This window comes from Mesoplodon bidens (genome assembly GCF_964165515.1).
Source record: "Mesoplodon bidens genome assembly, chromosome: 3".
NCBI classification, from domain to species: domain Eukaryota; kingdom Metazoa; phylum Chordata; class Mammalia; order Artiodactyla; family Ziphiidae; genus Mesoplodon; species Mesoplodon bidens.
The window spans coordinates 168007391-168151569 of NC_138178.1; the positions used below are offsets into that span (position 1 = coordinate 168007391).

At 50.4% G+C, this 144179-nt stretch overlaps 1 protein-coding gene across 1 annotated transcript; it reads right to left on the minus strand.

The window, feature by feature from the left end:
- Window positions 1-205: 205 nt before the first annotated feature.
- Window positions 206-58995, minus strand: PRIMA1 (proline rich membrane anchor 1; the record flags this gene model as incomplete). Its single annotated transcript, XM_081228674.1, has 4 exons — window positions 206-598; window positions 13638-13767; window positions 51795-51930; window positions 58903-58995. The coding sequence occupies 4 exons, from the start codon at window positions 58993-58995 to the stop codon at window positions 496-498; spliced, it is 462 nt and encodes a 153-aa protein (XP_081084800.1). The 3' UTR covers window positions 206-495.
- Window positions 58996-144179: the final 85184 nt, after the last annotated feature.

The window sequence follows — 144179 nt, forward strand, 5'->3', positions numbered from 1 at the left end:
CAGATGTGTGGGAAGCACCTTTGAACGGGGACGTCTCACGGATGCGCCCATGGCTTCTGTTGGGAACAGCTTGGTCAAGGAAGAAGCAGGCGGGCTTCCTGGGGAGGAGGAGAGGTTTCCTTTTGGCTAAAGGGGGGATGCCTCCCCGCCCCAGCAGACAGACTCCCTGCCTGCTCAGAGCGTGTGCTTTAGACAGCAGCCCGGAGACAGTCAACGGATCAAACGCAAGACAAGGAAGAGACGGGGCCGCGGGTGGCAGCGCTGCCCCGGGTGCTGCACGCAGGTGAGCCTGGCTCAGCATGGCGTCCGCTGCCCCTGCCCATGGACTGACCAGGGGCGAGGCTGGGCAGAGTATGGTTTCTCCTTCGGGAGGCTCGAGGCCTGCAAGGCAATGAAGTCCCGACAAGCCCAGTGTCAGCTCGTGTCCACCTGCTTTCCTGTGTCCACTAGTGCCGCCGAGGTGCCCCTCTGGCCAGCGGCCCAGGGCCTGCAGACTCACACCACGGCGCTGTTCACGTCCACCCCTTTGTTGCTGTGCGAGGCGGTCATGGGATACTCAGCAACACCGGTGCCGTTCTCCTCTTTTCTCAGGGGTTTCCTGGGGGCCGGTGCAGCAGCGGGAAGGCAAGGGAGGGGGAGGCAGGGGCATCCATTAGTTATCGATGCCTGGCGGGGGGTATCTCACCCTCCTAGTTTTCCCGCCAGGGTCTGTTCCAGGTCAGCATCCTTGGGGTGCTAGTCTTCGTGGGACTCAATCAGAGGCGGGATGTGGTCTTAAACTAGGGTGACAATATAATGTCATGGAAACGTAGCTGACAGTGAAAGAGGGGAGCCGTGAATAATGAAGCAGGGACAACAGGCATGATTTGGAACTGTTGTGGACAAAGCAGAACGTGTGCTCAGCCTAGTATGATACCTGGTCAGGCTTTGGTTGGTCTCTTTGATTATGAGCCAACAGACATGACGATGAATATTTGGGGTGCAGACAGTTAAGAGAGGAGAGGTGCTAGTGGCTGGACTTTATAATCTTATCTCTGTGATCAAAGGCAGGTGGAAAATGTGATGAAGTGGATGGTGGTGCTGGCGGTAATGGTGGTGGAGGCGGTGACGGCGATGACAGGGGTGGTGGCACTGATGGTAAAGCTGGTAGTGATGGTGGCTGGAAGTGGTGGTAATAGTAATGGGGGTGGAGGCCCTGGTGGAATTGGTGGTGGTGATGAGAGCATTGGTCATGGTGCTGGTGGTGATGGCGATGACAGTGGTAATAGTAATGGTGGTGCAGTTGAAGGCAGTGGTAACAATGATGCCGGTACAGATGATAACGGTGGTGGTGGTGGTGATGGTGAATGTCCAGACTAAACTAGTGCACCCCAGTGGTTCTCAAACACTTCACATCGAGCCATTTGAAACTCACTCCAGAGGCCCTTTAACCCCAGGAGCCATTCCTCTTACAAACGCAGGGCATCGGGAAGGCTGGGAGGGAGGCTTTGAGAAGGCTCGTGCCCACTCGCTGAGACTCTGAACTCACAGCACTGCTTTCTGGCCTGGCTCACATCCCACCTCCTCTCTTGCATGGTTCAGGAGGGCTTCGGCCCCCAGCCCCAGGCCTGAGTGGCCACAGCCTCCCAACAGGCCCATGCCATACATGCTGTGTAGCCCGACCCCATGTCACACTCCCGCTGTCTCTTGGGTGGATCTGAGGCCCAGGAGGCAGCGGCTCAGACACCTCCTGTATCCCCAGTAACGCTGGGGCTGCGCCTGAACTGGCTTTCAGTGTGTGCTGTCTAAGTTGAACGCTGGCGGTCATGGTTGAAAGCCTAGGGACTGATTGCATCTGCCTTCTCAAATGTCCTCAGAGCCTCCCCAAACCCATCAGGAGAAGGCCTGGTAGGTGGAGACAGTTGGATGCCTATGGGATAAGGGCCTTGGTGATTAGTTTAGGGGAGGGAGGGTCTGTGAGCGGCTTATCAGTAGTTTCATGGGGTGAGACTACCAGGCCTGTTCAGAGGCAACATGGTTATCAGCCACACATTTTCTTGTCCCCTCTCACAACGGTCCCCTGAAGAAGCTAGGCCTGAAGTTATGACATTCATTTCATGGGGAAGCTGAGGCTTAGGGAGAGTTGTGACTTGCCCAAGGACCTCCCAGCTAGTTTGGGGTGGGACCTGGAGCACCACCCACTACTACTATGTCCTGGTCCAGACATCTTTCTGCTAAATTAGCATCCTGCTGCTACTGATGATAAAGCAGGCATCCCCCCCCCACTGCCCCTGCAAAAGGGCTCTGTGGTCCAATCACCTTAGGAAGGCCCTCCTCCAGCCTCCTCTTGGAGATTCCCCAAAGTTCTCGAGTCCTCCCAGAAGCCTGTCTCATCATTTTGCTTTAACCCAGCACATGCTATGTTCTAGGGTCTGAACACCCCACTTATGTAGATGCTCACAGGCACTTTCTGGAATTCAGAAAGGGCTCAGACAAGTTGCCTCGTTTGTGATGGGCTCCTGGAAATGACGGACTCTGAGTTGACCTCTCCCCCTGCGCCTTTCTTCCCGTCTCCTTTACCTTTCCTCCTGTCCCACCCACCCTTTTCCAGGGGCCTCAAGCAGCTCTGACCTTGCTGGGTGGGCTTGATTTCTGACTCAGGGAGTTTTACCCAGCCTGGAAAATTGGGTGTGGGGATGCATCTTCTTACAGTGAGATCCTTGGTTGCCCCTAACATGAGACCACCGATGGACTTAAGTGAGATTCCTAAATTGATCATTAACATAGAGGGATTTCATCAGAATCAGGGTTCCAGAAAATAGAGGCAAAAATCTCTGGGCCCAAAGATTTTTCTGTTTTTCTCCCTAATAAATATTCACTCTTGGGCTAGGTCTGAAAAATCAGCTGCAGTGGGTCCAGGGCCGGGGAGATGAGGCTTAAGGGCCTTCAAGGGTGGATAATGAGGGACTTCCCTGGTGGTCCAGTGGTTAAGACTCTGGGCTTCCACTGCAGGGGGCACGGGTTTGATCCCTGGACAGGGAATTAAGATCCCATATGCTTCATGGCACAGCCAAAATAAAAAGAAAAAAAAGGGGGTGGGTAATGAAGAGATGAAGGGGGTCTGGAACTCACAGGGAAATGGACAAAGCCTGGAGGGCACACAGTTCCTGCCCTTTCTAGGGAGTAGGTAGGAAATGAGCAGGATTCCTTCTGTCAGGAGGAGAGGAGAGATTTCTAACGCAGGCTGCTGTCTGGGAGACCCCTTTGCATTCCCGGAGCCTTGGGGGGAACGGTGGCTCAGAGGGTGTGGCTGGAGGGACACTGGGGGCAGGGCCAGGAGAGAGCTCCAGGGCCTTCTCAGTGATTCAGCCAGCTTCCCAGACAGGAAAGGGGGTCTCGGCAGGGGCTCCACCCAGCAAAGAAGGCAACATTTGGCTGGCGCAGCACTGCCTCAGGAGCAGTCCAAGAGCCCGGGTGCGTTGAGGGGAGAAGTGGCTGCCCCAAGGGCTTTTCTGAGAAGTGAACTTGGTCTGCTCCCCTCCCCCACTGGAGCTGAGCCCCCATCCACTCTGCTCCCTGGGCTGCTGCCCCAGCCCAGTCCTGAAGCCCTTTCGGGGTTCACTGGAGCCCGGTGGAAGCTGGAGTTTTACCTACGGCAGGACAAGGCTCTGCCTTGAACCCCATCTCTGTCCTCTCTCTAAGCACGGCTCTTCAGGGTGACGCTGCAGAAGTGCTGGGAGGAAGAATCAGGCTCAGTAAACCCAGCTCCACCACTTTCTAGCTCTGTGACCTTGGGCAAGCCACTTAACCTCTCTAGGCCTCAGTTTCCTGGTCTATAAAATGGGCACAATAACGGTGTCCATTTCATAGGCCCGTTGGGAGGATTAAATACGTTAATGCATGTCAAGCCCCTAGATGAGCATCTGGCATACAGTAAGTGCTCCATAAGTGCATGTTAGCTCTCAGTACTGCGGTTGGAAAGGTGTCAGCGGGGAGCAGCCAGTGGTCTCCAGTCTGCACAGACTTCCCACCTAGTGTGCACCCTGCGGGGTTCCTGAAGTGCTAGGGAGGCTTGTGCGGACCCAGCCGAGCCCCTCCGTGAGCCAGCTGGGGAGGTCCCGCTAAACCAAAGAAAGGCCTTTCCACCAGGTCTGTGTGGGAAGAGATGGGCACAAACGGCTGCCTACGTGGCCTGGTTCCTAAAACCAAGAGAAAGGGAAGTGAGCGCTTCCTTGGCCCTGTGCCCAACTCCCAGCTGTCGGAGGGTGAGGTCTCCCACCTTGAGAGCCCACGCCCACCCCACCCCGGCCTGGCACACAGGGGGCCCCCTGTTCTCTGCTTGGAGGGTGGCACCGATGCCTCACTGTCTGCAGGACACCGGCTGGTCCAGCCTGGGCAGGGCGGAGCCCTCTCAGTCAGCGCTGGCAAGGCTGCCACAGGCCCCACCCGCAGCCCCTGCTCTGTGGGGTAACTGGAAGCGAAGAACAGCTCTGAGGGCTTGAGAGGGAGGCTGCCGGCTGGTTTCTTGTCTCACGCACCCCACGGAGGGTCATTCTCAGCAAAGTGAGGTTAAAGGTCTCAGACCCCCTCTTCCAAAGGCATTCATCCTCCCCACAGCCCACTCCCAACACACACACACACACCTATGCACACACGCACACACACATACCACACTATACATACATCACACACACACATATACGCAAACCCACACACACATGCACACATATACATATATACTCATACATGCCCCCACACCCATACATACACATACCGCACACACATACATGCACACGTATATCACACACACACCACACTACCCACATCACGTACACACACCCATATACACACAATACACAAACCCACACATACATGCACACATATACACTCATACATGCCCCCACACCCATACATACACATACTACACACACGTACACATACATGCACATGTATATCACACACCCATATACACACAATACACAAACCCACACATACATGCACACATATACACTCATACATGCCCCCCACACCCATACATACACACACTACACACACATACACATACATGCACACCACACACATACATGCTCACACACATACCACACTATACACACATCACACACACACCCATATACACACACACTACACAAAGCCACACATACATGCACACATATACACTCATACATGCCCCCCCACTCATACATATACACACTACACACACATACACACATACATGCACACGTATATCACACACACATGCTCACACACACAGACACACGCACACATAGGGTTCTACCATGAGACATCTCTGTAGACTGCAGATTTCTCCAAACCTCGTCAAGAAGCCAAAGAAAAGCCTTTCTGGGCCACAGAGGGCGTCCCTGACCGTGAGAAGCCACAGCCCCATTTCCCACCCCGCATCCTCTGCCACCACCAGGGGAAGGCGAGCCAGGCATGTGGCTGAGGAACCTCGCACTCCAGTTGCGCCCCCTGTGCTCACCGTCCCCCCACCAACCACCAGAGCTTCCTTGTTCGGCCACATCTGCTGAGCAAGTCGAAGGATGGCACCAGGGAGGCTCTGGGGCTCATGTCCTCCTCGGGACCTGGCTGGCAGGACAAGGCATCTGGATCTGATTCTGAGTGCAGTGGGAGCCATCAGAGGACTCCTTGTATCGGGGATTCCTGTCTATCCCCTCACCCTGCCCCATAACCTTGACCCAGCATGTCTGGAGAGACGAGCTCAGGGAGGTTGGAGCTTCTTGGTGACGAAAGAAGGCCTAAGCAGCAGGGACCCGTCTGAGTCTCCCATCCGCTGGTGCACCCCGCAGGGCTCCTGAACCGAGGGTCCCGGGCAGACAGAGCAGCTGGTCCCTACAGCCCGCCTCCTACCACCAGGATGGGATTTCATCACCCACCACAGCATGTGGACCCCTTGGGGCGGGGGAGAAGCACAAATAAACCCAAGTAAGTATCTCAGCCCAAGGCAGGTCAGGACACCCTGCGCCCCAGTGCCTTCTAGGCCCAGTCTCTTCTTGGAGGGAGAAGTGTGGTGATGGTAAAAATAATGAGAGATACTGTGGCATCTGGGACTCCAAAGAAATCTGTGTGTTGGTCCCACCACTAGGACAGCCGTAGAGCATGGCAGCGTGGCTCAGGGGAAGGTGTGCTGGCCCAGGAGTTAGAAGGTTGAGTCTTGGTCCTGCCGCAAAGCACTGGAATCAGCTCTCTGAATCCAGCCCAGGTCCCAGAGGAAGTCAGACGGTTTCTGAGCACAGCCATGCATCTGTGCTCAACACCGATGCCAAAAGGGTCCCTCCTCGGAGCACACTACTTTTCACTTAATTCACGGTACAGCCAGACATGATAGTCTCAAGTTCCAGCCAGAGAGGTTGGATTTGGGGGCCTGGGGGAGTGGCACTGCTATAGAAGTGGCAGATGGGAAAGGCTGGGTCTCAAGCGCCCAGTCACTGCATTAGGCCCCCAACTGTCCCAAGAGGTGTTGGTGCAAAAGATAACCCCAGTCTCAAGACCCCAGGGATGCAAGATGCATTCAAGGTGAATTTCTTGCTCCTGGAAGTTCATGGGAAGTTGAGGCTGGATGAAGAGGTTCCACTCCTGTTCCGAATCCCGGACCCAGCCCACTTGTCTTCCTCTGGCCCCTGCTCTGACCCTGACTAGGCAGCTCAGCAGAGGCCGGGGAAGAGAGGGCTGGGCTGCTGGGTGCGTCCTCTGGGGTGGAAGGGGAGGCAGCAGGTGGCAGGGCGCATAGAGGCAGAGTCCCAGCCTGAGGGAGTGTCATGTGCGGGTGGCAGGGAGGCCAGGCCTCTCCGGGCATGACAGGGGGCTGCTGAGTCAGTGTGCGTGCACTGGAGCCTGGGTACCGGGAAGGGGCTTGGCGGGAGGGGGCAGAGACGGCAGACGGTCAGGAAGCTGACGAAGGGGTGAGGCCAGGCATGAAAACCGTGCACACGTTATTCACTCTAATAGCAGATTCTACTTCACTCACCCAGAGGGAGAGGAACAAAACGACTACGTTTACTGAAATTCTACATAGAGTTTGTCATTTTTAAAGGCAGACTCTGGCAAGTCTGTACAAACAAGCCTCCATTCACACCACAGGAAGTCATGGAAGAGTTACCACGTGCCAGGCGTGTGCCAGGCGCTGTGGAGGAGAGAGAGGAGATGAGTGAGACCGGATGACCACTCCCCCGTCTAACGTGCCTGTTGTGTGCGTGTGCGTGCGTGTGCACAGTCACTCATGAGCATATGCACATGCAAACACCAACTTTAACCGACCTAGAGCAGAAAGCAGAAATGCAAATCCAGGGAGAGCTACAACGCTAGCGCTTGGCGGGGAAGAAAGCTCTACCGCAGCCCAGGGCGCCAGGTCCGAGGAGGTGTGTTTGAGCTGGGTCTTGAGTGAGCAGTAAGGACTCAGCTGGAAGCCAGGAGGGCAGCTCCCTGCGTCCTCAAAGAATGTGAGAGGAGGGCTGGACACCTCTGTGACCTGAGCCACGTCTCGTCCCCATCCAGGTCTCAGCTTCCTCCTACGACCATGGAGGTTTATTCTGGCTCAGACATCACAGGAATCTCCTTTGCCCTCCTCCATGGCATTCCAGCTGCCCGGGAACCAGGTCTTCTTGAGTTGCCACACACTCAGTAGGAGCTAACCCTCTCCTGGGCCATCCCAAAGCTCCAAAAAGCATGTCCATCCTAAAAAGAAAACTAACTTCACTAAACTGACTTGCTATCGAGTCTGTGATTCAGGAAAGATCTTGGACAAATTCCACGATGGAGTCAAGCTAAAGAAATAAAGAACTGGAGTGGGAGAAGGAGAGGGAGAGAGCTGAGTGCAGCAAGTTCCCAGAGGGGAGCTTGCAAGGCTGTTGGAGAACGCAACGGTTGTGCATCAAGCCCAGGGAGCTACCATCCACCTGGAGAGGAGGAAGGATTCTCCAAGGCAAACATGGAACAGACAGATGGACCACCTGATGCATTTGACCATATCGGGAAGAGGCACTGCTCACTCCAGGGAAGGAAACAAGTCATAGTACACCCAGCTGGGATCAATATTTACATTATCACTTACTAAGGGAGACGCTGGCTAGTCACTGAGCCTCTCACAGGAGACACCTATAGGAAGTGGATGGGAAGCGGGGAAGCGCTTTGTACGTCTGTGGGTAGTGTTAGGGTCCTGAACCTTGTATCTGCTAAAGTGAAAAGTCAGTTGATCATGTTTCCAGTGGAAAGAAAATGTAAGGAGAGTATCCACACCACTTAGAATATGCAGGGAAATACCAGAAGGAACAACTAACACTCAAAAGTGGTTGCCTCTTATGAATGAGATTTGGGGAGAAAGAGGGACAATCAGGGGGCTGCTGGTTTTCTTAATAGGCTGTGACTCATTTGACATTTTTAACTACGCACATGTGTTGCTTTAATAAAAATAAAAATTAAATTAAAAAGTGATAATGAACGTTCAAAGCCCTAACCATACTTTCTAACCATAAAGCCGCCTCAAGAGGCACGCACGGCACTCCTGACGCTTGGGGTAGGGGAAGCACCTCTCCCACCCCTTTCTCTTCCTCTCCCTCATTACCCCGAGGCTCTCTTTTTTCCTCTTCATAGCACTCAAGTCTTTTAAAGCACTTCATTTATTAATTTGCCAGTGTGTGTATGTTTGATCTGCTTCCCCCAGAAGGAGGGGGCGGGCAGGGACCCAGTCTTGTTTATCGCTACATCCCTGACATCTCGTCTAGGTCCCAGCACACAGTAGGTGCTCGATAAATATGTGTGGACCAGCACTGGCTCACTGAGCAGCCTATGCCAGTCAGTGGGTTCTAAGGCCCATCAAGGAGACTTGGGTGTTCAAAAGTGCCTGTTCTCCGGGAAGCAACTCCACCACGAAAAGCTGATGGGCACGGGAGCCCAGCAATGATGCGGGTGCCCAGGCACTCTCAGGCACATGTGTGCACACTGCAGCGTACTCCCAGGGAGCAGCATGCTTGCTTATTGTCTGCAATTAGCAGCCTGCAGGATCGGCCAAACTGTTCTGCAGCCTTTTATTGGTCTTTCAGCCAATACCCTGTAAATTAGAAGGAAATGGCTGTCAAGTGGCTTCATGGCAAATCGGTGGCAGAGGGTGAAAGACCCGTTCCATGCACCACCAAAAGAAGCAGGGTGTTCTTCCTGTGCCTTGGGCGTGGGGGTAGCTCAAGGGAGGGGCCTGGGAGGGGTGAGGCCATCTCTGCAACACAGGCCTCTGCATGAAGGGTGTGGCCGGCACAGAAGCTGCAAACCCACCTAGGAGGACGACCTCACTCTTGAGGGCCCCCAGGCCTGTGGGGTGCCACCTGGCCCTCCTACCCAGGCACTGGGCACCCCGCACCTTGGAGCTTGATCTCCATGCCTCTCGCTGACTCCGCCTTGTCTGAGGTCCTTGTCCCGCCCTGGACCAAGAGGTTCTTCTATCCTCCCTGCTCATAGAGGCTTGGTCTTCCCTCCAGTCAGCCCTCTCCCATTGTAATTCCTGGTCCTTCGGGGGTCAGTCTGATTAACACCCACTTCTCCCCCCAGGGATGTGTGCAGTGAAGGCAGGGGCTGTGCCTGAAGCACCCACCACCAAAGCGCCCAGGCCAAGCACAGACCTGGCACCTGGCCCAGTATTCACACGTCTGGGCGGTGGAAGGACCTAGCGGCAGTGGTCCGCCTGCCATCCCAGGACAGAGAAACAAAGGCTCAGGGAACTGGACAGAGACTTGAGGGATCCTCACTTTGAAGATGAGGGCAGTGATACCCACTGAGCTGGGCTGGGGCTGAGAACAGAACGCGGGGGTCTTGACTCCCAGTTCTGGGTTCTTTTAACAGCTCCAGGCTGTCCTGTTGTCTGATGACAGGTACATGCCAGGCCTGGGGTGGGGAAGAGGCCTGGATGGAGCACGAGGTCCAGAACGCCCAAGGGCTCTGGGGCCTGACCACCTGTGGTCACAGCAAGCTCAGAGCAAGGAGCCACTGAAATGCAGGCTGCGTGGGCTCCCCATGGCTGGGAACCCTCCAGAATTTGGGTTATTGACAGGGGACTTGGGGGCCACTGCACGTGTCAGTCCCACTGACTTACACGTGGGATGCCCATCTCCTTCCAAAAAACTTCTCAGGGCCCCAGGTCTAGGTGAGGCGCCCCTTCCTCTGGGATCCCCCAACCTGGATGCCCTGTGAGCACCTTACCTCCCAGCACAGAGCTGGGACCTTGGGAACATTTGTTGAGTCACAGGGTGAAGTTTGAGCCAGAGTCTGTGTGTGGAAAGTGCTAAGAAGACCCCACCTCCCATCAAGGTCAATGCCCAGTGAGGGCACCGTGGGGGTGCTCCTTCTGCATCTGCCCCCCGCCCATCTCCTCTCATCCCTGCGGCCACACCCCACATGCCAAGTCGAGCTGGCATCTCCAGAATCATCTCCTTCCCGTCCCAGCTGATCCTAGAACCATCCTCCCAGCAATCTGGCTCCAAAAGGCTGTGTTGTGGCCATTCACAAAGATCTCTTGGAAATCCTCCCCTAGGACTCCAGGCTGTGAGAGTGTTTTTTTTAAGAAAGCAGGGTCTATCACTGAATTTTCCTTTTAATGGTTTTATAGCGACATGCAATGCTTTTGTTCCCTGAGAGAAAAGGCATGTTTCAGATGAATTATTAACCAAAAAGAATTGACTGTGAGCAAGAAATCTTCCATTTACTCGGGAGAGAAGTGCACACAGACAGCTGCCTGCGCCAGGCTATCTCTTACAGGGTCAACTGGGGGAGCCGGGAGGGGGCATTTGCTCTCCTACACGGGGCGTAACTTCTGCTGTTCCTCCCCCAACCCACGAGAGGTTGATCCACCTTCCCCAGGTCAAGCTTCCTTCCGGGAGGCTTCTGGGAGAACTGGCCTCTATTTCTGCCCCCGCTGACCGTGAGTAGCAGACCCTCCTGTCACTGATTATCTGTCCTCCTGCGCCAGGGATGCCCTCTCTGGACTGTGAGGGTCTGGACGGCAGAGGGCTGGGTCTTCACCCAGAGGAGGTTGCTGATCTGGGCGCTGGGGCAGAAAAGGGACTGTGCTCCATTTACTACGTGGGCCCGGGAGGCTGACACCTATGCAGTACCTCCTGGGCTCCTCTGTTCCTTGGGTTTGGCCAATGGGAGGCACCTCCAGGAGACCTGGGAGCCTGGAGAAAGAAAGGGTGGGGAGTTTTCTCCCCCGACCTGCTGTTTTGGGGCTGCATCTCCCGCAGTTCCAACCACAGGTCCTGCTGATTAGCCCGTCTTTCGAGTCTCCGGGCTCTCTAGGTTCCCCTTGTATTATTTCCGTTGTCCTAGGGGTGCTAAGAGCTCCCACCGCCTTTAGTCCTGAAATGCTTCACGAATTCCACCGCTCGGTGCACCTGCCCACACCCCCTGGAGGAAGCCCCGCCCACACACACCCCCGGAGGAGGCCCCGCCCACCCTCCGGGAAGGAGTCCCAGCCACACCACGGAAGGGCTCCACTGAGCCGTCTGGGGTGAGTTCTCTGTCTTTCCAGGCGGCTGACAGACCCGGGAACCAAGAGCCCAGAGCCGGCGGAAGGAGACGGGAGGCCCCTCCGGTTGCTCCGAGGGGCGGTGAGGGCGGGGCCTCCACACACCTCTGTGAGGGCCGCCGCTCCGCCGAAACAAGGCCACCGCTGGCCGAATCGCCACAGTGCGGAGCCGTGAACGTCAGCTTCTTCTGATAGGTTCACCCTGCCCTCCTACCCTTGGAGCAGGTAGCCCATTTCTTCAGGAGAGTTTGGGGCAGAGAGAGAGAGGCAGAAGCGACGCTGTATCTTTTGGAAGAGCCTGAGCTTATTAAAAAGATGGTGCAGCCTGTCTCGGGGGGAAGGAGGGTCCTTGAGGGGACTACTGCTCCGTTCTCTGGCAGTGCCCCGGGTGGATCTTGCACACTGTTCCCGCAGAACCTTCAGTAGCTCCGTGTGTCTACTGAATCACGGGCCAACAGCTCCGCCTGGTGGGACAGACGCCTCCCCCGTCGGGCTCAGGGCTGCCTCCAGCCTCATCTGCCCCGTCACAGGGGCTTGCTGGTGCCTGGTGCTTTTGCTCACACAGGTGCCTTTGCCTGGAGTGCCTCCCCTGCTCGCTTCTTAAAATCGTCCTCCCGCTGCAGCAGGCTCTCAGCTCAAATGCTCTTTCATCCCCATCAGAGTTCACGTGACTTCTGCCTTTCCTGCCCGGTCACCGGGACATCCCAGGCTGTTGGCCTGAAGCAGCCCTTCACCCTGTGTGCCTGACCATATGCGTGTTTTAAGACTTTTGACTTGATGTTTTACTCTTTCTGCTTTTGAATTATTAAAGTGAAATCACACAGAACAACCGACTAAAAGGGTAAAGTTAAATAACTTTGGTCTTATGATTGCTCAGAATAGATCCTCTAACTTTGGGCCTTAGGGAATTTTTAAAAAACTTTCTTGAAAACATACTAACAATCCCTATGGCCCGCTGGCGTTATGCAACACTATTGTTTGTCGTTTGATTTTATCTTCCCCTATCATCCCCCAAGGCCAGGGAGGCCATTTTTTTGGAGGAGGCTAAGAACTGGAAATCAAAGGACATAGCCAGAGCTACTGTATTGTAAGTGCAGGGAGTGTCACACCGTGGCCTACTCGGCCGTACTTAGGGCCCTGGACACACCTCAAACCTCAGGCCCCAACAATAACCATACTGAGCTGCACACCCCAACTCAAGTGAGATGGTAGTTAACAGAAATGACGGCGAGTTATCGAAAGATAATTTGCTGTTTGGATCATTCATGATCCCGCTGGAACACTCCTATTCATCCTTCAAAACCCAGCTGAGGTGGCACATTCACGGAAAACCTTCTCTGAGGCATCGCTACCTCTCCTCCCAAGAGAACCTCGCTCCCTCCTCTGGCAGCCTTCTTCCTCTGACTTTGACTATGGAAACAGTGAAAGTTGGTGCAGTGCTTGGTGAGCACGTACTGTACGCCAGGCACTGCAGAGTATACATACTACGCAGGCCATTCACAGAAGGCATCTCACCGTTCCCCAGGGTGAGACCGTTATTCTTTACCCCCATTTTACCAATAGGGAAACTGAGGGCCAAAGAGCTGATTTCTTCCTGGTCACACAGCTTGAACTGGAGTCTGAATTTAGATCGGACTCCGAAACCCAGTTCCCACTCCAAACCAGCATGGCACCCACTCCAGCCGCTCCATCACCCACCCTGCAAGGATTATTTTCATACTCCCAGGCCTGGAGAGAGCTCTTGACAGTAGGGCCTGCGACTTACGGATAGGGGAGCTTTATACTGCATCGAGCCTGACATATAACTGGCGCTCATCAAATGCTCGCTGAACCCCCTAAAATGACAGGGGCATAATATCTGAGATCAACTTGAAATACTTCAGCAAAGAAAAAGATACAAAGAAAAGGAAAGAGAGTAAATAGTAGCCAAATCTTGATAACTGTTGAATCGGGGTGAAGGTAGCTGGGCGTTCATTGTACATTCTTTCTGCTTCTTAAACGCTTAACAATTTTTATTATTAAAAAAAAAACAAAAACAGATGGGGGTGGGCAGAGGACCCCTGAGCCCAGCTGGGGTCCCCTCTGGGCTCAGAGCTGGGTGGGCACTCACCTCTTTATGGCTTTGTAGCAAATGATGACAAGCACAGTGAGAAACACCAGGGAGGCACAACATACCGCGATGATGATCACCAGCCCTGACCACCAGCTTTCCTCAGTGGGACACGAGGTAGCGTTGGGAGCTGAAAGAGACGGGAGCAGCCTGAGTGTCCCCTGGGTGAGTGGGTCCCAGCCGGCGTCGGAGGTGGACCGTTGCGGGTGACACCAAGGCTGGTCTCACCGCCATCCATCACCCAGATGAAGGCTCTCCAACCTGTCCTGCTGTCCCCACCCCCGCCCAGCGGCAGGTGACATCATGGTTGGCCTCCAGCCAGGCAACGTGCTGCGAGCTGGGGTTAAGCACCGCATCCCGGGCCATCCATCCTCCCTTGGCATGAGCTAACTGACAGCGGGGTCGGGTTTAATTTCCCATGAAAAGTACCAGAACATCTCATTCTCTCAGTTGGGACATTAAACCTGCTTCCTCTGAAGGTGAGGGTGACGAGCAGGGCCCGCAGAGCACGACGGGCGGGGGAGGGAAAGGGAGGCCTGTCAACATCCGTTTCGTAAGCGAATTGTTTGCAAGAGGCAGATTTTCTCCCTTCTTGGGTTTGGTCCCTGTGGTGGGTTTCCACAGCTGTCTCAGCCTGCACAGGGTGGCCACCATTTGGAAAGCATATGACATGGGTGCTGCAGGGCACCCTTGTCGTTACTCAGTCCGTGGGGTCCTTGGGGTGAACCTGTCCTCCCCCTTGGCATGAGCTGCGTGGGTGGACCCACACACAGGTGTCGATGAGGCTTTGCCAACAGAGCCGGTTTACTCTGCTCTGAGCAAAGCAGAGACATCACACAGCTTTATCCCAGAGGCTCTGGAAGACCTAGACCCAACTGGAAAGAATTGCCTGGAATTGCAAAAGGAATGGAAGTGAGGGAAAGAGAGAGAGAAAAAGGGAGAGGGAGGGAGGGAAAGAGACAGGGGGCTGGTAAGGGAGGACAGATGGACAGACATACAGACATTACTAGTTTGGGGCAGTTCCTCAAGACGTGAATATATGCAAAAGAATCAAAACTATGCCCCAGACTTAATAATAGGCACCTCAGGGTACAACAGTGACAGATTTCCCAAAGGAAAATGACAGGGAATAGTAACAGGGAATAGTGACAGATTTCCCAAAGGATACCATGGATGGCTTCATTATTAAATTACTATTATTGATGATGTTGTTATTGTTATAATCATCAAGGTGTAATTTACATATAGTGAAACGCACCCATCTTAAGTGTACCATCTGATCAGCTTTGACAAATGCATCCACCAGTGTAAGCCACACCTCTTATCATGACATAGAATATTTCCAGAATATTTCCATCACCCCAGAAAGCTTCCCTGTGCCTCCTTCTAGTCAATCCCTACCCTTTTGGCAACCAGCAAAACCCTGTTTTGCTTTCTAAAGTCACAGATTAGATTTGCTTGTTCTTGAAATTCACATAAATGGAATCATGCAGTATGTATTTTTGTTTGCTTCCTCTGTATAGCAGTGGTTTTGTGATTCACCCACATCGTTGCATATTTCAGTAATTGCTTCCTTTTATAGCTGAGATGTATTCCATTGTATGGATATACTGCAATTTGTTTATCCTGTTCACCTGCTGACGGACACCTAGGCTGTTTCCAGGTTTTGACTTTTATGAACAAAGCTCCTGTAAACATTTGCAAACATGGTATAGACATACTTTCTTGATATAGACATGTGTTCCTATTTCTCTTGGATAAACAGCTAGGAGTGGGATCACTGGATCCTACGGTTTGTGTATGATTAACTTTGTAAGGAATTGCCGTGCTGTTTTCCCCAAGTGCTTGTACTCTTGTATACTCCTGTTGGGAACAAGGAAAGATGGAGAGAAGGGAGTGGTTACAGGTTACCAAACCGTTATCAAGTTGTGGCATTGTTGCATCTGGATTAGGAGATCCAGGAAGCCTTTATGTGCTTCCCAGGGAACAGGTGCTAAAGCCCCATTAACAGATGCAAGGTCCCCAGAGGTGGAGCTCAGATCCTCACAGAGACCAAGCAGATTCAGAAATGCACCCTAAGAAATGACTGGGACAAGGATGTCACTGATCCACATGGCTGCTCTCAGCCCGGTGAAAGCAGGCCTTTAGAAACTCCAACACTGAAAAGATAGAGAATATAGAATTCAAAAGGGGAATAAACTCTAGAATAAGGGAGAGGCAATCCAAAAGGATTCTCATTTTTCCCCATGATGCACTTCTTCAGTGCTTTTTCTGTGAAATATCAAACACAAAATCCTTCCCCCTCATTGTTCATCTTGGGGGTGCCTCTGGCTTCGCTGAGTCTCCCCAGGGTGACTGGGCACAGATATTCCCCACAACAGTGGTCACTGCTGGAGAATCAGAAGAGCAACCAGATACACGGGGTCCTGGCCCCACATGGTTTGCATTTTCACCACCAAGGGAAGCAATTTTGTTTTCTGTCAATTCTACCCAGGCTATGACACCTCTGGGCAAGTGTCCAGGGCCAAGCCCGCAGCCCATGGGAACCCTCACACCAGTAGCCCACAATCTACCCAACACTCCCATGGCCAGGGCATTCATCTACCAGTGTGTGGTCTCAGCCAGGGGCAGCATCCCTCCTGGGGGCATTTGGAAATCCGGGGGTGGGGGCTGTCTTTGGTCGCCTAGGAGCTATGGATGTTAACAACAGTGACCCGGATATTCCCACACAAGGTAGACTTGTCCCTCCAGAATGCCACCAGGGCCCCTGTTGAGAAATTCCATCAACTTGAAACAGAAGAAAGGGTTGATTCTAAACTTCATTTGGAATTAGATGCTAAATTTCAGAGTGCCTCTCTTGAGGTTCTTTTCTTTACATTCGCTGTTAATGGGGTGGGGATTTCCTTCTTGCTGACTTTTCTCAAACACAGTTGATAATGAAAGCAGAGAGGATTGTTCTAGAGGGTCCTTCTGCAGAGGGCCCCCCTCTAATATTCAGCAGTGTACTGCTCCCCACGTGCATGTGAGGAAGCTACCCCAAGCAAAAACACTACCGGATATGAAAAGAGGGAGGTGTTTTGTGAAACAGTCCAAGGCATAAATCTTGGATTTTGCCAAGAAAACAGCTATTGTGTTCAAAGAATGCATCCTTATTTATCCTTGCTTGACTCATTCTTTTTACATTAGAAAAGATCAGGGGATGTTGGAGTCTGAGGAAGCCTAGGAGGTGTCATTTCAGAAAAGAGAATAAATACTGAGGCTCAGGATCAAGCAGCTTTCCCAGGGGCCAGGATTAGGACCCCAGGATCTTTAGGCTGCAGGCCAGGTCTGCCCCTGCCTGAACTTCCTTCTCACTGGGCGTGGCCAGTACTACTTTCCAGATGTGATAAGACCGTTTACCCTGTGGGCAGACGGATGGCTCATATTCGAGAAGACAGAATCATGAAGGTTCTCATTCATTCATTCATTGGTTCATTCATCCAGCAAACATTTACTAATCACCCTCTGTGCCTGGCACCGTGCTAGGAGCTGGGAGTACAAAGATGAATTAGATGTAAACTGTGCCCTTCCCGGGTCTAATGCCAGCTGCCCAAGACCTGATCACCTTGCTCAAGGAGCCAGCAGGCTCCAAGAGGAGAGGAGACACAGGAGGTGCTGATGTGCAAGGTGAAGGTCATTTGTGGCCGAGGAGAGGAAGCCACTTGGCGCCAAGGTTCAAGGGGAGGGTGATGCCTGGTGAGAGGCAGGTGGTCAGACGGAGGAGGAGGCTGAGGCCACCAGAGTGTGAAGCCCCAGACACGAGGCTGCCGCAGAGCTGACTTCTCTGTCACTCCCTCTCGCTCCCTGCTGAGGTTCTGCAAACATGACAGACAGGCAGGAGCTGTCATGACATCTCAGGGGTCACGACACCCTCCCTCCTGGGACTCAATGAGGCTTTGTCTGCTGTATTCATTAAACACTCCTGATGCCTGTAAAGATAATGAGACTGGCAACCAGAGAGCGATTTAGAACAACACGGACTCAGTTTTGCTTTTTCAAAGTAGCTGCTGTCTTTTCAGTCAAGAAATGCATCGTTAAAAGCTTATATTTGGGACTTCAGCTTCTGGCCAAGGTGGAGTTACAAGGCCCAGAGTTGGCACCACTACCCATACCCTCCCAACATCTAAAAGATGTACCAAATATACAAAACAATGGTTTCAAAACAATGGACATCAAGGCAACGAAAGGCAGTGAGAGACACGAAACAAAGGAGGTGGGAGTTCCCTGGAGGCCTAGTGATTGGGATTCCGGGCTTTCATTGCTGTGGCCTGGGCTCAATTCCTGGTCGGGGGAACTGAGATTCCACAAGCTGTGCAGCGCAGTCAAAAAACAAAACAAAACAAAAACAAAGGTGAGCTGTACGGCTGCCCCAGCTTACTGCCTGGAGACAGTTTCTAAATTTCAGTCCTGGAAGGGAGATGCCGCGCAGGTCCAGCCCACTGTGAACATCAAGGAAATGGGGCTGAGAGTAAGCAAGACAGATGAGGCCTCTCCCCAAGGGAACTTGCAGAAAAGCAGAGGGAGCCAACAGCAGGCAAGTTAATTCCACCCACAGATAAATAATTACAGATTATGGCAAGTGCTAGAAAAGAAATGGAGAGGCCAAGATGCCCCCACAAGTGTCTGGAACAGAAGCAGTTGGGGGCAGAGGGGTCGCTTTGGATGTCCCCATCTGAACGGTATCACGGGGGCTAAGCAGACCAAGGAGATTCCTGCTGGGGTGTGTGGACCTGCCTGAGGTCTGGTGTCACAGAGGAACTGCGTGAGGTCAGCTGCTCTCTGGGACAAGCGCCTTTCCTGTATTCCTCACTGGGGTATTTGTCTGTCAAATGGGACGACAGAGACAGTGTTCTCGAGGGTACCAGGGGTAGCACCGTCATTTGCGCGGCACCAACTCTGAGGCCGCTATTAGTCCCCCTTCTGCAGTGGGGACAACAGGCAGGGGCCCGCCAGGACTGGAACCAGGTGTGCCTTGTGACAACACTCGTGGCCAAGTCAGCGCATATTTACCTTCGACCCGGGACCTGCCACTTCCATCTCTTCTTCAGAGCCCGCTGTGCACTGGAGATGTTTGATTGACAGGAGGGGAACTGGGTGGGGCATGAATGAATCAAAGGAACAGCGAGTTGGGTGGAAACAACCTTAGTTTTGCAAGATAGTTTTCAAGAATCGCTAGAAGGGAGTGAGAGCCATGTTCTTTGTTTTAACCTGACGTTTCCATTGTGAGATGGAGGCTGTGATTTATCCCTGGCTCGGCCTCTGGACCGGCATGTGGCCCCCTGCGGAGGCCAGCCCCACGCTCACGTGGCTCAGTGTTTCTTGAGCGCAGCCTGATTGCCAGGCCCTGCTGGTGACACCACGGGCATGCAGTAGCCTCTAGGGCATCCTTAGACGTCTCTGACTTTCACAGTCTGGTGACTCATGCCCAGGCTACCCGAGTGGCTTCCAGAAAGATGCCCAGGAGCTGGCCTTGGTCATGGCCAGGTGAGGAGGTGTGACCTGCGCAGAGAGCTGCCACTCTGCTTCCTGCCCCTCGCAGCTCAGCTCCCAGCCCACCGGGCGGATCACAGCCACTGGGCGTGGGCTGCAGTGTCAAGGGTCCCCTGAGCTGCAGAGACCGGTCTCCTTTGAGGGGCTGACGTCTGTAAACATGCTTCCCAAACCACAGCGGACACGCTCAGCCTTTGCTGTGGAAACTGAGGTCAGAAGCTGGCCCGGGCCTCACGACACGGCCAGGGACTTGTCACCCTTGGGTGTCAGGTGCTGCCCTGGGCTTTACGAGCAGAGGCGAAGGGGGCCACACAGCCCCGATCCCAGGGATGGTCTCGGGGCACAGTTGGCCCTCAGGGTGGCTGGGCTCCGTTTCACTTCCACACCCTGCCGCCCACGTGGAGGGTCTTGAGGACTGTCCAGCATGTCTAGGAATTGTGCACACACTGCAAGTTGATGGAGTGTTTGAAGAGCCTTTAAGAGGATGTTTACTCTCGTCTTGCTTCTGCCTGCTTGCCTAAAACCCCTGCTGGTTTTATGTGGCTCACGAGGACAGCAAGGGGTCCAGGAACTTTGCTAGTACATTTGTGTGGTGGCAACACCCGGCCCCCACACCCTTCAGACAAAGGAGGACACGAGGCCGGGGGTGGGGCAGACCTGGGCTTCCCGTCCCCCAGCCCTGCTTTATGTGCTGCCCCCAAGGACCGTGAAGGACCTGGATTCTCAGAAGTCCCTTCACGGGCTGACGGCCCTTTCCCTTCACTGCCTCGGGGTCCCCAGCCCCACCTCTGTTGGGCTGCTTGACACAGACCCCAAATCCACCGGCGACGGCCCCTCCCTCTCACGGCCCACACAGAGCCCATTGTCTGCGGGACACAAGGGACCAACTCAGGCCGCTGTTCTCCATTCACGGGCACAGGCCTCCACCGGGAGGTCTGTGCCAGGGGCGTCCACCCCCCTGCCTGGGCCAGCTTGGGGTGAGGCGCTCACTCATTTCCTACCAGCACGTTGCCAGAGTGTGTGGCCGGACTTTAAACCACAGATACAAGCTCAGCCCTTGATGCTTTACACAACGCCCTGCAATCAGCCCACATTTCTGGAGAGGAAGGAGAAGCCCCCTCTGGGTGCAGCACAGAGACCCTCCTTTTCCATAAGTCTTCCCCATTCCTCCCCCAGACCCGAGGTTCCCACAGCAGGAAGCCCCAGGCTGCCTAGTACCAGCAGGCAGAAGGCGTGAATTCCCTGCTCCTGGGGGGCCTCAGCAGTTTGCCTTTTCCAGAACCCAGGGCCCCTCCCTCTCCACCCTGCAGGTTGGACACTGCAGCCTGCATGGGGGTCCCTGGCCTCCGGGGCGGCCAGGGAGGGGCAGTGTTCCAGGGAAGCAGTGCTGTGCCGGGCCGGCGCGGAGGGCCATCTCTCTTGCCCACCACCCCTCCCGCAGTCCTGTCGCTGGTCTCCACTACCTTCCACACCCAGCTCGGGAGCCCCCTTCCTGTTCCTGCCAGCCGGGCTCTGGGGGCTGTTGCAGCTGAGCGTTCCCTGGCTTTCGTACCCTGTAGATGGACTTCGTTGGTCTACGGAAGTGCGTGAGGCCTTGGCCAGCCTCTGGTGAGGGGCTCTGCCAGAAGACAGACCTCAGTTGGCCACCAGGACTCCAGAGGGGCTGGAGCCACAAGGGCCAGCCGGGCTGGACATCTCACTGGGCTTCACAGGGAGGGCTGCCCAGGGCCCCGGTCCTCCCCTCACTGCGCTACCAGTGGCCCCCCAAACGTCCTCTCCGCCTCGGCTTCTTTTCTGCCACTGTGTGCAGCCTCTCTCAAATCCCCACCTTCTGTGCTGGAAGCATCCATCAGTGAGCTGCCCCCTTCCTGTCCTGCCCTCCTCCCAGGCTCAGGCCCCAGCCTGGGGGTCAGCACGCCCTCTGCTCCACAGCAAGGCCGCCAGTGGCCAGTGTGGCTGAGCGCTCTGACCTCCTCTCCACCTGCCTCTCCCTGGCTCCTGGGGAGCCCTGTCTGCTTATCACTGTCACCAGGCCCCTCCTCCCTGGGGTACCTCCCCCAGTTCAGCACAGTGGCTCTTCAAAGGACCTGGAAGGATCTGGGGTTAAATTCCAGATTCCCACCCTGGGAAAATCATTTAATCTTTTAGATTTAATCTCAATTTAAATTCCACTGTAAATTGGGAGGAAACAACAGCACCTCCTCCACGGGGCTGGTGCAAGGATTAAATGAGATATGAGATCAGAGAGCTCGCAGCAGACACCCCTCAGCTGCCCCCGCATCCTTCCCCTCCTCCCTCGCAGAACCCCAGTTCTCCTCCTGTGTCCCTGATCCCCTGTACAGGGCCCAGGCTTTGGGGAGGCGGGACCAGCCCAGGAGGTGGGTTCTCAGTGGTCTCAGCCAGGCCTGGTTGTTCCAGCCCTCTGCCCCTAATTGGGTCAGAGGTGGGCACGTCATGCAGTTCTGGCCAATGACACGAGGGGAACAGTCTGCTGGGCGCTTCCAGAACTGTCTCCTTGCTGTTAGAGGCATGGAAACAGGCAGGCCTCTTTCCCTGTGGACACTGCCATGCCCTTCTTTACCACCAAACAGAGCAGCTCTGGGGGCGCTGAGGGTGCCGGGGTGCAGGGTGGGTGGATTGCAATGCGAAGTAGGGTGGCCTCCAGGGGCGACTTTTGAGCAAAGACTGGGGTTTGGTAAGGGAGTTCATCATGCAGGTACCTGAGGGAAGAGCCAAAGCAAAGGCCCTGAGGTCACTGCTGGCCTGGCATGTCATGACGTGGGCAAGGGGAGGACAGGAGGAGATGAGATGGCTCAGGGTCTGGAGGCCATGAGAGAGGTTCGGGCCTTTACACTGAGAAATGAGGTGCCATTGAGGGGTCTGGAGAGAGGGGTGGTGAGGTGTGACTTACATGTTGGCTCAATCACTCTGTGTTTAGAGTAGACTATAGACCGTGTGTGTGTGGCAGGGGGTGTGTGCCAGTGTGGGAAGCTGGGAGGATACTGCCAATAGTCCAGGAGAGAGCTGACGGTGGCTCAGATGGGGGTCAGCAGTGGAGGTGGTGGGAAAAGGTAGATTCTGAATATGTTTGGGAGGTAGGGTTCACGAAAGCTAGGATGTGGGTGTGAGAGACAGAGAAGAGGTAAGGATGACTTGAAGGGTTTGGGGCTGAGCAAGCAGAAGGATGGAGCTGCCATCAAGGGATGGGGAAAGCTGGGGCAGGACAGGCTTGCTGGGTGTGGAGGTCGGGAGTAAAGTCTGAAATTCCCATCACACACCCAAGGGAGATGGCAACCCAGCAGCGGGATCTAGATTCTGAGCTCAGCAGCAAGGGCTCTGCTGGAGGCATAAATCTGGGAGCTGTCAGCACCCAGTCCTGAGAGGGGATGAGATCATCAAGTGAGGGAGCGCGGGCAGAGTGGAGAGGAGGGTCCAGGCCTGAGCCCTGGGGAGCTCCACGGGAAGAGGCCAAGGAACAGAGAAGGAGGCAGCAAAGGAGGCTGGGAGGAGAGGCCAGCAGGGACAGGGGCCAAGGCGATGTGGGGTCCTGTGGCCAAGTCAGAGCAGGACGTCAAGGAGGAGGGGACAGTCCGCTGTGTCCGCTGCAGCTGACGGACAAACGCCACAAGGCTGAGAGCCAGCCGCTGAATGGAGCAACATGGCGGTCACCGCTGACCACCACACAGGTGGTTTTGCGGAAGCGCTGGAGGAAGCTTGACCAGGGCTATCGAGGAGGGGATGTGGGGAGAGGAAATGGAAACAGCAAGCATGCACAGCTTTTTGGTGGAGCTGTGTTGCAAAAGGGAACAGCAACATGGAGCCATAGCTGGGGCGCGCAGTGGTAGCAAGAGAAGGATTCTAAGACGGGAGATGCAGTGTGTGAGTGCTGGTGAGTGGGACCCAGGAGAGGGGGCGGCCTGTGCACAGGTGGCAGGAGCTGCGCTGCGGAGGAAAGGTGGGGGGATGACAGGTGAGAGTCAGTGGAAGCTGCCTTCGGAGGGAGGCCAGGCCAGCGCCAGGGCTGAGAGCAGGATGGGGGAGGGGGTGGGCGTTCCAGGGGAGCAGAGAAGGTGATCTGGTTTTCTAGGAGGGCAGGTGGGTGACTGGTCTGGCTGGGGAAGGGAGGAGCTTGAAGGGCCAGTGACGTGAAGGAGAGTCCAGTTCCAGGTTGGCCATTGTGCCCAGCCGCCTTCAGCTGCCGGCGGTGGGCAGCCAGGTTTGCCCAGCGTGTATGATGAAGTGGGTGCATCCGGGGAGTGAAGACAGGGCTGGACCAGAGGCAGAAACTGAGGCACACAGCCTGGTCACGTGAAGACGCCCAGCTCCACTTGGGTGGGTGGTGGAGCTGGGATTTGAACCCAGGCATCTGGCTCCGGGGCCAACCCGTAACTGCTACACAGACCAAAAGCCAGCGAGCAAGCAAATCCAGGGGAGCAATGCCGGGTGTGGAAAGGGAAGATCGGTGTCACCTTGGGCTTTGGGGAAGCCTCTTTGAGGAAGTGACATTTTGGTTGAGCCCTATAGGGTTGGGGAGAGGGGACAGCCCTATGGAAAGGTCCTGTCTGGGTTGGCCTAGGCTGCAAGGGAAAGAATGGGAAATGGGCAGCTGGTGCCCCAAGCCTCTGCCTCCCCCCTGGTGATGGGACCACCCTGCTAAAGCCCTGGTGAGGGGCTCTGGGCCCTTCCATCTGTGAGTCCCAGCTGGTTCCCTGAGCTCCACGAGATGCTCACTCCTCTGATTTATTTATTTCTGCCCGGCGTCCCGGGCATGGAGCCCAGCGTGGTGGCAGTGTGGCTGCTTATCATAAAGGACACGGTTCTCAGGATCGGCTCCTGGCGGGGGGGGGGCATTAAGAAAAACCCCAATACATTATTAATAATTGTCTCCATTGTTCCCGTGCCTAATTAGGAAAGGAAAATTATGAATTGGGTGGAAGTGTCTATGGTGGGGGCAGCCTTGGTGTTTCCCGATGCCAGGGAGAGGCCTGGGTGGAGGCCGGGCAGGAGCTGAGAACAGCAGGCCGCTGCCTGGGGCAATTAATTTTGCCTCTGATGGCGACTGCAGAACACGTCTCCCCTTGTTCTTCGCCCAAACAGCCCTCTTTGTGAGGCTCCTCAAGGCCGGGACTTGTACTCAGCAGCACTGCTGTCTTTCAGGAACTGCAGCCCGCACTTTCTCTGTACCCTGCCCTGGGGACCCTCCGCAGATCTGCCGAGCCTTCGGTTCCCACCCAGGGCTGCAGATGCACTGCTGCCTGGAAGGGCTACGTTCAGCCAGCTTAGAACAGCGCAGTGCTGTCCAGAAGTGAGGAGACGGTGCCACAGGGGAAAGCTCTGGGGTACCACTTGAGCCCACCCTCATTGCCCCGACTCCTCATCATTTGAGGACAAATCCATTCACTCACTCAACACCTATCTGCTAAGAGCCTATGACATGCCATGCACTGGGCTAGGTGCTGGGGAGAGGAAGGTTGGCAAAAACACACAGGGACGCTGCCCTTGTGGTATAGTCTGCTGAAGAATGGACACTAATTCACTAACCACCAGCTAAATGCACATTTGATTCCTGCCTCACCGAGATACTGGGCATGTGCCTTAGGTACAAACTGCAGGAAACTACAGAACAAAAAATAAGAATTCCCCGAACACGAAGACCCAACATAGGTTGACGGAGCGCTATGGGCTCATCTTCATGAGAGGCTCATGACCTTGGGACAGGAACATGCTCCCAATGGTTTACGTTAAACGCCCAGCAGAGCCCCAGCACCTCGTTGATATTCAATACCTGTTGGAGAACTTTCTCCCTTTCCAGAGGGCACTTAGATGCTGGGGTCTCATGACTGCCCAGTCAGGTAGAATCTGCTCGGTCCAAATAGCTGTCATCACTGTGAAGAGGGGTTCAGGATCAACTCAGACCCAGGGTCAATAAACTCAGGCCCACAGGCCAAATCTGGCCCCCCACCTGCTTTTGTAAATAAAGTTTTATAGAAACAGACACACGCCCATTTGTTTACATATTGTCGTGGCTGCTTTCTTGCTGCATCGGCAGAGTTGAGTAGCTCTAGCAGAGGCTGTATGGCCTGCAAAGCCTAAGTTATTTACTCTCTGGCCTTTTACAGAATGAGTGTGTCCACCCCTCCCTAACTTCCGGTGGTCTTCAGCTGAGATTCTCAGACAAGCTTAGAAAATTGATCTGAGAGACCCCCGAAATTATACCGCATGTTTGCATTTTACAAGTAAACGTTCCACGCCTTCCATTTTATATTTTAGAAAGTCCCTTGACTCCAAATGTCACACCAATGCCCTGGTGGGGAGGTGTCTAGACATGTGACACAGGGCTCTGTTCTGTCTGGGAGTTTTAACAGTGACAGTCTTGACTTGGCCACACCGCACCTGCTAAGTGGTCAGTTGCCAGGGGGACAACATTCCCTGGAAGGCTGGTGGGCAGCATCTACTGTGGTAATATGCTAGGTATCCTCCGCGGCCCTGCTGCAAGGGCAGACAACCAAGGGCAGGGTTACCACCGTAACATGTTTGGTGGCTCTTCAAGTCCGGTCTAGGGCCCGTGGGTAGAGGCAATGGGACTGGGGCAGGTTTAGGACTGACGTCCCCAGGAGCTGCCGCCACTAACTGTCCTTCAGTGGAGCAGGCTGGTTCCTGAGGCCGGGACAGCCCGCCACTTTGGCATCAGGCTCCAAGACGCTTCTGGCTCCTGCTCTGTTGAAAGGCTTAGCCTCAGCTTAGCAGTGGCACAGGCGGCTCTGTTCCATTCCTCCTCTGACAGTTCTAAGCGCACAGGAGAGCCTCTGGCCCCTCCTTCCTCCCACTGGCCCCTCTCATGGGTACATCTCGGGGTCTTTTTACTTGTTGGGCATTTGGACATCAGCTGCTGCAGCTGCCTTGCCCAGACTTGGCTGTGAAGGTGTGGGAGGTAAGGCGGGAGCTGCTTCCTACCTGCGCTGAGGTGCAGGGGGCGTGCAGCTACCCTGACATTCCTGGGCGCCTGTACTTTCTTTAGAAGACTGCCTGGGGCTGCTGGAGTGGCCGAGAACAGGCAGAGAGCCTGGGAATTTACTCCCCCAAAGCCCAGAGAGTCCTCAACCCATGACAGGTACCAGGTGGGACAGTCAGCCTTTGCCACCGGCTGGGGACAATGGTGAGACATCGCCAAGCCTCCAGAGCCCCCTGTGGGGTCAGGCTCAGGCCTCCTGGACTCTCACTTGGCTTCCTCCCCACCCTGTCCCCTCTCCTCTGTTGCCTTCCAGTCTCCCCTGGGAATGCCTCCTTTAAGAATCCTTATCTGTGAGGACAGGTTCCACGTCAGGAGCCCTAGACTCGAGGTCACCACGGTACTGAAAGATCGTGGCCTGCCTTCTAAGGCCTCAAATAAATAAAATTACATCCCAACGAGATTCATGTGTGATTTCTATGTTCTGGAAGATTCCTTCCCAGAACCACCCTTTGCTAGTTCTCTGGACTGAGCCTAAGTTCTGTTTAAAAGATCCCTGTTGGGTTAACCTAAGGATGATTTTTGTCCTGGATGCGACTACAAAGGGACAGTGACACAGCTGAAAAAGATCACTGCTGCTCAGTTGGTTTTTGTTAAAAAAGGAAGAAACCTGCCATGTCTGTAGCTTTGGGGCAAAATCATAGTACTAAGAAGAAAAGAAACCTATATGGATGGTCCTTGGCTGTGCTCTGCAAGAGTAGCCACTAGCCACATGTAACTACCTAAATTTAATTAAATTAAGTTAAAAATTCAGTTTCTCACTTGTACCAGCCATATTTTAAGTGCTCAGTAGCCACATGTAGCTAATGGCTACCCTACTGGACAGCACAGATACAGATCATTTACATCATTGCAGGAAGTCCACTGGATGGCACTTCCAGGTGTCCAGGGTGATGAGAGGTGAGATGTTCTGCTTCGCTTTCCAAAAAGGCAGCCAAGAGTAGTTTTCCTACCTCGTGGAAAGCAAAATAAGATAGCCACACACATGACGACTGTGCTCTTTTCAAAGCCCTTTTTTCTTCAGATTCTTTTATTTCATTCTCACTTCTCCTCCCCCACAAATAGGCCACAGCAGGAAGTATGAGTATCATTTTATAGGTAAAGAAACTGAGGGTTCCTAAAGACCAAAGAGGAAGAGTCACAGAGTCAGAGCTTCCGAGCTGTAAGGCCTCCGCTGCTCCTGCTGGGAGGTCCCAGGACAATGACAGCAGCTGGGAGGCCCAACAAGTCAGCTCTCAGAGGGGCTGTAAGTGTGCCGGGGCGCAGCCTAACATCCACGCTTGGCAGGCCCACTCAACAGCCATGTGGCTTGGTGAGTGGAACACGTGACCCAGAGTGGTCACTCTGTCTTTGAGATAATGAAGCAGAAGGCTGCCCAGTGGCTCTGCCCTCCGTGATGAGCAGCTGTGCAGTGGTTTCACTGCAGGGAAGTGGGGCCACGTCCACGAGAACCCCACCATCACACTCCCCGTGGAAAACTTCCGTGAGGCTGGCCTGTCTGAAGGGTGGGGCAAGCTGACCCTGGGCGGAAGGTCTCAACTTGGCAGCTGGCTCCTGCCTGGGAATTCTGTTCTCTTTCTGGACAAGCAGCTCATGCTCAAGATCAAGGCCACACAACCTGGTGGTGTTGCTTGGAAACCCCTGGAACTTTTGAAAGTCACTTCATCAGTCTGGACTTCAAATGCCCATATGCCAGATGGGAGTGGTGAGCTTGGCCTAGAGCTGGGGTTCCTCAGCCTCGACACTGTTGACATATGGGGCTGGATCATCCTTTGCTGTGAGGACTGTCCTGTGCACTGGACACACTAGCTGCCGGCCTCTACCCGCTGGATGCCAGGAGCATCCCTCTCCCAACTGTGATGACCAAATGTTCCCTGGGGAACAAAATCTCTCGGTTGAAAACCAGGGGACTGGAAGGTCTCCAGAGCTGTTCCCTGGCTCCACCACGTATTGCAGAGATAGATGCCTCCAATGCGGGCACGGCCAATAGTGCAGCCCTGACCCGCCTCCCAGAGTCCAGCACACCATTCCCAGCCAACGGAAGGAGTTAGGCCTGATGGCCTCCCAGCTGGAACCTGAGATTCCAAGCCAACTGCCTCCACGACGACCCCCAGCTACTGAGAGGCTGCCCAGCGGAACTGCCCGTAACAGCATCCAAGAAGAGGCGAAGGCATTATTTTCCAAAGCAGCCATAATTCTCTCTGCCAAGGCAGGAGACAATGTGCCCTTGCCACCCACTGTCCAGTTCATTCTAAATCAGAGAACAAGGAGCCCATTCACTCGCGGGAGGGGCGGGGGGCAGGCCGACATCCCTTCCAGGAAACGGTAGCCTTTAGCCTTCCCTGATTGCTGGTGAGGCTGACACAGAAACTTGGGAGCTGTGAATGGGCACTGCTCATATTGTCTTGTTTTTTCTCCGGTGAAAGAAGGGGACAGAAACTAATGGACGTTCCTCCCTGACCCGCCAGACAGAACTCTGTCATTTTTCCTGGGGAGAAGACTTAACAATAGTGGTTCTTCTCAAAAGCCACTGGACACCGTCCCTTTCTTAACTGGAGAGATGATACCACCCTCTTTTCAAACAGGACTCCCTTGAGAGTGGAAGGCACAGTGGAGCAGGGTGTCTCTGTCCCGTTCCGGGCAGAGCAACTCAAAGTCCGGGTGCAGGAGGTCACAGTCCAGGATGCATTAAATCCCACAAGGTGAGCTAGGAACAACTTGCCCATCATACAAAGGTGCTGTGATCACCATCTACACAAAGTCACGGCCACTATCGCCTGCGTTCACACACATCAGACCTCTAGACTGGGCCTGCCAGGCTGTTTCTGAGCCTTCACTAGTGTTTTGTGTTTGTCATCTATTGGCAGACAAGCAAATGCCTAAGGTTTCAGAAAATTTTATGGACTACTTTTATGTCTTAAAAATATTTCAAGGAGCTTAATACAACTATAATGATAATAACAGCCCCTCCTTTGCTAAGTGCTTTTTAAGCCACGTTGCGTGCGTGTGTATCATCTGATTGAGGTCTCCTGATCCATCAGGAGACATGGGTGTCACTGTCCCCAATTACAGACGCTCAGTGAGGAGAGGTCACTGGAGAAGCCAGGATTCCAGGACCATCTGATGTCAAAGTCCGTCTTCTTTCTACCACATCCTATTGCCAACCAGGCAAAGGCCACTGTTACTGGATTTTGGCGGCAGGGCACCTTGGCCCGGCTGGAAGAACAGATTGGAACATTGCCGGGGGATGCCTCGACCTCAGACCCATGGCTTCCATGGGGAGTGTCCCCGGCCACACTCCCAGCCTTCTCTAGCCCTTTACTCACTCCCCTTAAGGGTGGAGGGCAGGACTTACTCAACCGAAGATCCATGAGACATGCACAAGACCTGGGAACACAGTCATGCCCACCCTGGACCCCAGGAGTGATGGAAAAGGGAAATAAAATTCTCAGCAAGGGAGAGATTGGGAGAAGCTTTTTATACGACATTCAGGATAAATATTCCCCTATTTTATTATTATTATTTTTTTTGCAGTACGTGGGTCTCTCACTGTTGTGGCCTCTCCCGTTGCGGAGCACAGGCTCCGGACGTGCAGGCCCAGCAGCCATGGCTCACGGGCCCAGCCGCTCCGCGGCATGTGGGATCTTCCCAGACCGGGGCACGAACCCACGTCCCCTGCATCGGCAGGCGGACTCTCAACCACTGCGCCACCAGGGAAGCCCTCCCCTCTTTAATTCCTTATAGGCAAAAGCTCCCTGGACACGTTGTTCCAAAATCCAATGGCTGTTGAGCACCTCAAGAACTCAGACACTGTCGCCTGTTCTTTATTTTTCACGACAGCTGGCCACACAGGTCACCATAATCAACTGTCCCGTCATCTGCCTTTGACAGGGACATCAGTGGGGCCTTGAAACAAGGGCTGCCTCATACAGACAGGGTGACACTTTAGGAACCAGCTGCGTCCACCTGCTTCAGAAATTCCAAGGTACCAAAACAAATGCCATGGTGGCCACGGCCCTGGGCAGAGGCCGGCTCTGCGTCAGCCCCCTCACCTGAGAATGAGGTGGAGTCTCAAAAGCTCTTCTGATGCTGAGATTTCCTCAGTTCTAGGGAATCTGAACTGTAAAATATGATCAATAACCCTGAAGGTTCTCAAGACATCCAGACGCTGGTCAGTGAAAGGAAATGGAGGCCTAAGGGTTAGCCCAGGTACCCAGTTTCCTTCCCCAGAGGTTACTGGAACTGATTTCTTATATGTCCCTTGGGACAGCAGGTCTACTGTATTTATATGTATTCCAAGTGACAACACCATTTATGGACTGCATGTTTGTGTGCCTCCCAAACTCATATGTTAGAATCCTAACCCCCAAAGTGACAGTGTTAAAAGGTGGGGCCTCTGAGGGGTGATTAGTTCATGAGGGTGGAGCCCTCACGAACAGGATTAGTGCCCTTAGAAAAGAAACTGTGGAAAGATCTGTCGCCCCTTCTGCCATGTGAAGGCAGAGCAAGAAGGCACCTTCTATGAACCAGGAAAGGGGCTCTCACCAAACACCAAATCTACCAGCAACTTGATCTTGGACTTCCAGCCGCTGGAACTGTGAGAATTAACTTTCTGTTGTTTATAAACCACCCAGTCTATTCCATTAGAGTAGCCAGAACAGACTAAGACGGCATCCTATACATACACCAGGGATGCTAGCAGATATAATATATATTTTCACTTAATATATTTTGGCAATGCTTTCATGGCAGTATGAACAGAGCTGCCTTTTTTTTTTTTTTTAAATTGCTGAATGGAGTGCCAAGGTATGGATATGCCATGATTTATCTAGCCAGTTCAGAAGAGGATGTTTTTCAAATGCAGGACCTCAACTCTTTGTCATTTGCTGCCAAAATTAATTTGCTAGCAAAACCTGAGCTGTGGGGAAGTGGGTTTCTTTATGGTTGTGATTTGTCTCATTTAGTATGAATATCCACATGTTTCACTGCAGGAATATTATTGGGTGCTGGGCTGCCTGGAGGTGTTACTTAATCCATTGATATATGATATATATTGATATATGATACCGCTTTTGTAAAATCTGAAGCATTCTCATTTCCAAAACACAGCCAGTCCCAAGTTTCAGATAAGGGATATAGAGCCTTTCCAGTAGTTCTTTTAGACAGAGATGGTAAACCAGATGCCATGGGATCCTGGGGCCTTGCCTCCTGTCCCAAATTCACCCTGAGGCCAACTCAGCATCTCCCGCCCCCAGACCCCGGGGCCAACCCACAGGCAGTAATGAGGAACGAGCATTTACCGAAGATTCCCTAGAGAAGCATGAAGGGATCACCAAGCTTAGCAAACAACAAAGACTCACTCCAGTCCCTCCAGGCCCCCCTGCCCCCGCCCCCCGAAGTCCTTCCAGCCTCCTTCTCTCCACTTTTCTCCCCTCCCAACCCCACACAGCCTCAAACTGCCCTCGTCACCTCGAGGACTCCACTCTGAGCCTTAGCTCACACTTCCATTCCACAGCACTGCAAGGTGCTGATTTTTAAGAGAACACCGAAATCAGGATTTTTAAAATGTGAACTATCTTTGATGGTTACATATTGTTTCTTTCTCTTTTTAAACACTGGGTGTGGCCCGGGAGGCCACGGCCCATCAGTGTGGTCTCTGATATGGCTGCCATTCCCATCCTTCTGGGGGGCAATGACCCAGGTGATGGCCTCAGTAACGGATCAGCTTTAAAGGTTTATTCCTCTGGGAATAAAGGAAGGAAAGGAAGCTGTCATCTTGAAAAACAGAGAGAAAGTGAATGCAGCGTTCTTAGGTCCTGGGGCTGCAGGCGGCCTCGCCCATACCTGTCTCTCTCTCCATTCGCTCCCCAAAAGATGTTTCCAGTCCCAGGGCTTCAAACACCCGCCAGGTGCCAGCCACTCCCGTATTTACCGTTTAGACCCAGCATCTTCCCTGAGCTCCTGACTCAGCATCTCCACTTAGGTGGTCCACAGGCCAGCTTAGACTGTCCGTGTCGCAAACACAACTCCTCACTGTTCACCCCTCAACCCCCTACTTCTCCAATCCTCCATTCACCCAGCTGCTCAATTCAGAAACTGGGGGGGTCTTTCCTGACATCCCCCCTCCCCTCACCGTTCCCTCCATCCAATGCAACAAAAGTCTCGTCATTTCTTCCTTCGAATGTGGCCTCCCGTCCCTTCCGCCCTCACCTGCCCTCTTGACAGCAGCCTCCGAACTGGTCTCTCCCTTCCCCCATCCATCCTCCGCACAGCTGCCAGAATCTTCCTTGTAAATTGTAAATCAGATGCCTAACTTTGCTCCCCGTTTTGGCCACGCAGGTTCAAACCCTTATAGGGAAGAATCTAGAAACTTTCCGGGCAGTGCAGCACAGAGTGGGATAACTTCCAAGGGGAGGATGGATAAGTGGTGGGATGTGCATTAAAAAAAAAAAAAAAGAAAAGCAAGAAAGGAATTAGCGGTATTACTTAATGGCTGCACCTCGAAGACAGCAGCACTTAATAAACATCGGCCACCAGCACGCTCACAGGCCTATAGTCTCTCCCGGAATGAGGAGCAGTAAACGTCAGAGCCGGTAATCCCACAGGGCTTTAAGGGGCCCGCAGAAAGCCTCTTAGGGTTGAGAAAGGGGATAAACTGCTTTGTTGGTTATAAGGTCCAGAATGTCCTCAGAGATGAGACAAAAATCTTTTGTGTATTTCTCACCGTAAAGGAATGTAGGGTTCTGGCCTGGGGGTGGGGCCTGCGGGAGGGGGTGGGGCCTGGGGGTGGGGCCTGAGGGAGGGGGCTTTGCACTGCAAATCAGCCGTGGCTAAGGGCTGCGGTGACTCATCCCCCTCCGTGTGCACCCCTCTAGCTCTCCAAGTCTCTGAGGTGAGCTGGGCACTTCAGGGCACCAGGCTCTGTCTTGGTGGGAACAGGAGACCAGTGGAAATGGGGGACAAAAGGAATGAAAGGAACAGAAAGTGGGGAAACCCTGAGGGAAACATTAAAAAATCTCAAAGGTAGGAGGACAAAATTGGGTAGGTCTTTAGAGCAAAGGATTCTGCCAGATTTGGGCCAAGAAAGTGAGGGCATGTTGTGCGGTACCTAACTTGATGGAGATGCTCCTTGCTTCTAAGCGATGTAGGAGACGCTGCTGGGGTCCCCCATGGACCACTGGGGCAGTCAGTGATTTGGAAGCATAAAAGGCTGCCCCCTTGCCTCACGGCTTCCTCGTTGGAGCTGCTCACATCCTGAGCTCCCTGTGGGTTCCCCTGAAACCATACCCCTGATTGGCTCCTTCTGTTTCGGGTCCTGTTTCCCTCACTTCCCTCCTTCAATGGTAACACACCTGAACCCAGCTCAGGCTCTGCCCCTAGGGCACCCGATATAAGACAAGATGACCAATGAAAGTCAAGAAAAACATGACGCCTATAAAGACACAGCCTAATACAAGTACCTGACCACGTAAGACCATGCGTCAAAGTTCAATGTCATACATCAGCATTGACAGCATAGGGGAGAACAAAAGCCCTGGTGATGGGCAACCAAGAGCCCTGTCCTCCAGCCAACCAGAATGCCAACAGGTGTGAATGGCATCCTGTCTGTGCGCAGGCCACTGTAAAGCAGCTCTGTGGGGTGGACGTGGGAATGAAGTAGACCCATTCTCTGCCTTCCAGGGGACTGTGGGTTGGTGGGGTCATCAAAGACCACTAGAGCCACTCAGCAATGTAAACACAGGCTCTCTAAGGACCTGGGCCAGGTCTTGCCTATTCTGCGTTTCTCTGTTGTTCGCAAGGTGTTTCATAAAGTGTTGATAAATGAATGTGGACTAGCCTCAAGCCATTATCCAAAGTGAAACAGAATCATCGAAAGAGACAGTAACTGTCTTCCAGGGTAGCGATGCGGGTCACTGAGTTTTCCAAAAATGGAAAGTGTGAACCCTCCTGGGGACATCGGGTTAGGACTTGAAGTCTGGCTGCTTCAAAACAAGGCTTGGTGGCTGATCGGTTTCTCAGCAGGATCGCTTTGAGTATTATGGGGAGAGACTTTTTGTCGTGTAAATTGCCCCCTGCATGACATTTATTATCCCTGGCCCCTGACCAGCAAATGCCAGTAGCACTCACCGCCCCCCCAAACAAGAATTCCCCCACTTTTCTAAATGGACTCTAAGGGGCTGATTTACCCCTGACTGAGAACCACAGGTAGGATCAAAGTCAGCTCAAGGTGAGAGAGGGAAAGAGGGTGTCGGAGGGCAGGGCACTGCCTCTGTGTGTGTGTGTGTGTGTTGGGTGGGGGAGATTCAGCTGAACTTGGAAAAGTATGAGCTTGAGTATGAGGGAAAGGGCTGGAGAGAGAGGTGAGGGGAAAGAGGAAAAGTGCCTGTTTCAAAGAATCAAAATACTCTTGAGTAGTCAAGGTAACTGCATTTCCAGCACAATCAGAGTTTAGAATCTCTTAAGCCCAGCAATTCTCCTGGCCGAGTAAGAAAGGAAAAAAACCAGCTCTTCCCCAGGCAGCCCAACAAGCCAGCTGGAGCAACCCATTCATAATCCCAACTTCCAGACCTAGAGGAGGGGAGGCCTTCCTGGAAGAGGAGTGACCAAGAAGAAATACTTGCTTCACCACCTGCTCTGGATGTTGGCAGAGGCCCCAGTGCGAGCATCATGGTCTGGAAGCTTCCCAGACAGGCTGGTCCCAGACACCTTGAACCTTTACTGGGTTCTTTCTTTGGAGGCCAAAGGGCAAAGGGGAGCAAAGGTGCCACTGCCAGGTCCTGTCCAATCTTGATAAACTGAAGGAAGGCCCACGCTGCAGGACTAACAGATACCATCCGCATTTGCAACCTAACCATATTTAGAGAGAGGAATGGGATGGAGAGCCAGCATAAATCAAGTCCCCATAAACTGGGCTGTAAAGGGGAACAAAACAAGGCCAACATCTTGGCACAATCTTAGAAAGAGACACATGAATGTGCAGTGGACTTGGTCTCCTTCCTGTCTCTGTGAGATTAATAGTCTTCAAACACCACCTGGTCGGCTTAACTCAGCTGCTCAAAAGCTTTAGCTCTTCCCGAATCACACCCAGACCCCTCAGCCGGTTCATCCCGAGACAGTGCCCACTCCCATCACCCTGCCCCGGTATGACCACGCTCAGGTTCCCAAAAGGCCTTAGGACTCCTGACTCCCCACATTTCTCATGCTGTTTCTTTCACCTGGAGTACCTATTCCATCAACCCTCATACCCCTCCCCACGTCTGCTCTTCAAAATCCTAACTGCTCTCAATTCCATGCCACCTCCTCCAAGCAGTCACCCTTGATGGCTCAGAGCTCCCGCCTCTGGGCTCAGCAGCACTTCGTATCCATTGTACTCTGCGCTGGATGACAGCTTTTTATCCCCCCCTCCCCTGGCTGGTGAGCTCCTCCAGGGCAGGGAACAGTTCTTACTTATCTCTGTGTTGCTCAACCTAGCACCCAGTAAGTGCATAGGAGGTGTTCCGTACAAATGAGCTGAGTGAATCAGCATCCTTGCTCAGCAGATGGTACCAGGGCCACCAAACTGTTGGCAGACACTGGTTGGCATCAACTTTTCGTCCTTGTATCTCCTTCTTAGACTCTCTCCTTTTCCTCTTCATCCTTCTCCACCCAATCCTGCTGGCTCTCTCTCCAAACTGTGTCTGGGATCTGTCTGTCCACCTCTCCTTCCCCTTGGCCACTGCCCCAGTCCAGGACACCATCTCCCATCACCTGGACAACAGCGGCAGCTTCCTGGCTGGTCTTCCTTATAACTCTCTTGCCCCTCCAGCCCATTCTCCACTCGGCCACCAATGATTGTCTTCAAAAGTAAATCTGTTAGTACCACCTTATTGGTCCAAACTTCTTTAGTGGTTTTCCATGGCACTTTGGAAAAAATCCAGCTCTGTAGTATGTAAAGTATGGTTTTCAAGGCCCTGCGTGATTTGGTACTAACCTCTCTAACATCATTTTAAACCACTTTTACCCTTGACCACCACGCCCAGCACAACAGTTGTTCCCACCACAGGGCTTTTGTACATGCTATTCTCTCTGCCTGGAATGCTCTCCCCAGTCTTCACAAGGCTAGTTCCTTCTCCTTCAAATATCAGACAGCTCGGAGAGACCTATCCTGGCCACTCTGTCCAAGGTAGGGCCCTCTCTGTAGCCTCCGTTTCTGCCATGTAATCACCACTATATCCTCACATCCCCAGTTCCTGCCACAGAATCCACCCCAGAGCAAGAGTTCAGCAGATGCTTGAACACCTGCAACAATCTCCCACTGGGCATCCAGACTCTAGTTTCATTTGGTTCTTGACCAAAAAGTTAGAAGGGTTTTGGGTTGTGAGCTTTTTATAGCAGAAACCAAGAGTGGCTTCTTGATGGAGGTTTCTCAAAAAACTAAAAATAGAACTACCATATGACCCAGCAATTCCACTCCTGAGCATATATCTGAAAAAAACAAAAACACTAATTCTAAAAGATACATGAACCCCAGTGTTCATCCCATGTACCCCAATTATTTACAACTGTCAAGGTATGGAAGCAACCTAAGTGTCCACCAACAGATGAATGGATAAAGAAGATGTGGTATATATACACAATGGAATACTACTCAGCCACACACACAAAATGAAAGTTTATGATCAAGGGATCAATCCAAGAAGAAGATATAACAATCGTAAATATATATGCACCCAACACAGGAGCACCTCAGTATGTAAGGCAAGTGTTAACAGACATAAAAGGAGAAATTGATAGTAACACAAAAATAGTGGGGGACTTTAACACCCCACTTACATCAATGGACAGATCATCCAGACAGAAAATCAATAAGGAAACACAGGCCTTAAATGATACATTAGACCAGATGGACTTAATTGATATTTATAGAGCATCCCATCCAAAAGCAGCAGAATACACAGTCTTTTCAAGTGCACATGGAACATTCTCCAGGATAGATCACATGCTGGGCCACAAAGCAAGCTTCAGTAAATTTAAGAAAATTGAAATCATATCAAGTATCTTTTTCGACCGCGCTACAAGATTAGAAATTAACTACATGAAAAAAACTGCAAAAACCACAAACACGTGGAGGTTAAACAATATGCTACTAAACAACCAATGGACCACTGAAGAAATCAAAGAGGAAATCAAAAAATACCCAGAGACAAATGAAAACAAAAACACAATGATCCAAAACCTATGGGGTGCAGCAAAAGCAGTTCTAAGAGGGAAGTTTATAGCACTACAAACTTACCTCAGGAAACAAGAAAAATCTCAAATAAACAACCTAATGTTACATCTAAAGCAACTAGAGAAAGAAGAACAAAGAATAAAATTTGCAGCAACATGGGTGGACTTGGAGGGCATTACGCTAAGTGAAATAAGTCAGATAGAGAAAGACAAATACTATATGATATCACTTATATGTGGAATCTAAAAAATACAACAAACTAGTGAATGTAACAAAAGAGAAGCAGACTCACAGATATAGAGAACAAATTAGTGGTTACCAGTGGGGGGAAGGGGCAATACAGGAGTAGGGGATTAAGAAGACAAACTATTATGTATAAAATAAGCTACAGGGACTTACCTGGTGGCACAGTGGTTAAGAATCCGCATGTCAATGCGGAGGACACGGGTTCGAGCCCTGATCCGGGAAGATCCCACAGGCCACGGAACAACTAAGCCCGTGCGCCACAACTACTGAGCCTGCGCTCTAGAGCCCGCAAGCCACAACTAACGAAGCCCATGCACCTAGAGCCTGTGCTCTGCAACAAAAGAAACAACTGCAATGAGAAGCCTGCGCACTGTAAGGAAGAGTAGCACCCGCTCACTGCAACTAGAGGAAGACCATGCTCAACAACAAAGACCCAATACAGCCATAAATTTAAAAAAAACAGAAAAAACACAAAGATATACTGTGCAACACAGGTAATATAGCCAATATTTTAAAATAACTACAAATGGAGTATAACCTTTAAAAATTGTGAATCACTATATTGTACACCTGTAACATATAATATTGTACATCAACTAGACTTCAGTAAAAAAAAAAAAAAAAAAAGAGTGGCTTCTTGCTTCTGAGTATATTTAGACTCTTTACTGTTATTTTCATTTGTCAGCATTGACTCACTTCAGAGAAACTATCACCATGTTTCTTACAGAGTTCAACTCTTTTCCTGTACCCACAGAAACGACCTCCATGATGGTTCCTCCACAATAGGCCTCTGCTCTGGGCTAGACCTGGGCGCCAGGATTGAGACCCAAGAGGTGGCTTTGGGAATGCCAGTCCCAGGGCCCTGGAGATACAGGTGGGGCAGATCTGGGCTACATAGCCGATCACAGCGCCATGAAAGTGATGAAGGACTCAGGCTTCACACCCGGAAGCACTGGGTGGTAGGCGTTCATCCCCCACCTGGCAGATGCATAAATCATTTCCCTCTTTTAATTACACCAGTACCAGCCCACTTACAAAGCCCTTCAGAGCCTTGTTCGAATCAGAGTGCTCATTGAGGGGCTGGCTGGGACCTGAAATCAGATGGTTCTGTCTTGCTTCCAGGATAGCCCTGGCCCCAGCATCTCTGGGGCAGACCCCACTGGAGCTGCTCGTCTTGTAGCAACTGCAGTGTCCGGCCACCCCTCGCTGCTTTCTTCCCATAGCACTTACATTTCTAGCACACTCTACAGCCTAAAGTTTCATCAAGTTTATTGTTCTCAGCTCTCTCTCCCCTGCCAGAGTATCAGCTCTGCATTTACTTTGTTCCACGGTGTAGGCCAAGCTCTTGGAATGTAGAAATGCTCAAGAAATGTTTGAATGAATACAGGTCTCCTGGTCTTGCCATCCCCTCCCCCAGCCTCAGCTCCCAGCGTCCCGGGGACTCTGACTCTGAACCCTGATCAGCACACCCACCTGTGACAACGCGGACCAGATCTTCCACTGAGGGCCCCTGGTTGCTCCCAGCCACGTCCACACTAGCTCCCCTACCTTGCTCATGCCCTTTCCCACTCAGCTCATCTTCCTGAGGCCAATCGTACCTCTCCCCACCTTCCAGGTGTGCACAGTGGGCTCGCCTCCTCCCTGAAGCCTCCTTGGATTAGACTAACTTTATCACCACCTGACTTCCAGTGGTCCCTAAGTGGGAGCCACGCATTTGTTTCAGTTCTCAAGCTTCTTCCTCCTTCATTCTTCTCCACTCTGGAGGAGAAGGTAAATGGATACAGGAGGGTGGATACCAGTGCCTGGTTACGAATCCCGTGAGCCCTCCCAGCCCTCGACTCCTTGCCTGTTCCCCTCTCCTGGTTTTCCTCCTTCCCCTCTGGCTGCCCTTTCTCGGGCTCATCTTTCCCCGAACCCCAGGCTCTGTCCTCCACATGCTCTCCCCAGGCGATTGATCTCCAGTGGCTTTGGCCTCAAAGCCATTGGTGCTCCCACCCCATCCTTAGGGCCAGCTCAGGCCTCTGCCCTCAACTCCAGACCCACCAGCCAACCATCTCCCCCGCCGTCCTGTGCCACCTCAATGCCTCGTGACAAAGCCTGGAACCCCTGAGGCCATCCCTCTCCCTCGTGTCCTGTCTCCACAAGGGGGATCTGATCAGACAGAGTCTTCCTTTTCCCTCACCCTGGACAGCGGCTGGTCACTGAGTCCTGAAATTTCTCGTGCCCCATAGCTGCTGCCTGGCCCAGGCCACCATCTCCTCCCTGCCCTCTGCCTTCAGCCTCCTTCTACTTTGTCCCCAGCCAGGGCTGAGTAAAGGCAGCTTAGGTGGCAGCTCTCCAGTCGGACCCAGTCGGACCCTCCAGGGCTCGCACCGCCCCGGCAGTGAGTCTGAGATTCCCGCACGCTGTCAGGCTTTGCCACGCCTCCACTCCCGTCTCACCACGCCTCCCATCACCGTGGCTTCCCATCCTTTGCCCCTGCTGTTCTCTGTGCTGAGAGCACGCCCAGCACTCACCTGGAGCATCATCCCCCCTCAGCTCAGCCAGCGCCTCCTGAAGGACATCTGCTCTAGGACAGACCCTCTCCTCTCAGGGGACCGAGGGCCTGCGGACACTTGGTGCTCCGTTTAGCCTACAATTCCTGTGTGTTCTGCTTTTCCTGGCTGTCCACAGGCATCCCAAGCTCCACATGAGAAAAAACAGAGCCCCATCGTCCCCCACTGAAGCTTCCCTGGGTTCGCCCTGTCTTACCCACTGTGTCCTCCTCAGTCTGTGGCCTCAGCGGAGAGCTCTCCATATATTTGTTGAATGAGTAAATGTCTGTGAGTGATTTACTGCTCTTTAAATATATAAATTAGGGGGCTTCCCTGGTGGCGCAGTGGTTGAGAGTCCACCTGCCGATGCAGGGGACACGGGTTCGTGCCCCGGTCCGGGAAGATCCCACATGCCACGGAGCGGCTGGGCCCATGAGCCATGGCCGCTGAGCCTGCGCGTCCGGAGCCTGTGCTCCACAATGGGAGAGGCCACAACAGTGAGAGGCCCGCATACCTCAAAAAAAAACAAAAACAAAAAACATATATATATATATAAATTAGGTATCCTTATGAAAGGAAAACACTCGCTTGAACACTGATGTGCTTTCTTGGGTGCTAAAGAGAGGTGTGGACTCCTAGCTAGAAGGTGTGGTTCCATCTGGGTCTGACCGGGGGCAAGGTCACCTGTGGCAATCACAGTGGAAAAAGGTGACAGCTTCTACCAGGTGCTGCTGGTGCCCTTCCTGGGCTTGCTGGCTGGGCTTCCAACTGCCAGGGCTGCAGCTCTGCCTGGGTAAGTCGACACCCCACCCTCCATCGAGCCCTAAATAAGACATGGTCCCAAATGCTCCTTGGCAAATGGCAGACTCTTAAAAAAATGTCAGTCCCCTCTCTACCCCCTTGTCCTGGACAGTTTCTCTTCTGTCTTCCTCATTTAGTCACACATGCATTCATATATTCAAACACTCAGCGTGCACTTTCCATGTCAAGCTCTGAGCTGTCTCTGGGGACAAAGACGAATCAACAGTCCCCGACCTCAGGGACTGGATCAGAAACTAAACAGGTCAGGCTGGCTGTTTTGACCCGGACGTAAGTGGGACATGCTAGATGACTTCCATAATAATACGAAATAGCTAAGTCTGGCAGGGCAATCACCCCGTGCTGGCACTGTTCTCAGCACCGTCACCTTCAAACTCATGTGACCCTCTCAACTGCCCTATGAGGAAAACGAGGTCCACGTGAGGCCAGAGTCACAGGGCGTCAGAACCAGCCTTCCATCCCGATGCAACAGGCAGGGCCCTTTAGCCAGGATCATGCCCCCCACCCAGCAGGCTCCCCTTCCGTTATGGGGGCCGCACCCTCCCTGCCCTGTTTGGCCCCGATTCTGGGGTCATCACAGCACCCACAGCCGTACCAGGAGGTCACTCACGTGCAAGCCTCACCAGTGTTTTGGGCCCTCACCTCTTCCCCCTTCTGGTACAGACCGCTTCCTGCCTCTGGCCTCTGGTTACAGCCGAGGGTCTCAACCTCGATTCACGCAAGAAGCACCTCCACTGAGGGCGGGCCCGGGAATCAGTCGTTTCTAAAGCTCCCAGGGGATGCCCATATGCAGCAGGGCTCAGGCACCCAGCCAGAGGCAGGCTACCCGAGGGCAGGGCTGTGCACAGTTCATCTCTGCAGCCCCAAGGCCTGCCAGGGCACAACCTCTTGGCAAACGTTTGTTCAATAAATCAACGAATACAGGTTTGTTAAGAAATTAAAGTCCACATCAATTTGTAATCTTTTATTTGCTGGATATGAGCAAATACATGGAAGACAAACAATTCCATGTACTGGAAGATATTACGGATATCAGACACTCAAGTTTGGGCACAAAAACATCATGCTACCGTACACGTGATGCTCAGTGTCGAGGGGAACTCAGGGCAGAGCCGGCAGCCCTTTTTAGGGATGGGAGAGCGGAGACTGGTTTGGATAAGAGATGTGCTCAAGCAAGGGTTATATTGACAAGAGCCCGTTTACTGGGAGTGGGAACATAGCGGGTGCTGGGCTAGGCCCACATATTATTCATGTTCCCACAGTTACCTTCTGAGGACGGCCTCCTGATCCCCCGTCGGCAGATGAGGAAACGGAAGCTCAGAGAGGTTGAGGGACCAGCACACAGCTGGTAAGAGACACAGCCGGGCCCAGCCACCAGATCCTCCTACTCTCAGACCAGACAAGTGGCTCAAAGGTAACAGCACAGAAACCCCACCTCCTGCAAATGACGAACATCCAGTACCCCAAGGTCCAGATCAACGGCGGCAGTGAAGACCAGCTGGGCACCAACATGGCCCGTGAAACAAGAAACGACCCAAGTGACACAGCCTGTGTGGGATATCCAAAGTCCCTCGTCACACGCTCACCTCTTCCCGGCACCACCCGGGTCTGCATCATTATCCCACTGCTGAGATCACAAACATCCGAGGGGACCAAGGACGGGGAGCTTGTGAGTGACGTCCTGAGGCTTCCCCCGCTTCTTCATTCCACAGGACCTCACAGCATCCTTGCTGCCCTCGTGCCCTACAACCTCAGCCATCACCTCACCTCCAAAACCCTCTTAAATCAGACCAGGCCTTGACACTGCCGCCTCTCCCCTCCCCCCATCCAGGCCACCTCACAGGCTCCCCCATCACTACCTGGACCAAAGGGACAGCCTTCTCGCCGGGAGCCGGGCTCTGTAAAGTATAAATGAGGCCACACCACAGCCCTGCTCAAAACCCTCTCGAAGCTTCTGCTTACACTTAAGAGAAAACCCCACCCCCTTCCCTGGCCTCCCAGGCCCTCCCTCTGGGCCTCGCCTCAGCCGGCAGCCACAATGGCCCCTCACACACCCCGAGCGCACGAGGAACTCACTCTGCTGTTCCCTCTGCTGAGAACGCTCTTCCCTCACGTCTTCCTTGACCACACCTTCCCTTCAATCGGGTCTCAGCTGAAATGTCATCTCCTGTCCCCAGACCACACAATCTAAGTGACCGCCCCGTCACCCCCTATCAGATCTTGTGATTTTAATTACCTTTGTAGGATACGCTATCTTCTATTTTTCTGGCGATATTTTTGGTTTGTTTATTTTCTGTCCCCCACACAGGGACCCTTCCATCCTGTTCACCACTGCACTCCCAGAACCTTGTACAGTGCCTGGCACAGTGCCCAGAACCTTGCACAGTGCCTGGCATACAGTAGAGCATAAAACTCTTTGCAAAAGAAACAAATTAGTAGCTACTGAGGACCTGTGATGTGCCAGGCATATGCTAACAAGCTGGGGCTGTAAGTGGACACGGCGGACACATGCAATTCTTTATATCTAGCAAAAGGCCCAGGCATTAGTCAAATGATTAATTAGATATTTAAAAGAGTAGGCTGATTGCTATAAAGGAAAAGAAAAAGTTCAAAGAGTGTGTGTATGTATGTGTGTGGTTTTAAAATGTACACAAATTCCCTGACACTCCTCCACCATGAGGTGGAACCGAATTCCCTGAACCTAGAAGTTGACCAGCCTTCGTTACTTGATTCCAAGGAACAGAATGCAGCGGAAATGATGCCGCATGATTTCCTGAGGTACATCATCAAAGGTGCACAGCTTCTACCTGCTTCTCAAGCTTGGAACCCTGCCACCATGCTGTGAGGAAGCCCAGGCCATGTGGAGGAACAAGACCAGCTGGGGACCCCTCCAGGAGCCATCATCAGCCACCAGGCACGAGCAAGGGAGCCTTCGAGATGGCTCCAGCTCCAGCCAACTGATTACAATTGCATGGAGACCCCGAGCAAGACCCTCCTGGTGGAGCCCCATCACCCCCCATAACTGCTGAGAGGAAAGGACAGTACACTTGGGTTGTTTTTTTAACCACTAACTTTTGGCGTGACTGACTCCATAGCCATCGAGAACCAGAACAGGGAACGGAGCGACCTCTGTAGAAGTCAGGGAAGGTTTTCCTGGAGGATATGTGAGCTGAGATCTGCCTGAGTTAAGGTTAACTACTTTGAGGGGATGCCTGGCAGACACGAGGACCAGTATATACAAGAGGCTCCGAGACAGGAAGGAGCGAGGCCCATTCAAGGAAAGGAAAGGGGACCCCTGAAGCGGACTCTCAGAGATGGAGGAGGAGGGTTAGGCAGAGGACTCAGCAGGAAGTAATCCGGTGACCTGGAAGTACTTCCCCTCCTTACCAGCTGGGCCGCTGAGAACAAGTCAGTCACCCTCTCTGAGTCCCAGGCTCCTAAGGGAAATTGGGGCTGATACGACCTCCTACAAAGGAGTACGTGAGGATTAAAGGAGAAGAGAAGCCCAGAGCTTCCACCTCAGTACGGGGGGCTGAGTACCAGTTCCTCCTAGTGTTCTGACTGAGTAAAAAAAGCATTCTAGAACCTCCACAGTCCCATCTGCTTCTCCCTGTTAAAACGTGGCCCTTGGCACATAGGAGGGGAACCAGGTGACCCCATTCCTAGCTCCACCACTGCTGTGTGACCTTTGCGGAGTCAACCTTTCTTCGGGTTTTTCTAAGAATAAAATGAACGCGAAGAATCAAATCTATCTCAGTGCTTTGAGCTCCTTAAAGACAGACACTAGGGGAATGCAGGCTCACGCCTCTGTTCTGCCACAGCTATTTTTGGCCCCATCAGCCTCAGAAGCAGGTCTCGTGGAGGGGGTGTACATGCTCTTCCTTGAGGGCTGGTACACGTCTCCTTCCTCGGCCGCAGCATCTGAGTCACACGCGGGGACGAGTGGGCCATCGCTGACATTTACAAAGTCGGCCCAGTCCTGAGCCCTGGCAGCTGCCGTGGGCTTTTTGGTCGGGCCCTCGGGCACGTCTATTCCTTTGCTTTGTCAGGGTTTACCCCTGCCCAGGCCTTCCAGAAATACTTTCACCCAGGGACTCTGGGGCTGACCCTGGGGATCACAAGCCTGGTGACAGCTGCCCCTAATGGGGCAGGAGTGGTATTCTCAGTAAACCTTTTCTTTCCTGTTGAATACCTAGGGGCATCTACACATCCTTAAAGCACTCATTTCCTCCCTGAGTTTCTAACCAGATGCTCCTTTCTCAGCAGCGAGTTGCCGGAACCACGTTTAAACAACTCCCGACCTGAACGTCAGTGACCTGCCATTATTATTATTACTACTACTGTTATCATTGGTATTACTTATTAGCTGCCATTCAGTGAATGTTACTTGGATCCAGGCTCTGCGCTGTGTTAACTTCATGGCATGGAATTCTCACAACCGCCCAGCCCATATGCGGCGGGTATTGTCATTAGCCCCACTTTACAGATGTGGAAATTGAGGTCCCAAGCTGTTAAGGACACGTTGCCCAAATCACTTAGCTCATGAACAAGGGTGGACCCCAGATCTAGAGGGCAGGACAGCCAGGCTGAGCCACTGTGCTCTAACACCACTTTTAAGCATGTAGCTTCTGCCAAGTACAGGCTGTACAATTTCCAGTGTTCACTGCAATCCCTCCTGAGGGATTAGCTCCATTTTATAGATGAGGAAACTGAGGCTGAGAGGGATGAGATGTGCCCAGGGTCACAGAGCTAGGAGTGGAAGAGCTGCACGTAACTCCAAAGTCCCTTGACTTGATTGCCATTCTCTAGGACACTGGTTCTCAAAGGGTGTGCCCTGGCCGGCCAGTGCATCAGTGTCACCTGAGAATATATTAGAAACGCAAATCCTCCGGCCCACCCCAGACCTACTGAATCAGGAATTCTGGGGATGGGATTCAGCAACCTGTGTTTGGACAAGCCCTCCAGAGGATTCGGACCATGCTTGCATTTGAGAATCACCCAGTCTAGTGCCTCCCACTGTTAGCAAAAGTTTACAAACTGCAGCTGCTCTAGGCAGTCGCCACCTAAAGTGTGAAGGGTGTGGGCGGAGCTTGGGAAACAAAGGGCAGAAACTGGAGATGCTGGTCAAGAACCTTCCACATCACAAGAACCCTTTCCAAGTTCCTTCTCCGTGGCAAGTAGGGCTCAGGGCAAGGCTGTCTCAACGGACGTCCCAGGGCGGCTGGGAGGGGCAGCCGAGCTGGGGACCCACAGACAAATGTGGGGCTGAGCTGCCCCCATGATCAACACGTTCTAGAATGGAGCTGGAGGCGGGGGGTGAAGGGACAGTGCTCTTGAAAGTTTCACAGTAAAACAAAATAAAACCTAAGAAATAAATGGAAAAACCATGTTGCCACTGCCAGAAGGGTGGCCCAGCAGTAGGTGACCCACCATCCCAGTTTGCCCAGGACTACAGGGTTTCCCGGGAGGCAGGGCTTTCAGGGCTAAAACCAGGAGAGTCCCGGCCAACCCGGGACACATTGCTAGCCCGGAGCAGCAGGGCAGCAGCAGGTGCTGTTTGGATGAAGAGGGAGGCCTGCCTGGCCACAGGGAGGATGCCCAACAATTCTGGCAAAGGTTTCTGGCTCTTCCTTTTACAGGCGACTTTATAGGACTGTGTGAGCAGGTACAGAGGTTTCCCTGTGTCCTCTTTCTCCCTCTACCCCTGACACATGTACCAAAGTCCTCACTCCTGCAGGACATTCCTGCAGCAGGGCGCCTCCTGCCTGATCCTCGGGCTCCGAACTCCGGGCCTTTGCTTCAACCTCTCCATGGACTGTCCGGCCACCCTGTGCTCCTGCCTATCCAAGGTCTACTTGGAACTTCTCTCACGGTGTCCTGATCCTCCCTTCCTGCCCTTTTTGGAATTAAATATCTTTCCCCCAAAGCACCTCTTTTTTCCCTAAGTTGAACACTCAGAGGCCGCTCTTTATCAGAATGATTTTCACACAATGGTTAGCAGCAATGGATACCCGTCCAGTTTTCAAAAGTGTTTGCCACTTACATGAATCCTCCAGTCGTGGGTGAAAACCTCACACCTAAAACTCAGGCTTAAGTTTTCCAGCCCTATTTCAACCCTTCTACACTGTTGGTGGGAATGTAAGTTGGTACAGCCACTATGGAGAAGTATGGAGATTCCTTAAAAAACTAAAAATAGACCTACCATATGATCCTGCAATCCCACTCCTGGGTGTATATCTGAAGAAAACCATAATTTGAAAAGACACATGCACCCCAATGTTCACTGCAGCACTATGTACAATAGCCAAGACGTGGAAGCAACCTAAATGTCCATCAACAGATGAATGCATAAAGAAGATGTGGTACACATATACAATGGAATATTACTTGGCTATAAAAAAGAATGAAATAATACCATGTGCAGCAACATGGATGGACCTGGAGATATCATACTAAGTGAAGTAAGTCAGACAGAGAAAGACAAATATCACATGATATCACTTAGATGTGGAATCTAAAAAAATGATGTAAATGAACTTATTTACAAACTGGAAATAGGCTCACAGACATAGAAAACAAACTTCTGGTTACCAAAGGGGAAAGGCTGGGGGGAAGGATAAATTGGTAGGTTGGGATTAACATATACACACTACTATATATAAAATAGATAATCAACAAGGACCTACTGTAGAGCACAGGGAACTCTACTCAATATTCTATAATAATGTATATGGGAAAAGAATCTGAAAAAGAAGAGATATATGTATATGTATAACTCATTCACTTTGCTGTACACCTGAAACTAACACAACATTGTAAATCAACTATAGCCCAGTATAAAATAAAAGTTAAAAAAATAAAGTTTACCAGTCCTCTTATAATCATGCAGAGGAAGTGGCAGGGCTATCACACCGACCCAGGCTCAGGCTCTCGACCTCTCATGCCGTGTTCTCAGTCTTTTCATTACCCGGGCCCCGCCATTGAGAACAACTCTCTGTGGGCCTCCAGTGCACCCAACACAGGGCTGGACGCAGAGCAGACACTCGGCAAACGTTCACCAGGTAAATCAGAAGCCCTTGTGAGCGACAGGGATGCAGGCACATCTGATGACCAAAGGAGCAAAGGCTGGCATGTGCCTGGAGCCAGTGTATCCAGAAAGATGGCAGGAAAGGACACGCCTAGACACACCCTCTGCAGTTTACGGACCACTGCACCGTGAGCTCCCTGTGGGCAGGAGCTGCTCCTCTCTTGCTCATAGCTGACTTCCAAACCCCTGCCAGCACCTGGGGAGCTCCGTGCACACCTGCTGAAGCCCCGTGCCCTCTGGGAGAGGCTAATTCCTCACGGATTAAAGAACAGGCAGGGCTTCCCTGGTGGCGCAGTGGTTGAGAGTCCGCCTGCCGATGCAGGGGACACGGGTTCGTGCCCCGGTCCGGGAAGATCCCACATGCCGCGGAGCGGCTGGGCCCGTGAGCCACGGCCGCTGAGCCTGAGCGTCCGGAGCCTGTGCTCCGCAACGGGAGAGGCCACAACAGTGAGAGGCCCGCGTACCGCAAAAAAAAAAAAAAAAAAAAAGAACAGGCAGAAGTTGTGGATGTGGCCATAGCTCTGTCCGGGCAGTACTCATGTGCGGGGTGTGGGGTTTTGGGCTGAGCTCAGTGAGGACCAAGACAGCGCACAAAATACATTCTCTGCCACTGGTCTAATCTGCCAGGAACCCCATGGCTGTGGGGTACATCCGCTGTCCTCCTGCCCAGGGTCCACGTCCTCATCCTTGGGTTACAACCCCTCTACCTGGATTTTCCTTTCAGAAGCCACCACCCTCTTAACCTCTATCCATAAACCTCAACTGTCAACCGTGGTCACATGGCCCAGGCCTGACCAATCAGCACATTCCATCTCGTAGGCCATCATGATTGGTTCAAGGATGGACATGTGACTCAAGCTGGTCTAGTGAAAGTCAGCCCCGGGTCTTTAGTTGAATGTTTGAGAAAGAGAAGCTCTCCCTGTAGGGAGATTACTAACTGTAAGGTTGATGGAATCCTGGAGCCTGGAGCCACAGTGACTGGGCCTGCCTGAGAGAAAAGGTGACCCGGGAGAAATCAGAAGAGAGAGATGGAGACGGAAACCCAGTACCATCATCATAGAAGACCTACTGCTGGAATATTCCAATACATGAGCCAAAAAACAAACAGCTCTCTCTAGTTTTTGCATCACTTAAGCCACTTCAAGATGGGTTTCTGCTACTTGTAACTGAAAAAGTCCTACCATAGAATCAAACTACACCTGCCGTCCTCTAACCCGGAAGTGCCCTCAGGCCTCAAGCTCACAGCAGGCCTCTTCCCCTCACACCTGGCACCGCCACCCGCCTCCCCTTCGCCACAGCCCCCCACCTGGCTTCAGGCCGTCGTGGCTGGTCTGGGGCCTGAAGTACCTCAGTGGTCCCCTCTTTACCCCAGTCGGGTAGCTCACCCCAATCCACCCTCCACATGGTCAGGAAAGGTGACTCTGAAGCGGACGGTGTGGGATCGTGTCACTTCTTTGCTTACTACCTTCGTGGGCTCATCGCTGCCCAGGGTAGAGTTTCCTAAAGGACGGGGCACGTGTCCCTGCGGGCAAGTGAGCTGGTATTGGATGACACGTGGACCTGGTGCTCAGACACACAGAAACATAGAACAAGAAACTCAGGCCCCTTTTGATGCTCTCACAAACCTTCTGATTTCTTTCTTGAGAAATATCTCCGCACGGGGCTACTACAGCTCAGCCACCCGTCTACCACCTGCTGCGCTCCCTTTTTAGCAGAAAGAAAGAAGGCCTGGAGCTCAGAACCTTTCACGACAGGCTAGAACTTTAAAACGCTGGTTTGTTTGCATTTGTTTTTATGGTCACCTTCTACTTACGCAAGTGATTCTGGTTTTTCACTGATGGTAATTATTAATGTTTTCTTTGGAGATTAATTTGTATCAACACAAAAGTGAGTCTGTTTAAAGAAAAAAAAAATAAGGCAAACAACAGGAGGTATTTGCATAGATGAATGTTTGGCAAACAGCGATGCACAGGATGAAATGTGATCTACTCGGCCAGGCACACAAGGCCCTTCACAGTCTGAGAGGCTTGGACCTCCCATGAGAAGTCCCACAGAGTCACACCTCCAAGCCTTTACCCTCGGTGTTCCTTCTGCCTGGGTGACCTTTCCCCACCACCCCTTCAATGACCTAGAACAATTCCACTTATTATGAAGACCCAAGTCAGTGTTACTGTTTACTGTGGCTGTAGTTCGGCGCAGCTACTCAAGGATTTCCAGAGCACCTGGAGAACGATTTCTGTGTTCTCTCAGGTCACTTTTTGTGGGTTACTGACAGAAGGCCTTCCTTGAGGCCGAGAGATCCCAGAGACCAGAATGGTCTTTCAGGTCTGTGTCTGGCACAGATGCTCGGTTCGCACAAGATGAACTGAACAGACTCTAACTGGGGGATGTGGATCTATTAGGTACAAACACACCTGGAGGCAGCACAGGCCTGGAGCTGGAATAGCGGAGGGAGAAGGAATTTCATGGAAGGGATGGGAGTGAGGGGCCAGGGGCCTGAGGCGGGGCCCTACAGTACAGCCCAGGGATTCCTTCAGGAGAGAGCAGGAGGGTGAGCATCTTGGGATGGCAGGATCCTGCAGAGGCCTGGAGCACAGGGCCTGGTAGGTTGAGGTTCTTGACTTTAACTTTCACTTGAATCATCTCAGAACTTGTTAGGATGCCACTTCCTAAGTCCCACCCCAAAGGCTCTGACTTAGTGGGTGGAAGTGGCCCTGTGCAGCTGCACTTTAAAACGAATGCCTCAGGCGATGCTGAGGGCCACACTTTGAGAAGCACTGAGCCACGGGTGTCAGGGAAGAATGGAGACAGGTGGGGGCCTAGCAGACAAAGTGCAGAAACACATGTGAACTGCAAAAGATTCCACCAGAACACCGCATCCCTGCCTGCACACCGCAAGCTTGGAAACACGGCTTACCAGAGAATAAGCCTCGTCAAAGTTATTTAAAATATGCCCCAAATAACTCAACGGAGATGTGTTTAATGAGGTGGATCCACACATGAGCTTGGTCATTCTGTAGGCCGCAACTTGAGTGATCAAACCAAAATACAGAGTCTCTTGTTAGAGACCTTATCAACTGGCACTTGTAAGCAGGGAACTTAACCCCTACGGGTCAGGACTGAAGCCGTTTCTGGCTAAAGAAACCCTCCTTTGTTTGCAATCAAATTGTTCAGAGATGAAATCAAGGCAAACAAGTGACGGGGTGGGGGAGGGGATGCCCGTGTATGTGTGTGTGTGTGTGTGTGTGTGTGTGTAGCAGAACTCGCTGCAAATAGCTGAATGGCACCCGAGTAACTTTGCTCTCAGAGCCTCCACCTCGGTTCTATCCTAATTGCTCCTTTACACATGAATTAAAATCAAAAAATGAAGCCATGCTCACGGGAGGGGTATTTCAGACCAGTGCCCATAGCTGCCCCCCTTCAAGGTCTGGCCTTCGGAACAATCCAGGCAGAGCCACTCATCAAATGGAGATTGACTTTTATCTGATTAACCCATGGAGAAACATCCTTCTGCATCTCACAGGAACATTCTGTGGGAAAGACGTTTTGCAGACTGCAGGGAAAAGTTGGGTCTTGGCTTCCCTCCTGCTCGGCCAGTGGAAAATTACAAAGGAAACAAGGCTGCCCTCTGCTTCCTGGCTTCCCGGGAACCTGCTTCCCGGGTCCTTCCTGGGCCCCGGAAAACGCGAAGAGAAACCGGAACCAGAGCTGAGGCTTTACTTACCTGGGGCGGAGAGGAGTCGGGGAGGCGGCGGGGGCGGCGGGGGCGGGGGCAGCGGGGGCGGGGGCCGGCACTGGCAGATGTGTTGGCAGCTGTCCGTCACCTTGGAGCAGGACTTCCGGGGCTCCCCGTGTGTCACCTGCAGGAATGGGCACGGGCGCCCGAGAGAAGCCAATGCGGCATCTGGGAGCCCAAACGGGACCACCCCAGCCCACGCACCCCTCCCCAGACCTAGGCAGGAGGAAGGGCCAGAAGCTGGGCTGGCTTGCAGGGAACAGTGTTACACGGGGCTGGCCTGGCAGGGATGGAGACCTAGGTTGTATGTCCAGCTCTGTGGGATCGGGGCAGTTGGCTTGGGTATTCATGAGAAGCTTCTAGAATCTCCCCATCGTGCAAATGAGGAAACTGAGGCCCAGGCAGGAGAAGTGGCCGCCTGAGGTTCTCACACCCAGATGGTGACAGGACACTGATTTTACCTTCTGCGTAACCTGACCTAACCGCTTCTCCCATCTGCCCGGCTACGGTGCAGGACCAAGCCCTCGCCTCCTCTCTGGCCACAGTTCCTGATGGCCTCTCTGTGTCCACTCTGGGCCAAGGTCCCCCCACCTTGGGGGAGGAACCTTACCTGGCCAGACCTCTGCTCTGGTGGCGCACATGACGAAGGGAGCAGAACCACCACCCCAGTGTGATCCACGAGCCACCAGAGTGGCCTTGTGGGAAACACACCTGACCACACTGCCTGCACCCCCCGCCCCGCCGTGCCCGGATGCTCACCCATAGCTCAGGGGAATCACAGGGCCGCAGGGCCCTGCAAGGGAGGGCCCCCCTCCCGTCCTGCTCTGGCCTTCGGCTCTGCTCTGAAAGCCCTCCTTCCGGTGCCTGGCCCCTGGTCACGCTCCCTCCCTTTGAGCACGCTGCTCCAGTGGCCTGGAATCTTCTCTGACACCTTTCCCTCTGCTTTACCCATTACTCAGCTTGGCTATCACCTCCTCAGGGAAGCGTCTCTGACCCCCCCCCGCCCCGACCAGGTCAGATCTCCATTTTACAGGTTCTCCTGGCACCGGATTTCACTCTGTGTGGCAGAAACCCACGTTGGGGTGTTTACCTAGCTCAGCCGCGTATTTACCACTGGACTCTAAGGTCTATGGGGTCAGGGGTCAGGCCTTTTATTTTTTTCTCTCGCCATCATAACACCTAAGGAAATGCCTGGAATTCACCAGAATCCACCCCTCTTGATTCCTGGGCTGCTGTTCTTTCAACACCAGTCCCACTCTCCCCATCTGTAAACTAAAAAGGGCAGCAAAAGTGGGTTGTGTTCACCCAGCGGTTCCCAGCCCTTCTTGCACATCAGAATCTCCAGGCAGCTTTAAAAAATACTCATGCTCGAGCTTTTCCCATGCCAGTTGTCAGAATTTCTACAGGTGGAGCTGTGCATGCGTATTTTGTTGAAGCATCCCAGGTTAAACTTCTATGTAGCCAGTGAGAGAATGGCTGGTTTAGACCAACTGCCAGCATCCCTCTCTATGGCAGAGTGCCATAAATCTTGGAACCTAGCATTTTCTGCCTGTCCAGAGAACAGCGGATTTAAAGACATGAAGGAAGAGTTGGTGGTCACCCCCTACTTCAGTGATGCCCACAGTTCATTCCTCTGGCTATCATCTCCGCTGAGTAGAAACCCAGAACCCCAATTTCCCTGCCACCAGCCACGGAAGGCCTGCCTTTGGAGGCCAGTGTGGACCCTTTGCTGCACGTGTTCCAGGACCGCAGGGCTCGGCTGATCCCTTGCCCCTTGGCAGATGTGAACAGGACGGGTAATGGCTACCGGAATGGCAGCAGGCCGTGGACTGATTTACAGCCCTGACTTAATGTTGACGAGGCCACGAAGCTCCTGCTCACCACCTTTCAGTGTTTTTAAAGGACCACTGACTGCATTTCAAACTCTGGAAGGCAATCTTACCTCCCGCCGGGAAGAGCATATCCTCAGACCGTGAGCCTTTTCTGTTATTTTACGGAGAGGATTAACTCCTTAGACGTCATGGCAAATCCACTGGCTTCTCCCCCAGCGGAGTTGTCAGCCCTCCCATCACCATCTGGATTCTGACCTTCTAAGACCATGGCGGTTGCTCAAAATCTCCCTTCTCCCAACGGCTGGCCTCTGAGATTGCTTCTCCGCTGAACCCTACCAAGTGTGCAAACTTCAAGCAATGCCATTGCCAAAGCAATTACTTTCCCACTCTCCAAGGTGCAATTTATGGAAGAGCGTTCAAGGGCAGCACGTTTCTTTAACCTGGCCCAACACAATGACCTATTTTCGTGAGAGGCTGTAAGGGCACATATGTCTAGGAGTGCTTAATGTGATGAAATTACAGGCAGGGAAACCAGGGCCAAGTTTCAAGGCTGAAGTGGGGGAAGTGAAGGCACACACTGCGTGTTCAACATCTGTGGTCTCTCGTATCACGGTCCCACTGAAATGCGAGCGGGCACAACTGCTTACCCAAAGTCATCACAAAATTAGCGAGCCTGAGTGGGCTGTCCTTCTCCCCGAGGCGGGCACCGCTTGGGCTCCTCACCGGTTTGGTCCAGTGCAAGCCTGTGGCTGCTGAGCCTCCCTAGACTGACAGCTGGTGACACAGGTCCTTTATCCACTCGCCAACTTCTATGCATCCTTCAAACTCAGCTCTTACGTGGCTTTCCCAGGCAAGCTGTCCTGAACCCCATGTCCCCCCCAAATTAGACCCAGCTGCCCAGTGAGGCCTCTCCACCTCGTAAACCCTCCCCTTTGGGGCACTTTTCCCACTGTTAATGTCCTCCCACACTAAGCTGTGAGCATCTTGGAGCAGAAAGGTAGGTGGGTCTGTGCTTTATCAATCCTGACCAAGTGTGACTTCCTGAGCCCTACTGTGTGTCAGTCATGGGAAACAGGCTCTCCTTCACCATGAGGATAATCAAGAGAGGTAGCTCTTATCATCCACACTTACTGGCTGGGATGACAGCCTTGGCAAAAGCTAAGTGATTTACCAGAGTTGCATAGGGCCCGGCGTTCCGTTGGTGCTGAGTAAAAACGTGTGCCGGGGACTGTCTGCCCAGCAGTGGAGAAACATGCGATCTACCCCGTCCCCAGCTCCGGGTCCACTTTGGGATTCTGCGGGTCGGCAGTGTTGTGTTTAGACCAGCAGAGAGGAAACCTCAGTACCACGAGCTTGTCTCAATGCCTGGCTTGGTGGGTTCACATCCTGGGGCGTCTTACAAGGAGAAGAAACTTGCCCCTGAAGTCACTTGCTCTTAGCTACACTTAACCAAGGAGCAGAGGCCCAGAGAGGTCAATGACCCGCCTAAAGCCGGTGTCGTGACTTCCTGTGACCACGTTTTATTCCAGTTTTGCCATCTCCTGCCTTCCTGTCCCTGCTCTGCAGCGTTCTCCTGGGGCCAGAATCCTGAGGCACAGAGAGGTCCTGCAGTCACCTGGATTTGGTCCCTGGCGCCGTGGTCTGGGGGACACGGTGCTGTGGCAGCCGGTTCCCACTTCTGGCCAACCAGTGTAGCTCTCTGGCCCAGGCCTCCTAAATTGTCCTTGAATCCATTCACCTCTCCTCACTCCCAGTGCTACAGCCCTAAGCCAGGACACCATCACATCTCCACTGGGTAGACCTGCGTCTCTGCTAGCGTTGCCAGATAAAATACAGGACACCCTGTTAAAGTTTTAGAGCAACAACAACACTTCTTAAGTATAAATATGTCCCAAATATTGTATGGGATATACTTAACGCTCAAGAACGATCCATTGTTCATCTGCAAATTTAACTGAACCGCCTGTATTTTTATTTGCTAAATCTGGCAACCCTACTCTCACCAGCCCCTGTGCCCCTTGCCTCGCCCCCTCCCTGAATCCCAACTTTGTGCTGGAGCTGGACTGAGATTTCTAAAATGCCAATCTGAAGATTGTGTCGTCTCTTTCTTAAAACTTTCCACGGCCCCCAGAGCCCTCAGGATCAAGTCCAAACTGTAAGACACGATGTTAGTGGCTTACAACGGAGGCCTCACCTGCGTTCTTCCAATGCCCTGCGCTCTCCTCCCACCTCGGGGCTGTTCCCTCCACCGCCTGGACACTTCACTCACGCTTGCATCCTGACTCCTAAGATTTCTCCTTGTTCATGTCTCAGCTGAAGCACTGCATCTGCGAGGTTTCTCTGAATCTTCCACAAGCTCCTGTTTCTAAGCTATTTGCTCCTGTTGAGCACTCCTGCCTATTACGACTTGTCTAACAATCTCTCCAGTGCTAGACTGTCAATGCCACGAAGGCGGGGACCCCTAGATCCCTTGCACTTAACACGGGGGGCCCTGGCAAACAGTAGGTGCTCAATAATTGCAGCTGACTAAATAAGTGAAGCTGTAATGACTGACCACAGGGGCGGGGGGTCGGCATCGCTTGGGTCTGGGATGGCTCCTCATTGGCACACAGAGACCCACAGGCCCGGATCAGAGCCTGTCTCCATGACAATTGCTTTAGGGGGGCGCCCACAAAGATGATGGCTTCTGGCATCTTTTATCGAGACAGTAACTCGATACTGTTACAGCGCCACAGTAACTTGATGAGACACACTCCTGTCACACCTAATAAATTCGCCCGCCTGTCATCCTCTTCACTTGCAAAAAAAAAAAAAAAAAGGACTCATCTGGAAGTGAACTTAGAAGAACCCTAAATCACAAAAGCTCAAAATCTCAATTCCAGACACATGAAGGAAAAAAGGGAAGAGCCTGAAGAGTGCCCCCACCAATCTTGTGGCTATTTCATGTCATCTGACTGTAATGATTAAGTTTCTTATCATCCAGGCAGCAGCCGGAGGCTCCGGGCTGATCTCAAGGTTGGAACCTGGTGCTTTGAGGGACCACAGACCTCTTGCTTCACCAATTATTGTGCTGGTCTCACCCTTCCAGATGTTTACAACTTAGAGGGATTCTTCTGGCAAAAAGCCCATGAAAGCACAGATAGATTTCTTTATATTCAAGAAACCCCTATGACGTGACAAATGATACTCTCTCCACTTAAAGGGAAACACATGGCTTTGTGCACTTCGATTTTTCCTCTTCTCCCCTCTCTTCTCCTGGTTTCAGCTCTTTTGCTCAAAAACCAAATCCATTCCTTCCAAAGCCCCTTTTCCCTTGACTTCTCAGTCCTTATCATGTGTAGATGAATCTTTCCAATGCCTCCAGCCAAGATTTTACCCATTCTCCTCGCCTGGAGGATTTCTTTTCTAATTGATTTTCACAAAATTTGATTTGTATTGAGTAAGGGCATCTGAAATACACACACACAAACTCACACACACATTTGCTTGTGCGAGTACTGCCTGGCTGAAGAACACTACTAAAACACGAAGCTACTTTACAAAATCCTTTCTTTTGGTGGTGGGAGTGGGTAGGGAGGTGGTGGATCTGCTGTTTCTATCCTGCTAGTTCCTGCAGAAAATTCCAGTCCTTGGAGATTAACAACATCATCATGTTGCTCTCCGTACTACCTGAAAAAGTCTCCCAGAAGAGGGAAAACTGTAAACAAATGAATACAAAAGGGAAGTGAGCTTAACACCTGAGGTTCAGCTAAAAGTTGAACAAGAGAAACTGGTCCCCAACCACCCAAGTGTTTCGAAGGGACAAAATTCTGAATCCCGCGGAGGCACAGCTGAGTTTAATAACTGCCGTTTCACACATTAAACAAAGCTGTCAATTCCGAAAGGAAAACAATTGTGAGTGACACAGAAGCAAGCCAGGGAAGAGAGCACAAGGTGGGCCTGGCGCTGCAGGAGGGGGGTATGCCCCTCCCCCACTCGAGCTCTCCCCCCAGCTGGCTGGTTCCAGCATTAGAGCCCCTGGTTCTCTCCAGGGGTCACCAGGGCTTCCATACAAGCAGGACTGACCACCCTGGTTCCCAGCAACACCCCGTCACTTGGGACAGCTCAGGAACCTTGGCAGCCTGGCAAGCAGTGTTGCTCAATCCCATCTTCTCTGGACCGTCACCTCTTACTCAGGGCAACTATCTGAATAGTCCCCAAGCCCCCAGATGCCAACAGAAGGGCATGAAGCTGCAAATACCCCAGAGTGGGTATTTCCATGACTGAAATGGTAAAAATGCTGATCAAAACGATTCAAAATTGTTGATCAGACTACGTAGCAATCAACAGAATACCTGGCTAGCCAGATAGATGAGTGTCGTTACTATTACTGACATCAATAAGGGCAGCAACAGCTACCATGTAGTGTTTATTATGGTTCAGGAGCTGCGCTAAGTAACCTTTATCTCATCAAGTACTTATAATAGCACAGCGAGGAAGAAGAAACCAGAGCCCAGAGAGGTTAAGCGCACTGTCTAAAGTCCCCCAGCTGGTAAGGGGCAGAGCTGGGCTCAAAATTCAGAGCTGACACCAAAGTCCACCTCTTCACCATTCCACTGTACTGCTGACTGTGTGCATTCTGGGAGGGACTAGGGACCATCCCATCTTACCATCTCTCTGACCCTAACACAGGTCACTCGAGTTGGTGGCTACCTGGTCTCTGCCCTGGGCACTGGGGGGCCCAGGGTGAAGATTCCATCCTCAGGCAGTCCTTGTAGATGGACAGCTCCTTCTTACATTCCCCGACCAGTGGCCACCTCGCAAAATCTGTCCACATCCTCAACTCTACTACCTACAAGAAACAGCCCCTTCTGTGTTGAAGTCCAGTTTAAGAAGGCTAACATGAAGCTTACTAGTGGCTCTGATGGGAAATAAAGAAGGTATATTCTTGGTATCATTTTTCTTTTTAAGTTTGTAAAAGCTCTAAGGTTTCTTTGTCTGCATTTCTGCAATAGAATATTATCAACAAGAAGGCATTCCCTCAGCCCTTTCTGTTCCAAGGCGCTGTCCTGCAGGCCTCAGCAGGCCAGGACCGAAGCCTCCTTCAGGAGTTTCTTATCTTTTCAGGGCGAGAGTATGCTTCCTTTCTTTTCCTAAACTCTTCCCAGGACCAATCAGAGGGGCGACTGCAGGAAGCCAGGGTCGTGGGAGTGAAGTGACAACCACCCCCTACCCGGTCCTGACCAGCAGGTCCTCGGGCGCGCGCAGCCCGCGCCACCGCTCACCTGCACGAAGCCCCAGAGCGGGTGGAGCGCGCAGTGCAGCAGCAGTGAGGGCCAGCAGTAGCCACGGCGCAGCGCCAGGTCCCGGAGGAGCATCTCGGCCCGCGGCACCCGCTCCCGGGGCGAGCTGTCAGGGGAGCAAAGCTCGGGTCAGGAGGGCGCCGCTGGCACCATCGTGGTTGCGCACCCGCACACACGTAGCAGTCCAGTTTGGGCGGGCACGCCCCGCACCCTGGGGCACCCTCGTAAACCAAGCGCGGCCTTTCATTCCAGCTTGCATCCTCGCTGACCCTTCATGCACACTCACAGGGGCCGGCATCCAAGAACTTACAGTCCGTCGTGGTGCACGCCCCCGGAATCCTGCGCGCAAACCCTGGCCCCAAGCACACCTCCAGAAACAGCCAAGCACGCTTACCGAGGCCCGTGCACCTCCCCAGAAACAGCCATGCACAACTCTCTCCCACTGTGAGCACACTTCAAACCCGGCGGGCACCATTCACCCTGCGTGCACACCCACAGAAACGGCCGTGCACACCCACCGACTCCCGCACGCACGCTCGCTGACCCCGCATGTACACGCTGCGTGCACCCTCTCTGCCCCGCCGGCCCTCACTGCGCACACTGCAACACATGCACCTCAGTGCGCGCCCCGTTTGCCCTCGCGCTCTGCCGAGCCCCGGCCTCCGGCCTCAGGGCACGAGCTCCCCCCACGTCTCCATCTCCTCCCGCACCCCTCCGGGGCCTTACGCCACCTTGCCTGGCGGCGGCCCCAGCCGATCCCCGGCGCGAGGAAGGGAGGCGCTCGCTCCCCCCGGCGGCAGAATCTGTTCCCGAGCGGCGGGACGGCCCCCATTTAAAGCCAGCCGCCTCCCCAGTCCCCCGCCCTCTAGGCGGGGCCTCGGTCCTCACCCTGGTGACTGCGCGGGCGCCTGGGGGCTTCACATGCCTGGGAGGAGCGCCGGGCACTGGAGCAAAAGTTTGCGCGCGGTTTGGGCCTCCGGGGCGGCTGAGCCGGGGGCCCCGGCAGGGCGCGCTCGCACGGGGCGCAGGGCGCGGTGGCTCCGGGCTGCGCCTGGCCGCGCGCGGGGCGGGAGGGGCGGCACCCCGCGCCCAGGGCCGGGGCGGGCTGCCGAGGCGGAGGCGGAGGGCGGGGAAAGTCTCCTCCTAGCCGCCTGGAGCGGGCGGTGCGTGCCCTCCCCGGGTCCCCGCCCTCCCCGGTGGCGCCGCGCGGCTGCACGGGGCGCTGGTGTGCCCGAGCTCCGGTCGCCCGTCACGCCGGCCCGCGAGAAGCAGCGGCTAGAGGCGCTGGCCTCGAGCGCCTGTTCTGGCCGCAGGGCCGCGGGCGGAGGCGAAATAAATAATGCACGAAAAAGGAAAACAGACGTGAGCCGAGCCAGAGCTCGCCCGCCTCCCGCCCGCGCTCCCCGCCGCCGCAGCTGCCGCCAGCGCCGCTGCAGTGATTCCTCGTCTCCATCTAGTGAGGCTATTGTGTATTGGGCGCTTAATAATTTATTTATCCGCCCGCGAGGCAGAGGACTCCAGCTCCCGAGGGTCTTGCTCCTTGCCTGCCGTCCCCGCCGCCAAGTTTCTCCTAGGGGGCGGGAAGGGGGTAAGGACTGACTCGTGGAGACCCCTTTTTGCTCTCTATCCCTGCGGAATCCCTCCCCTCCTCCACCCCATTCGGACGGGGCCGAAGGCGCCCCGGTTGCCCGGGCTCGAGGTGCAGGCCGCCACTCTCGGGGCCAAGTGCTGGGTTCTCCCTTCTGTAGTCCCGGGCGGGGGGACCGTTCCAGCCACACGGCTGCACCTTGGAAGGAGTTGCCGACGGCCCCGGGGAGGACCTCTCCACCACTGCTTTTCGTCAGCCATCTCAAACTCCTGTTTGAGGCGAGATTATCAACAAGTCGGTGGCGAAGTAGCGTTACGTTTCTTTCAAACAAGCTGCCCCGGGCCCCGCCAGGCCGCACCACAGGTATGCACGGCCTCGGCTGATCGGGTGGGAGCACCTGGCGAGCGCTTGGATTGATAGAGGGGCTCTCCGGAGCGCCCCCGCCCCCAAGGCATGGACAATCTTATTTTCAGGTTGGGTGAAGGAAGCAGGGGGTCAGGACAGAGAGCGGAGAGTCAGACACCATAGCTCATTCATCGAAGGAACATTTACTTAGTTCCTTTCCCCAATCTCTCTGGGCACCCTTAAGTCACCCCCTGTAAACACACACTCTATAAACTGCTCTGCAAACCGGCTTTCAGACCAGTTTCCTAGCGACCTCTCTCATACTGAGTGCTGACCCGAGGCACTTCTCCATGCAAACTCGGTAGAGCCGCATCTGAACCAGGGGGACGTTTGGACACAATCGTGAACGAGGCCTTGTCCCTTCCCTCCAAGAGCTTGGGGTCTGATCTGGGAGACAGATAACAAAACCAGCCATCCCACTGTCCATTGGCATTCTGCTGTCAGCTGTGTGTGACAAAAGCACTATAAGGGGAGGAGAGAGCAGTGAAAACTGGAGGGAGGGTCAGGAAAGGCTTCCAAGATTGGGTGACCGGCCGGGAGTCGGGGAGTATTTCAGGCATTGGGCACCCCCTGGGCAAAGATGTGGAGATGCTTGTTCATTTGTTCATTCATTCCATACATAGTGTCCGGAACACCTACTAAGGGCCAGACAGAGCATTCGATGCTGGGTAAACAACAGTGGACAAATCAGATCTTCTTGTTGCCTTTAAGGGGCCCACCATAGTGGGAGGAGGGACGGGAAGAAAATATTGACTGGTGTCAGGGCAGGAGGGGCTTCCTGGATGACTTGCTTTCACCAATGGTTTGAAGCAGGAGAATGAGGCACAAAATGAGCCCTATTGGTCAGCTGAGGTCAAAATAACACGGTATTTTTAATGCCTTTCCAATTAAGCCAGCCAGGGTATTTTGTTCAGTCCACGACTTCAGTCTTTAGATATGGCAGCAGCCCCTGAGGTTTATACGGGACACTTTGCTACTTAAAAATGTTCTTAAATCACATTCTAATTCAGTTCTTACAGTTCTGTGGGGTAAATGTAATTGCGCCATTTGACAAGCTCAGAGATGTGACTTTCCCAGGATCACACAGCTGCTCACCTGGGATTCAGAAGTACCGGCCCCAACCAGAGGTCCAACACTTCAGGAGAACCTAGGCAGGTTGTGCCTGTCAGAAAGCCTGCATCAGCCATTCTGATCTTCAGTGTTCCTGTACTGGACCCAGTCTACACACCTCCTGAGTGTCAGCTGGCTCCACTTCCTCCCAGCCCTCCTAAAGCCATGGAATATCACACCTCTCTCAGGGCGAAGGCCAAGCAACCCACGGTACCTGGGATCTGCCTACCCGGGCCAGGTAACTCTCCTCAAGAAATGCAGGGGCCGGCTTCCCTGGTGGCGCAGTGGTTGGGAGTCCGCCTGCCGATGCAGGGAACACGGGTTCGTGCCCCGGTCCGGGAGGATCCCACATGCCGCGGAGCGGCTGGGCCCGTGAGCCATGGCCGCTGAGCCTTCGCGTCCGGAGCCTGTGCTCCGCAACGGGAGAGGCCACAACAGTGAGAGGCCCGCGTACCTCAAAAAAAAAAAAAAAAAAAGAAAAAAAAGAAATGCAGGGGCGTCAAACCTTGCAGCAAATTTTGACGAACAAAAGACAAGAGATGGGAGGGAGCCAGCATATGGATGGTAGTAGTTCCATTTGGCCTGTCAGGAGATGTCCAGCAGGTGTGATTGAGTAACGGGCAGTGTTTTCTTCCAAACCTGCAGCCACCTGGATAACCCACAGCCTTGTATTCACTGTCCTCCTTCCTTCCTTTACTTCCTTTTTCCTTTCTTTTTCTTGTCCTAGGATTGTAGCCCTCAATAAAGTGTTAGCAAGCAAGCATTGCTTCATGCTTTGTCTCCTAAGGAAACAGGGACAATGGGCACCACAAGGGGTCCAGAAAGCAAGTCTTCAGGATCAGATGTTGGAGCTGGATTTCCCATCTATCTGGAAGCCACGGGGGCCCCATTACTGACAGGAAGCAGGTCATAATCACGCATATATTTGACATTACTATTTGTAAAGCTTCACCTCTGGCTAAGTGAAATGAGATGTGGGTACAAAGCAAGGCTATGGGAGGTCAGGTGGCCACTGTGTTTGATCAGTGATAATCATAAGCATTGTGAGGTTAGATGGTTTCTTCTGACAGCACTGGAGATTTTGCAAAAAGAAAGTGATAGGGAAGCTATCTGCCAACTTGAGGCATACTTTGTGAAAGCTTTAAGGACCCTCTCATCTCTTGACATCCACAAGGCACCTGAAAAATAGGCTCAGGGTCTGATTGTAAGGGTGGCAGAACTGGAGAGAACATTACACGTGCAGCCACACAGTTGTTCACATCAGGGCTCTGACAGGGAAAGAGTTGGACCTTGTGACCTAGAATAGGAATCTTTGGGCGAACAAGCCTGAAAATCTTGGGTCTGCAGGGGGAAGTGGCTCAGCTAATTGTTTATGGAAATAACAATACTGAAAACTCAGGGGCATGGAGGTCAGGTAAATAGTCAATGGATGAACTCATAGGAGTGGACACAAAAGGTATGGATGGGGGCTTCCCCGGTGGCGCAGGTGTTGAGAATCTGCCTGCCAATGCAGGGGACACGGGTTCGAGCCCTGGTCTGGGAGGATCCCACATGCCTCAGAGCAACTAGGCCTATGAGCCACAACTACTGAGCCTGCACGTCTGGAGCCTGTGCTCCGCAACAAGAGAGGCCGCGATAGTGAGAGGCCTGCGCACCGCGATGAAGAGTGGCCCCCGCTTGCCAAAACTAGAGGAAGCCCTCGCACAGAAACGAAGACCCAACACAGCCAAAAATAAATAAATAAATAAATAAATTAAAATGTTAAAAAAAAAAAAAAGGTATGGATGTTCCTGCCTCATATTCATACTCACTAGGGAGACTCCATTGCCAGGGAGGCTCTCAGCAATCAGTTGGACAGGATGGGTGGAAGTCAGCCAGCCTCTCTCTCTGGCCATCTTAGTACTTCCCTGAACGATGGCTTGGTCTGCTGAAGGCTGAGCTATGGCATCAGCTTGGAGACAACAACCTGTGGGGTTGGGCCGTTGTTCTCCTGCTTGCAGTGTGAGTTGATAGATGTGTCCCCAGCAAGAACACACAAAATCTGGGAACAGAGGAGTGAAGTAGGATTGGCCCCTCTGAGCCCACCTGTCAGAGAGATACCTGCAGACTCTGTGGTTTTTGTTCCTGCAAATGTAGACACTAAGGGGTTAGCGGTCCTGGCTCCTAGAAGCTGATGCCTCCACCAGTGAACACAGTAAGGGTTGCTCAAAACTGAAAGCTGTTAAGTTCTACCTGGGCACCTTGGGCTTCTCTTGCCAGTGGACCAGCAGTCAGAGAGAGGAGTTGCTATACTGGTAGGGCGGTCATCTTTGATTACTGTGGGGATCTAGGCTTGCTGTTACACAGCGGGCACAAGCAAGAGTATATCTGGCTATGGACTGAATTATGTACCCGCCCCCACCCCGCAAATTCATATGTTGAAGCCATAATTCCCCAATGTGACTGTATTTGGAGAAATGGTCTTCAGGAGGAAACGAGGGTTAAATGAGCTCATAAGGGTAGGGCCCTAATCCAATAAAATTGGTGTCCTTACAAGAAGAGGAAGAGAGGTGAGAGCTCTCTTTCCTTCTCTCTGCATGTGCTCAGAGGAAAGGCTCTGCAAGCCAGGAAGAGAGTTCTCACCAGAAACCGACTCTATGCACCTTTACCTGGGACTCCCAGGCTCCAGAACTGTGAGAAAATGAATTTCTGCTCTTTAAGCCACCCCTCCTGTGGTGTTTTGTTATGGCAGCTCAAGCTGATACTCTGGGATTCTCTGGAGCTTCTCTGCTCAGAGATAACATGAACGGGCAGTTAAGACATCCAAAGACCCTCCAGGTAAGAACCCCGGACCAGCTGAAAAGCTGGCCATAGACATCTAGAATGGAAGGTGTGTGGGGGGGAAGATGATGAATATCAATGATGGCCCTAGGACCAGCTGCAGCAGCGGCACTATAGCTTGGCTTGGTCGTGCTTTTCTGTCTTGTTAGGAAGTTACAATTGGACTTGTACCTTCACCCTCAAATTGATGGCGTTTTCTTCTCAAGTTAGTTGCAAATAGCACAGAAGGATGTGAACAGTTCTGAGTAATGCAAGGGGTGGACTGTATTAGACCACATCTAGGCACCTAGATTTGTTTGGCTCCACCTGCTTCCTTACTCTGTTCCCTGGAGAGGGCGGCCAGAGCTACCACCATCCCATCTCCTAACACTGTGGCTAGCTCAGCCTCCCCGCCTTGGCAGAGCTGAGCTTCAGTGTGGCCTCCATCATGCCCACTGTAGGAGGGGTCCCAACAGCAATGGAGGGGACCAGACTCATGGAGGTTGGGCTCCTACTACCAATCCCATACTCAGACAAAGCCCCACACCATGGTGGATGGGATCCGACTCCCAGAGCAGCTATCTGTAGGGGCCGAGGAACACGACCTGAAAGTGTAGAGAGTTAACTCCCCGTGATACAGGCTTTGATCAAGGAGAGACAGGGTCTGGAAAGATGTGGTAGATAATCCATCACCCTTTCTCCATCCGTGGCTCCATCTGGCCTCTTCGAGTCTGTCTTGTGTGACTGAGCAGTTGGCTGTGTTCCCCGGCAAAGCTGCGGCCAGACCAGTGAAGGGCCCACATTTTCTTTGCTTTCCTTCCTTCCCTGCCTCCCTGCCAATTTCCCCTTGTTCTTTCTGACCTAGAAATGCACTCCCCCAAAATTTGTTATTACATCTGCTTTACTTCCGGTTCCTGGGGAGTTTAGGCTCAGACAAGTTCTTGGAGGGTTCATGGGCTCTAGAGGGTGTGGCCACATGCATAAAATGAAGTAGGACACCACGGCAACCAGGATATTTCATATCTGCAACCTCTGAAGAACTGCAGCAAATTCAAAGGGGCGGTTCCTTAAGCATCCAGATGGTCTTCTTCAGGTCCCCACTCCTGTGCATCCAGGCAAGTTCTAGGTGGGAAGAGTCTCATGAGCGTCGAGAACACCAGCTCTTGAGCCAGACTGCTTGATTCTTATAACCTGTGGAATGTTTGTAGAATTCCCTAACCTTTAAAGCTGGCCTCCTTTTCTTTGTCTATCAGGAATTATAGTATTTAGATAAGAGTTAGACTGCAGAGTTCTTGGAAGGATTAACTGAGATAATTCATATAAACACTTAGCCTGACACATAATAATTGCTCAGCGAAGGAGTCTCTAATTATTTTGACGGATAAAGGGGCAAAAACACTGCCCTTTTGCAAAAGTGCTAATTGGCATCAGAAATCTTTTTAAGTAAAACACAAGGAAACAAAGGAAACGCTTTATGACCAGTAAAAGAGCACTCACTGAACCATGGAGTTATGCAGGGTAATTATGTCTTGAAATACTGCAAATAAACACACAGTTATTGAAAAAGACGTTGGTGTTGTCCAAATTGTTCATTACCTCTGCTTGAATGAAATATGTAATTGTCTATGTCACTATTTTTTTTTTTTTTTTTTTTTTTGCAGTACTCAGGCCTCTCACTGTTGTGGCCTCTCCCGTTGCGGAGCACAGGCTCCAGACACGCAGGCTCAGCGGCCATGGCTCACGGGCCCAGCCGCTCCGCGGCATGTGGGATCTTCCCGGACCGGGGCACGAACCCGCGTCCCCTGCATCGGCAGGCGGACTCTCAACCACTGCACCACCAGGGAAGCCCCTATGTCATGTTTTAAGCTCAGCTGTGACTCTGTCCAGAGAGGACATTTCCCTGATTGCCCTTGTATCGGGGGAGCGGGAACTCAAGTCTCTCCTAGGTGCTGTCCCAGACCTCACTGGTCTTTCTGAGGTTTGTCCCACACTCCAACCAGTAACCTAAGAGCTGAGCTGGATTCATTACAAGGGCTATGTGGGCAGATTTGCCTTGCCCCAGGCTCTGAGTTGGGCCCTTTCCCCAAGAACATTTTTTTTTTTTGCGTTACGCGGGCCTCTCACTGTTGTGGCCCCTCCCGTTGCGGAGCACAGGCTCTGGATGCGCAGACCCGGCGGCCATGGCTCATGGGCCCAGCCACTCCGCGGCATGTGGGATCTTCCCGGACCGGGGCACGAACCCGTGTCCCCTGCATGGGCAGGCGGACTCTCAACCACTGCTCCACCAGGGAAGCCCCCTAATACACACTTCTAAAACTTGTTTCCTGTGATTAGTATGTGTCTCCTCTCATACTAAAATGTAAGCTTCCTGAGGGCAGGGGGTTTGGACTCCTCTGTTCATAGCCTGGAGCAGATACTTCCTGTATCCTGCACCATATCCGCTCAGCACACCGCTGGTTTCAGCACAGCCATGGTGGACAGCTCCTCTGCACACTGGGGTCCCCCCCAGTAAGCTGCTTATCTCTACTTTCCTGCCTGAGAGCCAAGGAAAGCAGGCAAAAACCAGAAGTGCAGGGGGCGAGGCCTCCAGAAGGACCTGAACAATGGAGTAGGGTTGTGGACACATACCCTGGCCTGCCTTTCTTTGAAGACTATTCTGAAGCTCATTCTTCCAGTTCCTTGGGGGTCCCCCCTCAGTGGACTGAGGCCCTTCTGACTGTGGGGAGGGGCCGGGTAACTGTCTCCATTAACACAGCCTTAACTGGCCCCTCCCTCCTCCTCTGGGCTCACCTTCCAAACAGATCACCCACATGGGTCCAGAACCCAAACCAAGAGGCAACCATACTCCAAGCCTAGAGCATGCTTGACCTATGACGGCCCGGTACATATTTGTTGAAGGAATGAATGGAAAGAGAGACAACTTACAGAATTTTACATTTTGCGTCTTGCTTTCTGATGAAATATTTGGGTGACTTTTTTTTTATCCTAAGGTGAACTTGCTGAATCCTGTTTCTTCTTGTTTACACTAGGATTTTCACAGAATGACTTCTGCCTGGGAACCTGTCTTTGAGCTTTGTAGATTTTTCAGGGAATGAGGATTTTTGCCATTTACTTTAGTCAGAAATGTCAGAAGCATCCAGGAGCTTGAAGATCTGCTGACACCCGTGTTGACTGGCCCGTCACTCAGCTATTTGTTATAACTTTTCAAAAAGCGTGCCTACCTCAGAGTATGATGAGAAGGATTACCTTGGTGTGTTTGTCCCTGAAATAATTGAGATAATCTGTGCTCATTTAGGCACTTAACGAACATTTATAGAATACAGATTATGTGCCAGACTTGAGCACTGGAGATCAGAATTGCCTGAGTCAGGGTCCCTGCCCTCCCTCTGGGAGCTCCTGGCTAGTGGGGGAGACGGAGAAGGGAAGAGATGATTATAAACATGGTGTGAGAAGGGCTGTGATAGAGGTGAGCACAGGCTGCAAACTTTCAGGAAGAACCTGGTGCTGGCAGCATCTTGGCATAATTGTACTTTCTGCTTTAGATGAACCAGACTGTGATTTTCTGCACACGGTTGCTGTTTACAGCTCCCTGCCTGTGCATGTACAGTTTCCTCTACCTGGAACGCTTTCCCTCCATCTTCCTGGCAAAGTCCTAGTCATACTTCAAATCCTGGCTTCCGTCGCTTTGCCCAGGAAAGATTCCTCCCCTATCACAACACCCCACCAACCTCATCCTGTCCTGTGCTGTCTGTAGCCTGCCTCTTAGGAGCTGCGCTTTTTACCCTCTTGTGTGAGCAATGAGTAATTGATGGGGTAGGGGTGGGGCGCATGATTTGGGAGAAAAACATATTGACTCTGATATCAAACAGAGCTGGGTTTGGATCTTAGTACTGCTATTTCCTGGCTATGTGTTCTTGGGCATGGCTGGAGAAGAGGGTGGGAAAGTACAAGGAAAGAGGCTGCGGGAAGGAAAGACTCGACTGTGGTGGGCCTCGTGAGCCATGCTAACGTATCTGGAATTCGTTTGGGGGGCAGTAGGGAAGCATTTAACAGTTTTAAGCAAGAAAATGGCATCGTACCTTTGTGACTTATAAGGACCTTGCTGGCCTCACAGGGAAGAGGGATATGAGGGAAGCGGTGCTCAGATGGAAGGAAGGTGGGCAAACCGAGTGCTGGTTGAGAGCCTGGACTTAGAGTCACATGGTCTAGGTTTGAATAGCAGCTTTTACCTAGCTGTGTGATCTTGGGCAATCATTTATACTCTCTGAGCCTCAGTTTCCTCATCTGTAAAATGGCAACAATGAAATTACTTTCTTTTCCTGGGAAGATCACAAGAGAACATAAATGGGAATGGGTTTTGTCAACTCTAAAATACCATGCAAGTACTAGACATGATCAGTAATCAGTGGGGGCTTTAAACATGTTAGTTTATTTCTGGTAAAAGGAAGCCTGGGGTTAGTATGGTGCTCCACAGAGTAGGGTCCAGGCTTTTTCTAGCTTGTTGATCTGCAGTTCTCAGCATGTAGGTTTCTTTTTACTTCATGGTCCAATATAGCTGCTTGAACTCCAGCCATCAGATCCACATTCCAACTAGCAGGGAAAAGGAAGAGAAAAAGAAGGGTAGGTTCCTCCCTTTAAGAACACTTTCTGAAAGTATGAAATGACATTTCTGCTTACATCCTATGGACCTGAGCATAATCACATGACAACACCTAGCTGCGAGGGAAGCTGGGAAAAGCATTTCAGAACAGCTATGTGCCCAGCTTAAAATCAGAGATGCCATTACTGATGAATAAGAGAGATACTGATATTGGGGGACAACCAGACAACTAGCAATTTCTTGATTTGCACTGTGGAGTTCATATGTTAGAGTTCTTAAAAGTGAAATGTGTGTCACCCATAGGACATCGGACAAGAAAGAGCAACCCCAGAGGCAGTGTTCCAGGAAGGGTGCTTAATTATGTTATATAAGAGGTTCAAGGATATCCCTTTTTCCCCAGTAATGGGGCCCCTCTTTTGGGTCGTATTCCAAGGAGACAGTGACACCTACCTGCTTGGGGGAGGCTTGAGCAGCCCCTCGTGCTGATGCAACCATGATGAGCAGGACAGAGGGCAGCCTCATGCAGCTCAGGTCAGAGAGGCAGGGGGCTGAGGGGCCCATGGCAGCAGCGGGCCAGGTGGACCGTCAGGAGGGAGGCAAACCTTTGAGTTTTGCAAGAGTGTGAAAGAGGCTCTAAACCAGAGGCAGCCAGCCCATGTGGACAGCATGGGGCCACACAACCTGGAGCACACGGGGTTGTCTCCCTGAATGCCCAGCTCCTCTCTCCCAGCCTCTCTGCACTTCCTTAATGGGTGGAGCGGCAGGCTGAGACCAGACACCACCAGACTTCTCCTGGCATCCATGGTCCATACCTCACTGAGCATAGAGAAAGCTTTAAAAGAGTAAATCATTCTTCCCAGGTACTTTTTTTTTTTTTTTTTTTTTTGCGATACGTGGGCCTCTCACTGCTGTGGCCTCTCCCATTGCGGAGCACAGGCTCCGGATGTGCAGGCTCAGCGGCCATGGCTCACGGGCCCAGCCGCTCCGCGGCACGTGGGATCTTCCCGGACCAGGGCACGAACCCGCGTCCCCTGCATCGGCAGGCGGACTCTCAACCACTGCGCCACCAGGGAAGCCCTTCAGGTACTTTTATCTTTAGATCCTTAGCATGCATAGATTCTACACAGTGAATAGAATTAAGATGCTGGTACCCAGAGTTGGGTAAAGCAGGCAATAAGAAAGACAACCATTTCTCAGCTGTTTACTCAGCACCAGGCTCTGTTTCAAAGATATTACAGTGTTAACTCCTTATATCTTCATGGCAAACGTACAAGGTAGTTACTGTTCTTGTCACCATTTTATAGATAAGGAAACTGGGAAAGAATGATGAGTCTGCATCAGTGGTTCCAGAGTGTGCCCCTTGCGGCATCCACCTTCTATGCCATGTGACTTGGTATTGCCCTCCCACTGACTCGGGGCCTCTGTGACCTACTTTGGACCCATGGGAAAGTGTAGTGTAAGCAGAGCTTGGAGGGTGTTGTGTAACTGGGTTTTCTTACTTTTGCTTCTCTTCCCATGGTCACATGGGGCCCTGGCTAGCTTCCCAGAGGTGAAAGACACATGGAACAGAGTTGAGTTGCTCCCAGCTGAGGCCACCCTAGATCAGCCAACAGCCAACTGAACCTCAGACCTGTGGGTGAGCCCAGCCAAGATCAGCAAAGCTACTTAGCCAATCTGCAACTGACTCCAGGTGCATGAGTAAACCCACCCAGACCAGCAGAGCCCACCCAGATCGAGGGGGCCTCCACAGATCTGGGAGCTAGGTAGTTATTTCTCATTGTACACCACCGAGGTTTAGCAGCATTATCGTGACACTGGATAGCTTGAACAAGAGATTACATAAATTCCCAGCCAATCATTGACAGCCAGGAGTTGAACCCAGGTGGTTTGCCTGCAGAGCCCACACTCTTAGATGCTCTTCTATTCTGGCTGTTGGCAAACTATGGCCTGCAAGCCAAATCCAGTCCACCCCCTGTTTTTGTATAGCCTATGAGCTAAGAATGGTTATTATAGATGAATATTTTCAATCGGTTTGATAGGGAACAGTTACTTTGAACCTCAATTAAACAAATGCTATCCCACAAAAAGGAATTCCATTCTTCTCATTGGTAGACTTATTATACAAAATTTATACTTAATTATTATATTTCTAATTTCATCAGTAACTACTTGTGGAAATTTGTTCTTATTATGTAGGTATCTATACAGTATCCTTGATTTTGCCTCTTAGCTTGCAAAGCCTAAAATATTTACTCTCTGGCTCTTTACAGAACAAGTTTGTATGCTCCTGTTCTATATGATAGTTTGATTGAGATGTTTGGTCTTTGAATTTGGTCCTCAGGCCCAGAAATGGAAAGAATCAGACAGTTAAGAGCTTGATAGGCCCTCAGAGGTCTTCTAATCAAAACTCAGAAGCAGAATTAGACTCAAGGTCTCTGGTCTCCTAGTCCAGAGCTCTTCTACTGCTTTCTAGGGGGACTTTCTAGTTGGATTTGTTTAAAAGCCTCCAAATCTCCAACTGGAATGTTCTTGGTACCCACAGGACTCCTCTTCTTATCCTCCCTTCTGAGGGCCCGCACCCACTCACGTGAGAATGGATGATTCATTGTTTATTTCTCCAGCTCTGCCCCAAGCTGTCTAACGTGAATCTGTGCTGTGTGCCCCTGTGATAATTTAAAAATTTGAACATTTAGGAATGATTTTTACTGCAGACGGTGGAGAAATTCTCTCCTGAAAAGTTTCACAATCTGGCCTCATTAGAAAGGAGAAATGGAATGGGAGAATTAAGGAGAAAACTCATTTCTTCCCTGAGTGTGTTAATGAGCTAAGCCACAGGAGGCCATGTGCAAGCTGGGCTGCAAGCTGCTGTAAATTAAATTTATTACGCACCAAGGGATCCTAATAAACATTATTTAAAAATAGCAACAGACAGTCATTTGTATTATGTCATGTGACCTGGTTATGGCGACACATTTGCGCCTCTGCTATTAATCAGAGTCAGTTTGAGAGGCAGTTGATAAATACTTTTAGAGCTACTGGCACCTTCCACTTAATTAAGATTGTCCTGGAAAAAAACAGGGTGAGTCAAAAATAGTCATCGTGTATAGCATTGCACCCTGGAGGCCCTTGATGCTCATTAGGTGATGCTTATTACGCTTTCCAAGAGGGATAAACCTGAAAGAAAATACCACTTTCCTTAATAAAATCCCGGGCCCTGGAAGGTTCGCATTGGAGGGCACTTTCTTAAGCTCGGGGTTGGGGTGAGGTGGGGGGATCCTGCTGAGCTTTGCTGGGAGAAAGTCACCTTTGCTTGGGAGGAGGATGGTGTTACCACCTGCTGCCACCCCATTCCAGCCTCATAGGGGCGCCGCTTGCCCTTTATCCCCCTGGGCCCAATATGGACAAAAACCTTTCTTTCATCCTCTGGAACATGGAAGAGAATGTTCTCACAATGCCTAGAATTATCTCTGGAAAATACCAGACATGAGCTTGTCACTCCTCGTTTCAGCTCTCGGAGTCTGTTGCTCTCTCTGATCTAGCACCTGCCTCCTGTCCCAGCTCCGTCCCCACCACTCTCCACGTGTACCACTGACCGTACAAGCAAGTGCATTCGTAGGGCTGAGACTTTGGGATCTGGAATCAGGTTGACCTATGTTTGAATTATGTTTCCGCCACTTACTGGGTGGGCCACCATGGGCAAATTACTTAACTCTTACCTCTGTTTTCTCATCTATAAAATGGCGACAATTATGCCTAGTGCATAAAGTGTCATGAGGATTCCATGAAATAATCCATGTGAGGGCTGGGCACTTGGAAAAGCCCTCCAGAAGTGTTAAAAAAAACAACAGGGCTTCCCTGGTGGCACAGTGGTTGAGAGTCCGCCTACCGATGCAGGGGACATGGGTTCATGCCCCGGTCCGGGAAGATCCCACGTGCTGTGGAGCGGCTTGGCCCATGAGCCATGGCTGCTGAGCCTGCGCGTCCGGAGCCTGTGCTCCGCAACGGGAGAGGCCACAACAGTGAGAGGCCCCACGTACCGCAAAAAAAAAAAAAAAAAAAGCCGAAGAGCCTTAGCAGTAATTCCTTGGCAATGCTGTTCCCTTTTAATTCTCTTGGTTCAAACCAACCTCACCGCATGCTTTGTCTCATTAACAACTTTTTATCCTTTGAACCTCTCAGCTCAAGCATCATTTATCTTGAGAAGACTTCCAGACCCCTGTCTGATTTAGAGACCCCTCTTCTGGGCTCCTTTCACACGCGGGTCCTTGACTTCATCAACGTGCTCTAATAGTCGGTGCCTTTGTCTAGGACCGCCGTGGGCAAGGCTGAGGTCTTCGAGGACTGAGATCATTACCTTTGCACCCAGTGTCTGGTGCAGACCAAGTGCTCAAAAAGCATCTGCTGAATAAAAGAACCAGCAGAGGATATTGTGAATTGAGGAAATGGGGCCCACAAAGAATGTGAGGTGAAGCTTAGTTTGATTTCCCTTCATAGTAGAGTCTGAGTCAAGGAGTTGGGTGAAAGGTGTTTATTCCGAAGGGGAGAGAACAGGGAAGGAGAAACAAGCACTAATAAGTGTTTTATCACACTGCTGTGGGCCACTGGGGCTCAGCTTCACTGAGGACCCCTAAGGAACTCAGCATTGTTCCCGGAAGGGAAAGGAGGTAGGGGCTTGTACCCACCGACTACCACCCCTGTTGGTAGGGGTTGTTAACCCCTCTGCATTTCTGGGCTGCCCTGTGTCGGGGCCAAGCGAGCACCAGGCAGGGTAGCAAAATGTGTCTGGTGTTGTAGCTGACCCTCTGCAGCGTGCCCAGAACTGTCCACCACAGCTACAGCTGGCATCAGAGGTGAGTGGGGGGCGGGTAGGGCAGGTGCCAAAAGTGTCAGTGACATTGACCCATTTCCAGTTTGGGTTCCATTCCAGGGTCCTTTTATCTCCTCCTCAGTCTTATTTCGCATGGTGGACAGGATTGTGGCACCCATAGTTTAGGAGAGTGTGGCTGGACATCTTGACACCTTCAAATCCAGAACCAAGGGAGGGATGTGGCATCTTCTCTTGGCCCCCAATTCCATTCCCACCTGGGGGACCTGCTTCCTCCTTGGGAATGATGTATATGGCAGCCAGCCTCCAAGATGGTCCCAATGATCATTGCCTCCTGGTATTTGTGCCCGTGTAGACACTTCCTCCACTGAATCATGGCTGGCCTGTGTCACCTATAGAATATGGTGAAAGTGACAGTGTGTGACTTCTAATACTGGGTGATAAAAGGTATTGCAGCTTCCATCTTGGCCTCTTGGATATCTCACTCTGGAGTAAGCTGCCTGCCATGTTATGAGAACCCTCAAGCAGCTTCATGGAGAGGCCACTGTGGAGAGAAACCAAGGCTCCCAGCCAACAGCTGGTGCCAACTTGCCAGCCATGTGATGATCCTCCTTAGAAGTGGATCCTCCAGCTCTGTCAAGCCCTCAGATGACTGCAGCTCCAATCAACATCTAACTGCACCTTCATTAGAGACCCCAAGCAAGAACTGCCCAACTGAGCCCTTCCCAAATTCCTGAGCCACAGAATCCATGAGCATAACAAAGGGCTGTTTGATGCTGCTATACTTCGATTTGCAGCTGTAGGAACTTGAATACCATCCTCTCCATGGGGGACCCTCAACTTCGGTCTAAAATGGAATAGGTTTTCTCTTATGGCTTTAACAAGATAACCATGTCTCTACATGGACTTTTTCAGCTTTAACAAGAGTCACACCCATGATGTTTCCATCCTGCCTTTTATAAAAGCTGAGAGGGTAGAGGGAAGAAAAGAATTGGGGAGGCAGCTCAAGATGGCAGTCGCCACCAAGACAATTCAAGTAGGTAGTTCATCAGTTACTGGGGGCACTTGATCACTGTGGATGTTCAAATGGAGAATTCATGTCCTAGCCTAGGTGGGCTTGGCCATGATGCAGGCTGGGAACTCAGGCATGACTTGGGTAAGGGGAGGAAGCCAAAGCTGCCCTGGCCTGCTGGACTGGCCCTAATGGCAGATCCCACGACCCACATCCAGGATCCAGGTATTAGAACACACCTGGACCCGATCTGGTCTAGTGCCAATGCTCAAGAGAATTCAGTTTCATGGGTGAACCTGGCAAATCAACAACCTCGGTTCTAGAAGGGTAGTTTGGATGAAGTCCCAGGTGTTCTGTCCATGATGGTTACAGTGTCTAGTTACCTGAGTGGAGGTCTCAGGACCTCCACCAAGTGGACGTGTTTTCTAGGATCAGGCCCTAGTTGTCCAAAGTAGTGTAGAGATCTAGTTATATGAAATGATGTTTACCTATGTAATGTGTTCTAAACACTGCCTGACACAGTGTAAGCCCTTAATAAGAGTTAGCAGTGATGGTGATGATGATGATGGTGGTGGTGGTGGTGAGCAGGAGGGTGAAGAGGAAGAGGAGAACTGGCCAACGAAATGGGGTTGAGGGAGGAGGTCCATTGGACCCCCAGGTGCCAGGGCGTATGCCTGGGGTACACAATTCCTAGCTTGGGCAAGAAACGCAGCCATAGCCCCCTCCTGCTGGTCGGTCTGCTTTTGTCGGGACTGGCCAAGGATCTGGCGGTGTGGCCCCCTTTTATGAAAAAGTGAGTATTTGGGTGGGAGGAGCTGGGATTCCCTTGGGCTGCACTGCAGGAGGTGGGGCATGCATCATTAGAGCAGATTGAACAAGGAGCAAAGGAGCCTGGAATTTGCATCTGAAGAAGAGCTACCTCAGGATGATAGAGGCCGTGGGTATAGAGGATGGACAGGGAGTAGGACCTGGACCAAAATGAAGGTTTGCTAGGGGAGGACAGCAAGAGGAAGGAGCTTGCTTAGATGACCAGTGAAGGCCAATTAACAAATCCAGTCTTAAAACCCTGTTCTTTCAGAAGAGAAAGGTCGGCGTTTTACATTGGAGAATTCCAGGAAAAATTGCAGAGAGTCTCCTTCCCTCCGCGAGCCCTGCAGAGGACAGAGCTTGGGCCCTCCATTCCCAAGGGGCTTTTGGCAGTGGTCTTGGGCATGACCTGAGGCCTCTGTGAGCTCTGTCGTGGAGAGTTCTGCTCCCAATGTGTTCACCTGCCTCTGCTGGTGGGTTAGGAGTTGGAGTGCTGCCTGGAGGTCAAGGCACGTCGGCAACAGGTAGATGGGGATCATCCCGCATATCCAGCCTGGGTGACAGAGGCAATGTGTGGGTTTCAGGGATAAGAGGAATCATATCCCTGGCTCTGCGAATGCATAGCCATATGGTAGTAATTCATTCCTTAATTTAACAGATGTTTCTTGGCCTGCTGTGTGCCTGGCACTATGGTAAGCACCAGAGACAATAAAAGTAACAGCATTGGGACTTCCCTGGTAGTGCAGTTGGTTAAGACTCCACCCTTCCAGTGCAGGGGGCGTGGGTTTGATCCCTGGTCAGGGAACTAAGCTCCCATATGCCACACAGCGTGGCCAAAAAAAAAAAAAAAAAAAAGTAGAAGTATTTACTGAGCCCCAACTATGCACCAGAGACAGCACCAGGCATTTTACCTTTACTAATTCATTTAAACATATTGAGCCAAGTAAGATGTGAGTTACTCACAGTTTCGCTTTTGGGGTAGAAAATGGGTAAGAACAGTGCAGTATGTGAAGCTCCATAATGAGGTAAAGGGCAAGGTTGCTATGGGGCCAGGTGGGCCCGGACCCCGCCTCGGGGAGCCACAGGCCAGGAAGGTGACTACTCAGTTCACCCAAATGGTGACCAGGAGCGAACCAGGCAGGGAAAGAGGCAGAGGATGGACACAGGTGTGGAGATAAGGGAGAGTAGGCCCACTGGGGAGCTGCAAGTTACTGAATCTCTCCAGGCCTCAGCTCCACATCTGTGAAATGGGAATAATAGTTACCCTGCAGGATGGTTGTGAGGACTGAGATAATATAAGTCAATTGCCCAGCGTATGCTTTGGCTCCAATGGGTCCTCAACAAGTGACGTCTGTCATTACAATTGTTGTGGACCTCACCCTCTCCAGATCTCCCAGGTCACCCCATCCACCTTACTCAACACAGATAGGCACACCGATTTTTTAAAAAAACACTACTCCCCAGAGCTTTCAGAGTCATGAGCATCTTGATGTGACTGGTAAGATTGGGCACATGCACCTGTCCACAGAGTCAGGAGTTGCTGAGCACCATCAACAGTCAACAGAAGAGAGCACTGGACAAAGAGTCAGCAACTTTGGGTTTTCTCTTAACATTTACATGACCTTGGGCAAGTCATCATCTCCCTGTGCCTCCAGAGTTCTCCTCTGTTATATGAGAATAATGACACCCATTGCTCAGAGTTGATAAGGATTAAGTGGGATAACACGCACAGTGCCTGGGACACGGTAATGCCTCAGTTCATTAGCTTTAGTCTTCATCAGCCCATTTATCATCATTCTCACCATCACTGATATCTGCCTCGTAAGTTCACTGGACAGAACAGTGGACCAGGAGTCAGGTATCTGAGTTAGAGGGGAGGGGGAGGATTGGGGACAATTTCAGATATGAGAGTGTCACGTGGCGAGAACAGCCTGACGCATGTACCGGGTATTTATGCTCTCGTGGCAGAAGCCATGAGTAATAATGAGACACTGATGCTACAAAAATGAAATGTCAGTAGCATATTAGAGGCAAAGAGCAATTGCACTTCCTCGAGGCCTAATACAAGCAATGCTTAATGCAGCGTGAGCTTCAATTATAGTTTTACAGGGCTGGACGCACAAGGGACCCCAGGTTTGCTGGCTCATGGGGAATTCCTGAACTATTGCAACTCTCTACCATGTTACAGACTGTAGTAAATTGTGCTGCCTGTGAAACTGCTCCTGGCTTCTCAGAAAAGGGCCGCTTTGGTTGGGTGGAACAAATGTGCACTGGGACCTACTGTGAGCCAGGGACACAGAGCTGAATACAATCCATTCCTACTTTGGAAGAATCGTAGTCTAGCAGGAGAGACAGGGGTGAGTAGATTGTACAATAATGTGCCATTGAGCGGTAAGCCCAAGGTATTGAGGGGCACAGAGAAGAGGCAACCAACTCCAAATGGAGTTATCAGAAAGAGCTTCCTGTGGGAGAGATGTCTCATGAGCCTGATCTTGAAGGTCAGTAATAGCCACCTTGCATTAAACGCCTACTATGTGCTAGGTTCTTCACATACAGTATCTTATTCAATCCTTTGACAATCCTGCAAAGTAACTGCTATTATTCCTAGTAGATAGAAGGGGAAATACTCTAAGAGATGTTAATCTGCCCAAGGTTACACATGTAAAGTGGAGGAGATGGGATTTGAACCCCTGTATGTCCAATAATTAAGAAAAAAGAAGTGGGGGCTTCCCTGGTGGCGCAGTGGTTGAGAATCCACCTGCCAATGCAAGGGACATGGGTTTGAGCCCTGGTCTGGGAAGATCCCACATGCTGCAGAGCAACTAAGCCCGTGCACCACAACTACTGAGCCTGCACTCTAGAGCTCGTGAGCCACAACTACTGAAGCCCACGCACCTAGAGCCTGTGCTCCACAAGAGAAGTCACCAAAAATGAGAAGCCCATGCACCACAGTGAAGAGTAGCCCCTGCTCACCACAACTAGAGAAAGCCCTCACGCAGCAACGAAGACCCAATGCAGCCAAAAATAAATAAATAAATAAGAAAAAAGAAGTGAGTAGGAACAGATCCAGAGATGACCCTGATGTTGGAATTAGCAGGCAAGAACATTAAAGAAGCTACTGTAAATATTTTCAGGGACTTAAAGGAAAAGATGGTCTGACTGAGTAAACAGATGAGGAATCTCAGCAGAGGAATGGAAGCAAAAGAACCATATGAATGTTTTAGAACAGAAAAATACAACATGAAATGAAATGAAACATTCACTGGATTGGGTTAAACATCAGATTGGAGAGTTTGTGAACTTGAAGACAGTTCACAGAAATTACCCTATTTAAAGAACAGAGAGAAAAAAATTTTTTTTGATGCAGAGTACCCCAGTGACCTCGGAGCCAATATCAAGCAGTGTAACACACATGTATTTAAAGTCCCAGAAGACATGGAGAGAGAAAATAGGGTAGAAAAATATTTGAAGAAATAATGGTTGAAAGTTCCTAAATTTGATGAAAATCACCAATCAATGGTCCAAGAAGCTCAGCAAACCTAGAAATGTCATAGTCAGACTTCTGAGAAAACAGAGGTACAAACAAAAATCTTAAAAGCAGTCAGGCAAAAATGACACATCACATACAGGAGGACAACAAAAATCAAGGCTGACTTCTCATCAGAAACAATGGAAACCCAAAGGAAAATGGAATAAGGTCTTAAAAGCACAGAAAATAATAAACTGTCAACATAGAGTTCTATATCTTTAAGAAAGAAGAACAAACTCAAAGGAATTGAAAGCAGGGACTCAAACACATACTTGTATAATAATGTTCATAGCAGCATTGTTCACAATTGTCAGAAGGTGGAAGCAACCGAAGTATTTACCAACAAATGAGTGGATAAACAAAATGTGGTCTATCCATACAATGGAATATTATTCAGCCTTAAAAAGGAGTAAAGTACTGACACGTTACAACATGGATGAACTTTAAAAACATATGCTAAGTGAAATAAGGCATAGACAAAAAGCCAAATACTGTGTGATTCCATTTATATGTGGTACCTAAAAAGGCAAATTCATAGAGACCGAAAATAGATTAGAGGGGCTGGGGTGGGGAATGGACAGTTATTGCTTAATAGGTACAGTTTCCATTTGAGGTGATGAAAAAGTTTTGGAAATAGTGGAGATAGTCACGCAGATTGTGAATGTAATTAATGCCACTAAAAATGGTTAACATGGCAAATTCTGTGTCATATATATTTTACCACAATTAAAAAAAATCAATAATGTAATATACCAAAAACCATTGAACTGTACACTTTAAATATGTGAATCATATGGGATGTGAATTACATCTCAATAAAGCTGTTTAAAAATGAGAGGAAAATAAAGATATTTTCAGGTAAACAAAAGCTGAGAAAATTTCTCACCACCAGACCTGTGCTGCAAGAAACACTAAAGGGAGTTTTTCTGGCTGGATGGAAATGAATCTAGAGGGAAATTCAGATCTGAAGGTAGGAATGATGAGCACCAGAATGATAGAGATGTCGGTAAATATAACATGTTAGCTTTTACTTTATTCTGTTAATCTCTTTAACAAAAAATGTCACAGCTTAAAGTAAAAATGATAACATTATAATGTTAAGTTTATCACTTATGTAGAAGTAAAATATATGGCAATAATATCACAAAGGATAAGAAGATAAACGTAACTGTAGTCTTGTAATGTTCTTAAATTTGAAATGTGAAGAGTGAAATATGAAGTGGTACAATATTGATTCTAAGGGGACATGGTAAGTTAAGGATGTATATTAGAATCCTCAGAACAATCAGTAGAAATAATGAAAAGAAGTATAGCTAAAAATGCAATAGAGGATATAGAATGGAAAACTAAAAAAAAAATCAATTAATACCAAAGAACAGGAGAAGTAGAAAAGCAAAAGTACTGGAGAAATAGAAAAGCAAAAAAGCTGAGACAAATAGAAAAAAAAAAGAAAGCAAGATTGTAGGCATAGACCCAACCACAGCAATAATTACACTAAATGTAAATGGATCGAAATGTCCATTAAAAAGTGGAGATTGTCAGACTGGATAAAAGAGCAACTATATGCTGCCTTTAAAAGATGTCCTTTAACTATAAAGACATAGGTTTAAATTAGAAGGACAGAAATAGATGTACCATGTGTATGCTAACCAAAGAAAAGCTGATATGTGACTGTCTTAGTATTAGACACAGTAGACTTCAGAACAAAGCCTATAATTAAGGAGAAGGAGGGAAATTTCATAATGATAAAGAGGTCTATACAACAGAAAGACGTAACAATCCTAAATGTGGTGGCACATAATAGCTTCCAAATGCATAAAACAAAACCGGCCAGAACACAATGAAGTGGACACATCCACAGTCAGAGCTGGTTATGGTAATGCTTATTTCTCAGTAACTGGTACTGCAACTAGACGGCAATCTGTGGGCTCAGATGCTGCCCCCTGGGGATGAACAGGGAACGAATAAACTGTTACCACGAGCCAGCTGTGTGCAGACCCTGTGTGCCAGGGTTAGCCATTTAATTCTCACCATGGTCCCGCTTGATTTCATTTGCTCCCATCTCATAGTTGATGGTGTCCCATTTTCCACTTGAGGAAACTGAGCCTAATTGAAACAAGATGACTTGCCCCTCACTGCACAGCCAGCTAATGGTAGAGAGACCAGGCAGGAACTGAGAACTGTCCTCTGTCTCCTGTTCTTTCTACTCCCACAAAGCCCTGGGGACCCTGGGCACAAAGCACTCACTTCTCTTCAAGGCTCTAACAACAGCCCCCAGTGGTCACAGGGCAGGGATTTCTTGTTGTAATTTTATAAGCAGAAGCACAGACATGTTAACTAACAACCCCAGCACACAGGGTACTCAAACTGGCCACCGTAGCCATCTCCCTTCCATCTCCAGGCTGAGCCCCAGGCCCCTCCTCCAAAGGGGTCAGACTAGAAGCCCCGCTGATGAGATCGATGGCCTGGTCTGTCTTCCTTTTTAAAGGAGCTTCTCCTTTTCTTCATCTTTTATAGTCTTCGGTGGTTTGTCCAAAACTATTATGTGCCAAGCACTGAGAAGCCCAGCCTGGGGAATCAGGGAGTTTCCTGGTGGAAGTGACATTCCTTATTTTCTCCATCGTTCCTCTGCCCTCCCAGCTCCTCACTGCCCCCCAAGGCACACATATTTTTTTATTACAATTTCCTCTATCCAAAATCTGTTTTTATTAAGGAACGATCTATACAGATAACAAAGAAAGAACTATTGCTCCCACCACCAGAAGCCAAAGAAATGATAATGTGCAGAATAGTTACAGAGAAATTCCTTTTCCTTTTCATCTCATTCTCACCCAGATATAGACGCCCTGCCCCACTGGCACGCTCACACCACGTGCTCGATATACACTCATACTCATAACCACTAGCACGCTTGTTCACACCAGGCTTCCACACTCATTGGCCCACACTCAGGCACGCACACAAACACATACACATTCACACATTCATGGAAATACAATCAGGGTTTATTGCGGCTTCAGGAAGACCAGGAGATGGCTTGACGGGTATTCACGAGCTTTTGATGATGCCTTCACCAGCAGGAAAATCATGAATTATTTATCAAATGACTCAATAGTTAATAAAAGTCATCACAAAAAGCTCAGCCGAGATAGAACTCCATAAATAATTCCTCGCTATCATCAGCATATATGTGCGTGTTTGTGTTTATGTAAGAAAGAAAGAGAGAGGTGACGGTTTGAAAGAAGCCTCCTGTTTTAAATTAGCTTCAAACTATGCTGTTTATGGCCCTGACTCAGTTTACAGGCTTCTTGGTTTTTTACCCCCTTGCAACTGTCAGGAAAAGAAATAGCCGCAACATCCCTCTGCAAGCTTACTCCCTGGTTCACTCCTAATGGGCTGTGTGGCCACCATTTCACCGAGATTTACCTCGGAGACTCTTTAAATATGCCACAAAAGGACAATTTACAGTAAGAGGAAAGACAAATAGCTAGTAAGCTTATGAAAAAATGCTTCGCTCCAACATGAATCAAATAAATGGAAAAGCGGTACACACAACAATGTGTATAGTCACTTCAAGGACTCAATTCTGAGAAAACAGCGCACAATATAGAAACGGGTCGACGTGCAAAGATGTTCACTGCAATGTTATTTATACAGGGACCGCTCTGAGCACATTGCAGCCTGTGATTGGCACACACGAGCCCCTGGGTGCCTCCACCCTGCCCCCAATCCTCCCACACTTCTCTTTGCTCTCTAAGTGGACAATGCATACTTTTCCCTCTCTCAGCTGGTGGCCTTGCCTCAGCCAGAGGTCAAGTGGACAGGGGTTCCCTCCTTGTCTTGGCTTCAAAGCAACCAGTGGGTATACTCCGTGCCCAAACCCTTTGCCTTCCCTCCCAGTACAGCTTTGTGATTATCCATGATCTCTTAAATTGGCAATTCCTCCCTCACTACTGGATCATTCCCAGGGGCACATGAATATATTTTAGTATCTCCAAGCTTTAAAATGTTCTCTCCTTACTTCACATCCCCCTGCAGGGGTCGCCCCATTTCTCTGCTACTCTTCACGGCTCAAAAATTATGAAAAGCTCAGCTGAGCTGTGTTTCAGTCTCCATTTACCATCTTTGGTACTGAAGTACCTCCTTTTCCCCCCAGCTCACTCCAGCCAAGCACATTCCCAGCATCTTGCTGATGGTCATCAAGTGACTTCAGCGGCCGCTTCCTCCTTCTCCTCTTGGCCTTCCTTACTTCTCTGGCAGCCCAGCTCAGCTCTCAGTGCTGCCCTTGCTCCTCTGAGAAGCCCTCCACGGCATCTTGGTCCCTCATTCTTGTTTATTTCTGCACACCTGGGCCACATCCTTTGTCTGACTCCTTCCCTCCTGAGGGGACCCCATCCAGGCTCACAGCTTTAAGAACCATCCATATGCCAATGACACCCAAATGGACATCTCTACCCCACTGGATCCATAGCTCTAGGCTGGTATTTCCAGAATGGACTTTAAGTGGGCATCTGAAGGAGTCCTCTTGATTACCAACCCCTCCCCAAATCCAGATGTGCCTTTGGAGTCACCACCGTCCCCCTGGTCTTTTGAGAAAAGCACCTAGAAATGGAGAATATCTCCATTCCCCTTTGTCCGCTATCTCCTCTATCAGGAGGAGCCGTTGATTCATCTCCAAAATGCAGTGTGTCCCCAGTGTGACCCTGTCCTCCATCTCCACTGTCACTACTCTGGACCTCAGCTTCCTCTCCTGCCCTCTGAAGTCCAATCCCCCTCACACAGCAACCACCGTGACCTTGAAACAGTGGAAGTCAAACCCATCAACTCCCTCCAAACCTCCCCCAGCACTTGGACCAGAATCCAGCCCCCTCGCCCAGCACAGGAAGCCCCCATGATGTACCATGCCCGCCTTTTCAACCTCGGCACATAGAACTCTTTCTCTCTTTCAGGGATGTGCCAAGTGGTTCTGACCTCAGGGCCTTTGCACTGCCCTTTCCCGTATTCTAGAATGGTCAGACAGCTGCCTTCTCGTCACCTCTCAGCTTAACTGTCCCCTCCCCAAGAGGGCCTCCCTGATCTGACCACCCCATCTGAAGTAATCACTGAGTCACTGTGTATCACTTCACCCTATTTTTGTTACTTCACCCTAGATTAATACTTTGCAATACTAAATTTCAGATTTATTTCTACTTTTTATTTTTCTTATTTAGTTTTTTACTCATCACACTCTGTATCTCTCTCTCTTTCCATCATCCACTTATCATTTATTATTGAATGTAAACTCTGGGGGCACTGTCTGCTTTGTTCACCACTGCATTGAGAATAATGCCTCACTGGCACACAGTAGGTGCAAAATAATGTTGAGTGTTGAGTGAGTGAATCGATCTTTTCTTAAATGAGTGTCATTTAGTTCTTCTTTCAAATTATTATTCCATATTATTTTACTTATATTACATATAAGTACATGTTTATGTATTTTATATATACCTCTATTTTACTTTACAGCTAAAAAAAGAAAATAAAAAATCTACACTGTAGGGCTTCCCTGGTGGCGCAGTGGTTGAGAGTCCGCCTGCCAATGTAGGGGATACGGGTTCGTGCCCCGGTCCGGGAAGATCCCACATGCCACGGAGCGGGCGAGGCCCATGAGCCATGGCCACGGGCCATGTTGTGGCTCCGTAATGGGAGAGGCCACAACAGTGACAGGCCCGCATACTGGAAAAAAAAAAAAAAAAAAAACTACACTGTAGAAACATTTCTCTGAGTATTCATTTTCTTTCCCGTCCAAATAATATTGGACACAAAAGTACAGCAACTTAGAGACAAGGCAACATCATATCGTGGTGAAAAGCATGAACACTTTATTTATAGTCACGTTCCTCTCCTGCCTTTATCAGCTGTGTGACCTTGGGTAAGTTACTTAGCTTCTCTGGGCCTTGATCTCTTCATCTGTAAATTAAACCAAACAACAGCCCTTGCTTTAAATGGTCGTTATAAAGACTTAAAGGCGTAATCCTTGAACCCGCTTAGCACAGAACCAGTCACATCGCAGGGCTCCATAAATGTTAGTTTTCACTACAAATGGTGAATTTAGGTAACTCTTCAAGGTAGTCAGACACAGAACTCTGACCAGAGCAGTTTTTCCAGAAACTAAATCCATAAGCTACTCAGCTACGTGTTCTAGAAAACAGCTGGACGAAACTCAGAGGAAATGGACACTGATTCACGTCTTATTCATTCCACATATCTCTGTGGGGTGCCTAATGCATGCCAGGCCCTGGGTACAGGCCCAGCCTTGTCCACATGGAACGTGCAGAATTCACAACATACCTCACCTGCCTTGGAGGGACAGAGACTCCCAGCGCAGGGCTCTGCCCTCCTGGAGCTCCATCAGCCCTTCCAGCCTCCACACCTTTGCCGAGGCTGCGCCTGCTACGATGAAAGCCCCTCGCCCATCTCCTGATTCAAATCCTATCCCCTAAAAGCCCCTCGCCCATCTCCTGATTCAAATCCTATCCCCTAAAGCCCAGCTGCTAGAGCTCTTCCCTGACCTCCAGCTCCCCACTCCCCCTCTCCTCCCACAGCCAGAATTGCGCTTTCCTTCCACCACATACTCACTGCTTTTTACCTGCTTCTCTTTCACGGAGGCATCACACGGTGTATTGGAGCTATTTTTGTGTGTCTGAGCTCCCCAGATAGACACTTGTTGAGGCTGGGAATCCTACCTCATTCACCTCCGTAGCCTCAATGCAGAGTGCTGCAGCTGGTGAAAACCCTGCACATAGTAGGTGCTCAATAAATATTAGAATGACCTATGGGGAGGGAATCTCCTGGCGATCCAGTGGTTAGGACTCTGCGCTTTCACTGCCAAGGACCTGGGTTCAATCCCTGGTCGGGGGACTAAGAGAAGAATGACTTATGGGGAGCAGAACAGCCATGGACCTACCTCTGGGGCAGAGCAAGTTTAAGAGATGGTGCCCTTGATCACCTTGTGAGCTCTGCTTGTTCCACCCCTAATTCTTTCTTTTTTTAAAAAAATAAATTTATTTATTTTATTTATTTTTTATTTTTGGCTGTATTGGGTCTTTGTTGCTGTGCGCAGGCTTTCTCTAGTTGTGGCGAACGGGGGCTACTCTTCGTTGTGGTGCGCAGGCTTCTCATTGCTGTGGCTTCTCTTGTTGCAGAGCACGGGCTCTGGGCACGCAGGCTTCAGTAGTTGTGGCGCATGGGCTCAGTAGTTGTGGCTCGCGGGCTCTAGAGCACAGGCTCAGTAGTTGTGGCGCACGGGCTTAGTTGCTCCGCAGCATGTGGGATTTTCCCGGACCAGGGCTTAAACCCGTGTTGCCTGCATTGGCAGGCGGATTCTTAACCACTGCACCACCGGGGAAGTCCCCCCACCCCTAATTCTAATTCTCAGTTACTGAGCACCTTTCTTATACCAGCCCCCATGCTAGGCACTTTCTATTCATCGTTTCATTTTATCCTCCCAAGAATTCTTCTCTCTTCATTTTATGATGAAAAAACTGTGGAATGACTTGTCCCAAGTTACCAGTGACTAACTGGAGGAGCCTCAGCCCTCAGCCCTCTCCCTCCTGGTGCCCCTGCCCCAGTGTCTGCCCTCTGTGGTTGTCATCTATCTGGCCCAAACCTTTCACGCTACTTCTTCTTTGATGAGAGTCCCACCTCCAGCTGGATGGGAAACCCCTGCTGGGGCCCCAGGTCGGGAGAGCCAAGAGGAAATGGTCACAGCAACCCACCCCAGGTGTGACCCGAAGCTTGGGGTGGGAGTGGGCTGCTGGATGTGGCTGAGGCGTGGTGAGGCTTTGGGACAGCAGAGGAGAAGTGATGAGGAGCCTGGACTTGGTGTCAGAACTTTGTGGGTTCCAGTCCTGGCTCCGCCCCTTGACAGCTGCATGATCATGAGAGCACGGTGTTGCCTCTCTGAGCCTCAGTTTCTTCGTTTGTAAAGCGAGGTCTCACTGGCCTGCTGGGGGCACTAAGTGAGGCTGTAGTGGCTGCTGTCCGGTGTGTGCTGGGCACCCTTCTCTGCCCTTCATGTTCCTCAGCGCCTCTAGTCCTCCTGCCAGCTTGGATCATGGCTGTGATTACTCAGTCTTGCTGATGGGGAAACTGAGTCATGGGGTGATCCTGGAGAAGCCTGACTGGCAATGCACTAGTGGACTCCAAGTCCAAGTCTGGACTCCGCTTCCTGAGCACCGCCCCGGCATACAGCAGGCACTCAGAGAGTGCTCCAGAGCCGGGGAGGCAGAAGACAGCGCCTGGGGCAGAGTGCGTGAGGGTGGCACCGTGACACTCAGGGGCGGTTAGCAGGGCGGCAGTTCCCCGCAGCACCTGCCGTGGGCGGGGCTGCAGGTGGTGCCGACAACCAGGCAGCTCCTGACTCAGCCACTGCGGGGCGGAGCCTGCGTGGGAACTCCCTGGCGAGGGGGCCTCTCGACCCACAGGTCGAGGTGCCCTCGGAGGCGGGCTGTCACGCGGCAGCTCCCTGAGCCATGCAGCGCGGGATGTGGGCGAAGCCTCCGCCTGGGAGCTGGGGGGCCAGTCAGCAATGAGGGTGGGTGCTCTGTGCGGGGGCTGAAAAACAGCTCTTGTTGGCTTCAGCCTCAGGAGCCAACAGACCCTCGGGTCATCCCAGTGACCGGTTTCTGCTGCTTCTTGCATGCCTCCTGGGGCAGGTGTCTCACCACTTGTTCCACTTGGGGTCAGCCCTGGCTTTCAGTTCTTTCTTGGATTGAGACAGTGGCTTCATCTCTGTGACATCTCCCCATCAGATTCAGTTCTGCCCTGGGGAGACACCAGCCTTTTGTTTTATTATAGTATTTTTTTTCCACCTGCAGGGAGGAAGGACAGGAGGACAGATCTGCTTTCAAATCCCAGCTCCCTTCCTCACCAGTGCTCTGACTCTGGGCAAGAGGTCTTACATCTGAGCCGCTGCTTTGTCACCTACAAAATGGGAATGAATAGGGTCCCTCCTGCGTTTGCTGTGAGGATTGACTGAGAAGATAAAAGCCCCCAGTGCAGGGCTTGGCACATAGTAAGCACTCAATGAGCAGCAACCATTGTTCAAATCAATTCTAATTTCTCTCCCATGTAAAAATCCCTTAAAGTACTTACAGCTCTCAAGTGCCCCCCAAGATCTCCGTCCCAGGTTAAATCCCCCCTCCCTGGTTTCCAGAACCTCCCCATGGAGTGTGTGTGAGTACGTGTGTGTGTGTGTGTGTATGTGTGTGTGTGTGCAAGCACACAAGTGTAGGCAACTCAGTCACCACTCTCGGTGCTCCGCCCCCAGCTGGAGGTGTCCTGGCATTTCCCACCCACCTTGCTTGAGCCTACTTCTCCTGAGTGTGCCTTATCTAGTCATTAGCATGGCCTGGGGCTTTGAAAGCAAATTCCATTATAGAAATGACAGCTGGCAGCCCTCGTGAATGCCTTCTTGCTTTGAAATGGATGATACAGAACTCTGACTAAGGACTCTACTAGCCTCTGAAAGGCAGTTGGAGCTCAGGGGGCATCCACCCCCACTGTGAGCTTGGGCACTAGAACACCGTGCTGGGGTGTTAACTTTAAGTCCTAATAATGTTCCTAGTTTCCAGGTCAGCACTGGGCTCTTGTCACTCTGGGTGTCACCTGGAAAATGCCATTTAGGATTTTTTTCTTTTTTTTTTTTTTTTTTTTGCGGTACACGGGCCTCTCCCTGCTGTGGCCTCTCCCGCTGCGGAGCACAGGCTCCGGACGCGCAGGCTCAGCGGCCATGGCTCACGGGCCCAGCCGCTCCGCGGCATGTGGGATCTTCCCGGACCGGGGCATGAACCCGCTTCCCCTGCATCGGCAGGCGGACTCTCAACCACTGCGCCACCAGGGAAGCCCGCCATTTAGGATTTTAATTATGTCCTGATACTGAGTCAAGTCCCCAGAAGGCCTGGTGGGAGCAGTCCGTCAGGGAACTGAGTTTGCCTTCCCGCTGACAGTTGAAAACTTTATCACCTTGTCAAGTCGGTTCATCCTCCTGTGCCTCTGTTTTCTTAGCTGGGAAAGGGGAAGACGAATATCACTTCCCAATTAGGATCTTAAAAGGGCTCAAAGGAGAAAAGAACGTGAAAGCATGTCCTGCTGCAAAGAATATGCAGCTACGACCATCACTGCTGACCTTGGGCAGGTTCTCTGGGGGCAGAGGGTCTTGAGTGGTGACGGCCTGTGTGGAGGCCGACTGGAGTCAAGCTGGAGGCAAAGCTTCCCACAAGGAGGAATTTTCAGGTGATTATCTGAGACCTGTTGTCACTGCCTGCAGCAGAGCTTCAGGCATGGGGACACTGCATTCATTGTCAGGAGGCCCTGTACAGTGATTACTAATAACAAAGGCGTCTGGTGGTTTTAGCAGCCCTAGCCCAGCAGGTGGATCTTTTTCCCATCAGATGTCACACTGAGTTTTCTCCCCTCTCACTTGTCAGTGGTACTTCCCTGGCCTCCGTGTTTTGTTGGTCACTTAACAGAGATGGATTTCAGGGACCAGGAAATATTGATTAAATCACATCTCTAAATTACTCTGCTGATTTTTCCAAAACATTGATGATGGCTTTCTATGAAGGCCCCTGCCAACAGAGAGCTTTTCACTTCAGAGACCAGACTCCGTTTCTCTTTGTTTAACTCAGCGGCCTGCCCATGGTGGTGCTCAAAAAATGGTGTTGGATACATAGATAAATGGGTGATGGAGGGAGAGACGGAGGAAGGGAGGAAAGGAGGGAGGGAGGAAGGGGTTAGGCAGGAAATGACGGATGGATGGAAAGATGGAGGAATGGATGGATGGAAGGATGGTGGTTGGAAGGAGGGATGGGAGAGTAGAGAGATGATGAATGGATGGATGGAAATTCAATTTACAGCAGAGACCTTGTCTTTAGGAAGAAACATTGCTCTTTTTTTTTATATGCAGTCATTAACTTAACAAATGTTTACTGAGCATCTACAATACGCCGAGTAATTGGAACACAGCAATAAAAGAGACACCATTCCTGCCTTCAAGGAGCTTCTCCTTCACTGTGGAGAAGAGGTCTGTTAAGTTCGAGTGTAGATGACGATACACAGGACTCAGTTCCCGGGTTGCTTGGTGGAGACACCCAGTGCAACCGGAGGGGAGTCTTCAAGGGAGAATGCTTCTTGAAGGAAGGGGAATCAATGACCCTCAGGCTGAAAAACACCTTGAAAAATTTATTTATTTATTTATTTATTTATTTAAGGCTGCATTGGGTTTTCGTTGCTGCCCGCTGGCTTTCTCTAGTTGCGGTGAGCGGGGGCTACTCTTCGTTGTGGTGCAAGGGCTTCTCATTGCGGTGGCTTCTCTTGTTGCAGTGCACCGGCTCTAGGTGCATGGGCTTCTGTAGTTGTGGCACGTGGGCTCAGTAGTTGTGGCTCTCGTATTCTAGAGCGCAGGTTCAGTAATTGTGGCACACAGGGTTAGTAGCTCCGTGGCATGTGGGATCTTCCCAGACCAGGGATCAAACCCGTGTTCCCTGCATTGGCAGGCGGATTCTTAACCACTGCGCCATGAGGGAAGTCCTCATTTTCCCCTTTCAAGATAACTTATTTCACCACATTTCCCGCTCCTTCTCTGTTTAACACAAATACTAATAAAATCCAGCAGAGACTTGCTTGCTCCTGCTGCCAAGTGGGGTCTGTGCTAGAGCCTGCCTGGCGTTGACACATAGAATCCTTGTGCAGCCAGCTCAGTAATCAGATGAGGAGGCCGAGCCTTGGAGCAGTGAAGTGACCTGCCTGTGGGACTGGTGCCCATAAGCAGGAGAGCTGGGGCTTGAACCCAGAGCTCGTGACTCTTGTCATCACGTCTCTGCTATTTTCTTTTGCCTTGATGGTAGGCGCTAATGTTGAACTGCTGACCCCTTTCTGTGGAAGAGTCAAGACACCAATTGTTTAACAAGGCTAAGGAATTTTTTTGGAGTAATCACTCCTGCTCTAGAACCTTCCATAGCTCCCAGCTGCCTTGATGTGCAGTGTGAAGTCCTCAGCCTGGCCTATTGGAGCCTCCAGAGAAGGTGCACCCAGCCCACAAACATGCTGGGTTCCAGCCCCACCAGCCATGCCCCGTCTGCCTGTAACAGACAGGTACAGAAGTCCCTCCCTCCACCATGCCTTCAGAAACTGTTCCTGACAAAGGGACCCCCTTCCGTGAATCCTTTGTGAATACCATTCTCATGTCACCAGGAGTGAAGGATTCGCTAAGCACGTGTCACAGCATTCTGCATGATTCCTCTGAGGCAGACGGGATGCAGACAGAGAGCTGGGCGGAGAGTGAAGATGATGAGTCAAAGCTGAGCCATCTTTGCCCCAAACGTCTCAGGACTGTGCCCTACAGAGCCACTCCCCCGGCCCTGCCTGGCCTTCTGGCTCTCATCCTACCCGTCTGGACTTTGGCTCATGACCTGACTCTCCCACCTGGCCTCTCCCTTGCCTGGGCACCTTGTACTGGATGCCAGCCACTGTGCTTTCTTTGTACGATGTCATTTCATCTTCACAACAACCCTGGAGAGGTAGATATTCCTGGTTCCATTTTACAGATGAGGAAACTGAGGCCAAGACAGGCCATTTGATTTGTGCAAAGTGACTTGATCAAAACCTCATAGCTAGAAAGACAGAACAAGTGTTTGTTGGTTCATTCACTCATTCAACTAATATTTACTGAGTGCCTAATGCGTGCTGAACAAAATGGATTTGGTCCCCTGCTCTCCTGAAACTGATGTTCCAGAGCCTGGGCCTGGACCCCCAAGAGAGCACAAGGATCTGTCTTGAGGCTGGAAGATGCAGGGACCACGTGCCTCCTTGGATCTGACTGGCGTCTTCCAGTGATATATGGAGATTCATGTTTTCTTTCTGTGTTTCAGGCACTCAATCCATCACACTCTCTGGCATTTGGGGCTGCCAGCGGCCTGGGCTGAAATCTGATGGCGTCATCCTTCCTCCCATTTGATCTTTAAAATGAGAGTCGAAGGGCTGTTGGTCACTTTCATGAGAGGCAAGAGATGATGGCAGCCTGATGGGGCTGTAATTTCCCAAGCCCCGTCTTCTCTCCCATCCTACCAATTGATGGGACGGGGCTGCTTACCTTCAGGGACTATATACTCTGTCATCCCAGCCATGTGTTCTCTGTCGCCTCCTATTTGATCCTCCCTCAGCCTCTCAAGTCGGAGCCTGTGGGGTTAGGATCAGAGTCAAGACACATCTCCGGGTCCACCGAGGAAGCCAGCCTGGCTCCAACAGCCAGGCCAAGAGTTTCCACTTGTGTGGGCAGCACTGTAGCCGGAGGTGGAGGGGTCAGAGAGGAGCAAGCTGGGCTCCCATGGCCAGGTTTTCTGAGGATTAATGCCTGGAGAGGGGGAGGGGAAGTTAGGAGGAATCACTGTGCCTAGAACTTGCCCTCAAGCTTTTTAGGAGGTTGGGGGAGAGAAATTAAGAAATACTATTTTGGAGATTCAGTCCTTGTCAGTTGAATCATTTGCAAATATTTTCTCCCATTCTGTAGGTTGTCTTTTCAGTTTTTTTATACTATACTGCAATTAAAAAATAAAAAGAAAGAATATCAGCAGTTGGTTCATTATGAGTCACACCCTATGCTAGACCCTTTTCAGATATTTACTATCTCATTTAACCCCCATAACAATTGGGTGAAAGAGACATTCTTGACTCAATTTTACCGACAGGGAAACTGAGACTCACAGAGGCCAAGCACCTTGCCAAGGTGGTACAGTAACTGAGCTGGGATTTAGACCCAGAGCCTCAGCCCATGACTTCCCACTGTGCCGCTGAGGAGGTCCAGAAGCTTTGGGCTTAAGGGATTCACACATATGAAGTCATAAGAGACTGTTGTACAAACCAGAACGCAGAGTTATCGGTTTACCGCTTTGATATAACTTTTCTAGGCTCCGGAATACTCCTGGCCATCATGGCTGAATTAGTCAGCCTCTGGTTTTCAGTAGGCACAAAAGCAGAGGAAGCAAAGTTACACATTCTTGGGGAATGTTTCACTGAGGCTGTGGAAAAGCCTGATTAATTCTCCCAACACGTGTGTGAAGCTCCTCTAGTGGGTGGGTGGAGGCTTCCACCAGCTGCTAGCGGAACACTGATAAATTTTCCCTCTTTGCCTTTCTTTTTTCCTAAATCCCTTCTAGACCACCGTCCCAGATATCTATGGCTGTAACAAAACAACCCAAACTTAGTGACATAAAATCCCCATTATTTTATTGCGAGTACAAATTCTGTGGGTCAAAAATTTGGACAGGGCACAGAGGGGATGGGTTGTCTCCACAATGTCTGGGGCCTCAGTTGAGGAGTCCCCAAAGCTAGGGATGACTCAAATGGCTGGGAGCTGGAATCATCTGGAAGCTTCTTTACTCACACGTCTGGTTCCTGGGCTGAGGTGCCTGTTTGGGTTTCTTTTTCTGTGTGGTCTGCATGTGGTCTTGTTAGCACAAGTTCATGTGCCTGACACACAGTGAGGCCAAACAAACCGAAACGTTGGAGTTTGGAGCAGAGAAAGGTTTATTGCAGGGCCAAGCAAGGAGATGGGTAGCTCATGTCCTAAAAAGCCCCGAGCTCTCCGAAGGGTGTCGGCAAAACATTTTAAAAAGTCAGGTGAGGGAGGATATGTGATCAGTTAGTGCACAATTCTCTGATTGGTTGATAGTGAGGGAACAGTGTCACAGGGGTTCACATTACCAGTCTTTAGGCTCCAGGAGGCCTGGGGCTATGTACTCATGGTCATCAAGTTGTTAACATCTTCCATTTGGTGGGGGGCAAGTGGGGGTATGCTTTCCCATCTGTAAAAGAAGTCAGGAAAAGTGCATCAAATACTGCTTTCTAGGTACTTCACAGAGAGGAGCTAAAGCAGAGGATATGAGGGAAGGCTTTTCCGGGAAGGCCCCACGGGGTCCTGCTCAGTTACAGTCTCACCCTTGCAGCTTCAGACGTCAGGATAGTCAGACTCTTAATTAACGGTGGCTCAGGGCTCCAAAAGCAGAAGGCCCAGCCAACAAGGCAGAAGCCACATGGCTGTTCATGGCTCAGCCTCAGAGGTCACACGCCATCACTTCTGCTATATTCTATTGGTGAAAGCAGTTGCAAGCCCATCCGGATTCAAGCAGAGGGAATAGAGACTCATATCTTGAAAGGAAGAATGTTGAAGAATTTGCAGCCATGTTTCAAAACCACCGTAATCACCTGCATTGTTTGTACGTTCTTTCTTCAGAAAAAAACACAGCTGAATGAATCCATAGGTGACTTCCTTTTTCATGATCCAGCCTCACTTTCCCAAGAGAATAGCTAATAAAAAGAAGCAATTAGTAAGCACTTACTTTGCGCTAGTGGCTGCACTAACAGCTTCACATGAGGAATGTGCTATCGTGTTCCCATTTTACAGATGGGAAACCAAGGCTTCCAGCAGGCCAGGAGATTGCCCCATCACCAGCAAGGAAGCATCAGAGGAAAGAGCCACATCTAGAGCTCCTTGTTTTCAGAGCTCATGTCCTTAATGCCTTACTCCTCACGACACTGCCGGTGACTCACTTGGCCCAGTTTTATTGGCAGGACCTGGCTGTTTCCCACAAGTCTTCTGTTATCACTGATGCTCTCCACATTTATCACAAGTGAGTTCTTCCTGCTCTCAATCCCAGAAAGAAATCTTATCTCCACATTCCAGGGACACCTTGCTCTCCACTAGTTCTGGCTACAATTGGTATATGTTCGGCATCTTACTGAATGGTTACACTATAAAAATGCATTATGAAACCATAATAATGAAAATTGGGAACAACCCAAATTTATTTTCAGCTGGGAAGTGGATAAACAAACTGTGATGCATGCATACAATGAAGTATTACCCAACTGTAAGAAGAGATGAACTACTGATAGCTACAACAACATGGCTGAGCCTCAGATGCCTTATGCTGAGTGGGAGAAGCCAGACTCAAAAGGCTGCAAACTGTCAGATTCCATTTATGTAACAGCCTGGAAAAGGCTGAACTGCTGAGACAGAAGACTGAGAGGTGGGGAAGGCATTCACTACAAAAGGACTTGGTAGAGAGCATGGAATATTATTCAACCTGAAAAAGGAAACACATTCTGACATTTGCTACAACATGGATGAACCTTGAGGACATATGGTAAGGGAAATAAGCCAGTCACAAAAAGACAAATACTGTGTGATCTCATCTATATGAGGTATCTAAAGTCTTCAAATTTGTAGAAACAGAAAGTAGAAGGGTCGTAGCCAGGGGTTGAAGGGAGAGGAAATGAGGAGTTGTAGTTAATGGATACAGAGTTATAGTTTTGCAAGTTGTAAAAGTCCTGGTGATCTATTGCACAACCATGTAAATATACTTAACACTACTGACTAGTACTCTAGTACTACTATACTTAACACTTAAAAATGGTTAAGATGGCAAATTTTATGTTACGTGAGTTTTTTAAAATTATAACTTAAAGTTAAAAAAACTAATTTTAAAAAGCATGATAGTTTTTGAGGTAGTGGAACTATTCTATACATTGACTGTGATGGTGATTCCCCAACTGTATGTGTTTGTCAAACTCATTAAACTGGACACTAACAAGGGAAAATTTTTCTATAGGTAAATAAATACTCAACAAATCTGAGTTTAAAACTAAAAGAACATGATTCTGGCACAGAAATAGTCCACTCAATCATTCAATGTGTATTTCTTGAGTAATTACTTATTTTATTTTATTTATTTTTTTTGCGGCACACGGGCCTCTCACTGTTGTGGCCTCTCCCGTTGCGGAGCACAGGCTCCAGACACGCAGGCTCAGCGGCCACGGCTCACGGGCCCAGCTGCTCCGCGGCATGCGGTATCTTCCTGGACCAGGCCATGAACCCACGTCCCCTGCATCGGCTGGCGGACTCTCCACCACTGCGCCACCAGGGAAGCCCGAGTAATTACTTTTTGATAGGCACCATTCTAGCTAGCCACTGATGGTACCAAGATGACTGTCATGGAGTTTACATTTTTATGAGAATGTAATAAAATGTAATGATCAGACAGACTAATGGAATAAAAGAGATTGTCCAGAAATAGACACAGATACATGTATATGCATATAAATTTAATAAAGGATAAAGATGGCATTCCAAATAATAGAGGAAAATTGACTATTCAATAATTTCTAACTTTATACTATTGATATATCACCAAATAAATTCCATATAAAGACTAAAATTTTAAAAAGTTAATGTTAAAAATATAGAAACCATGAAGAATAAAGAAAATATAAATATTTATGTAATCTTGGCCTGGGGAAGAGCTTTCTAAGCATGAAACCAAAGGCAAATCCATAAAAAAAAGATTAATAGGTTTGACCACATATAAATTGAAAAGCCTGACCTCAAAACCAGTGGAAACTGGAAGGTGAGAGGAGGAGAGAAAGGACTGTCTTTTGGCTTCCACCTGAGGTCTGTACCCCACCAGCAGCAGCCATGCCACTTGTACCCTCTGGAGTAGCACCATCCAGAAGTCTAAGCATCAGACACATGGTGCTCCATCAGAGATCACTTGTGTGCCCTCCTCTTAGATGTCTGAGCATCAGTTGTCAGTGCTCCCTCGAGAGTTCCAAGCACTGACGTTGCGGTGTCTCCTGTAGGAGTCTAAGCATGAGCTTTAGGGGGGCTCCTCCTCCACACTCCTGAGCTCTAGTAACATCAACTCTTTCCTTTGGTTCTCCAAGTCCTGGGGATGGTAACTGCTTCCTGCAGTTATTAATCTCTGAGTTATCTCAGCATCTTTTTGCTTTCATCTTCTTAACACCTATGTAATTAATTCCCTATATTAAATCCCCTCTGTTTGCAATACCTATGCTTTCTCTTTTCATGGCCTAACTTGGACTGATACAGTCTTTATCCTAGAAATCCCACTTCTAAGAATTTACTTTAAGAAAATAATCATAGATGTGTTCAAAAATTTGAGACATTAGGGCTTCCCTGGTGGCGCAGTGGTTGAGTCCGCCTGCCGATGCAGGGGACACGGGTTCGTGCCCTGGTCCGGGAAGATCCCACATGCCGTGGAGCGGCTGGGCCCGTGAGCCATGGCTGCTGAGCCTGTGTGTCCGGAGCCTGTGCTCCGCAACGGGAGAGGCCACAACAGTGAGAGGTCAGCGTACTGCAAAAAAAAAAAAAAATTTGAGACATTAGTAATAGCAAAAAGAAAAAAAAGTAAAGCAAATGAGCTAATTAAAAAGCCCACCAATATGATCTATTTCTATCCCCAGAAAGACATGTTAAAGTTCTAACTCTTTGAACTGCAGAATATGAACTTGTTTGGTGGATTTCCCTGGTGGTCCAGTGGTAAAGAATCCTCCTTCCAGTGCAGAGGACACTGGTTCGTCCCCTGGTTGGGAACTAAGATCCCACATGCCTGCGGGGCAACTAAGCCCGCATGCCACAACTACGGAGCTCACGAGCCTCAACGAGAGAGTCTGTGTGTTGCAAACTACAGAGGCAACGCACCCTGGAGCCCATGAGTCACAACTAGAGAGAAGCCCGCATGCTGCTACGAAAGATCCTGCATGCCTCAACAAAGATCCCGCGTGCCTCAACAACAACAACAAAAATAATAAATAAATAAATATAATAAAAATAAAAAATAAAAAAATAAAGAAAATGAACTTGTTTGGAATTAAAGTCACTGCAGATGTAATTAGCTAAGTTAAGATGATACAGAAGCAGTATAGATCCTTAATCCTGTATGACTGGTGTCCTTACAAGAAAAGAAGAAGAAACACAGAGACACACAGGGTAGAAAGTCATATGACGACAGAGGCAGAGAGTGGAGTTATCCTGCCACAAGCCAAGGAATCCCAAGGATTGCCTGCAACCACCAGAATCTAGGAGAGAGGCATGCATGGAACAGATTCTCCCTTTGAATACCCAAGAAGGAATCAACCCTCGATTTCAGACTTCTGACCTCCAAAATTGTGAGAAAATATATGTCTTTTGTTTTAAGCCACCATGTTTTTGGCACTTTGTAACGGCAGCCCTAGGAAACTAATATAATGAGACTGGTTAAATAAATTATGGTATAGGCACATAATGGAAAACATAGCAATGATTAAACTGTAAAACAATATTGTGGAAGAATTTGTAACAATATGAAAAGATGTCCCCAATGTGTTAAGTTAGAAAATAAAATGTTACATAATTTGAGCCTGTTTGTAAATTAACAACAACAAAAGAACATATGCATGGCAAACAACAACCTGTAAGGTAATATGCTAAAATAATACTGGTTATATTTGGGAGGTGGTATTGTGAGTCGTTTTTGTTTTCTTTATTTTGATTATCTTGTTTCCTAAATATTCTACAATGAGCATGTCTCACTTATGAACAAGAAAATTAAGGTTTTTAAAAAAAGTATTTTCAGTTATAGCATTTCCTCTGCTCCTTTCAAGGACCCTACTGGAGATTCAAAGCAGGTTCCCTCATGCTTAATGTTCTTTGGGGAAACTGAGGCTCACAGTAGTGGGGGGCAGGGAAAGGCACTTCCCTCCATCCCACCATCAGAAGTTGCAGGAGCACTTATTCAAGTGGGGATGGGGGAATATTTCTTTCTCTCCTTGAAACCAAGCTCCATCCAGGACATCTAGAGAACAAATGCGGTAAATGTGAGCATGGATGATAAATTATCAAAGATGTCATGTGGAGAAACCAAATAAATCTCTCTGCTATTTTTAGCCCCCTCTGTTTCCATTGACTAACTCCACAGGACTAATTCCTAGCTTGGCTGGGAGGCTCTTTTGCTATTTATTTAGAAATTTATGTTTAATTTATTTTTAATTTTTATTGTGAAATTTCCAAACATTCAAAAGTAGAGACAAGAGTGAGGGGCCATGCGCCCAGCACCCAGCTTCAACAGCCATCAGAACTTTGCCACCATAGCTTTCTCCCACCTCATCTTTCCCTGGAGTATTTGAAAGCCGATTGCAAACTTCATGTCATTTCACTCATGAATACTTGCATTGGCATCTCAGCAAAGAGGGGTGTGTGGATATTTTCTTATGTAACCTCGGTGTTGCATCTCATAACATGAACTATAATTCATCAACATAGCCTGATATTCAGTTCGTATTTACATTTCTCTGAGGCCTTATTTGGGCTCACTATATTCTCAGACACAAAGGAGGCAGGTACTGTAGACATACTTTAAACCATTCAGCATTAAACCCATAGTCATATGATACAAGAGGGTGCTATTTCCCAAATCTCGGAGATTCTTGTCCTGTTGTTCTATTGTTCCTTCCTGGGCAAGGAGCAGGGTGATGAGCTCTGGTTGGAGACAGGACAGGTAGGAGATGGGAGGCAACATAATCCAGTAGAAAGAGGTCTTCAAAAGAAGACTGATCTGGCTCTGCTCTGTGACCTTGAGCGTGTTACTTAACTGCTCTGTGTTTCAGTTTCTTCTTCTGCCAAGTGCGGAAAATAATCCAAGCCAGTGATTTGTCTATTTGTCCTTAGATCCACTGTCTGCTCTTCCTCATCTGTGTCCAGAGGGCAGCAGCTTGAGGACCAAAGCTGTGCCCTGAGGATGGCCCAGGGGAAGGTTGGGAAGAATCCAGTTCTTGCTGATGTTGTTTAACTAACCCAGAGCCGTCCACCTCTGGGCTTCCTGCTGTGAGATACAAATATGCTCACAGCTTCACTAAAGGAATGGGACTGAATTAACTCACCCAGAGCCACCCACCTCTGGACTTCCTGCTGTGAGATACAAATATGCTCACAGCTTCACTAAAGGAATGGGAGTTTGGGTGATTACTTGCAGCCAAATCCATTCTAATTAAGATGGATTTAAGTGTAAGAGATTTTCAAATACAATTCAGAGGGTCCTCAGAGCCTAAACAATTTAAGGAAATTTTCCTCCTCACCTTTCCCCCAGACTTCCCCCAGGTCTGTGGTCATGTTTAAATTAGAGTCTTCCTTAAGACTGAAGATAGGGCACACTGGCTTACAGACACATTAACAATACATTCTGAGAGCTATTAACACAAAGTATTTAAGCAGGTAAGTCCCTGGGGGTGAAGATAGCCCAAAGCAGGAAAGGGAGATGGAGGAACAGAGATTTCTCACACAGAGGTGACCAGGGACTGTCACTGGGAGAATGCTCTGGGGTTTTCCTCTTCGTAAAGCCTGCGTTTCAGGCAGTGCCTGTCTTTGAAGAATGAAGCTGTGGCAATTTCATGGGTAGATCAAGGAAAAGACATGCTCCTGTTTCTCAAATATCGAGGTCAACTGGGACACAGCTTCCAAGGCTGAAATACTCCTTCCCCCAGCTGTGTCACATCAGAGTGTCACAGTGGAGGAAGACTCCCGGTACCAGCAGCCACTGCTCGGCTGTTGTGGGCATCGGAGGCCCAGAGAAACCGTGTGCCTGAGGATTCTCCTCACCTGGAACAGGGGATGTGCAGGGTGCTGCCCCCCAGCTCACCCACCACCAACCTCACCCTATGACCTGCTCCAGCACTGTTCTCTGACCACTTTACAGAAGGGAAGACTGAGGCTCAGAGAGCTTCTGCCTTGTCAAGGACACATGGCTTCAACCTGGTTCCTGTCTCCAACCAGAGCTCATGTGGCAGAGCTGGTGTGCAATCCAGATGTGTTGGCATCTGTAGGAGGTATTGTTTCCACTGTAGGGGGGTACCTGGCTTTATTCGGGCCTGGAGCAATTCTTTTAATTGGAGACAGACAGACAGAAAGAAAGAAAGAAAGAAAGAAAGAAAGAAAGAAAGAAAGAAAGAAAAGAAAAGAAAAGAAAAAGAAACCCATGGAAAATTAATTGAGAAAAACTGAACTTCCATACGAACTGAGTGTACCTGTATTTATACATGCTTTCAGAGAGACTTCATTTGATCATGAATATTACGTAGTGAACGACATAGTAATAAATGATGCAAAGTAATAGCTAGAGTCTGATTCTGTGGTCCACCACTAATTCCTTAACCAGAGTCCCTTAACCCTGTCATTTGTTCATTCATCCCGTGACTATTTATTGAGCACCAACTGTGTACCTGACACCATGCTAGACACTGAGAAGTACAAAGATGAAAGTTACAAAAGATGACAGGCTTCAGAGATTGGGAGGCAGATCTGTAACTGGATGGTAACTGCTAGAGTGGGGTAAGCACTCTGAGTGGTGATCATACGTCCCAGTTTGCTTGGGACAGTCTCATTTTATGTCTGTTGTCCTGGAGTGAATCATTAATAGTGACCCTCCTTTACTCTCAAAAGGGTTCTGGTTTGATTGCTAATTACATGGTCCCCTTAATAATGAGAGAAGTATGAACAAAGTCCAGTGGTTTAAAAAAAAGTCGTGATTCTTCTACATTATACTGGGAGTGTGTTGTCACTTTTACTCCATCCTGGTCCAGGCTGGCCTAGGCATGTGTCAGTGAGGGAATTGTCTCATGGACACAATCTTTTCTTTTTTTAGTCTCTGTTTTGATACTAAATTTATACCTTGAACATAGAGAGTCAAATGCTGTATCTCATTGAATCTAGGATGATATTGACTGCAAGGTGAATTCTAATTTTATATACCAGTGAGAAAGAAAATAATGCTACCAGTTGTAACTGTACGATGCCATTGATGGTTAAACAGAATCTTAGTTTCAGAGATGTTAACTTGTGAAAAAGATGTCTTAGAATCTATGAAATAAAGTAGTTCTAAAAAGCTTACTATGGAAATGGCAGTCCCCTGATGCCTCTCACCACCATTTTCAAATGCCCTGAATCAAGCGCTTTCAACTCTTTCAGCTGACTTTCCCCCCACTGGTATCTGTGATGGTTAATTTTGTGTTAACTTGACTAGGCTACAAGGTGCCCAGATATTTGGGCCAGCATTATTCTGAGTGTGTCTGTGAGGGTATAACTGGATGAGATTAGCATTTAGATTGGTAGGCTAGGGAATTCCCAGGTGGCGCAGTGGTTTAGAATCTGCCTGCCAATGCAGGGAACACGGGTTCAATCCCTGGTCTGGGAAGATCCCACATGCCGCGGAGCAACTAAGCCCATGTGCCACAACTACTGAGTCTGTGCTCTAGGGCCCGCGCACCACAATTACTGAAGCCCACATGCCTAGAGCCCATGGTCTGCAACAAGAGAAGCCACCGCAGTGAGAAGCACACGCACCGCAAGGAAGAGCAGCCCCTGCTCGCCGCAACTAGAGAAAGCCCGTGTGCAGCAACGAAGACCCAATGCAGCCAAAAATAAATAAATATAATTATATAAAAGAAAAAAATTGGTAGGCTAAGTAAAGCAGATTGCCCTGCCTGGTGTGTTGGGTGGGCCTCATCCAATCAGCTGAAGGCCTGAATACAACAAAAAGGCTGAGTTAGAAGGCACTCCTTCTGCCGCACTGCCTTTGAGCTGGGACGCTGGATTTTTTCCTGCCTTCAGACTTGACTGCGTCTTGAACCTGCTGGCCTTTGGATGGAAACTAAACCATCAGCTTTCCTTGGTCTCCAGCTTGCCAACTTACCCTGCAGATCTTGGGACTTGCTCATCCTTAATTGTGTGAGCTAATTCTTTATCATAAAAAATATAGGGCTTCCCTGGTGGTGCAGTGGTTGAGAGTCCGCCTGCCGATGCAGGGGACACGGGTTCGTGCCCCGGTCCGGGAGGATCCCACATGCTGCGGAGCGGCTGGGCCCGTGAGCCATGGCCACTGGGCCTGCGCATCCGGAGCCTGTGCTCCGCGACGGGAGAGGCCACAGCAGTGAGAGGCCCGAGTACTGCAAAAAAAAAAAAAAAAAAAAAAAAAAAAAAATATATATATATATATATATAAAATACAAATTACCGCAATGCATCATCTCATATAGTTTCTACATTTCAGGAATCTAGGAGTGTCTCAGAGGGGTGCTTCTGGATCAGTCTCTCATGAGGTTGCACTAAAGCTGTCGGGCAGAGCTGCAGTCATCTGAAGGCTTGACATGGGGTCGGGGATGCATTGCCAAGAGGCCCGCTCACACGGCTGTGGAAGGAGACCGGAGTTCTTTGCTGGCTGTTGGCAGAAGTCCTCTGATTTGCCCATCACATGAGCCTCTCCTCAGTGCTGCATGAGGGCCCTCACAACAGAGCAGCTGGCTTCCCCCAGGGGGTGGAATAGCAAGAAGCAGGGATCATGGGGGTCACCTTGGGCATTGGCTACCACAGGAGGCAAACAATTTGAGACTTTGCATTTCTGATAGTCTAACTGGCAACAAACTTAACTGGTAGTCCACTGGCTACATATTTCTACATTGGAGGTCATTTTTCTTCAGAATCTTGAGGCTCTTTCTCCATTATTCCTGGCTTCTGTTGTTGCTGTTGAGAAATCCAACAACATTTGGATTTGTCATCATTTTCTCTCTTTTCACATCTCCTCTTTTTGCCCCTGCATCCTGAAATTTCCCCAGCATGCTGGGGATAGAGATATCAGCCCAGAGTCCATCTCTATGAATATTTGTTGAATGATGCATGGATGGATGGATGCATGGATGCATGGATGCACAAGTAATGATCAGTCCCAGGCAGCACGTTGAGGCATGCTAAATGACTGCTATGGCCAGTCATGAGCTCTGTAGCTGCCAAGCAAGAGGAGGAAGGAACTGCAGCTAAGCTGCAGAATCCAGCTCCTGGCTCCAAGGCTGGGCTCAGCTTCTTCTAGCTATTAACTCACTAGTGAACAGGGGTTCTCAGTCTGGGTTCTCTCGACCCCCAAATGGTCTGAAGATAGAATTCAGGGGTGTCCATGAACTTGGTGGGAAAAATTATGTCATAGACAACAAACCACAGTAATGTTAGTGCTACTTTGAAACCAAGAAAAATTTTTGTATCATATTATAGTTGTCACAGGTATCTCAAAATATCATTTGTGCTCCACACTACTTTAATATTATGATTGTTATTAGATAGTGTGAAATATAGATTACTCTTGTCCAGTCTTACCATTAATGCACTGAAAAAACATATATAGTACTAGGTCACAAAACTGGTTTTTACAATATTTTGATAAGTTTATTCCAATATCATTGTTTTAGGGTTTTTTTTTTTTTGTAATTCTGTGTATTTTATTGTATGCACTTACAAATATTACTCAGAGAAGGGGTCAATCGGCTCCATCACATTTTATTCGGCGGTCCATGGACAGAGATGGTTAAGAATGCCTACAAGGGCAGCCCCAGAGAGTCCGGAAGCCCAGGAAGAGAGCTAAGCTCTGGTTAGACAGCCCTGGCTGGCTCGGCCGCTCTCAGCCACTGCTCCTCTGAGCCCAGCGCACAGAAGTCGAGTCTTACGGGATGTGGAAGGAGAGGAGAGCCCATCACCGAGAGCCCCGAGCTGGGCCAGGCTCCCTCCTCAGCACCCACACCCAGGCCCGTGGCAGCTCCAACAGCGAGTCCTTTAGGTGGACACTTCGAGGGCTCTGACATTCAAGAGAGAACGCTTCCTCCTAGGCCCAAGAGGCTAATGACTAGGTATTTTTGTGTCTCTTGGAGCCATGGGCCAAAGCTTGCCCCAGGTCTGCCGAAAAGGACACAAAGACAGAAAACACATTTGGCTCGGGTAGTCAGAGCTGGAATTAGCACCTAGAATAAGAGCTTGTGCAGTGCACCACCCAGATGCCCCTGCAGGACGCAGGCATTCCCTCATTCTCCTGGTTGCAGGGACTTCCGACTGCTGGGGGCTCACAGCTGAGTCCCTCGCCAGGCCCTGCCTTCGGCTGGAGGGTGCTGACTCCCCTAAGGCCACTCCTCATCTCTGGGCAGCCTGCATCCAATGACTGTCCCTGTAGGGGTAGGAAGGCCCAGCCCCTTGCCTCAGTATGGAACACTCTGAGGGCCTCCCCAGCTCTGGAGCTCCTGTGGGACTGGTTGGGGCCTCTGTTGCGTCTTGATCAGAGTTCAGCTTCTCTTTCTGCCTAATCCTGGGGCTGGCTAATGGAGATGGAATGACTGAGGGGTCCCCAAGCCACGTATGTCACCAAATTAAAGATGATGTCAGTAACGCACAAGCACACGGCCTGTCTGTGACCTGGGAAGAGCATCACAAACAATGGACACTTGACTATAATCTGGTGATGCCTACGGACCCCTTCTCAGAATAGCGTTTGTAAACGCACACAGTAAAGTGCAGAGAATTATGACTTTGGCTTTGGGTAAACAGCCAGTGGATACGTGGTAGACCCCCATGTCACTAGGGCCTGGAGCTGGGAAGGTGGGGGTGATGTCAGATCCAACACACGAGGGAGGCTGGTGGCGACTGTTAACTGCCCCCAGCATCCTCTTTTCTCTTCTTTCTAGTAGAATCACCACTCTCCCCTAAGTTTAAGTGAGGAACACAGCTACCCAGTTGTGGCCTGCATTCGTTCGCTTGGGCTGCCATCCCAAAGCACCACAGACTGGGAGGCTTAAATAACAGAAACTTATTTTCTCACAATTCTGGAAGCTGGAAGTGCCAGATCAAGGTCTTTGCAGGGTTGATTTCCTCTGAGGGCTCTCTGCTTGGCTTGCAGACGGCCGTCTTCTCCCTGTGTCTTCACAGGGTCTTCCCTCTGTGTGTGTCTGTGTCCTAATCTCCTCTTATATAAGGACACCAGTCATTCTGGATTAGGGCCCACACCAGTGGCCTCATTTTAACTTAATCACCTCTTTAAAGGCCCTATCTCCAAATACAGTCACATTGTGAGGTACTGGGGGTTGGGATGTCAACATATGAATTTAAGGGGACATAATTCAGCCCATAACAAGCCTACATTCCCCAGCCCCCTTGCAAGCCACGTAACTAAATTCAGTCCTATGAGCTATGCACAGAAGTGCTGTGCACAGCTTCTTACAGCTTCCGGGTCAATTCCCTAAAGGCAAGCCACGCAGCTGCCTGTCTTTGGTTTTTCCCCTCCCAGTGGCTCTGGAGCAGCTGCCTTGGACTCAGATGGAAGTCACACGTCAGGATGACGGAGCTCACCGCTAACCTGGGCCCCCAGACAACTCCATGAAGCACAGCTGTCTGCCCATCCTGGATTGTCACTGTAGTACCAACAAAATCTACGTGGCCCACAGCAATCAGCATTTATTCCATTCATGTGTCTGCAGGCTGGCCGAGAGTCACATAAGGGCTCTTAGGAGCTCGTTTCACTGGCACATTGTGGCTTCCACCCACATGCCATTGGTCATGACAAGTCAACTCACTGAGTATTATTAAGTCATGGTGCAAGGAAGTAAAATACCTAACACCTCTAGTGGGGAAAGTGTAAAGACACACAGCAAAGAGGACAAATACAGAAAGGGGTGATAACATAGGCCAATAATTTACTATGCTTGCCTACATTTAGACAATTATGTGAGAAAGAATGAAACCTCTTTCACAGGTCTTTTTGGATGCCACTGTTTTTGGCATGCCGTGTTACAGTAGTTTGGCCTGTAGCCTAATACAAGACCAAGTGTATACCAGCCAGAGCAGCCAGCATTGGGGAGCACTGAAGGGTGAGCCTGCAGACCAGAGCCAGAGAAGTTCAACCTCATCACCATGCCCATCACTGTGTCCAAGAGGCTAGTGGGGCCAGAAACAGCGGGCCAGCCTGAGAGGGCCAGGAGACAAGGAAGAGAGGAACACAAGTCAATCCATAACAACACAGAACATGAAGCCAGTGCAGAAGAAAGATCCAGAGTTTATTGAGAACAAGGGAGACGCTGGCCTCAGAGTAGGTAAGAGAACAGTAGGCAGTGAAGAATTCTGCCTAAACGTCTCTCCAGGGCTGAAGGGTGATCGGGCGTACAGCATGGTAACTGGGAGTCTTGGAAGGCATTTGAGCAGGGGAGAAGCCCATTTATATTTGTGCTTTGGAAAGATCTCACGAGGGGAAGGGAGCAGCTGTGTGACCACCCTGAACCATCACCCCAGGGCAGCAGACGACTGGTACATCTTGCCTGGAGCACAGACTGAGACAGGTGGGGCTGCTGGGGACAAAGATCCAGTTAGATCTGACGTGGCGGGGACTTGTGTCCACAGAAATCCCCTAGGACTGCTCTTCATCAGAACAGGTACAAATTCAAGGGATTAAAAGAGCTGGTGGCCTGTTGAGTTGAATCGGCATTAACACCCGTGAAATACAGTCACTGAAGTCTCGCAGTCCATCTCTCATCTCGAAAGCTCTTGCAAACCCATAAAATTAATGGCAAATCATTTAAAATCAGTTCAGTTAACTCTTGGAGCTTTATTTCAGCCTTGCCCTCTGGAAGCCAAGCCGCAGCTGCGGTGGCAATGATTGATGCATTGTCTTAGTTTTCCAGAAGCAGGGAACAGTCTTCAGTCTGCTGTGTGGTTAATGTCTTTTTCAGGCCTCCTCCGTAGGGGTGGCTGAATTTGTGGCAGGTCAAGTGACTTTCCCCAGGGAGTTTGTCCTCTGGTTCTGGCAGACTCTGTGTTGCCCGCTGAGAGAGGGGAAGTGTCTGGGCCGGCGACAGGAGGGGCCCGACCTGCTGGGCTTTACATTTCAGAACAAGCGAGAGCCCTTCTGGGTTTAAATTCAGGGCAGCACTGCCCGTCACTTCTCTCTCTTTGGGTCCCTGTCTCTCTCTTATTATTCCTCTGTCCCTGCGACTCCGCCCCTCGCTTTCTTCATGTGCCTTCACATTTGTCTTGGCCGGGCCTCTCTCCCTGCATTGAAATCTGAATCACTGTGCATGCGTTTCTCTGTTTCTGTCTCTCCCTGTCCCCGCTCTCTTTATGTCTGTCTCTCTGTGTCCTTCTGTCTGTCTGTCTGTCCCTTTACCTTTAAGCCTCCGTCTCTCTGTGTCCATGTCTTCCTCTGAATCTCTGTGTCAGCGTATGTCACGGTGCCGGATTTTGGTCGTCGTTGTCCCTGGTGGTGACATGTATTGGGAGACCCTAGAGTCCCCTCTTGGAGATTCAGGACACCCACATCAGCACGTCAAAAGCACAGTATTGCCCTGCAGAAGAGAAGCCTTTCTGGTTCCTGTTTCACCTTGTGCTTTCCACCTGACTTGTTTGGAAACAGAACCATATCCCCACCTGCAAACACCTACGAACAACCCGCAGAATAATCTTAGACTTTCTGCTCTGTGCCCTGGCCCTGCTCATTGATATGTCTGCCTTCCCAGTTCTCCCTTTTCCTTTCTGCGTCTCTGTGTCTCTGTTTCTTTCTTTCTTGAGTACCTGCCCTTCCCCCAGCCCACTCCAGAGAGATGCTCATCTCTCTGTCTCTCTCTCTTTTTCTCTCTCGGTCTCGTGTCCCCTACTCCTCGGGACAGCCTTGGCCTGAGGCCCAGGGTGGGATGGGGTTCCTTGGCCTCTCCCAGAAGCCAGGGGGCTGGGAGGGAGACGTGGTGAGCATGTGGGTCAGGGTGAGGCCGAGTGGAGGGGAGTCTCCAGCGGAGGACTGAGAGAGCCAGAGGATCACGATGCTGCGGCCACCGCGTGTGCTTCCAAGTCCCGCGCGGCAAGTGCAGTGGGCAGCACGTGGGGTCAGCTCACCTGCCGCAGGACGGGGGAGGTGCCCGGCCCTGCTGGCTTCCACAGACACCGCCAGAGATCAACCCAGGCCCCAGGGACCTAGGAGTAACACGAACAGTGGTAAAACGGGGGAAGAGTGGAGATGGGCTTTGGAAAGCACATTGCTATGTCTTCTTGCCGTCCACATTTTTCCTTCCCCTCTCTCCTGTCACTTACCCTAGAACTCCTCTCCTTATTTTCTGCCTGAGGCCCTACTTCCTTTACCTTGGTCTTTTGCAAGAGGTTCACGTGTCTCTGCCCTCTGAGAGTGTCCTAGCAGGAAGACCTGGCATCTACCTGATGCTTTAGACTTTAGATGTCACCAAGAACTTTTACACACACTGTTGCAACAACCCAGTGAAAGAGCAGCCCTGCTCCCATTTCACAGACGAGAAAACCGAGACCCAGAGAGAGTGAGTGACTTGCCCAACATCACTCAGTAAACAAGGGAAGCTCAAGTCAGCCAACCCGACGAGCTTCCCCCACCCCAGCGCACCTATGGCCTCCTCCAGGGAGGGGCCTTTCGCTCTAGAAGGAAAACGTCACTTCTCTCATCCTCGTCCTGGTCCCAGTCCTCCTAGCTTGGTGACTCTGGACAAACACTCAGATGACTCCAGAGCCCCCTGCGCTGAGTCGGGGCCCAGGCCAAGGGGATGGGAGTCTGCACCCTGGCCCTGGCAGGTCCTTTGTTGATCTATCTTCTTTTTCTCCAGCCTCGGCTCGATTACGCCAGGAGGAGCTGGCCCCTGTACAGATCTTTCTGGATCCTGGAACACTGACCGTCAGCGACTTTGGTGGCAGGTGACTTTCCAATCCTGTCTTACATAAGGAAACACAAAGTTCATATTCCCAAACATCCCAGAAGATTGCTCCTTAGCTATGACCTGCCCTCATCAGGGACAAGATGAGGTTGAGTGGGTGGGGGAGGATGGGCCGGGGAAGCAGAGGTCTCAGGGTGGGGCTGAGCTGGCTCTCAGACGGGCAACTGCAGAAGGCAGGTATGGATCCAGTAGCTGATGGCGCTGAGCAGCTGGGAAGAGCTGGCCCTTTAACCCTCAGAGCAGCCCTGCAGGCAGGGGCTGCCGTCCTCAATCTTTAGAGCAGGGATCTAAGGCTGAGCCCCGAGGCCTCCAAGGCCCCCAAACCAACTGTGTCTGAATACAAACCCTGTTGGTCCTGCGGTGAAGCGACTTTCCCTTGGTGGGTGATGAGGGCTTCGCTCCCGGGCTGTGGAAGCCATGACTCAGGCTGTTGTATAAATGGCAACAAACCTCAGAGGAGGGTTGCACTAAATGCCTTTGGTCTCAGGCACTTGATTCTGACCATCCTTAGACCACCAGTGTGGCCGGAGCCCAGGCTTTTGCTGCGCATATGGGCTGGAGGAGGACCAGAGTTTACCTGGGGCGCGAGTGTGGATCTGGAAGCCACTCACCTGGGAAAGGAAATTACAAGACTGGAACGTGGTACTGTTGCTTCGTTTACCAGAGTGAAGACTTGGGAGAAGCCTAAGTGCCCATCAAGAAGAGTCTAGATATGGGCTTCCCTGGTGGCGCAGTGGTTGAGAGTCCGCCTGCCGATGCAGGAGACACCGGTTCGTGCCCCGGTCCGGGAAGATCCCACATGCCGCGGAGCGGCTGGGCCCGTGAGCCGTGGCCGCTGAGCCTGTGCGTCCGGAGCCTGTGCTCCGCAACGGGAGAGGCCACAGCAGTGAGAGGCCCGTGTACCGCAAAAAAAAAAAAAAAAAAGAAGAGCCTAGATAAATAAACAAAAGATCAGCAACTACAAAGGCTTAGGGAACTCTCTGAAACTGACAAGGAGAGAAGTCCAAGATATATCATTGTGTGATGAAAGCAAGTTGCAGAATATGATGTAAAATGGGCTGTCATTTAGACTAAAAGACACACAAAGCCTTATGTTTCTGTATGTAGTTATAAATGTGTGTCAATGCATAGTAAGAAGTCTGGAAAGCGACACCCCAAAGTGATGATGGCGTTCTCTAGGGAAAGGACTGGAATGAGGGCATAAGGTGATGGCTGGAGGGGGCGTTGACAAGGGGGAATTGGGATTTCTCTGTGGAGTTTGAACTGCTTACAGCAAAAATATAATTATGTTCTCCTTGAATAATTAAAAATAAATGCATAAGATAATAAAAAAATGGCAAATCTGCTTTGTGGATAATAAATACATGGGGTGGCAGCTTGATATGTTTGATTGATTCATTCATTCTTTCACTCATTCATCCAATAAACGTTAAAGAGTGTGTATCCTTTGGGACAGGCCCTGTCTAGGGGCAGGAGCTGCAGAGATGAAAGATGGAGCTTAGGATCCAATGAGGAAGGTAAATGTCAAACAAAGAATGACAGTCCAGGGTGATAAAGTCATCCTAGGAGTTGTGACGGCCCAGGGAATCACATAATCCAGCTGGCCCGCAAGTACCCTGGAATTTTTATTAAGAGGTTAACATTTAGGTGGGGCTCTGCAGAACAAGTAGGAGCCCAACGTGCAGACAGGGAGAGGGGTCCCGGCAGAGGGGACAGCAGGAGCAAACGCTGCAGAGCTGCAGAGCCCAGGGCCATTCTCCAGGGGGCTGGGACCCGTTTTCCCCTCCAGCTCCCTTTCTCCTGGAGCCAATGCATCTGATGGCAGTGGCCACCGTGGCACCTGCATGAAGACACCAGATTCTAGTCAGACTCTGCCCTCTCAGTCACATAATCTCTCTGATCCTGTTTCTTGTCTGGAAAATGGCAGAAAGCGGGGGGTGTGGGTGGGGGGAGAGGCGGGTGATAATTCCTGCCAAATTTCCAGGATTGTGATGAAGATCAAATGGGATAATGGTTGGAAAAGCGTTTCATAAAACACCAATATTATTTAGATTCCAGTCTTGCTTCTAGAAGCCGAGCCAGTTGCTTAAACAGAAAAAAGTAAATGAAAGAAGGGGAATCTGAATATGCCCCTCTCATATCCCCAGACCTCCATAAACCAGGGACAGGCAAAACCATTTCAGGCCATCTCCTTCCTGAGAGGTTAGGGATGCAGGGGAGAAAGGGTGGGGGTGAGGCAGGATGGACACAGCCTCATCACAGCCATGGGTCATGAGGACAGCCGTCCTTTCCAGCCAGCCTGTGTTGGGGCCAGGCCAGGCTCGGGCCCAGCTATGAAGTCACCAAATAAGATTTTCTTTGCTCTCAGACTTGGCTGTTTCCCACTTTTTTTACATCCTGCCAAGGAAACCAACTCTTGGAAGATTCTGTACTCTTTCCATCCTACAGAGGGGAGTTCTGGTCTTCCTTTTGGGGGTACCCAAGGGCCCCCATGCTGACAGGGCCATGGTCATCTCTGGACTTCGATGGCTCAGGATGTGAGCGGAAGTGCCACTCAGAACTCCCAGGGCCCTCTGACTTTTTCAGGGATCAGAGCTGTGAGGTGAAAGGAGACGGCTCAGTCAGCAATGAGGATGGGGATGGGGATGGAGGGCTCCAAGGCTCTGCTGAGCTTGTACAGCTTAGCTCACTGTGGATTTCCATCCAGAATCTCAGACCAAGGAGTGGTCCATAAAAGCTATCAATGGAGCTGTTATCCCAGAATGAAATCCACAGTGCTTGCATGTAACTGCCCCTCACATACAGTGTTGGCCTGAGAAACCCAGGTTTATCATTTGTCGAGCAAAAATCAGAAGGCAGTTTAGGCAAAATCTATGGTAAGCTAGAGCCTTGTCTGTTGAATCCAGCTTGAGGTACAAGGGAGCAGCGTGGATGGTGGGATCTTGGGATGAAGATCTGGACACCTGGGATCCTAGCTCATGGGCTGAGGGGGTGGGATTGGGGTACAGACGTGTAACAAAGCAGATATGAATGCTCTGGTAGCAGAAACATTCAAGGGTCCCCAAGGCCACGTTTAGGTTTAGGATTAAGACTCACATGACTCAGAGAGCTATTTTATTCATGGTTATGCTTCATAACAGTGAAAGGACACAGATGAATGGGTTAAGAGGCACAGGGTAGAGTCAGGAGAGACCAGGCATGAGCTTCCACTTGTCCTCTCCCAGCAGAGTCCTACAGACAGAGCTAATTCATGTAGCAACGTGTGGCAACCAAAGATGCTCACCTGAGCTTTGGTGTCCGCATCAGTTGTGTGGGCATGGCTGACCTTAGTCTCCAGCCCCTCCAGAGGTCAAACTGGTACCCCGTGGCCCAAAGCCCCCACCGTAAATCACATTGTTTGTGTAGACTACCTGGTATGGCCCAAAGACACTCTCATCAGGAAGAATATTTCAAGGGTGAATGGGTTCTCTCTCAGGAGCTGGTCCAAGGCCACACCTCTCAGGGTGTGGACAACCCTGATCTGCTGCAAGTCAGCCTTTGCCAGCAGAACTCAGAGAGAACTCAGAGCCTGATTTCTTTCCCCTGCTGTGTAAGACTGGGTGGAGAGAGAGGGCAGGAGAGAAGCTGGCCCGGGTGGGCCACAGCTGGCAGGAGAAAACTGCTTACCCAGACCTGCGGCTGCATTAGCCCAAGGGAGGATTGAGAGCAGGAAAGCACTCGGGGGGACCAAAGCGCCTCCCTTCAGGGAGGGATGTTCAACTGGGTCCAATGTTGTTATAAAGATGCTGTGTAAGAAGAAGGGTAACCAGGACGGGCCGAGGTGGATGCACAGCTAGCCATCCTCGGCCCCTGGCACGGCCACTGTTGCATGTGAGCTGATCTCCAACCCAGAGAAAAAAGCAAGCCGGGGTAGCTCCTCAGACAACTAGGAGTAAAATCAGGAGGGAGGCTTGGGCTCACATACGAAAGAATTTACTAACGACCAGAACTTCCAAAGGGAGGCAGGACTGCCTTGGCTGGTAGTGAGCTTCCTGTCACTGGAGCATGCAAACAGAGGCTGGGTGGCCACCTGTCAGTGATGCTGTGGAAGTAATTCTCGCTCTGGGAGGAAGAATGAACTCAGACGAGCCACTCCTCCTACTCTCTCCCCAGGTGACTGCCCGTGGGCTGGGGCATTAACCACCTTTTATATGTTCAAAACTTCCCAATTTTAAATTCCAACCAAACCACTCTCCTTAACTCCAGTGTCAAGTCAGTTTTTCCCATTGAAAGTCCATTACCATCTACAGCATGTCTGATACAAAGTGGGTGTTTAGTAAATATTTTTGAACAATTGGATGAACAGAAGTCCCACCCCCACCCCACTTCTCTTTTCCACTGGTTTTGTACCATCATCACCACTTTGGGCAAACAGCTTTCCTCTTGTGAACCATGACGCATGATGCTTATACCAACTGTGACAGTTTCATCCTTCTCCACTCCATACCTCCACCCAACTGCTAGGACCCCCAGAGGCTTAGACCAGACATTCTACATTGCTTGCCCTTGTCCAGTGCCCTGCCACTGCGCACGAACCACCTTGTTCTGTGTTTGCCTTCTCCCAATACTGGGAGTTTCTGGAGGTAGTGATGTACCTGATTTGTCATTGCATACCCAATGGCCAGCCCAGGCACTGGCATAGAGCAGGTGTTCAGAACCCTAGTGTGGCATCAAACTGCAGCATTCCCAGCTCTGACCTTAGCCCAGGTGAGCTGGGGCTGGCTGCCCCTCCCCGTGCCTTCTGCCAGTACAGCATGTATTAAATTAATGAACTAGCTTTTCCAGTCCTAGGAAATATATTTCACTTTAATGAAATCCAATTAGTGCCTTCGCTGTGGAGCCCTGGCCCTTTCAGACTAAAGATGCCGACCTAGGGGACACCTCTTCCTGTAACCCAGATGTGCCTTCCCCATCCCCGTCTTCCTTCCAGGAGCAGCATTGCCAAAAACTATTACTCAGCTTCTTTTATCCAAAAATACACATCTGCTTCCTACATTTCCCTATCTCATGATTCTATGAGTGTTACTCTGCAGAGTAATATGGGGAGGGTATTCTTTCACTTATGCATCTAATCGCCCACCTTCTCATTCTTGCACTTAGTCATTCTCCGATCTGCCCCCATATTCATCCATTCATCCACCCTTCTGTCTGAACATTCATTCATTTACCCACCTGCTCTCCCAAAGACGTATCTACCCAGTCGTCCAACCCACCCAAGTATCTACCCAGCTATCCATGCATCATTCCACCCATGCATCCATGCAGCCACCCATCCATCCACCCATCTATCCACCCGTCTATCCATGCATCCATCCATTTACCCATCTATCCATGCCCCCATCCATCCCCCCATCCACCCATCTATCCATGCACTCATCCACCCATGCACCCATCCATTCACCCATCCATCACCCACCCATCCATCCACCCATCTATCCGTGCACCCATCCATTCACCCATCCATCCACCCATCCACCCATGCACCCATCCATTCACCCATCCATCACCCGCACATCCAACCATCCATCTATATGAACCCATCCATTCACCCATCCATCCACCCACCCATCCATCCATCCATCCACCCACCCATCCATCCATCCATCCATCCACCCATGAACCCATCTATCCATGCACCCATCCATTCACCCACCCATCACCCACCCATCCATCCATCCATCTATCCATGCACCCATCCATCCACCCACCCATCACCCACCCATCCAACCCCCCATCCATCCATGCACTCATCCATACATGCAAACATAGCCAACAGACGTTTCCTTGAGCCCCTACCTTATATGAAGTCCTTTGCCTGGCCCTAGGGAAACAAGATGAACAAGATTCAGTTACTCCCCTGGAGAAGCTTCCAGTCTAGCAAGAAAAAAGGAACACACAATGTTGTGCTCTTGCATTAATGAGCTCTTACCTTAGGAAAATCTGGGGTAAAATACCAGCCCAACTACTTAGTAGCTCAAATTGCTTAGCGTCTTTGTGCCTCCATTTTCTCATTGCAAGTAGTGCCTGCCTCATGCATAATGGGATGATTAAATGAGATATTCATGTAAAGTGCTTAGTGGGAATCCTTGAATGTATTAAGTGATCAACAAGTGATCAATAATATTATTCTTCATAATATTGTTACCATGAGCATTATTATCTATTCCCCCATACATTAATGATAAGATTTGATTACTTAGGCATTTAATGATTACTTTATACACTCAATGGGTATTTATTGAGTATATGCTGCATATCCCAGCCTGTGCTAAGCCCTGTGCCCTTCAGGAGTTTAGAATCTTATTGTGTAGGCAAGACAGATACACTTGAAATAGTTCCGTAGTAATAATAACCACAGCAATGTTTGCAGTAATAATGACAGTTAATATTTATTGAGAGCCTATTATGTGCTGGGTGCAGTTCCAAGCATTTTCTCTATATGAACTCATTTCATGCTTATAACAACTCTGAGACAGGTCATGGTATTGTTCTCATTTTACAGATTAGAAAATCAGGACAATATCACAGAGCTGATAAGCAGAGGAGGTGGGATTTGAACCACTTTCAACAAAAGGGGGCTCACCCAGAAGGCACTACTGGGATGTGCAGAGTGGGAAATTCCTGCCAGCAAGACGCTTGGAGAAGGCGGCCAGGTGCGGACGGAGCGTCCTTGTGGAGACAAGCATTTAGCACAGCCCTTCCCCACATGTGGGCCGTGGACTGCTGCAACAGATTCAGCTGTTCCTGAAACACAGCCAGACCCTCTGAATCAAAATCACTGGGCGGGGCCTAGGAATCTGCATTTTATGCACAACCTCCCACTTACCAAATCTTGAAAACCACGGCTCTGATGTTGAAAGCAGAGGCTCATCCCCAGCTTCACTACCTAGCCCCTGAGGGATGTCAGGCACATCACTTAGCCCCTCTGGGAACCAGTTTCCCCTCTGGGAAGTGGGGGTAATCATATTTGTCTCTTGGCCCACAGTGGCTCTCAGGGTGGTCAAGGGCAAGTGTGGGTGCTTCCAGAGTCTGAGGATCCCTTGTGGGCTTTGTGTTAGATCCATCAGGCTCCCTCTGGGTTTCCAGGCCTTCAAGGTATCTGTAGAAACTTCAGCACTGACCCTTCCTCACCGGGTGACTTGCCTGATGTCTTGGTTCTCCTTGGAACCTTCTTCCAGGACGAGTGGCAGAGTGCTTGGGATCTGACGGGAGCTCATTGTCCTCACCACACTCCAGCCCAGATGGCATCTGTGGTGGGTCCCCCCACACATGGCTAGGAAAGCTCTCTCACCCCTCCCAGCTTGTGAGTAGCAGACAGGGTGTTTTAGGATGCAGCCCTTGCTTCTGCCGGGTGAATGATGAGGTCGCCCCAGAAAGAGGGTTCTCTTGGGGCGGGGGTGGGGACATGACCGGGGGTCACTGTAACAGCTGAGAGATGGAAATTCAACTGTCAGTGCGCCTGTCACCTTGACTGTCACTGTGATGGAACAGCTCAGAGATCTGCCAGGCACTCCTGGTGGCCTGTTTATTGTCTTTTTGAAGAAGATGGTGTCACCTTGGAAGCCAAGGGCAGCGTTAGGCAGGTATCTGGCCCAGCAAGAGCACCCACGTCGTGGCGTGCTGAAATTTGGATCAGCCTGGGTTTGGTCAGGGAACCAGAGTCACTGCCAGTGACATGGGCATCAGGGCTGCAGCAAGGGAGGGGAGGCCTGCATGGTGTGGCAGGGTCTGGGGGCTGGGGGCACTGGAGAAATGCCACCAAGCCTGAGCCCAAGGCCCCAGGGGGGTGGAGCGACTGGGGAGCCCCAGATCCCAGGGGTTTCTGGGGAGGGCACATCCACATCCACATGTGTGAAGGGTGCTGACTTTAAAAAAATGCACAATGTGAGAGCTGTGAGTTAAGTTTTATTTGGGGCAAAATAAGGACTATGACCCAGGAGATGGCATTTCAGATAGCTCTGAGAAACTGCTCCAAAGAGGTGGGGGGAAGGTCAGTATATATGTGATTCTGGTGAAGGGGGAGTGCATGCAATCAGACACATATTTTTTTGCAGGTTTCTGCTAATCTCGTGAAGGTTTCTGCTAGTCAGAAGAAGCAGACATCATCACATGAAGGATTTTAGTGCTTTTCTAGATATGAGGAGATACAAGAATTGAGCTCATAAAATCGTCTCCTGAAAATATCTAACTATCTGGAGGCCTGTTCTGCCAGTTTTTCCCAGAGCACAGAGGGCCTCATCTCTGCTCTCCACCCTGAACTCCTTTCAGGGGGTGTTGAAAGTCAGCAGCTGCAGCAGTTCATGGTTTAATCCTTGTAGAGCTAGATGGCAAGTGCCAATGGCAAGTGACAGTTTATAGTTGACAGGGGGGTCCACAGCAAGCTCTCAGGGGTGTCTGAGGAGCCCTATGTGTGAGGAAGACTTCAGTCCCAACCCTCATGCCTTTCAAGAATAAGGGCCCCTTCCAATCTCAATGGGAGTGTCTCACACTGACGATGTCTAACAGGGAGGTGTATTAGTTCCCGGGGCTGCAGTATCAGAGCATCACAGGCTGCGTGGCTTAACAACAGAAGTGCATTATCTCACAGTTCTGGAGGCCAGAAGTCTGGAATCAAGTTATCAGCAGGGCTGGTTCTTCTGAGGCTGTGAGGGAGAATCTGCTCCAGGCCACACCCCGCCTCCTGGGGATTTGCTGGCAATCTTTGGGGATCCTTGTCTGTAGAAGCATCACGGAGATTGAGTCTCCACCTTCAGCACATGCTGTTCTCTGTGTGTGCGTGTCTGTGTCCAAATGACCCCTTTCCATAAGGATAAAGGTGACTTCGCCTGCATTTGTCCTGGGCACAAGCGGACAAGTAAACATTTACACCACTCCCCCATCCACTTAAATACCAGGCAGCCTAGACTTGAGGTGGCTGACAACTGCAGGGATGAGTAATTCATGCTCCTCAGGGGCTTCAATTATGCAGAAGCGCCGCTCCTTCTAGAGGTGGAGATATTTAGAGCAGGCCCTCCCACCGCTAGTCTGCGAGCTTTGGCCTCTGTGGCGGTGTCCTGTCACCGGGGAGTCTCTCGAGAGTGGGACTTTGCCTTCCTCCCTGAGATCAGCCTGGCCCTGGGTGACCCCTGCCTAAAGCCTGGCTGTGGAGACCCTCTTAGCATAGGTTAGGTTAGCCTAGGTTTGAGACCTGGCAAAGTCAGAATTATTGTTACAGGTTGGGGGGAGCATTTACTGACCTGAGGAATCAGCTGGGACTCTGCTCAGAGCTCAGCAGGATGCAAGGAAGCTCATCCAACAATAGAAATAAGAAGGTCTGGGAGGGTTCAAGCCTTCTTCCTGCTGTGTGATCTTGGGTAGGTCATTTAACCTCTCTGATCCTCTGTTTTCTCAGCTGGAATATGGGGGTAATGTGAACCATTGTCGTGTAGGGGGGGTCAGTGGAGATGACAATGTAAAGACATTTGATAATGTACAAAGAGTTCAAGTTCTAAAGGATTTGGCAAAACAAAACATTCAATAGGCAAAAAGTGAGCAAAAGATTCTAATATTTTAAAATTCTTTTTTTTTTTTTTTTTTTTTTTTTACGGTACGCGGGCCTCTCACTGTCGTGGCCTCTCCCGCTGTGGAGCACAGGCTCCGGACGCGCAGGCTCAGCGGCCGTGGCTCACGGGCCCAGCCGCTCCGCGGCATGCGGGATCTTCCCGGACCGGGGCACGAACCTGTGTCCCCTGCATCGGCAGGCGGACTCTCAACCACTGCGCCACCAGAGGAGCCCTTAAAATTCATTTTTAAAAAACTTTTCCTGTGTGCATATAAAAAGAGAGAGAGAGACTGAGAGGGCTGCTTACTTTTCAAAAGGCCTCTCACCTGAGTAATCTTGTTCTGACACCTACAAGAGCTCTGGAGGGAAGGTGCAACAGGGATGATTTATCCCTATTTTACAGCTGAGGAAAGTGAGGCTCAGAGCTGCTTTGTGACTTGCTCCAGCTAGAGAATGCTTTGGCTTGGATTTGGGCTCACATGACATCTTGGTGGGTAGGGAGGGCAGGATGGAGGAGAGATGGTACAAATGCCTACTGGGCACTTTGTCAGCCCTGGGGTGAGTGCCAGGGCCTGGCTATGCCATTGGATGAGACCCATTCTTGCCCTCAGGAGGGTCACAGTCAAAGGCAGAGAGACAGAGAAGGCAGAAGTAACTACGGGCACCCCAGGGAAGAACAGGGACCAGGGACTTGGGCCTGGGTGTCCTCAGGCCCACAGAGCCAGGCCTGGCCTCTGGAGGGCACTGGGACTGTCTGGGGAAGGAACAGCAACGGGTTATAGGCACAAACAGGATTGATCCCAGGGCTACCTGGGTGGCAGGCCCTGCCCACTGAAAGGGTAGGGGCTGGAGAGGAAAAATGGCAGCCCAGAGTTCCTTCTTGGCACATTAGGATCAGGCAGGATCTCTTTCCCCTGAAATCCTCCCCATCCCTCAAGGCCAGCCAGTGCTCCCTCCTCCATGCAGCCTACCTGGATTCCCTCTGCTGGCAGGACCCATCCTTCCTCTAATACCCAGGGCACGATACCTGTGCCTCTCTTTGGCTGGAATTCCATCAGGCCACGGCATTGCCCCCTTCAGTCCCTAAGCCAGGAAGGCAGTCACCTGTGACGTAGCTTCTCTTCATCTGAACCTCCGGAAAAGGGGGCAGCCAACTTTTGTTGAGTTCATGACACTTGACCATATGATCATCTGGTTTAATCCCCAGAGCAATGTCACTTTGGCAGCTGTGGTGATGTTGTCACTGGTCATAGCCCAGGCTTTGAAATCAGTCTTGGGTTAAACCTCAGATCCAGGGCTCCTAGGGTGGGTGGACTTGCACTGGTTCCGGAGCCTCTCAGAGCTTGGGTCTCCTCATCTGTGGGCTGGGACATCACACTTGGGCCTCACGGTAACTATTACTGTTACAGAAACTGGGCTCAGAGCAGGTGGTAATAAATGTATATTCAATGAATGGACACACAAAAGTGCAAATGTTCCTTGGCCTTGAGCAAACTTTTTGCAACTGGAAGGAGGCAGGTGTCAGGGGAAACGATGATGCAAATTGGAATTCAGATGGTGCTAAACCGCCAGGCTTGGGGAAGGTGGCTGCGAAGTCATCCTCTTCTCATTTAAAGTGAGTTATAGGTCCATCCACCTCACTACAAATAACTCAATTTCGTTTCTTTTTATGACTGAGTAATATTCCATTGTATATATGTGCCACATCTTCTTTATCCATTCATCCGATGATGGACCTAGAGTCTGTCATACTCTAGAGTGAAGTAAGTCAGAAAGAGAAAGACAAATACCGTATGCTAACACATATATATGGAATCTAAGAAAAAAAATGTCATGAAGAGCCTAGGGGTAAGACGGGAATAAAGATACAGACCTACTAGAGAACGGACTTGAGGATATGGGGAGGGGGAAGGGTAAGCTGGGACGAAGTGAGAGAGAGGCATGGACATATATACACTACCAAACGTAAGACAGATACCTAGTGGGAAGCAGCCGCATAGCACAGGGAGATCAGCTCAGTGCTTTGTGACCACCTAGTGGGGTGGGATAGGGAGGGTGGGAGGGAGGGAGACGCAGGAGGGAGGAGATATGGGAACATATGTATATGTATGGCTGATTCACTTTGTTATGAAGCAGAAACTAGTACACCATTGTAAAGCAATTATACTCCAATAAAAATGAAAAAATAAAATAAATAACAACAATAATAATAAAAATGACAACAATAAAAAAAATAAATAAAGTGAGTTATAATTCTCCAGCAAACAGGGAACAGGACACTTCGCTCTAGGAGAGAAATGGAACCTGGTTGGCCAGGCAAGGCCAGCAGAGCATCCCTACCTCTTGTGCCCTGATTGAGTCCCCGGAGTCGTCAGTACCAGAAGGAGAAGGCGGGCAGACCCCCGAGGGTCCAGGAGGAGCTGGTGGGGGCCTAGCCCAGTGCCAGGTCCCAGGGGAAAACCAGGAATCTCTGCTCTGGGTGCTGTGAGGAGGGGGACTTATAGGCACACCCCTTCCATGCCCAATTCTATCAGAAGATGACCAGGATGAACAGAATCGAGTCGGGGAGAGGGCCTCCCTCATTGACAATAAAGAATGCCAACCCTAACAGTGAACTTTTGAAAAGGCTTTTGGGCACGAGGCCTGAGGGAAAGAGGTTAAATACTTTTCAGCATGATAACAATCAGGGAGAGTGGAGTGGTGGGTGGGAGTGGGCGGCGGCGGGATGCAAAATCCTTCCTAAGAAGGAAAAAACTGTCTTTCCCCCAAATGGAAAAGACTAGACTTTAAAGTCAACTCAAGATGTGTCTTGGGAAAGGAGGCTTATCTGTGAGGGACCCTCCTCCACCTGAGGGGAGGAGACTGGCCCCTGGGTGGGGGGGAGACACCCATTCACCCTCATGCCTGGTCTGGCCTCCCCCCTCCCCTGGGAGCCTGTGTGACGCTCCAGGAAAAAATGTTTGGGGTCTCTTCTGCTCTAGGGATGGTGTGAGCAAGCCCCTGATCAGCAGAGATTGCCCACTGGGGGAGGAAATCTGGGGGGAGCCCAGCTGTGACGGTCCTGCGAGCAAGCCCACCAAGCCAGGATGAATTACTGGGGGTCAGCGCTGGAGGGGGTGTCTGAGATTGCCCCCAAAGTGGGAGACTGTGAGAAACCTCCATTCCCAATGTGTGGTCCAGACCCGCCAGCCAGGGTCACAGGGGACCCAGGACAGCTCCCAGGGTTTCTGAGGCCCCTGCCCAGGACACACCTGCCTAATTGCTTCTCCCCCTCTCTGCAGGAACCTCTGGGAAGGTGGTGTCCGATGGGGAGTGGAGAAGGGTCCACTGTGGGCTGGCGACTAGCTTCAGGTCACAGCAACAAGTTTTGAGCACCTGCTGTGTGCCAGGCCCTGGGAAAGGACAAGACTGTGCTGTGATTGAAGCCCAGAGGAGAACCTAATGCAGCAGGGGTGGGGGGGTGTTTGGGAGCATTGAGGGAGAGTCCGGATGGAGGTGACCCTCTTCCTCCCCCACAGGGTCAGTTGCTAATTCCTGAGCCTGCAGGAGGGACCCAGTCCAGATGAGGTCCCAGCAGATGCTGTTGCCAGGGGGCCCTCTCCCCCTGGGGTCCTGGGGTCCAGCACAGACACAGCGGACGTTTGCTGAGTGACTCCCTCCTGTAGAATGATCCACGTTACCTAGGCTTCCAGGGCTACATGCCTGCATCGGGGAGCATCCTCAGGGCAAAAGAACAGAGCCCTGATGGGGTAATTTTGTGCAGGGGCAGAAAGCATCAGGCAGCCAGGTTCCAGTCCGGTCTCCCCTTTCCTCACTCTGTGACCTTGAGCTGACTCCTGAGCCTCAGTTTCCCCAAAGTCGGCCTGAGCTGGTGGATTTAGCTGGGTCCAACTCAAGCCTTTAAAAAGAGTGCTTCTGGGTCAGGGCATCTTTGCCCTCTTCCAGGCCCCTCAGGGATTCATTTGCATTCTTGGAATAAAAATGTGACTGTACTCCATGCTCAGCTGCACATTTAAATGCTTATGCGAGGTTTATTTTGGAGAAGTACCTCTCGGGACTGCTGGCTGAGCTGGCGCCACCGCCTCCCCTGGGTGAGGCAATCAGCCCCCCGCTGAGGCTGGAGCCCACAAGGGGCCGAGCCTCCAGACCTGGGGGAGGCACCGTCCAATGAGAGCCTCACCCCAGGGGCTGTCGCGAGGCTGTTGGGAAATGTCTCATTTTTATATGTAAATAAATCCTTTCCAGAGATTGCTCTGATCACAGCAGCCTGCTGCTAAAATGTTTTAAGTGGGTCCTTTGCCGCCGTAAACTTTGTTAAGCATTATTATCAAGTTCGGTTGTTTTCCTCTGCTGATTTCACAGAAATCGCCCCCTCCCGCGGCTCTAGTCTGTTTTGTGTTTGTACCTCGGGTGCATACCTCTGGGGACGGGGACCAAGCCACCCATTCCATAGTAGGGCACCCCTGACTGACAGAAGAGTGAGCTGGAATGGAAATTCTCTTCCTGTAGCTGTCATTTCTGCACCCTGAGCCACGTCTTGCTCTGGCCTCTCAGAACCAGCTTTTGCCCCCTTGGCCACCCTCCATGTATGGGACCAGGGCTCCTACCTCCTTCCAAGGCCGGTCGTATCCTCCATCGCTTGGTTGTGGCCTCTTCCTCACCCTCACCTGCTTCCCCCCGCTTACTTCCTATGCTCTGAAGCTGTCTATCCCTCAAATACACAAAGCACAGTCCCACCTTAGGCTTTTGCACGTGCCGTTCCCTGTGCCAGGATACTCTTTGCAGGTTTCCTTCTCAAGGATCCCTTCTCAAATGTCGCTTCCTAAGAGTGGCCCTCCCTGGCCGTCCTCAGTAAAGTGTCCCCTAACCCCATCACTCTTTATCGTCTTATCCTATGTCATTTCCTTCAGAGCAGGTACCATGGTTTAACTATAATGCAGTGCAATATTTACCTAGTCACATGTTGCCGTCTGCCTAATCAGAATGGGAGTCTTCCGCCAGGGATGGGTCTTTATCTTGTTCCTGCTATAATCTCAGGTCTAGCACACAGTAGATGCCCAAGAAATGCTTGTTCCAGGAATGCAGTGCCATGTCCTCAGAGTCTCCTTGCTGCTGGTTCCTCAATGGTCACTTGCAAAAAGTGGATTCAGGGCCCTCATATCCACAGGCCCCTCTCTGGACATGTTTCCCTTTGTCTATATCACAGATGTCCAAACTCACTTAGCAGGAGCAGCTGTTCTCCAAACAAAATCTTAGCGGCAGGCCCATGATATAAAACAGATAAACAGGAAGGTAATCTGGCTGAAGTGAGGGAGGAAAGCAGGGTACCCCAGCTCCCAGTGTGCCCCACCAGGCACCTCCAGAGATATCTGGTTCTGCCTGCCCATACTCATGCCCTCTTTGCTAACAGATCCTGATTTTCCTCCGGGGACCCACACCTACCCATTCTCAGGCAGCGATTCCATGCACCAGACCCGGTCCATCAGCCAGTGCCACACTCTGGCTGCAGTGATTGGCTCTGGAAAGGCACATGACCTGTGTTGGTCCAGAGTCCAGCGTTGGAACTTTTCCTAGAAGCACAGAATGAGAAGTCTGCTCTTTGTTCTGGGGTTACTGGGCAGGTTGAGTGAAAGCCAGAATCTGTGAGCATCCACAGAAGAGAGCCTTCCTGATAAAGCCAAATCAGGGGTAGCAGACTCAAGAGATGGAGAGAAAGTAAGCAAGGACTAATGACATTGTTTGGACTCCTGGATCTGGCTGTACCTGCAACCCTGCACTTTACAGTTACCTGAGCTTATAGATTTCCTACTTTGCTTAAGCCTGTTTGAACTGGGCTTTCTCTCACTTAACAACTGAAGGAATCCTGACTGCTACATTAGGGTTCATGGAACACAGTTTAAGAACCACTGTTCTATATCATCCTTCAGGTCAGGCAGAATGCATTGGATGTTTTAATTTAATTTAATTTTAATTTCTGCTAGTTTGTTCTCATGGGTAATAATAATACCAATAATAACTATCAGTTCTTTAGTAGTTTTCGGCTTTCATCAAGTTTTCAGAAGAACACTATGAAAAAAATAACTGTTTCTGCCTGTAGATGAGGAAACTGAAGCTCAGTGAAGTTGAGGGAATTGCACAGTCACCTGATGAATAAATCACAGAAATGCCTCTGCAAGGGTTTTTTAGACGTTATGACCAATAAGAAAGAAATTGATTAATATTGATACTTTAATTACATAAAGAGCTCACATAAATTCGCAAACTAAGCAAATAAAAAAACAATCTTCCAGGGCTGACCTGGTGGCGCAGTGGTTGAGAGTCCGCCTGCCGATGCAGGGGACATGGGTTCGTGCCCTGGTCCGGGAAGATCCCACATGTCGTGGAGCGGCTGGGCCCGTGAGACATGGCCACGGAGCCTGCGCGTCCGGAGCCTGTGCTCCGCAATGGGAGAGGCCACAACAGTGAGATGCCCGCATACCGCAAAAAAAAAAAAAAAAAATCTTCCAGTAAATAAATGAGCAATAGAAAATTCTCTAAAGAAGTGATTTAAAAAATAAATGAAAAAATGAAAACAATATACAGGCTCACTAGTATTCTAAGAAATTCAAAGGGAAACAGGAAGATATTATGTTTCTCTTTTTTTAAAATGTGTAAATATGAAAGCAAAAACAAACAAACAAGCACTGAATGCTGTCCTGGATGTAGAAAGACTGATGCTCTTCCATGACGATCCTTTTGAAAAGAATTTGGCCAAAACATGTTTAAAACAGGGGTTGGCAAATGTTTTCTGAAAACGGCTAGATAATAAATATTTTCAGCTGATTGAACCATATGGTGTCTGTTGCAACTACTCAATCTGTCATGGTAGTACAAAAGCAGCCACAGGGACTTCCCTGGTGGTCCAGTGGTTAAGAATCTGCCTTCCAGTGCAAGGGACGTGGGTTTGATCCCTGGTCGGGGAACTAAGATCCCACATGCTGAAGGGCAACTAAGCCCATGCACTGCAACTACTGAGCCCTCGTGCCACAACTAGAGAGAAGCCCATACGCTGCAACAAAGATCCTGTGAGCTGCAACTAAGACCGGATGCAGCCAAATAAATAAATAAATAAATATTTTTTAAAAAGCACCCATAGATGTTGGCAATGCTGTGTTCCAATAAAACTTTATTTATAAGAACAGGTGATGGGCTGGATTTGCCCCAGAGGCCGTGGTTTGCCAATCCCTAGTTTTAAACATTTATTCTTGAATTATTAAAATGATGGTTGTAAAAACATGTACGCACAAGGAAACATAGTTTGAATATAAAGTTAAATGAAAAATAGCAAGTTATCCAATTATGTATAATCATAACCATGCAAAGAAAACCCACAGACAAATATGAGAGAAAGCAAATATACCTGAATTAGTTAGCTATGGCTACATAGAAATCTAAATTTTAGGAGCTTAAACCAACCATCATCACTTCTCCCAAGACTATGGGCTGGCTGGGCTGTTCTGTTGATCTGGGCCAGTCTTAGCTGTTTCCAGAGGTTTGACTGGGACTGGCCAGAAGGTTGGCTCATCTCTGCCGCATGTGGTTGCCTCTCCTCCAGCAGGTCAGCCCAGGCACTGTCACCTGGGGGTGCTGACGGCATTCAGAGAGTAAAGAAAAAAAAGCTTATTTCTTTTTATTACTAAATAATATGTCATTTTTTGGGTGTACTGCAGTTTATATATTCATTCGTCTTTTGAAGGACATCTTGGTTGCTTCCAGTTTTGGTGAATTAGGAATGAAGTTGCTATAAACATTTGTGTGTGGGTTTTTGTGTGAGCATAAATTTTCAACTCCTTGGGGTAAATACCAAGGAGTGAGAATGCTTAATCGTATGGTAAGAATACTTTTAGTTTTGTAAGAAACCACCAAGCTGTCTTCCAAAGTGGCTGTGCCATTTTGCATTCCCACCTGTTGTTCCACATCCTCATCAGCATTTGAGGTCCATATTCCAGATTTTGGCCATTCTAAGAGGTGTGTAGCTGTATCGTTGTTTTAATTTGCATTTCCCTGATGACATATGATGTTGAACGTATTTTCATATGCGTCTTTGCTTTCTGGTTCTCTTCTTTGGAGAGATGTCTGTTCAGATCTTCTGCTCATTTTTAAATTGGGTTGTTTTGTTTTCTTACCGTTAAGTTTTAAGGGTTCTTTATGTATAATGTATATGAGTCCTTTATCAGATATATGTTTTGCAAATATTTTCTCCCAGTCTGTAGCTAACCTTTTCATTCTCTTGAGTGTTTTTTCATTTTAATTAAGTCCAAGTTATCAATTTTTCTTTCATGGATTGTGCTTTTGGTGATATACCTATAAACTCACTGCCAAACCCAAGGTCACCTATGTTATCTTCTAGAAGTTTTATTGTCTTACGTTTTACTTAAGTCTATGATCTCTTGTGAGTTCATTTTTATAAAAAGCAAAATGTCATTATCTAGATCCTTTTGTGTTTTTTGTTTTGCTTTTTTTGGGGGCGGGGGTGGTGTGTGGATGTCCAGTTATTCTAGCATCATTTGTTGAAGAGACAATCTTTTCTCCATTTTATCACCTTTGTTCCTTTGTCAAAGATCATTTGACTATACATGTATCGGCCTGTTTCTGGGCTCTTTATTCTGTTCCTTTGATCTACTTGTCTATTTTTTCATCAATACTACACTGTCTTGATTACTATAGGTTTATAATAAGTCTTGAAGTTGAGTAGTGTCAGTCCTCTGACTTTGTTCTTTTTCAGTATTGTGTTGGCTGTTCTGGGTCTTTTACCTTTCCAAATAAACTTTAGAACCAGTTCGGTGATTTCTAAAAAATAACTTGCTGGGATTTTGATTGGGATTTCATTGAATATATAGATCAAGTTGTGTAAATGTACCTTTTATAAATGTACAGTTGATGCTGACAGGTGAAAGTCATAATATAGATTCCATTGCCCACACCTGCACATGAAAATTTGCAGACTGCAGGCAGTGGCTTGGAAAAAAAATCCTAGGGACAATGGCAGCACTGCCAGTGCCCACAATGGCCCAGAACCGACACCATGTGGACAAACACAGACGTTATGACTCCAAGGCAAAGGTGGGGTCTGGGTGTGGAGAAGTTCTGAGAATGCCTTAATTGATTTATTTTGCTTATATTTTCCTTTTAATGTATGCACAAGGGTGATACATGATTTAAAAAAACTCTAAGTCTAAACAAGTCTAAAACAGTTATTTCAATAAATGTGAAATAAGAAATTTTAAGGTGACAGGGAAGTGTCATAATTTATGGGTCTCCTTTGTGTCATCGTTATGACAGAGATTCATTCTTTCTTGGAGGGACATAGAAATAATAGTGCACCTTAAAGTTGATGTCCCTAGATTCTACGATGTACAGTAAAGGGTTGTATCTGTCAGCATCCTGGGAGAAATGCCGTAGCATACGTAGCATATGTGGAAGAGGTCGTGAGTTTAATAGAGGGGATATTTACAAAGTTGTGGGCAGGACTAAGGGAAATCAACAAGGGTGGTGCAGCTTCTTGGGTTGGCCACACCTGGGAGCCTGAGGGGCAAGAAGAAGTAGCAGTTACCAAAACCTGAGGAGACGGTAGGAGAGGACGGCCTGACTCGTGCTGCCGTCTTTGCGGGAAAGAGCGAGGGGAATAAACACCCCTGCCTCTCTCTCTGGTACCCCGATCCTATGCTCATGCCTACCAATGTGGGACCCCACTGAGAAGTAGAGGCAAGAAGTCATTGAAATGCACCCAGCAATTCCCCCGCTGGGCACAGAAGAGTGTGGAGAGTGGGCGTGGCTCTGGATGGGGCAAATGGAAATCATCCCGCAGAGGGTGGGCCAGTGTTCCAGTGGGCTGCTTCCTTTTTGTTTTTTGTTTTTTTTGCGGTACGCAGGCCTCTCACTGCTGTGGCCTCTCCCATTGCGGAGCACAGGCTCCGGACGCGCAGGCTCAGCGCCCATGGCTCACGGGCCCAGCCGCTCCGCGGAATGTGGGATCTTCCCGGACCGGGGCACGAACCTGTGTCCCCTGCATCGGCAGGTGGACTCTCAACCACTGCGCCACCAGGGAAGCCCTTTTTGTTTGTTTTCTTAGTTTTTACTTTATTGTATGAAGTTTAAAAGTTTCTGAGTTCTGTTTTTTTTTTTTTTTACTTTTTGCAAATAATCTTTAAGGAGAAAGTTGAGCTTGTTTTCACAAATTTACTTTTTTTTCCACATTGAAGTGTAGTTGATTTATGTTATGTTAATTACTGCTGTACAGCAAAGTGATTCAGTTATACATATATATATACACATCCTTTTCTAAAAACATATTCTTTTCCATTATCGTTTATCTGTGGGCTGCTTCGAATTCTACCTGCTGCTCTCACCATGGCATCCTGTGCTGAGTTCCCACGGGCAGACGCTTGACCAGGTGCACGGGAGCCTTGAGTTCCATCGCTGTCAAGAAGGCCCGCTAGCTCTCCTGCACCCTCTGAGGGCTGTGCTGCTCCCACCCTGTGCACAGCGTGGCCAAGGTCCAGCCTCAGGAGTCTCCTCCCTCCCCTCTCCTGGCCCAGCACCTGATATACAACGTGGGACTCTGTGGGGAGAAATGAAATGTCAGCTTTGGGGCTGGAACTCGGCTCAGGGCTGGCGGACATCAGCTCACAGGCTGGGTGATGGATACCTGGAACTCAGATTGCAGGGTGTTTATAGTTTATAAGGTGAGTTGTGCATATTTCAGTCTTGGCCCAAACACCTGCTTGCCCGAGTGGCTTGTCGGGCAAAGTCTGTTCTGATTTAGTGGTCTGGACCTGCCAACTTGATCTTGGAAGCTAACTCTGCTGTTTGCCAAATCCACCTCAGATACAGGACCAAAGGATCTGTGCGCGTCAGAGCTGTTTCATCACTCCAGGGCTCCCTGTCACTGGACAGACCAGGAAACTGAGGCCCAGAAAGGGAAGATGCTGGCCCCAGGCCACAGCCTGTGGGGTGGAAAAAAGAACCCGGGGGTTGGAGTCTGCTGCCTGCATTCAAGACCTAGCTGTGAGATCTTGGATAAGTCACCTAATCTTCCTGTCCTCAGTTTCCTACTCTGGGGCTGAGAATAATACCAAGCTCATTGGTTGTGAGACTCACATGAGCTCTGAGCCAGGCGGACTGGGAGCAATTTTGAGCAATGCTGGTTCATGTCCATGGCCCCTGTGAGCAAGCCCAGAATGGGCCTTAGTGTTTGCTGAGTGACTTACTGAGCGTGGAAAGGGTTTTACAGACTGTAAAGTGTGAAGGACATGCTACTCATTATGTTAACTGGTTCTCTGTCATGAGGTCGAGTTTCTGCAGAGAAGTGAATCTCACCAACCCTATCCGTGGGCTTGAAGGTCCCCGAAATGAATGTCCTGTTTGCTCTTCTCAGCAGCAAATCCAGAGGTTTCACTCATGGGATTTAAAGGAGATACTGACGGTTTGAACAAGAGCCACCCAGCTGTCAGGTGCTGTGGTAGCAACTGTTCAGCCTGGAATTTAATGCTGGCCTGGCAGCCAAGGCAGTCAGGAAGCCCTGGGTCATGGCCACAGCCAGGAGGAAGCAGCGGATGCAGGAAGTGAGTCCCCAGGGTTCTCAGGAATATGTGGGTTGGACTGAGCCCAGCAGAGTGTCTGCTCTGCAGTGTGTAGGCCCATGGAAAAGTCTCAGCTCCCAGGACTGGCAGGGAGTGGCCAAGAGAGGCCATGTGGCCCTGTCAGTGCTGAAGTGGTCATGACCCTGGCAGGGTTGCTGCAAGTTCCACAGAGAAAAGTGAATCCTGGCAATGGGAACACAGAAGCTGAACGAGGCCTCAGAGACCCGCTTGTCCCAGTTACTTTATGGAGAAAGGGACAGAGGTCCAGAAAGGGGAAGGTCTTGCCATGTAACACAGCAGGTCAGCCTTGAACTCAGGTCCTCGGTTTCCTGAGTCAGGGCTTTTCCTAGTCTCTCCAATCACATTAGAGCATAGTTTCCAGGCTCCCGGGAGTAGGCATTGCAGGTGTTCTGTGTGGAGCATGTCCATGGAACAGCCAGGATGCTCTCAGCAGAGTGGCTGCTGTGCATGGCTCCCTCCTACTCTAGTCTAAAGAGATGGCAGTGCCTGGAGTTGTGCAGTGCGTAGCCTGTGCAGCTGTACACAGCAGCCCTGGCTGGTCTCGCACAAAATACACTCTCGTGACAGTGTGTAGGGTATGTCCAGAAGTGGCCCCTTTGTAGTGTAGATGTCTCCATCTTTCTTGCTAGCTGGTGTTTTCCTTAAGGCATAGGGATATACTCTAATTAGACAACTCAGGAAGGTCCACACTATAAGGGCCTTTGAGGCCATGTCATCCACCTTTTTTTTTTTTTTTTACTAAATAATAAGGAAACTAAGGCTGAGAGGAGAGAAGGAATTTACCTATGATCACACAGTGAGTTGGTCCCAATTACTCTTCAGCGACTCTGCAGACCCCGCTGTGGCCCTGGACATTCCCGTGAGCCTGCCCTTGGTCTCACTCACTTGGAGTCCACCCATGTCCCCTGCACTCCTGGATGCGTGCCCACCTCCGCATGCTCTCCTCTTCCAGCTGCTCTGTGCGCCACTGCGGAGGGAATTTTCCTACCATCTCTCCTGCTCCTCTTGTCAATCCTTCCTCCTCCCTCTGCTCCAGATTCATCTTCCTAAGGGGCCATCCTGGAGCTGGGCTCACCAAGCCACAAGCTCTCAGGGCCCCTCACACCCAGATGCTGTCAGCTGTTGGGTGCCCTGCCCCCTGCCCCCTCCTGCTTCCCTCGGCCCCGTCTGGTTGCTCTGTGGTCCTCAGCCCATCCATTCCTGCTGTGGACCCGCATCCCGCAGATGTCACAACCGAAACGTCTCCCATCTTGCTGTCACTTCCGCTGCTCTGGCCCCCCGCTGCTCCTTCTGTCTGGCCTCCTTGTCCCTCAGTCCACGCCCTCAAGGAGGTGAGAAGCCGTCAGAGGTCCTTGTGGGTTTCTGTGTAAAATCTGAGCAGCCCAGCACGGATTAGGAGCCCTTCAAGGTCCAGCCCCCCACAGAGCTCTCCCACCCATTGCCCGTCTTCTGCTCCCTTCTCTCCAGGCTTTTCCAAATACATGTGGTTCTCATTAGGCTTTGGCAGTCCCCTGTCCCTTTGCACATGTGCTCTCATTCCCTGGAGCGGTTCTCATTAGGCTTTGGCAGTCCCCTGTCCCTTTGCACATGTGCTCTCATTCCCTGGAGCATCCTCTCACCTCCTTGAAGACTCAGATCAAGAGTCCCCTCTGCCTAATGTGATCCCTTAACACCCCCCTCCCCACCCAGTGATGTATAATGCTCGAAGCACAGAGACTCTGCATTTTTTCCACTGCCCCATGGCAGTCTCAGCAGGACACATGCCTGTGGGTTGGACCCAGCTCTCTGCAGGGTCATGCTAAATCTACCCCAGAACATTCTGGAAAATGTGTCTTGCGTGAGAGTGATGTTTGTATAGGAATAACTTGAAATCTGCTTTCATTTGTTGAGTCCATCATGGACAAGTGCTGCGCTTTTGGCAGTGGTTGGTAACGGTTGCCTTGCCTGGCACCTCATAGCAGATCACAGTGTCCCAGTGTGTATCCTGTCCCACTGCAGGGTCAGCACTTCCCAGGCAGGGTTATAACAGTTTACATGTCTGCCTCCTGCCAGACTGAGAGTGGGGCTGTGCAGGGTGTCATGGTGACCCTTCTTCTGCCCTGGGGGAAGACAGCTCTGGTGCACGGGGCCAGTTCTGGGCCAAGGCTGAGGGTCGAGACACCTCCCTTGTGAGTATTCTGTGTCGAGCCATATTCACCTCCATCTGCTTGCCTGTGAGGAGGGAGGACCCTCACGGGCGGATTTGCCTCCTCCAGACTCTCTGCATCTGACTCTGGGTCCCAGGCTGTGCTTATCAACAAGCTCCCAGAGGATCTGACTATGGTCTGGAATTTGGGAAATTTGGGGCTGCCATTCCCACAGGACTCCACATCCATTATTGTCATAATAACTCTGTGAGTCAGGTGGCTATTAGCATACCTGTTCACAGGTGGGTGAGGGAGGCTCAGAGAGAGGAGGTAATGTGCTCAAGCCCCCTGTGCTTCCACACCCCCCGAAAATTTAAGATCTGAACTTTCAGTGTTCTGTCGATTGAATTTACAAGGAAGGGAGAGGGTGGGGACCAACGCTGAGCACTCTGCCCTCTTACAGTCCCTATGGGTGGAAACTGGATCTTTGGACCCTGAAGCAGTGGTTGGCAATGCCTGGGGCCACCTGGTGGCGGCCCTGGGAACTGCAGGCAAGTACCCAGGAAGACATAAGGGGCCTGCCCGGCACCAGCCCCGGGAACCCCAATCTGTGCACCTTTGGGGGGCAGAGACCCGTCCATTTCCTATGGTGACAAGATGCCTCCACAGAGCCACCAACATCCATTTGAGGTGTTTGCTCCTTTTGATTCTAGTTTAGACATCTAGAGTCTTTGAGTCGGGTCTGGCTGGGCTCCAAGCTAATCAGGGCTCTTTGGGGCCTCAGTTGCCCTGCTTGTCAGAGAAAAGGCTGGATTCGACCTCTGGGGAATCCTCTTGGCTCTGAACATTTTCTATGTCATGACCAAGGACAAAAGATGGCACTTTGATGGAGCTAAAATAATTATTGTTCAAGTCTTAGGTTCAGGATTTGGCGAGGGGTCGCAGACCCCAGAGCTGCGAAATGTGCTTTGTCCCCCCAACCCCCCCACTCCACGAGGAAGGGAAAGACGGGCTGAGTCACACCCGGCTCTCCTCCTGGACTCCTGTGTTCGCCAGGCGTTTTCTGTAGATGTTCAAATTAAAGTATAATTGAAAAACGAGGCTGTAACTCCGGGATAAGGGATGGCAGGGCCCAGGGCTGCTGACTTAATCAGCAGAGAGCTGCTCACTGGGGCTCGGACACTTTCCAGCTGATGGGGCTTCTCTTCTGCCGCTTTTCACAGCAAACAAATGCCACTTGGGTTCTTTCTCCATTCCAGAGAATGCCCTGGAGTGAGGTGAACATATGGGTGAAGCTGGACTTTTTCTGCTTCTCTCTAAAAGCTTGAGCAGGAAAAGCTGCATAGTTTGCAACCTAGGAAGAAAGGATGGTTTATCCTCTGTCTACGGGGCCCCAAGCACAGCCCCCTGCCCCAGCCCTGGAGAAGCAGTGGCAGCTCACACGGGGAGGCACCCCTTTCCCGCTCTCCCTCGTCCTCTCTCCCTCTCCTCTCCCCCCTTCTCTGCTCCCCTTCCTTATCCTTGGCACCCCCTCCTCTCTGTCCCCCCCCCCCCCCCCGCTAACACACAACTGTGGCCTCATCAAGCTCCAGACAAACAAAGGCTGGCATGGCTGCTCTGGGCTCTGCCATCTCCCAAATGCTGGGGTCCTCCAGGCTTGGCCCTGGACCCTGGGCCTCATTTTCATTTGGGGAAATTTAACAGAGAAAAATCCTCATAGGAAAATGATGACATCACGTGTCCCCACTACCCTGAACTAACTGCTGGTATGATGTGACATGTGGGCATTTTCACTCACAGTTTTTTTTTTTTTTAAATCACTCTCTTCCTTTTTATTCAAAATGATACATGCTCATTTAAGAGTACAGGTTAAACAACACTCACCACCTATTTCCACCACCCAGATTTGGCCATCACTGATATTTTGGCATATTTGCTCCCAGTCTTTTTGCTCTGTGTGTATTAAAGAAGCTAAAGAAAACAGTATATAAATATATTATCCCTTAAAAAAATCAGAACATTATAGATATAATTAGAATTCCCCTGGTCCAGCCCCATGTATTGCAGTGACACCCCTACCATGAAACCATGGTGGTCTCCTTTGAGCCCATTTAAAATGCATTTGCAGTATAGCACAGAGACTTATACTCAATATTTTATAGTTACCTATAAGGGAAAAGAATCTGAAAAAAGAATATATATATGTATATTTATGTACAACTGTGTTGTACACCTGAAACTAACACAACATTGTAAATCAACTATACTTCAATTTAAAAAAATAATAAAATAAAATAAACTGCCTTTACATACAGTTACGAATTCATAGAAAATGCATAGATCATTTGGTGTTTTATTTTTATCATGCCGTACTTGTCATTCTCAACTTGCTTTAATCTCTCCATGTATCTTGAACTCTATTCCCACTGACCTGTCTTGAGTTAATTCCCTCCCTCCCCTCCCCCTTCCTCTCCTTTCTCTCTCCTTCCATCCTTTCCTCTCTCTTTTGCTCCTTCCCTCATGGCCTGTCCACTCCCCGGGCCTTTCTTACCAACCTGGAGTGGTTGACATGTCCATCTGTGACTGCCGCAGCCCAGACCCGCCTCTGAGCTTCCTGGCCATTCTCCCACCCAGAAAGCCTTCCCCAACCATCCTCTCTCCTCCACCTCTGATTTTGTGTTATTCTTTTGTGTGTGTCCACTTCTACTATTGCACTTATCACATTATGAGGTTCTGGAATAAGAAGACAGAACAGCTTGTGTAGTGAGTTGAATTGTGTCTCTCAAAAAGATATGTTGAAATTCTAACCTCAATATCTGTGAATGTGACTTATTTGGAAGTAGGGTCTTGGAAGATGTAATAAAGTTAAGATGAGGTCATACAAGATTGAGGTGGGCCCTCAATCCAATGACTGAGGCCTGTATAAGAGAAAGGAAAGGGAGATTTGGATACAGACACACAGAGGAGGCACCCAGGAGAAGGTCATGCAGAGATGGAGGCAGAGATTGGAGGGATGCAGCCACAAGCCAAGAAACACCAAGGATTGCTGGCAACTGCCAGAAGCTGGAAGAGAGCAAGGAAGGCTTCTCCCCTAGAGCTTTCAGAAGGAGCATGGCTTGCTGACACCTTGATTTCAGACTTCTAGCTTCTAGAACTGTGAGAATCAATATCTGTTGTTTTAAGCCGTCTAGTTTGTGGTACTTTGTTATGGTGGCCCTAGGAACACAATACAGCTTGTTACACAGCAAAAACTAGCTGATACACCCATAGATTCATTAAAAGATAATCATGTGACCTTATAAGAGCCAATGAGACTGTGTAGGGACTGCTGGCTGCTCACCAAAAATTCATTTCCTCTTCTTCCTGGGCAGACTTCCAAGCTTGGTGTGGCCCCATGACTGGGGCTACTTAATGGAGTCTGGGCTGCAGTGACTTGTGCCACTGCTGGGCCAAGACTTGGAAGAAGTGGGTGTGTCACCTACTTGTTTTTCTTTTCCCTTCCACTGTCTAGATACAGATGACAAGCCTCTAGGGCAAGGGGGCAGCCAACTAAGGCCTGTGAGCCAGGTCTGGCCTGTGGGCCTATTTTTGCCTGATCCACAAGCTAAGAAAGGTTTCAAAAAGAAGAAGAAGGAGAGGATGTGATAGAGAACTACAAAGCCTAAAATATGTACCATCTGACCCTTTACAGGAAAAGTTTGTAGATTCTTGCCCCTGACAATGGTGGAACCACAAGATACAAAGAGTCAGAATTCTTGAACAACCATGTGGAGGAAGGACCAGGAATACCCACCATGGATATTACACGAGGGTGAAATACAATTTAATAGTTTGAACTGTTATCACATAATTCTGGGGTCTATTTGTTACTGCAGTTTAGCTTTGTGTAATCAATACAGAGACAGTGAGATTCTCACTTAGACTTCTGGGAAAGAGATTTTTATTCTTATCTCCTAGACCTGGAAACGGAGATGAGGGAGGGACAGAACTGATGGCCATCCTGCTACAGGCGAGTCCTGGGGCCTAAGCTACAGAGGGGAGGACGTGGAAGAGTTAGAGAACAACCTGGTCCTGATAACATACATTGTCTGAATCCTGGAGCCAGCCGTACCTGCAGCTGATGCTACTTTGGACTTCTCAGCTTACAAGAGCAAATAAATTCTCCCTTTTATTTAAGACAGCTTGGGACTGTTTCTATTACAGGCAACCAAAAGATTCCTAACTCATTTTTGTACTATTAGAGCAATAACTTTCAATCTGCTGACATTCATTCAGAAAAACAATTAAATCATTCACAAAGCTTTGGTGCTTTATGTACTACTTGTTACAATTAATTGGCAACAGACCTCCCAATAACAGAATTTTACAGGGGCATTTGAGGACCATGGCTTGGAACAGCTGCTTTGGAAACAGAATCCTGGCTTCAGGAAGGGGAGACCAGTTAAGAGCCTGCCTTTATGCAGGAGCTCACTTACATACTGCTGTGGACTAATCACTAAAATAAGGTCAGTAAAAAAAGTTAGCACAGACCCGTGGTCAGACGGAGTGTGCTGCCCTTTGTAGACAAACGTACACAGACGGAAGGAGAACATGCGTGTCTACACTGGCAGCCTGGAGCTGCCTAGACCATCTCTGGAAGGATATGCCAAGAACTGGAAATGTGGCTGCCTCCAGGGAGGGGACCTGGGAGACTAGGGCAGGGGAGGGTGTGAGAGTCTCTTTTTACTCTCTTTTCTTTTGCATCTTTAGGGGACAATGCATATGTAACTCTCCTTGGCCATGGAGGCTGATGGGGGCTCCAGAGGTAGAGCAGGCTCGGGTCTGGGATCTGAGGCTAACACTTTGGTCCACACCTGCTATGAATGATCCACCTGGAAGTGGACCATTCCACTGGGGCTGCCTTCCTTTCTCCTGCATTTTTGTTCATGGTGACATCCTCCCTGCCGGGATCAGAGAGACCAAGCTTCTCACCAAATCAGAGACGACCCAGGAAGACCGAACATCCTTGATAAAGAAGCTGAAGATTGCTGCTGTGACCACTAACATGATGGACACCCCCCCAATGGATAGTATTTATTTATTTATTATTGGCTGTGTTGGGTCTTCATTGCTGCACGCGAGCTTTCTGTAGTTGCGGTGAGCAGGGGCTACTCTTCGTTGCAGTGCATAGGCTTCTCATTGCGGTGGCTTCTCTTGTTGCGGAGCACGGGCTCTAGGCACATGGGCTCAGTAGCTGTGGCTTGCAGGCTCTAGAGCGCAGGGTCAGTAGTTGTGGTGCACGGGTTTAGTTGCTCCGCGGCATGTGGGATCTTCGCGGACCAGGGCTCGAACTCGTGTCCCCTGCATTGGCAGGCGGATTCTCAACCACTGTGCCACCAGGGAAGCCCCTGGTAGACCTGTTTAATGCCCTGTGTGGGGCCCATCACTGCCAGAAGCTCTGATGTGTTCAGGGTCTGTCTCTGGCACATGATGGAACAGGCTGGGCATTCCCCGGTTCCTGCTGTGTCCCAGCATCCAGGGAAGCCCAGGCACAGAGCAGCTCCGCAGGTGCATCTGCTGGGTGTCAGGCAGAATGACCAGGGAGTCCTCAGGGCTGGGAGCTCAGGCACCTGGAGCGGGTACGTGGGAGGAGCTGAGAAGAAGCTTAGAGAGGCTGGGGAGGGGTGGTGGCCCAGCCCTCGGAGCTCTGTCGACTCCAGCCATTCATTTCCCGGCTACAAGCCCGACTCGCAAGCGCCCAAGTCCACTCTCCTTTTAAAGTCAGATACACGCATTTGGAAAGGAAAGCATCATCTGTGAGGTCACCGCACGTGGGACTGTCTTCTGCCTCGGGAGTCAAGGCTGGAAATGCCCCTGTAGTGCCTGGCTTGTGGCCCCGTGGCCCCTCATGCACCCCTACTCTTCATGCTGTGCCCTCACCGTCCATGTTGGGGTCTTACTCACCCCACGACCCACATCCTCCCGCCTGCCTTCAGCACCCAGTGCGGGCCCTGAGAACCCAGCGTCCTCCACCCTAGGCCATTGGACCAACTCCTCCAGCAGGCGTTTGAGGAGGTTCAAGTGCCCTCTGCTGGCTGCTGGCTGAGTTCCTACATGTCAGAGCAACAGCTAGGAGTTGAGAGAGGTGAGCCCCACCTCTGTGCTTGTCCCTGCCCCCTCTTGGGCCCCATTGCCCACCACCTCCCCCTGTGGTCCTTAATATGCTAGATACATCTCCCTTCTTGGGATGCTTTCCCCCCAAGACTCCTGCATTCCCACTGATCCATCTGATACACTCCAGTCATCTCTAAGACCGTACTCACTTCCTCCAGGAAGCGTCCCTTGATTTCACCCAGGGAAACTGACCTCGCCTGCTTCCTGTCCCTGCTGTCCCTGGGAAAACACCTATGACAGCTTCTGACAGGTCCTTATCTGTTGACGTGCCTTTCCCTGAGGGGCCTTGTCCCTCCTGTCCTCCGCTCCCACCACAGAGCTCACGGAGACAGGGGCTCACACATGAAATGTTTGGGGAATGAATGATTTTTTTTTTTTTTTTTTTTGCTATACGCGGGCCTCTCACTGCTGTGACCTCTCCCGTTGCGGACCACAGGCTCCAGAGGCACAGGCTCAGCGGCCATGGCTCACGGGCCCAGCTGCTCCGCGGCATGTGGGATCTTCCCAGACCGGGGCACGAACCCGTGTCCCCTGCATCGGCAGGCGGACTCTTAACCACTGCGCCACCAGGGAAGCCCGGAATGAATGATTTTAGTGTCAACCTACTTCAAAAGTTCTGAGCAAGACTATTCTGAGGCAGATGTCTTGGCGCAAAACCATACATTGGGTTGGCCAAATGTTTGTTCTGCTTTTTCCATAATATCTTACAGAAAAACCTGAACGAATTTTCGGCCAACCCAATATATATGGGACAAAAACATTTGCATAGAAACGTGCCCATTAAGAAAAAATCAAATAATATGAATGTTTATGAACTGAAAAATGAAATCTTCTTCAACCCTCTCCCATCCGTACAATCTTTCATAAATCACCACTGTTATCAGTTTGGGGTATATTCCTTCCAAACTTTTCCTTAGCATTCCCTTTTACTTTATTTTACCTTTACTTTTTTCTTTTCTTTTCTTTTCTTTTCTTTTTTTTTTACCACAAATGTGGTCATACTATACATGTAATTCTGTCCTTTATTTTTTTTCATGAAATGATCCATCTCGAGATCCTTCTATGTCAGCACCTGTAGGTTTATGCCATTCTTTTCAGTAGCTGTAGAACATTCCATACTCCAGCACTACTGCATTGTATAAATTCCAAGTGTTTGGGGTTTTTGTCTTTGTTTTTGTCTGTTTTTTTGTTTGTTTCTTGAGCGCAAACAAGATTTCCAAACAACATCTTCACGCACAATTCACGTACACATATTTCTGTAAAACTGACTCTTGGGAGTACAGTTGCTCAGTCTAAGGGCAAACTCGCTTCAAGTTTTTTTTTTTTTTTTTTTTTGCGGTACGCGGGCCTCTCACTGTTGTGGCCTCTCCCGGATCTTCCCGGACCGGGGCACGAACCCGTGTCCCCTGCATCGGCAGGCAGACTCTCAACCACTGCGCCACCAGGGAAGCCCTCGCTTCACTTTTAATAGATGCTGCCGAAGGATTCTCCAAAGAGTTGATGCCAATGTATACTCACACCAGCAATGCTTAAGTGTATCTCTGAGTGTTATTAGACTTTGTGATCATCTCAACCTCCAAATCCAGCTGAAGTCTGGTTAAAATGGGCATTTAGGGTGGCTTCCATAGGAAGAGGTTTGGAAAGTGCGCAGGGTAGGTATATGAACCTCCAGCCTCTCCAAGCAGTGGTGGTGGTCCCACTCCTCCTTGACCAGGAAGAGAAAGGCCCTCCCCAAACCCTGCTGGCCCCTTGATCCTGGACCCATTGCCCAGGACCCTCAGCAGGCCTCCCACCCGGGGGCAGGGGGGCTCCCGGATGAACCAGAGCCCCCAGAGAGGCTGCTTGGTCTCTGGCAATGCCTCCCTGCCCACCTGGGTGAGATCCCAGATGACTCCATCCTGCTCTTCAGGAGGGGAATGTATTTGGGAGAAGTGGAGAATAATACACTTGGTGGTACACGGCCAGGTGAGAAGAGAATCCAAAGCAAAGTGAACTGCAGGCTTCAGAATGTAAGCATGCTTTCTGTGGTGTTCAAAGTGGTCCCCTGGGCACATGCAGGGGGCGGCTGCAGCATCCTGCTGGCTCACCTCTCGTTCTAACCATACCCCAGACCGGGAGGACTCTGTTTGGAGAATGAAACTTGGAAATAGCTTGTCATTTGTGTGGTTTAAAAAGATGGAAAAGGGGTGATGGGGCGATGCCAACATTCAAACAGTGCTCTTGATCCCAGACTCAGGTCTTCCTGGCCAGCACCCTCGGGGTGCAGGGGGCACAGGGCCCATAGTCGCCTGGGATCATTTCCATAGTCTAAAGATCATTTCTTTAGTCTTCTAAGAGCTGCAGGATGGCCTCCAGAGAGGCTGGCTTGTCTTTCTTCCTGCTTTTATTCTAATAAGCCTTATGCAAGGACCTTAAAATGACTCAGGGAAAAGCCAAGGTAGGGAAGAGGGGTGGGCAGCCTTGCTGGGGTCAGTAGCAGGATCCCTGAGGGGAATGTCATTAGGGACCCAGGAAGTGCATCTACCAGCAGGTCAGGGGAGGGAGGGTGTGTGCTGGGGACCATGAACTGGAGGCTTACTGGGTATAGCCCTGCGAATGATGAAAACACTGGTGCTGAAATATATATCCCCATGTTGGCAGGTTTATTAGAGTTTCCAACCTATTTCCATTTTCAGTCATTCTGCCTTCTTTCTTTCTGAGAAAAGGCAGAGTAGGTGTTAATTATTATTCCCATTTACAGACGGGGAGAAGTGTCCAGAGCGGGGGTCCTCACCCAGAGGCAAGGGTCTCCCCTCGTGGCTGTTTTGAACGGGGGGGCCTTCTTTACTTGGCCAACTCCTTTGTTTCCTTTAAGATTCAAATCAGGAGAACCGGCCTCCAGAAGCCCGCCCTGGGGCTCCCACCCCCGGCCCCTCTGCTTGCTTCGCAGTAAGGCACTGAAGAGCATCCTGTCATCAGGGTTGCAGCTAAGTCTGCTCCCCTCCTGGAACGTTCCCTCTGTGAGGCAGGGGCGCTGTCCCCTGGGCCCTCCTCCATCCCCCAGGCCTGGTCCCACCCACCCACGGGGGCTGAGCAGATGTTGGTGGGTAGAGGGATGGGAGTGTGGGTGGAAGCAAGGAGCAAACACCGTCACTGTGATCCTGAACCCCCTGCTGGACAGAAACAATGCGGGGTTTCCCAGGATCCCAGGACTACTCAGGAAACGGAGACTAGATAATCCTGGGCTGGAGGGGCTGGAGGGTGGAGGCAATAGGGAGATAAGCGGGGCTCTGGAATCCCTTCAAGGTGCTGGGGTGGGGTGGGGCGTGGAGGGCTCCCTTTAGAGTCCTGATGGGGCAGGAGCATGGGCTGCGGGCCTGGGAGGCCATGAACTTTGGGGCAGATGGACCTAAAGGCTCCCTCACCCTGAATGCTGGAGACCCTGAGCAATTCTGAGGGCGCCCTCTCGTGGCCCCTTGACTACAAAGCCGAGCGCCCACAGAAGAATCCTGTACTTTCCTCTCCAAACCAACACATGGTGCAGAAAAGGGGCTTGGAAGAGAGGGTGGGAGCACTGGTTTTGGAGTTGGGAAGCTCGCCATGCCACTAATACACCAGGATGCTTTGGGCCAGCCATTTCGCCTCTCGGCTTCGGTTTCCTCATCTGATTAACAAGGGGCTCGGATAAAATGCATGGCCTTCACCAAGGGAAATGCTGACCACTGGCCAGCCCTGGGCTAAGCACACGCCTGTGTTACCTGGGCCTCCTCCAAGGGCATGACAAGTAGGTGACAGAGGAGGAAACTGAGGCTCAGATTGCTTGAGTGGCTTTCCTTTGGTCACCCAGGTGATAAGTGGCAGAAAGGAGGCTGTGATTCCAAAGCCCTCTCTCTCCACCTCCATATGGGGTTTCTCATGGCCTCCAAGGTCCCTGCCACCTCTGTCCTGTGGTTCAAGGTGTCTGATGGAGAGAAGGAGACTCACAAGAGCCCTTAGGGTCCTGGCAGGCAGTTAAGACAGGAAGTAAAGAGCCAGTCGACAGGGCTTTCATATACAAAATGCACTGTCTATGGGAGTTCCCTGGTGGCCTAGTGGTTAGGATTCCAGACTTCCACTGCGTGGCCCAGGTTCAATCACTGGTCGGGGAACTGAGATCCAGCAAGCCATGTTGTGTGGCCAAAAAATAAAACAAAACAGGGCTTCCCTAGTGGCGCAGTGGTTGAGAGTCCGCCTGCCGATGCAGAGGACACGGGTTCATGCCCCGGTCCGGGAGGATCCCACATGCCGCAGAGCGGCTGGGCCCGTGAGCCATGGTCACTGAGCCTGCGCGTCCGGAGCCTGTGCTCCGCAATGGGAGAGGCCACAGCAGTGAGAGGCCTGCATACCACAAACAAAACAAAACAAAACAAACAACAAAAAAAGCAAAAATGCACTGTCTTTGCAGAAGAAATTATGACCACCACTCAACTAGCCATCAAAACTATGTTCTCTGGGCCAACTTCTTACCCAAGAGAAGATCCGGCTGCCCCAGGGCGCAGCTCTTGTCCTCCGCCCTGCACAGGTGGAGGATTTGGTGAGTGAATTTGAGCCCCAGTGTGTTTCCTTACAGTGGAAGTAAGGCTCTGGCCGGTGCTTTCTGGTCTCAGGGAGCATCAGCTCCCAACAGGTGGCATCTGCTAGGAGCTCACAGGGACCCAGGGGCAGGCTGGGTGGC